The sequence below is a fragment of the Globicephala melas genome, chromosome 1 (genome assembly GCF_963455315.2).
Source record: "Globicephala melas chromosome 1, mGloMel1.2, whole genome shotgun sequence".
Classification (NCBI taxonomy): Eukaryota; Metazoa; Chordata; class Mammalia; order Artiodactyla; family Delphinidae; genus Globicephala; species Globicephala melas.
In genome coordinates, this window is record NC_083314.1 from 168,535,671 (window position 1) to 168,669,869 (window position 134,199).

Consider the following 134,199-nt stretch of genomic DNA (forward strand, 5'->3'; position numbering starts at 1 on the left):
GTCATGATTAGACTGGAGTTACAGGGTTTGGGGAGAAAGGCCGTGCAGGTAGAGTGGCGTATCCATCACATCATACAAAGGGTACATGCTATCCATATGACCCATCACTGTTGTTGTGGACCTTGACCACTGGCTGAGGTAGCATTTGTCAGGTTTCTCTACTGTAAGGTTACTCTCCCCACTCTCAAACCTCTCCCTTTCCATACTGTTCTCCTTGGAAGTAAGTCATTAACCCATTCTACAGGTGCAAACACTGGGGCCCAGAGAGGTTAAGTAACTTGCCCCGGGTCACACAGCAAAGGACAGAGCCAGGATTTGAACCCTGGCAGTTTGGCTCCTTAGCTCATGCTTCCAATCAAATGCCATAAACTTCCAAGAGCCTAGTGAGGCATTTATAAAAGGTCGCGTGCACACTGTTTTAGCAAAGCAGGGCAGTGTGGGGCAAAGGACAGAAACTCAGGGCCCCATGGGACTGAGTGTCAGGCTCCATCCTGCCATCGAGACTTTGAGCAAGTCACCTCACATCATGGGGCCTGACATGTAGTAGGTGGTCAACAAACAGGAGTCTTAGACTCTCAGCTCCAGGCTCCGGGTCAGGGAGATACTGCATAGCAGGGGAAGGAGAAGCCGGCCTGAGCCTCCAACCTGTGTCCCAAGGGAAGGGGCCCCCTCCAGCCTTTCCTGCATGGGGGCAGTCGGCACTGCTGACCTGGGCTTTGCCAAAAGGATCAGGGTCAGATTCCAGGTGTTGCTCTCGACCATATCTACTCATGACCACCACATCTCTGAAGACAGTGAGAAAACAATCCCCAAGGACTGGGTAGGAAGGGACCCTGCATATCACCCTCTCCCCATTTTACAGAGCAGAGAGTTGAGGCTTCAGGTTAGGAAGGGACTTGGCCGGGGTTGTACAGTGAGGTGCCAGCACATGCCTGGCCCGATAGGTGCCTCATGATAACAACGGGGCTATGCTTGCCTGCGGGCAGCCCTACTCCTCGTCCCCTGCACGTCCAGTCTCATCTAATCCTGTCAGGGCCGTACGACCACCAGCCCCATCTTGTTGGGGGGTGTACACTGGTGGGGGATAGTTTAAGGCTACGTTCACTCAACCAGCAAGTAAAAGAGGTGAGATTTGAGCCTGGCTGCCAGGCACCAAGCCATGTGTCCCCTCTGTGCCGCCAGCCTCACTCCCGGCAGCCCAGGCCAGGGGATGCCCAGGGTGTGGCAGCCTCATGCCCAGCCCTCCTCGCCCCTGCATCTTTGCGGAAGTCCGGGCCCTCTGCGTTCCACAAGGAACACTGTTCTCTTTACCCTCCAGCCTGTCTCATGAGAGGTAAGAGGAAGACAAACCCACAGACGCAGGCGAAGTGACCCCACACCCGCCATCATTTCCCCTGGTGGATTTTTTCTCTGCCGCTGAATTCAGAGGAACCAGCCAACCTGGAGAAGAAATTAGGCTCGAGGCGAGGCAGCTGTGGCCAGGGGTGGGTGTGGGTAGATGGGGGTGGGCAGTACATTGACCAACCAAATGCAATTAGTTCATTTAGCGTTAACCTTGAACAGTGTCAGAGTCTTGCTGGGTTGAGGGATACCAAGGCCCAGTTCTAGTGCCACTGATTTGCTGTGTGACCTTAGACAAGTGACTTGGCCTCTCTGAGGCTTTGTCGCCCCCACCTATAAAGCGAGGGGCTTGAGTTCATCAGCTCGACTCCGGCTGCACTGGGGATCTTTTAGAACATGCACTTCGTTAAGGTTCTGGGGTGGTCCCCATTTAAGCCCACCCCAGGTGATTCAACCGAACAGCCAGGGTTGAGGGCCCTCGCCAGGTCGTGTGTGAGGGGCCCTCTGGCTCTGACATTCCACCAGAGCATAGGGTTTGGTGTCCAGCCCTGCCACGCACCGCTGTGTGCGCCTGGGTCTCTTCTCTGCTCTACGCCTCAGTTTCTCCATTGAGGGCTCGTCCTAGCCTTCCCTGCATGAAGTTATTGGAAGATTAAATAACCTGGTTGTGTAAGTTCTGCCATGTGCAGAGGAAGGACTGGGTAAGCTGGTGTTGAACGAGTAGGACAACAGTTCTGAGCAGAGGGCCTCAGCTGGCACATGTCCCTGGGTTGCAGGGCAGGATGCAGTGGGCTTTCCCGGAACGGATGCTTCTCTACCAGTCTGCCTAAGCCCCTGCGGCCATGTTCTTGTGTGATCCCCTGAGCCAGTGCCTCCCCAAGGTGCAGCGGGGGCCTCAGGAGGTGGCGAGCTCCCTATCGGCAGGGGTGTAAGCAGGGGCTGGAGGACCCATGGTTGACGGGGAGCAAGCTGGTTCGGGCCTATTCAAAGAGGGTTGGACAGAGCTGGGCGTCTGACCATCTCAAGAATGTCTGCTTCTCCTGTTCCAGGATCTGGGGAGTCTAGAACCCGTTTGGCCCATCTGGGCCTCTCCCTCTTGCAGCTGCAGCCTCTGGCTCCCCACGCCCTCCCCACTGCCCGCAGTGTCCCTGTGGGCCGGGTGTTCTAGCCGTGGCAGGAGGTGCCTGGTGTGAGGAGAGGATGGGGGCTGGAGGCGGGACCTGTCCGGGGGGCGCAGAGGAGGCTGCCGCTCCGGGGTCGGGGCTGGCGCTGGGGCCCCCTCAGAGCCAGCAGCCCTGGGCTCCTGCTTGAGCTCGCTGAATGCCAGAAATAGGGCTCTGGACAAATCACTGCCTTCGATAAGCCTCAGTTTCCTCACCTGCAAACTGTAGCTGATAAGTCCTAACCTGTGAAGCTGTGGCGAGGAGAGAATGAGGCCACGCTCGCGGCGGACATCTCGGAGATCACAAGGCGGGCGTCGGGCCCTGCATGGGGGAGCATCAGCTCAGCTCACCCTGAGCTCCATCACTGTGCGCACCGTCCCCGTTCACAGAAGAGAAACGAGACCTGTTTCGTTCACTGAAGGCCTGCTCTATACTTGCCCCATTCCTGCATGCCTCCGCCCCGAGGCAAGGCTCAGAATGGTAAAGCCACTTGCTCCAAGCTCAGCAACGAGAAGCGCCAAGCCTGGATCTGAGCTCAGGACCAGCAGGCTCCCCAGCTCTGAACCAGTCGACTGAAATGTGCAGAGAGGCCCTAGCAGGCGGTGGGTGCCACACGCTGACAGCTGTCGTATTGTTGCGTGGTACCCCTGGGCTCAGGCCTGGCTGTCAGGAAAGTGAAGGAGGTGGGGCTTCACTGCCTGTGCTGGACCAAGGCTTGTGGCAGGAGAGCTGGAAGTGTGCATCCTTGTGGCCAGAGAACATCTCAGGTCTGGTGTGGGTGACAGTGATGATATCGACATGGCCTGAGCACATACTGTGTGCCAAGCCCTGCTCCAAGCACTTTCCACCCACTAACTCACAGCCATCCAAAAAGAAGAACCACCATGGGCCCCATTTCACAAAGAAGCAGCTGAGGCGCAGAGAGGTTGAGTAAGGTGCCCACGGTCACCGAGTTAGAAAGGAGCAGAGTTGAGGCTCAGGTCCAGACTCCATACGTGAACAGCTATGCCTTAAGACCTCAGTGTAGACACCTGTATAAATTCAAGAGGTCTCTGGATCAAGCACCCAGACTCTCCAGCCTGCCGCCTGGAATCAAATCCCAGCTCTGCCACTTACTGGCTGTGTGACCTTGGGCAACTTACTCAACCTCTCTGTGTGTTTCAGTTTCCCATCAATGAAATGTGGATGGAAACCAAGTACCCGCCTTATGGGGCTACTGTGACACTTAATTTATAAATTGGCCTGGTGCAGAGTCAGCCCCACGTAAGCTGTGATCATTACGATTATTTTACCCGTGTAGATGGTATGCACTTAGCTGTTAGCAGGGGTTACTTCTAGGAGTGGGATGGCAGCATTTCCACTTCGTACTCACCACACTTCAGTAGCATTTTACTTTTTTTTCAATGAGCATTTAGCCTCTATTTTGATATACACACCTTTTTTAAATAAAGAAAAACCTCGGGCTCAGCTGAGGTGTGAGTAGGCGTCAAGAGGTCTCTTGTGGCTAGTATGTTGCTCTCTTTAGATAAAAAAAGAGGGAGCATCTGATTGTACTTCATAGAACCTGAGTCACGGCTTGTGGGTGTGCAGGAGGCCAAGGCATTCCCATCGAGTTTAACAAGAAACAGTTTCACCCCCACTGCACACTCGCGGCTGCAGAAGGACCACTGGACCGTGAGCCCAGTGACTTAGGGTTAGCCTGGCATTCCGCCACCACGTATGATGAAACCTTTGCTTATTTGCTCAGCAAATTCTCCCTAGTGCCTCCTCAGTGCCAGGTGCAGGGCCCCATGGGCTCTGAGGGTCCACTGCTCACCAGTCCTGGCATCAGTCCTGGGGGACAAAATATAGGACAAGGCGGAGGTGGTCCCCCTCCTTCTGTAACCGGCAGTCAAGCAGCAGAGGCCGGCACTATCAGATCATCCCACAAGCGAATGTCCAATGGCCACCTGATGCATGCTGGGGGAGAGGTGGGGCACAGGAGCTCTGAGAGTCTCTGTGGGGGCAGGGAAGGGTCAAGGCAAGGAGAAGATAAAGGATGTATTGCAGGGAGAGAGGACAGCATAAGCAAAGATCAGGTAGTACAAAGGATCATAGTGAGCCTAAAGGAGTGAAAGTGTGCCTGGAATGAAGGGGGCAAAGCGGAGCTTGGTATGAATCTTGGTACGAATAAGAGGGAAGTGGGGGCAGGGCCGGGCCATGCGGGGGGTCATGGTGGGGATTTGGCCTTCACCCCTGAAAGCCACAAGGCCATGAAAGAAAACCAAGGGAGAGGGGGGAAGGTCTTACCTAGTAAGATCCCTCCAAAGCCTGGGGAGAAGAGATTAGGTAGAGGGTCAGAGTGGACCCCTGCCAATCCCCAGTTCCTCTAGCTGCATAGGTGTGGGCACAGAGCAGCATCAGTAAATGGCTCTTCCCCCATAACCTTCTCCATCAACTCACAGTAGCAAAATTTAGATCTCAGTCTTTTTTTTATTTAATAACTTCTTTTCCTGATTACAAAATATGCACTCTATAGCACAGAACAATGGGAAATTAGCAAATATAAAGGGCTTCCATGGGAATTAGGGGCTCAGCTTACTTCCTGAGGTTCTCATCAAATGGAAAACCAGGTCTATAGGATGTAGCTATAAGGATAAGGAAGAGTTCCTAAGCCTGTTCTAGGAAATATTCTAAGATTCCTGGGTTCCTTGATGGGTAGTGAGTTCCCCATTCCTGGTGGTATGTAAGCTGTCAGAGTTTAATCTTAAAAAAGAAGTATGACTCATTCAAATATAGATTGAACATACGTCAAAAATTTGTTTAAATCATGAATGAGAGAACCAGTAAGACGGTAATGCTGATTCCAAGGAGAACAAGAGGAACAGAGTTACAAGATATTAGAGAAAGAACATTGGAATAAAATGGATCAGTTAAATACAAAACTGATTAATGTCCTAAAGGGCCAAAAATCCATAACCTTTTGGGGTTTTCTACTAGAGAGAAATCTATCAGCTAACATAAAACTTCTAAAGTCGGGTCTTTTGATAGCACATACCAAGTCAAATGTAAAATCCTCCAGATAATTAAATACCCTTGGTGGGCCAGTTAAACAGTCCTCCAATATGAAGTTGAAAAAACATGTTGCCCTCTCTTTGTCTATTTTCAAGTTTTGGGTAATTTTTCTTACAAAGCTGTGCAAATGGCTCCAGTGAAAGGCTGCAGGAGAGCTCTGGTGGCAAGGGGTTGGCTGGTATATTATTTTTTGTGGTATAAAATATTACCCAAAACTTAGTGGCTTAAAACAATTGGCTTTTATTATGTTGCAATTTCTATGGGCCAGGAATGGGAGAGCAGCTTAGCTGGCCTTTCTGGCTCAGGGTCTCTCATGAGGTTGCGATCATATGTCACCTTGGGCTGCACTGACCTGAAGGATTGACTGGGCCTGCAGGATCCCCTCCCAAGGTGACTCACGACTGGACAATTGGTGCAGGCTGTTGGCAGGGCTTGTCATGTTAGGCCTCTCCATGGTCGCTTGAGTACCCTCACAATATGGTGGCCAACTTCCCTCAGTGATCCCAGAGGGTAAGGCAGAAGTAGCAATGTCTTTTATGACCTAGGTTCAGAAATCATACTCCAACATTTCTCCAACAGGCTACTGGCTACACAAGTCAGCCCTGCCTGATGGGTGGGGACTTCACAAGGGGGTAAATACCAGAAGGTGAGGATCATTGTGGCCATCTTGGAAACTGGATCCACAGCTGGACACCCTTAGGGTCCTTTCAGCCAGAGGATGCGGCTGGTGCAGGTAGCAAGCAGAAGTTGCCTTCAGCTGTCCGACTGCCCAGGACCCTTCCTATTCAGCTCCTTAAAGCTGCTACACAGCAAAGGTCATGGGGCAGGTGGCTCTGCATCAAAATCTGTCATTGTAGCACCTAGTTGTGTCTTGAGAGCAAAAGCTGCTCTTCCCATCCCAGAATCTCAGCCCAGGGCCTCTCTGGGAGCCTCTCTGGGAGAGCTAGCCTGGTCAGTCAGACACACCTTGGTATGAATGAGTAGAAGGAGAAAAAGAAGGAGATTTGGGATGGGAGCTGGTGGGAAGCAGAGTCAAGGTTGTAGGGAAGGTAAGCCAGGGGCACTTGGAGGGATTCTCTGGCAGGGAGCAGACTTTCTGAGGAGGGCCAGAAGGGACCATCTTGGGGGAAGCCTTAGAAGGCGGACACCTCATGCAGCACATGGGTGGGGCCCCTGAGGGGGTCAGGGAGGGAAGAACTTGGGATGGGAGCTGGTGCCCACTGCTCAGGGTCATCTGGGGATCAACAAATGCCCAGGTGAGGGCATCAGGAGAGGGCAGAAGGCATGCAGGGGGAAATGGCACAGCAAAGAGAAGCTTCTGGCCCAGATGGGTGGACCCTGGCTGGCCGTTAGGATGTGATTGGCTGGCTGCCTGCCAGTGTGTCTGACTGAGGCGTGGGCCACAGCCCACTAGTGACCAGCAGAGGCAGACACTGCAGCTGGGCCACCCCAGGCCCTTGGAAGGCTCCCTTGAGGTCGTGGAGCAGGAAGGAGAATCCGTACCTTGCCCAATGGGCTGGCAAGGACCCAGGGTGGAAGGAGACCTCCTGGTTAGAGGCTGCATTCTCAGGAGTCCTGCCAGGCATCAAGCCCATCAGTAGAGGCCCACCCAAAGCTTCCAGGCGAGGCCGTTGGGACGAAGAGTCCAGGGTCCAGGGTCCAGTCTGGTCTCTGTCCTCCGCAGCACCGTGCCGAGACCTCCGGCACACTCCTTCCCCTGTCTGGTGCTCAGTTCCCTTCTGTGGGAATAGCCAGGGCACCATGATGGTGGAGCCAGCTCAGGGAGCTGCCACCCAGGCTTTGCCTCTTCCTTGGCCAGGCCTGGGGCACAACAAGGGTCCCTTCTCCTTCCTCTCCTCCCAGGCCAGTCCTCACTGAAACAGGAGGTAGGCAACCAGGAGGGAGGGCAATGACCCCTGTGGACCCCATGCCCAGCTGATGCCCAGCATCTGATCTGAGGTGGGCAACTTCTGGGGGAGGTGAGGGGCAGATCCAGCTGGGATCTGAGGCCTGTGAAACTGTCCTAGAGGCCTTTATGCAAGGAGGGAGGGGGAGGGAGTCTGCCAGTTTAGGGGGTAATTATTTTGCAAAACTTTACTTCGGAAAATCTTGTTTCCCCCTTCACTGAAACCATTGTTTTTCAAGGGAAATTGAATTAGAAGGTGGTGGCTGCTGGAGGGGCTGGAGAGGGAAGAGTAAGCCACATGTTTTTCTAACTAACTGGGCAACTGTCCTGTGCCAGCAATTCCAGAAGCTCCTCATACTTTGCCTCTAGGACCACCAGGGCTGTGGCCGGGGCTGGGAGAGAGCTCCCAGCAGCTCTAGGGACAGTGGCAAGACTGGAGGTGCCCCTAAATCAGCCCCCTTCATCTGGGCTGGGAGACAGTAGTATGTAGCTGAGAAGGGGGGGTCAAGCCCTTGGTGCTGGGACGGAAGCCTGGGAGAGGCTTTTGCAGAAAGCTGGGTGGCCTTGTGCAAAGCCTCCCTGTCTCTCTGCAGCCAGTAAGAGCAATCAGAAAGCAAGATGGGACTAAAGCTCTTCTGCAAGGTGAAAAGTGCTGCGGTCTTCATTGCAATTAGCATCACCGTCATCACCTTGTTGAGAGAGAGTCAACCAGTGCATCCTTTAGGCCAATTCCATGTGATCCCAGAGACTGGCTGGGGCGTTACAGAGCTGAAACTGAGCTCAAAGGGAGACAGTGCAGGGATTGACTATTGATGCCTGCTACAGATGCAGACAGGGAAGTGACGTTGTGTGTGCCAGGTATTTACCATCTCTAAACTAGTCCAGTTCCCTCGATCTACTGATAAAGAAGCTGAGCTCTAAAGAAGAAAAGGGGCATTTCTTCCTGCTTCACAGGCTTATCGCCGTGTCCTCGCTCAAAACCCTTCACTGGCTCCTGCTGCTTAAAGAATAAAGTCCAAAATCTTTAGCTGGTCATTCAAGACCCACCCCAAGGACACTTTCCAAATGTCGTTTCCCTCCCTAGCAGCGTGTTCCAGCTGAGCAAGGCCACGCACGACCTCATAGCCCCACCGCCAGGCCTTTGTCCCTGTGGCGCCTGTACCTGGGATGCTCGCATGTCTCGCCTGCTCAGCTTCCTCTCCCACCCCAAGCCCTACAGCACCCCCCCCTCCATTTTCCCTCCTGGTCCTGGTCAGACTTTATCTTTTACTGATATTCCCATATGTTCTCTTCCCTACTGAGCTGTGAGCTCCTGTCACTGAGAAGGCTGGCCACAGGCTGGCCACAGAAGGCTGGCCCTTTCCTAGCATGGGGCCAGGCACACAGATCCTCAGCAGACACTCAGCAAGTAAGTGAAATGAATGTCCAAGTTCACAGTGGAAACAGTGGCCTCCTCGCACTGGACCCTGGGCCCCTGACTCCCTGTCCAGTGCTCCTCTGGAGCCTCAGACGTCTTTCTGGGAGTCTGGCTCTCCAACATCAGCTCTCTAGTGGCTTCCGCAGGCCAGATAAGCCTCCATTTTCTCTCTCCCTCCCTCCCTCCCGCCCACCCAACCTCCTCAGAGGTATCAGGAAGACCGCATTCAAGGCTGGCCTGATCGGGACCAATGCCTCGTGGTGTGAACCCCCAAATGAGGAAAGCCGGGTGGCGCAGCCTGAAACCCTACCGTTATCTCCCCGGCTCCTGGGCTCAGCACATGTCTCTCTCCTCCGATGACCCTTTATCCCTAGGCATGAAGGAAGCCCCAGTGCAGAGAAAGAGCCCTGGGTTGGAGGGTCTAAGTCACATCCTCTGACAGTGCGACCTTGGACAAGTCCCTCCCCCTCCTTGGCCCTCACCTGCTCAGGAAATCAGAGGACCCCCTCCAGCTCTAACAGGTGAGGCTTATTGGTGCCTCCCAGCAGAGTGGGGGGTGGGGTGGGGGGACTGGGACTGCGGGGGTGGAGAAGGGACCCCACTATGCCCTGTCCTGAGCGCCTGGCCTCCTGGCCCCAGTGCTTGAGCCCTCTCCTCTGGGGCCGCGTGTCTCAGGCTGCCAGGGAGGCTGTCATTCATAAGGCCGACTGTCGCAAAGGCCTTCCTGGGCCAAAGTGATGATGAACTGGAAACCAAAGACGGCTCCCGCTTCTCTAACCTTTGGCAAACTGAAATACCTCCTTTGCTGGGGGGTGGGAGCGGGTGGGGGGCAACTCTGACTAAAGACACTAACATTGGTTTAAAAAAGAAGTTTTACATGTAAAATATATATATATATATATTATATACTTATTTACATTGAGAAAATACATTTCTACAAAGAAAGGAAGCCTCCAGGAGAGGTAGAGAGAAAGAGAGGAACGGGAGGGAGGGGAGGGGTACGGGGAGAGGAGAAGCAGACTCTGATGATTCGGGCATCTCCGCACACATGACAGCCACACGCAGGCGTCCTGACTGGGCATTCAAGCCCTGTTCCACCTCCCACTTCTCCTCTTCGCCTTCCCCAGGCTCCAGGAAGCAACGTCCAGCCTCCGAGCCTTGCTCCTGCAGTTTCCCCATCTGGAGTGTCCTCTGTGCTGCCTCAGCCTTGCTGTCCCTTGGGCAGGCAGGACAGGGTGGTGGATTTGGTCTCTGGGCTCCGAAAAGCCTAGGTTCCAGCGCTTCTTCTGCCACCTTCCTGCAAGTTACCTCACCTCTCTGAGCCTCAATTCCCATTCTGAAAAGAGAGGTAATAGTAATAGCATCTGGTGGCTTTGAGGCGATTTCAACACTCTCCAATACTTAGAATGGTGTCTGGTATATATTAAGTGCTTAAGTCGTTAGCTATTAAATAATGATAAGGTCCATTAATGCCCTGCTGACAGCCTGCAGCAGGTTCTCAGCAAACGTCTATCCCTGGTGAGGCTGCGGGTGAAGAGGGCGGTGGAGAAGCTATGCTGCCTCTCATCAAAGCCCCCGCCTCTGCGCAGGCCTCGTCCACAGCTGATCCCAGACAGTCTTGTACTTTTTGAGTTTGGAGCCGCAAGAATGTGTCACTAATTGTTCCAGTTGCTACTGCTGCATAACAAATTGCCTAAAATGCAAGAGCTTAAAGCAGCAATTTTATTTTGCTCGTGATGCTGTGGTCAGGAAGGGCTGGGCCGGGCCGGGCATCTCTCACTTGGGGTCTCTGATGCCGCTGCAGTCTGGTGCCAGCTGGGGCGGCAATCATCTGAGGGCTTGACTGGGCTGGACGTCCAAGCGGGCTGCCTCTCACAGCTGTCGACCCGGAGCTCAGCTGTGCCGCGGCCACTGGACCATCTACGTGGGGCCTCTCCAACACGGTAGCCGCAGGGTAGTCAGATGCCTTCCACGGAAGTTGGCTTCTCAAGCAACAGGGTCCCAAGAGAACCAGGCAGAAGCTGGAAGGCCTTTTACCACCTAACACTGCAGTCACATCACATCACTTTCATCATATTCTATTGATGGAAGCAGACACAGCCCTACCCAGATTCACGGGGAAGGGACATAAAGCCCACTGCTTGATGATACGAGTGTCAAAGAATTTCGGCTACTTTTTGATCTGTCACGCTGATTTTTTAAATTGAATTAATTTAATTTTAAATTATAGCTTATATCTCCACACTAAATAAAAACCAACATCAAGTAACTGCAAAAATAAATATAAGGAAAGCAAAATATTGTATTACTTTCCTGTTGCTGTTTAATAAATATATCGGCTTAACTCAGCTGCAATTTACGATCTCACGGTTCCCGTAGGTCAGGAGTCCAGGCACAGGTTAGCTGGATCCTCTGCTCAGGGTGTTGGCAGAACTAAAATCACACTGGGGCCCAGGCTCCTCTTCCAAACACACTGGTTGTGGCGGAATTCAGTTCATCGTAGCTGTGGGGCTGTCTGCTTTCTTGCTAGCAGACAGCCCTCAGCTCCTAGAGGCTGCCCGCAGTTCCTCACTGTGGGCCTCCCATGTGCTGTCTCCCAGGCCAGCAGAAGTCACTTCTTGGTACTTCACCTTCTTTGAAAGTTTCCTCTGATTAGGTCAGGCCCACCCAACATAAACTTCCTTTGATTAAGTCACATTCACAGGTTCTGCTCTCCCTCAAGAAGACTGGATTACATGGGGCATATACAGGACTCTTGGGGGCCATCTGAGAAAGCTGCCTACCACAACCGTTCTGAAACTCCAGCGGGATACTACAGTCTGCTGAAGCCTCTGACTCTGAGACTCTCTGCCTAGATGGGAGTCTGGCAAGAACAAGACTGTTAAAGACCCTCCGGCACCTAACTGATGGGAATCAGAGGTATCGACATGAATAGAAAAGGGCAGTCCAGGCTCACTCTGGAGTCCGTGCCCATCAACAGCCACCGAAGACACCTCAGAGACCAGACAGCCCTTGGGCCTTTCCAGCAATAACGTTCTATGACTTTGACCATCCATCTCAGCCCCGTCCTTTTTGGTCACGTGGCCTTAGGCTGCCCACAGTGAGCCTAGGACTTGAGAATGGGCTCTGCCAACTGTAAAGTGCTGTGCTAATACAGCGGGTTATTATTATTCGTCCTGCTTCCTGAACAAAGCCAAGCTGGGCTTTGTAACTGTTCCGGGTACTCACAGCGGCTGCGCAGAATGGAGTTTGGCTCCCAATCAATTCTCATGACGTTAAGTAGCTTTCAGTGTTCCTGGTGCTGGGGGTGGCCCAGAAGGGGCCGGGCTGCGCCATCTCAAGGGTCTGATAAGAGCTGGGCTCGGGGATCCTCCATAGGGATAACCGTCCTCATTGCTCTCCGAGGACCGTGTTATAGATGGTGCACCAACCAGTATTGGCTATTTTCATGGTTATTTCATATATTTTAGGGTGGAAAGTCTCTAGTCAATCAAACCTGTGATTCCACAGATAAGATTTCTCAGGATGAGGCTAAATGTAATTAAGTAAAAACAGTGAATACATTTTTTAAAACATACGAAGTAAGGAATATTATGTGCAATATGAATTTAGAGCAAGAAATGTCTTGAAGTTGTTACCGGAATGACTGAAGTTTGGAAAAAAAAGCATGTTTGGGAGGACAGTTCACCACAGAGCGGGGTGTGGCTCTGTTTCTTCCTGAGTCATCAAGCCAAAAGTCAGGGAGTTTAAGTTGGGTCCCTGCCACCAAGCCAAGTTAAGATGCTCTTCTCTAACAATGGCAGAAGCAGAGAAGCAGAGAGCATATCTTTGTGGATTGAGTTGCCTGGCTGGACCTGGCAGGATAGTGGCTCTGCTATGTTCCGTAAAGCTGACTGATGTGTAGTCTGTGGCCGTCCTAACCGGGACCAAAGGGTGACCTGGGCTGAGCCAGCTGCCCGTGGGTGCCAACTTCCTGCTAAGGAAGAACCTGAGGGGCTCTGGAGGCTCCTGAGTCTGGTTTCCAGTGGCCAGGGAGAGGACCTGGAAGGAGAGCTCACGGCAAGGGTGGAGGGGGTCCGGGGTGGGGCGGCTAGCAGACATGCCAGACAGGGAAAACCCAGGCAGGAAACATGGTCAACCAGCAGGACTTCACCTCGGGGACAGAGAAACCAGCATCGGCAAAGAGTAAATAAACCCACACTGCCCCGTCCAAGCCTGTGCAGAGAGGCTGGCCTTGTCTCCTGGTGGGCCCAACAGTCAGCGGCCATCGTGGGGTGTAGGGAGGGAGAACCAGGGCAGATGTCCTGGATGTCCTCGGTGGCCTCTTCGAGGTGCCGGAGGACAAGCCTATAGCCCCATCCTGATCCAGGGACCACGAGGGCTTAGAGCCGGGCCTCTGCTGGGATGTGGGAGCCTCCCTCTGTTGTTACGGAGAGCTTGGGGTGATGGGCAGATGGAAAAGGAAAGGTTGGCACCCTATCCTCAGAATTGTAAGAACAGAGTGGTGATACCCATTGGGCACTGACTGCGTGCAGGCCCTTTGCAGCGTTAGATCATTGGAGCCTCCCGACTCCCCAGGGAGGGAGACACTCTCATAGCCCATTTTACAGATATGGAAACATATCTGTAAAGAGGCCCAGAGAACTTTAAAAACTTCCCCAAGTTTACACAGCAGAGAAGTGGCCAGGCCCTGCCAATGTCACCTCTGCCCTCAAGAGCCAAAGTACATTTTTTTTTTTTTTTTTTTTTAGTACGTAGGCCTCTCACTGTTGCAGCCTCTTCCGTTGCGGCCTCTTCCGTTGCGGAGCACAGGCTCCGGATGTGCCGGCTCAGCCGCCATGGCTCACGGGCCCAGCCGCTCCGCGGCACGTGGGATCTTCTCGGACCGGGGCACGAACCCGTGTCCCCTGCATCGGCAGGCGGACTCTCAACCACTGCGCCACCAGGGAAGCCCCAAAGTGCATTTTTACATCAAGAAAACATGTCCTTCATATGAATGTAATTTACCAAGATGAGTTCACACCCACATACTGCTCTGTGATCAGCCTTTTCACTCGGTGTACTGAGAACCTCTTACCACATGATGACCTCAATCCTGACATTTCTCAAGGCTGAGAGAACCCAGGTCTGGGCTGGGCCTCAGCTGTGTCCCAGTCCTGTGCTTGGCGTGACGGGGAAAGGGGTGACAGGGAGAGAAGAGTCTCCAGGACTTGCAGACGGTGGAGCCTGGTACCTGGTGGAATATCTCCAGTGGACATTTGTCCCCTCTGTACCAGGTCCTGAGCTGGACGTGGGGTGCAGACACATGCCCGACACAGCTCTGCACGGGCGGGAGCTCTCTCTAGTTGGGGTGTGAGCAGGGAATCCATTAATTCCAGGGCAATGAGTTGAGCTACCTGGAAAGAAGAAAACCCTTGACGCTCAGAACACCTGACAGCTAACCTGATGCACAGTGCTCTGCTGCAAGGGACAGACAGTGAGTTGGCGGGAAGCCTGAGGAGGGAGCGTTCTCTATGGAGGGACCCGTCCGAGAGGCTTCCTGGAGGAGCTGAGCCTGGGCACCTTGGGAGGACGGGCCAGGTACAGAGTGCGTTAATGCCGGAGCAAAGTCCCGCAGGAGGAAGGAGCCTGGTAAGCAAACTGGGACAGTTGGTCACCATAGAACGGAGCTGCTCGACGTCAGCACTAATGACATTTGGGACCAGCTGCTTCTCTTGGTGAGGGGCTGTCCTGTGCTCCGGAGAATGTCTGTAAGTGTCCCTGGCCTCTGCCTGCTAGTGGTGACCCTCCAGTTGTGATGACCAAAAATGTCTCTAGACATTTCCAAATGTTCCCCTGAGGGGCAAAATCCCCCAGTGCTAAGAACCATCACCCTAGAGGAAAGAGAGGCTGAGAGACAAAGACACTTATCCAAGACCACACAGTGGTAAACAGCAAGCCTAGGGCTGTTGGAATCGCAAACGTGTGGACTTTGCACTGAGCCATGTGGCTGCTCCTGGCGTGGGGAATCAGGACATCTGGACGGGGGCCTTCGTTCTGCCTCTGATGTGCTGTGTGTCCCAGGCAAGGCTCTCCCTGACTCTGGGCCCCAATTTCCTCATCTCTAGGTTTGACAGCCTCTGCGGCCCCTTGGGTTTAGATGCTCTACCTTCGGCTCAGCTGACACGGGTGGGGAGGTGAGGTGCGGTGCAAGAGCACGGGCAGGGAAGCTGGGGGGCAGGAGTGGTTACCGGGCAGTGAGTGCCAAGCCCTGCTGTCTGGGCTTGGCCACCATCGTGTGTCTGTCTGCCCACAGGCGCATCTCATCGGGGCACAGGAGGGCTCTGTGGTGCTCACGGTGGGTGTCTGCAAAGGAGAACAGAGGGGGCTGAGCAGAGGGGGTAAGAGAACAGGGGTCAGCGGGGTGACCCCGTCATTCAGGAAGCCTAAGCCTGTCTTCGTAGCCATCACCCACACTCCTTCCTTTGACTCCTGCCTGCCAGGTCTTTGTACCTAGTGCTCAGGAAGTAGTTTTTTGAATGAATGAATTCCAGCCCAACTCCCACTATGGCTGTGCAGGACCCAGTCCCAGGCACCCCTGAGATCTCCCAGGCCTGTAGTTTAACCATCACGCCATCTTGGCTCCTACCTCCCTGCAGTCCTTCTTGGTCTCACCCTCCCCTGCCAGGCCTGACACACACTGTGCAGGCCCCCTGTAGGGAGGGGATGCTGCCCACCATGGGGCCAATCTCCATCTCCCTGGCAGAGAGCAGCTGGCACGTGAGCTGGGGGATGCCTGGCAAGGAGGGGCTCGGAGCCCCCATGCTCCCCACCTCTCCCGCCCCCCACACTGCGGTTTGCTCACAGAGGAAGCAGCAGCTGGGCCTGAACACGAAGCCTAGAGGTGTGCTCGTTGGGCCGTGTGGAAAGTTACAGCCGACACCACTGAGGTCTTTGAAGACCAAACTGTTTGTGTTCCCCACAGCTATTTGTGGCCAAGGCGCCCACCCGCCCCCATCCCGCGCTGGCTCAGAACTGGAGACGAAGCAGAACTCACAGCACTGTGGCTATACCCCAGCCAGCTGGAACCCAGGCAAGACCAGGCCAGCCTACAACCCAGCCCACCACACCAACCTATCCCAAGCCAGACAAGCCAACCAACCCAATCTGTCTAAGGCAGCCCAGTTCTAGAAATCCAAGTAACCTATCCCATCCCACTAGCTCTACCCAGCTAACCTTGTCTGCACCAACCCAAAGCAATCACCCAACCAACTAACCCAACCCAAGTAATGAGCTCAACCCATGTCAACAAGCCTAATTCAGTCAACCAGACCAACTCAAGTAGCCCTGCTCCACCCACATAATCCATCTTACTCAACAGGTTAGCCCAACTCAGCTGACCCATCCCAAGTCAACCAACCCAACTTGCTATGGACTGAATGTTTGTGTCCCCTCTGAATTCATATTTTGATGCCTAAATCCCCAATGTGGTGGTATTTGGAGGTGAGGCCTTCCAGGGATAATTAGGTCATGAAGGTGGAGCCCTCATGATGGGATTAGTGCCCTTATAAAGGGATGAGGGGAGCAGAGCTCGCTCTCTACATTGTGAGGCTATAAAGAGAAAATGGCCATCTGTAAACCAGGAAGAGGGCCTTCACCAAGAATCTAACCATGCTGGCACCGTGGTCTTGGGCTTCCAGCCTCAGACCTGTGAGAAATAAATATTTGTTGTTTAAGCCACCCGGTCTGTGGCATTCTGTTATAGCAGCCCCAACTGACTAAGATTCAACTCAGTAGCCCAACACAGCTAACCTAGTTGAATCCAACTAACCAGCCAAATCCAACTAAATCAACACAACTCACCCAACCCAAATGAACTAACCCAAACAAAGCCAACACAATAGCCCAGCTCAACTAACTTAAACCAATTCAATTTACCCACATCAAGCCACCCCAGCTCTCCCAATCCAAGTAATCCGACACAATTCAACTAAACAGTCATGTTCCCAAACCTGTCCAGTCTAACAAAACCAGCCCCACTCTACTAACTGGCCCAATCCAATGAACTCAGTTTAATCCAACTGAGCCAAAATAACTCAGCTTCACCCAGCCTGGGTAGCCCATCTAACTCATTTGAAATCCACCTGGTTTAGGATAAATCCTCCCAATCGAGCTCATTCTGTTTAAGCAGTCCAGGTCCAGACAGACTACCCATGGTCTCCCTCCAAAGGCCACCCCAGCCCAGTTCCGTGCAACACGTTGGTATTAAGAAGGTACTTTTCTTCGGAGTTAAACAAGCCCCTGAGGACGGGGATGAGAAGACGTAGGTCCTGTCTGCAGGGTCCTCACAGTCTCCCAGCATTTGGGAGGTAGCCTCCATGGCATGGAGGGATCCCCTGTTGTGGGAGCCACCTCAAAGCTGAGCCAGGCCTGCAGCGTGGTAGAGGTTGTAGCCAGGGCATGGGAGCTCTAAACACCAGGAACCACGGCTGACATGACCTATGTACGGGTCCTGAAGAACAGGTGGGCTTTGACAGAAGGAAAAGGCAGGGAAGGGCGCGAGCAAAGGCTCAGAGGTGGGGAAGCTCTGGTCTTACTTGACAAGCAGGAGCAGTGTGTTATGGCTGGAGAGCTGGGGGCACGGTGGGGAGAGGGGGATGAGAACAGAAGGGAGGGCTGGGAGGAGAGCACAGAGCGCCCTGAGTGGACTTCTATGTCTTGGGCAACAAGGATCCAGGGAGGTTGCTGAGCAGGGTCTGATCAGACACGTGCTTTTGAAGGTTCACCTTAAAGGATAGAGTGGAACAGGGGAGAGAGGAGGCCATGAGGATGCTACAGGTGGGGTGCAGGAGAAGCGGAGTGGCAGCAGGGAGGGGAGAAAGGGGGGAAGGGAGGAGAGTCAAGAAAATGTGGAGAGAACAGAGAGAGACAGCAGCGTGTGAGATCAGACTGGAGGGGCCTCAGAGCTGCCCCAGCTCAGTGCACCCCTTTTTCAGGTGTGGGCACCGAGGGCCAGAAAACAGGGGGTATCCAAGGCTTAGACCATCAGCCCAGTGTTCCTTGACCAGCAAATACTGAAGCACAGCTCTGGAAGCCATCATAAAGACCCTGTCTGCAGGCCCAGCTCCTGAGGTCCCCTTCCTGGGGGCCAGTCCTACCCCCATAGAGAAACAAAAACACAGGGTCCACTCCCTGACCGCAGGGGAAGCTACGGCCTCCTTGGGAGACAGTGACAGGGGTGGGGCAGGAGGTGGGGTGAGTATCATGAGGGCTTTTGAAGGGAACTTGCCAGGATAGGGTAGGAGTGGGTGGAAAGGGAACGGTAATTGACATTCCGTCCAGTACGGCAGGGGCCAGGGTGTGAAGGGAGCCAGTTATGCATTTACAAGGACCATGCCCACTCCATGAGCCCTCCCTGGGTAATGCAACATTTCCAGACAGCAGGGAATATCGTCACCACCATCAGCGAGATCAGAGCTGGACTGTCCTTACTGATCATTGGTCTGACCTCCTCCTTTGATCCCTGGGAACCTGAGGCCCAGAGAGGGACAGAAACTTGCCCAAGGCTACACAGCAGGTCAATGTCAGAGCAGGGACTAGAACCAGATTGATGACTCCAGCCCAGAGCTGTCAAACACGCACCACCAGTTTATTCTTCAGGTTCAAAGTCTAGGGCTAGAGGGAAACAGCAGTGAATTGAAGCACCAGAAAGTATCGAGGTTAACCCAGAGCCTGGAAGGAGGTACCCCATGGGCTAGGCCTTTTCATCCCCACAGGCTGGGGCTTCCCAGCATGCTCTGCAGTCCTGCCCATGCCAGCTGATCCTCCAAGCAAAGTGTTTCCGAAACTCAAGGAGAACTATTTCCTGGCTCCAAACCCTCTGTCCCCATCGATTTCAGATTTGGAGGAAAACAGCTGCTTTCCCCGCGCTGACAACACGGATCAGCAGAAACAGCCCTGCACTTGCCAGGCCAGACAGGCTTGCGTGGCTGGTGGGCAGTAGATCTATACCAACCCGGGACCATTGAATCCCACCTGCCCCAGCTGTCTGTCTCCCCCTGTTAGGGGAGGGAGGCCAGGAGATATATATTTACAACACACTGTTTCTAAGAGTGAGTTCCCAGAGGACGAACAGGGTTTGGGGGTGGGAGGAATGAATGGACCGCATGGGGCAGAGGTGGGAGGCAGAGAGGTGCTAAGAGCCCAGCCATTCCCAGAAGGTGGAAAGAGTGTGGAGCATCTTCTTTGAGAACACAGCTCATTGACAGAGGAAAAGTGAGGCTCCGAGAGGAGCCAGGACCCCATTGTCACAGGTGAGTGAGGTCAGAGCTGGGAGTCCCAGATCAGGGACATAGCCCATTCTGCCTTCTTGAAACCAGAACCAAACAGGAAACTGGAGAGAGGGTCCAAGAGCCATTACCCTTGTTCCATGAAGAACTGACAACTCCCCCTGGCTCAGCACAAGTGGTACAGTTAGTAGTTTAAGGGCATGGACTGTGAATCAGACTCCTGGACTCAAATCGCAGCTCTCCCACGAATCGCCTATGTGAGCTGTTGATGCCTCAGTTTTCCTACCTCTAAAATGGGAAAAATAGCATTTCTCTCATCTGTAAAGCATTTAGACTAGCACTGGGAGCATAACAAGGGTTCAGTAAATGTTAGCAGTTTTATTTCCCAGCACTTGACACTTAACCGTTGAGTAAGTAAATGAGAGGACCTCCCCCAAGATCACACAGTGCGTCAGTGGCAGAACTAGGACCAGACGTCAGGCTTTTTGACTCCTGTTTCCATCTGTAAAAGGAGTAGAGAAATGCTGAGAAGGGTCAACGAAAGCACGCACAAACTTGCTTGGGACAGTGCTGGGCACACGACAAAGGCCATCGGGATGGCTGGGATTCCTCTGCCCGGACTGAGGGTTGGGCCCTCATTGGCCCATCTTGGGTCACATGCCCAGCCACAAACCAATCAGGGAAACCCTGAGTGGCCAGGTGAGTCCCTTACCGGTCCTGGAGATGGGGGCGTGGCCACCAGCACACCAGGAACTGGACCACAGGGTGATGATGCCGCACAGAGAGGCAATGCCCTCACGTCCAGAGCACGAGGGATCCGAGCCATCAGGAAGAGAAAGAGTCATACTCACCGCCATCATTTCCCAACACTGCCCACCCGGCGTGCACACCCGGCCTATGAGGTGGGGACGGTTATCACCTCATGTAGCGTGTGAGGACGCTGGGGCAGCACAGACACTTTAAGAGCCTCTGAATGATGCTGCCTAGGAGGAAAATTACGGAGACTGTCCCGATCAGAAGCCTCCTTAAATTTAACTGAGAAATGTCACAGTGTTCTCCTGTCAAATGGCTGTTAGGAATGTGTAAATGAACAACAATAATAACAGCTGACTCTAATTAAGCACTTACTATATGCCAGGCCTTGCTTTAGGCACTTCCCATGTGTTAACTCATCTAACCCGTGTAATACTCCTATGTGGTAGGTCTTATCTGTAAACTCCACTTTACAGATTAGGAAACTGAGGCATGAGTAGGTTAGGTAACCTGCCTAGGGTCCCACAGCCAATTATTGGAAGTTTCTAGAGAATTTCAATTAACCATGGTTTTACCATATGCAGGGTAGAGATTTCAGTTAGCATCTATATAGAACACCTCCCTTCCGCTTCCTCCCCACTGGACAGATAACTAATGTTACCTCAGCACCACCTACTTGCCAGACATTCTTCTGGGTGTATTACCTACATTTAGTCTCTCACTGCCAAGACCCCAAAGCTGGCCTCATCATCCCCATTTTACAGATGAGGACACTGAGGCTCAGAGAGGCAGAGTGACGTGCCCGGGGTCACACCCACATCAGGAAGAGCTGAAGCAGGGTCTGGACTGGCCGGGGCCCCTTCTTGCCCTGTGGTGAGGGCCTGGATGAATGGGGCGCAACGGCGGTGTGTAGTGGAATGTTCTGTGCCTGTCCCAGCGCATGTCCGGAAAATCTGTATCCAGAGAGGGTGGAAGTGGCCTGGCTACCCCCTGGGCTGCTCTGTCTGAGGCTTGATTCCAGGCAACCTTGGCATCAGCTCCACCAGGACCACAGCCTGACCCTTGTTTTGCTCAGAAACCCCACACATCATTTCACACAGGAAATTCAACCTGGCCTTCTCACGTCCTGTTCTCAAGAACAGGGGAAAAAAACCTGTAAAGTGAGTCGCTGTGTTGTTTTTTAAGCCGACTTTGAAAAGTTTCCTGAGAGGGAGGGAGAGTCAAGAGAAGGAGAGAGAGAGAAACCTGCAGGTAGAAATGGGAGGGAAAATGTGTCAGAAGGACCTAGAATCAGAAAGGAAGAGAGATGGAGCAGAGAGGGCATCTGGGAGGGAAAATGTGTCAGAAGGACCTAGAATCAGAAAGGAAGAGAGATGGAGCAGAGAGGGCATCTGGGAGGGACCCCAGTGTGGAAAAGCACCAGGAGGCGCCTGCAGGTGATGGAGGGAGAGGAGAGGGAGGGAGAGTGGGCCAAGGGAGCCAGTGAGGCCCACAGAAGCACAGGGGAAATTTGAGCCTGGGGAGGATCCCTACCCCCACCTCCAGGGCCACCCTCACCCTCATGTCAGCTCCAGCAGCCTGTCCGCCCATCCAGGGCAGTGGGAGGGGGCCTCGCCTGGGGGTCAGACAGACCTTCAGTGGTGTGCTGGAGCCAGCTGGTGCTGGCTGCCGTGAGCTTGCAGGAGGCAATGGTGAAACATTTGGGAATTTTGCAGGCCAGTTGTTGGTAACTTGAAATTGGCCTTGGTGGGAGTATTTACACCATAGAAATTGGCCAGCACTACAAATCAGGGCTTTTTGGTTTTTGGTTTTTGTTTTTTTTGAGAACCAGTTTACACCGGAACACCAGTGCCTGGAGTCCAATTCTAGCCATGTCTCTTAACAGCTGTGTAACTGTGGTCTTGTCACTCTCTAATCCTGTTTCTCTTCCTATGCAATTAGAAGACTAATACCCAGCTCCCAGGGCTGCTGGGGAAATAAACTCAGAGTCTGTGTGAAGCACCTGCATACAGACACCCAGCATATACCCCCTTCTTCCCTTGAAGAACTTGAAACCCTGTTTTCCTTCACCTTCTTCACTTCCCCTTTATGTCTGAGGTTCCCCTGCTAGAGAAAGATGGATTTAAGCCTTACCCTCTTTCAGTAGAAAAATACTCATCTTCCTGGTAGGGGAGGACCCTGGTATGTTTCTCAGGCCTTTAGTCATTTTAATTCAGTAGTTATTAAGCCCTTTGTATGCCCCACATGCCAGGGAGGGCGTGGGAAGGGGATGGGGAGGCAAGAGGAAAAGAAAGAGATTAAGACGTATTTCCTGGACTCACAAGGAGAGATGAGGTGGCATATCCCGAAATGACTGATGCTAAGAGATAAATGATGTGTGGCTTTGAAACATGGAAATCAGGGGAGGCTCCCAAGGAAGGTCACATTTGAACAGCGTTGTCCTCCCTCCCTCCCTCCCCTCCTTCCTTCCTTCCTTCCTACCTTTCTTCCTTCTCTCCTTCCTTCCTCCCTCCATCCCTCACTCCTCCCTTTCATCATTCAATTATAATTTATTTGTTCATCATTCATTATTCAGCCAGCATTTCCTGCCTACCTGCCCAGCTGAGGTGACGAGGACGCTGGAAAGTGACACCTTCCTCCCGCCCTCCTGGGGCTTGCAGGCAAGTCAGGTAGGCAGGCCCACATGCAGCCCATTTCAGTGAGTTATGGTCCCCTTTGCAGGCTGGCAGGATTGCAACATGTGGAGATGGTAAGGAGGACATTCCAGGAAGAGGAAATGGCACGAGCAGAGGCCCAGAGGCTGGACTGGGTGGACATGCTCAGAAGCCGTGAGAAGCCTGAGTGGCTGGAGAGGGGGGCAGGAGAGCTGGAAAGAGAAATCAGTCCCTTGAGTGCCTGAGACAGGACCTTTTTGCATCATCTGGCAGGACTGTTTCCAAGGACTGGCAGCATAAAGAGAGGAGGAGGGTGGGGAAGTGTCCCCAGAGACCATGGTCCCTTCCACCAGCGCTGCCTTCCAGACAGCCCCTGTCCCACATGCCAGCCCTCCTCTGCAGAGCTGGGCAGCTGCAATGGACACCTTGTTTTGGGGCCCCCCAGCATCTGTCCTCTCTTCCTTTGAAAACAATATCTGTGTTTCCCTGTGAGGAACCCCCGTCCTCCATGCTCCTTCCTTGTGGGTCTGCATCACCTGATCACAGTCAAATCAGGCCTCTCCTCTGCTCAAGATCCTCCCGTGGCTCCCACCGCCATGGAAAGACAAGGCAAAATCCTCCCAATGGGCTTCAGGCCCTACAGCTCTGGCCTGTGTTACTTTCTGACTCCTCCTCTCACACCCTCCCCCTCACTCACCTGCTCCAGTCACACTGGTCTCTTCACTTTCAAGCCTGCGGCCACCTCAGGGCCTTTGCACTTGCTGTTGCTCTGCCTGGAATACTCTTCCTCCACATAAGGGTGCAGCTCGCTCACTCATTTCATTCAGGCCTCTGCTCAAATATCCCCTCATCAGAGAGGCCTTTCCTGACACCCACGTAGCTTTCAGTCCTCTTAACCTGATACGGTTTCCTTCTTACTGCTCTTCGCCATCTGATATATTCCATTTTTGATTGTGCTTTGTGGTTTATTATCTCTCTCTGACTCCCCCACTAGAGTGTTGTCTGTAAGGGCAGGGATCTTTGTCCCTTCTGTTTGGCTGTGTCCCCAGTGCCTAGAACAATGCCTGATGTAGATCATCAGATCAGGGTTAGCCAGAGGGGAGAGGGGTTACTGCTGGGAGAGTCAGCACTGGGTGGCTGCAAAGAGCCCGGAATCAATCATGGCTTCAAATCCCAGCTGAGCCACTCGCTAGCATGTGACCTTGGGCATATCACTCAACTTCCCTGAGCCTCAGTTTCCTCATCAGTTAAATGGGATGTAATAGCACCCACCCTGCAGAGCTGCTGTAAAGACTGAAATAAGATGACACATGTCAGACCCTTAGCGTGATGCTTGGCACCTGATAAATGCTCAGTATGAGTTTGCCATGATTGTTACTGGAAGCCATTTGGGATAGAGCTCCAGCCTTGTCCCTCTGTGTGGGTTCAAATCGTAGCTCTGCGTGCTCTGGCTGTGTGACCTTGGGTAAGTTGCATGACCCCTCTGAGCCCCTGTGCTCTGCATCTGACAAATAAGAACTTAGTACTGCCTCGTGGGGCTCTTGAGGAGATGGAAGATTGAGCAAAATGATGGGTGTGGAGTATGTGGCCTGTTCTCAGCACACGGTAGTTGCTGATATTCAACTGTGACGTGTGATCCAACAGGGAGGGACCAGGCTTACAGATACCGAAGCGGCGGGATTGGGGGCTGGCTAAGGTGTCTCAGCTGGCCGGAGCCACAGGCTGATCTCATTCATTCGTTTCAACAAACATTCATCGAGTGTCTACATGGGCCAGGCCCTGTCCCAGGTGCTGGGAACACAACAGAGAAGACAGGCAAAGGCCCCAGCCTCTGTGGAGCTTTCATTCAAGTGTCGCAAGACAGTCAGAGGGATACATGTAAAAGTGCTGGACTTGGATCCAAAATACGGCAGGAAGAAGCTGGCCTGAGCCACAGTGTGGGGCTGGGGGCTTCGCACTTGGAGATGCATTGACCGGGTGACCTGGCTGCTGAAACTGATGCTGGGATTCTCGGCTGCATTAATGAAGGCAGGGCACCCAGAGGAAGGAGATGAGTCACCTTCTCCCCTGTAAGGTTCACACATCCCTCACAAGTCCCCAGCAATACGGAAGATTTGGTTCATGAGTGGACATCTGTGTCTGTGCCTGCTGCCCTCCCGTCTTACTTCTTCTTTAAGCAGCATCTTTATTCTCCTCCAAGGAACTCCCCTCACCACCTCCCCGCCCCCAAACACACACATAATTTCAGTCCATGTGGTTTGGGTGGAAATGATACTATTCCCCAGCGCCAGAGATTAGTATGTTGCCCAGGCCTAGCGAGTCAGATCACTGGATCCTGCAGCTAGCCCTCGGTGTGAGGGAGAGCACGTGATCCAAGCCAGGCCAATAAGGATCAGTCCTGGAGGGCTTCCCTGGTGGCGCGGTGGTTGGGAGTCAGCCTGCCGATGCAGGGGACGCGGGTTCGTGCCCCGGTCTGGGAGGATCCCACATGCCGCAGAGCGGCTGGGCCCGTGAGCCATGGCCGCTGAGCCTGCGCGTCCGGAGCCTGTGCTCCGCAGCGGGAGAGGCCACAACGGTGAGAGGCCCGCGTACCGCAAAAAAAGAAAAAAAAAAAAAAGCAGCCCTCCCTTTCTTTGCTTTGCTAAGCTTAGACAATAAGTTAGAACTCTGAGCAGGTTTCTTTGTACCTTGTGAGGAGAGCCTGCTCAGGAATGAAGCCAACACAGAGGAAAGCAGAACAGAGAGAGAGAGAGGGAGAGACAGATTTTAAGGAATGGGCTCACTCTGCTGAGGAGACTGGCAGGTGCACAGTCTGCAGAGAGGCCAGCAGCTGGAGACCTGTGGAAGAACTGGTGTGGCAGCTCCAGTCTGAAGGCCTATCTTCTGGCAGAAGTCCTTCTTCCTTGGGGAAGGTCAGTCTTTTTTCTCTGAAGGCCCTCAACCGATTGGACGAGGCCCACCCACATTAGGGAGGACAATGTGCTTTACTCAAAGATTATGGAGTTAAGTGTTAATCTCATCCAAAAATACCTTCCCGAAAACGTTCATTAATGAAGAACTTGTCAAAGAAAAGGAAGTGGGCCTGGGTCTTACAGAGGCAGGTAAACAAGAGAGTCATCCACAAGTCTGATGGAAGCCATGAGGAAGGATGGAAAGGATGGAAGCTGTCTTATGTGGGAACATGCAAGGGCAGAGTGTTCTCTGCCATCAGCCTTAGTCCAGAACACAGGGTAGGAAGATTTTTAATTGTTTCTGCTTTCTGGGACGACAGAGCTTAGATAAAGTTCAGCAATGCCCATAGTGATGACAAAATAATGTTGAAAATGACTGAATCCTCATTCTGAAATGAGGTACTTACAACCTACTAGGCACACGGCTTGCACTGTGGATTGTAAATATATATGCACACTGTGCTTCAGTTCCTCCTCGTTAGTGAACATCCTGCCTTAATGACTGTGCCTGTGCAGTCTCATGGTGGCTTGTGTTCCACTATGTGCTGCTTCTGAAGTTTGCATCCCGGAATCCAAAGATACACAGAGCAGAGGCAACCAGCCCTCAGTTTACAGGTATAACAATAACTGTTTGCTGTTGTGAATCACTAAGATGTGTAGGTTATTTATTAAAGCAAATAAAAACTCTTCTCTTTTCCATCAAAAATAAATAAATAAATAAAAATACCTTCCTGGCAACATCTAGACTGGTGTTTGACCACATATCTGGATACTAGCACTTAGCCAAGTTGACACATAATATTAACCCATCACAGTTGGGTTTCTGTCACTTGTTATGGTCAAAAGAGTCCTGACCGGAGGCAGGGGAAAATGGTCCAGGTGAACTTTCTGTCTTTTTCTGGCTCAGGGACTCCACCTGGAACAGAGGCAATAGAGTGTCTTAGAAAGAGCACTGGATTTAAGAGTCAGACCTGAACACAAATACCTTTTGTTATAAGGAAAAACGTAATAAAGAAGAAAGAGGTTGAAATAAATGTCAAGGTGAAAACAGCAGATCACTCCTCTCTGCTTCCTCCAAAACCCCATCTGATGGAAAATGTTCCTGATGGAAAGATAAAGTATGGAGTAGAAACACCCAGATTGTGAACTCAGGAAGGCCCCAGTGCAACCCCAACTCTGATACTTCCTGGCTGTGTGACTATGGGGTGTTCCTTAGCCTCTCTGAGCCTCGGTTTCCTAACATGGAAATGGAGGCGGCAGTACCAACATCACCACACCATTAAGTAAATTTAAGGAGGCTGAGTTTGTGAAATTTAAGGCCTGCGTGTAGTAGGTGCTTAAAATATGTGAGCTAAACCTGAACAGGGTAGAAAATCCAGTGGATGCAATCACTGATGCCCATGCCACACACCACACGGTGCCAGGCACTAAGGGGGCAAGCAGAAGCAGAAGCTGACCTCTTGGCTACAAAAAACACAGAAGAATAGAAGCATGAGGTTGGCAGCTGGGAACTTCCTGGAGGAGGGGCACGAAAGCCGGGTCATGAAGGGGGAGCAGGATTTAGACAGTGGCAGAAGGAAGGGAGGGACTTCCAGGAGGAAGAATCCCTGTGGACAGTGACCTGGATTTTTTTTTTTTAAGTGCAAAGTATACCGTATCCTGGCTAGTGCAAGATGCATGATTAGAAGCATAAAGAAGTTTACCTGGAAGGCCTCAAACTCCAGGCTGAGGAGTGTGGAGGTGCTGCTGCGGATCCCAGGGAACCATGGGAGGCTGTAGACAGGGACAGGACCAGGCATTTTGCATCCTCTGGGGCTGCCACGGGGCTGAGGAATCTACCCCAGCCCAGGCTCCAGGAGTGAGCGGCCTCTGCCCACGCCCTCCCTAAGCTTCCCGGAGGCCCATCTGAACAGTTAGAACCACCGAGGGAAGCAGACAGCAGCCGGGCCCGTCTGACACCTCGACCACATACAAGACAAGAGGCTTATCTGATGTGCCTTAATGCAGAGCTGACAGAGCAGGCAAGGGAAGTGTCTTGATTTCTCTCTTGCTTCTGGTTGCTCTGCCTTGGAAATACTATTGTAGCTTCAGTAGGAGCTGAGGGTTGTGTCCTGGGCTGTCCTTATTGGGCCACCAGGAGTGGCAGGGCCCAGGATTACATTGAGGCCAGGCCCCTAGTGCCAGTGTAGTCACTGGCCCGGTGATGCTGGGAAGAGCTTTCTCTCTCTTCTGCATCCCACTGCCTGAAGTCCCACCATCTCAGCTGCCTCCCCGCCGGCCTAATGCCTGCTCTATCCACTTACCAGAATGCAGGGGAGGGGGAGCTAGGAAGGTGGCTCAGTGGTCCAGCCTCAGAGGGAAGGCATTTTGGTTGTTCTCTGGGAGTGGATTCTGATGCGGGGAGGATGGGAAGCACAGGGATTCTAGAGGTTGGCGGGGGCGGGAAGGATCAGGCAGGATAAGGGACAGGTGGGGGCCCTGGGACTTCTGAAGCCCATCTCTGCCTTCTTTGGCCCAGAGCTCCTATGCTGGTCACTTGTGCTTTCTGTGCCTCTCCATCCTCTCCCCACCACACCAAACCCCGCCACGGAGCCCCGGGGTCCCCCAGGCCATGGTTCACTTTAGGGAGTTTCTTTTCACCTCCCACCTGCCCGGAACCTGGCTCTTTCCAAAGTATGCCGCCTCCCTGCAGCCCTCCCTGAGAGGCTGCCCCTCCACCTTCTCCCCGCTGTCAAGGGGGTGCACCTCCCCACTGCTTCCAGGTGCCACCCCAGAGAGTCCCCCCATCATCTCCCACGGAACCCTCTGGTCCTCTGGACCCTTTTTGTCCCCCGCCTCCCCCGTCCCCTGGCCACAGCCCTTCAGCCCTTCCAGCCCTAGGCCCCTGGAAGACCATTTTCCTCTTTGCCCCAAGCCTGAAACAGTGAATGAATTGATGAATGGATGAGTGAATCAATGAATATGGCCTGACTTCTGCTGCCCCCGCAACCCCCGCCCGCGCTCACCTGAAGTTGCACCTGGTTAGTCACCAGCAACATCCTGCTCACTGAATCCGCAGTCACGTCTCAGGTTCTCTCCGCAGCATTCGCTCCCGTCAATAACACCTTCCTTCCAAACCCTCGCCTGAACCCGCTCTACCTCCCCAATCACCTTTCTGAGCTCACCTTGCCCTCCTGATCCCTCAGACTGGTGTGTCCCAGCTTCCAGCCCTCTGTCTGGATCCCTTCACACCGACCCTTCCATGGCCATGTGTGAGCAGGTGATGCCCAAATTCCTTTTGGGCTCCAGAGCTGTACCTCTACCTGTCTGCTGGACACCTCCTCCAGGAGACCTCCTCAGATGTGGCAGGACCCACCCGGAGCCTTCCCAACTCTGGACCTCACAAGCTCCGCCCCGTGTTCCTAAAGGCTCCACCCCATGGCCCCCACCAAACAGGCTCCGGCCTGGTGTTCCTCACCACCAACCACCCAGCCTCCAGGCCACAAACCCAGAGTCATTCTCAGCTCATTCTAGCCGGCTTCCTAAATGCCTCTTGAATCCATCTCACACCCTTCTTCTGGACACACCTCCCGAGCTCCCCAAAGCCAATGGCGCCTCAGAAACCAGCGGGCACTTTTCAAACATTCTGCAGCACAGGCAGGTGGAAGTGGAGGGCTCTTTGGAGGGTTGTCGCGCGGGACTGGGTGGAAGCGGCTGCAGGCCTGGGAATCTGTACTTTGACAAACCCCAGATGCACGTAGGCCATAGACCTCTCCCCACAAACACCCGTGTAATCGAGCTCCTTCCCGCAGAGACAGCTCTGGCACTGCAGAGCCCACGGAGAGGGGACGGTCATCCCCCAGGGCACCCAAATGGCTAGCCTTTCCCAGTCACAGCTCCCGCCTGTGACCTGGGCCAGTGGGCAGAAGAGGGGGTCTTAACCTTTATTTGGGCCCTGGCTTCCTTTGGGAATTTTATGAAAGCTAGGGACCCTCTCACCAGAAACGACATATTGTATGTGACTTTGTGTGTGGTTTCTTCCACACAAAGAGGGGCCCCCAGACTCTCCGGAGCTTGTTGTACTCAGGGGAAGAATGCCCACTGTGGAACATTATCTATCCAGGTGGGGAAAGATTCATGAAAATTCAGGTATGGTGATGACATCTTGGGAGGAGAAAGAAAAAGACAGACACTGACTCAAGAGAAAGATACACACCAAAAAAAAATTTTTTAACATCTGTATTGGAGTATAATTGCTTTACAATGGTGTGTTAGTTTCTGCTGTATAACAAAGTGAATCAGCTATACATGTACATATATCCCGTCCCTCTTGTGTCTCCCTCCCACCCTCCCTATCCCACCCCTCTGGGTGGTCACAAAGCACAGAGCTGATCCCCCTGTGCTATGCGGCTGCTTCCCACTAGCTGTCTATTTTACGTTTGATAGTGTATATTAGTCCACACACCAAAATATTGACCGAGTTTAATTCTAAGTAAGAGGTGTGGGGTAATTATTAAAGTTTTTTCTTTGGTCTTTTCAAGTGTTCAGCATTGAATGTGTGTTGCTTTTGTAATTAGAGAGGGAGATGAACGTAACTACAGGCAGGAGAGAAAGGCAGGAGGAGGAGGGGTCCAGCCCCCATTGGGGCGGGCAGGCAGGCCTGGAGGGGCCCCCCGGGGGGCAGAGGCTGGCTCCACTCAGAGCTGTCAGGGACTTGCCTGGCCTGAGCCTCAGTTCCCCACGCTTCAGATGAGGACAGAGGGTCACCTTGGTCAGCAGGTGAGGGTGAAGACGAGGGGTAGCGTGTAACAGGTGAAGTGCAGGGCACAGCAGAGATGAACCCCCAGTCAGCTCTCCCCTCCTGCCCGCCCCCCATCCTGAGGCAACTTCAGGCTCTTTGATCTGTTTCCTTGAAAGAGGGAACTCAAACATCTACGCATGAGGGGCAGGGGTGGGGTGGGAGCTGGGGACGGGGGCGGGCAACTTCCTCTCGGCCCCTCAAGAAACCTGGAGGGCCCGTTCCCCCCTCCCCAGGGACAGGACCATTTCTGAGGGTCCTTGGCCCTGTGAGGGGCCACAGGCCAAGGAGGGGCCTCCTGGGGTGGGCTGATGGGCAAATCTGAGCCTGTGGGGCTGACCCTGGGGCCAAGGGGACCCGCGGAAACTGCCTGCCAATTGGTTGCCCCAATCCAGTTCCCTGATGCCTTCTTGACCCTCAACTGGTAGTAAAAGTTCCGAGAGGTTGAGGCGCTGGCCCTGGGTGCACAGCAGCCTGTGGTAGAGCTGCAGGTTTAACCCGGGTCCTTTCCACTCTGCCTGGATGGGTGCTGCCATTGCCCCCGTTTACAGACACGAGAGTTGTGTCTCATGCCGTGAAGCAGCTGGCAGAAGGGGGTTTGAACCCAGCTTGGCCCGGTTGGCAAGCCCATGCCTTTCCACGTGCAAAATTCACTTCGGTTCAGTTGAGGACTGTTTGGGGCACAATACAACGTGTGGCAAGCCCAAGCTGGGCCTTCCGGGCACACTGGCCCAGTCACGCCTCACGCGTGAGGCCTGCGCTATAGGACCCTTGGACAGTGCCCCAAGCCGCCAGTCCAGGCTTCCAGGCAGCGAGGGCGTCTCAGCTGCATGTTCGTTTTCTAGGTCTGCGGAAACACACAACCACACACTGGGCAGCTTGAAACAACAGAAGCGTATTCTCCCACAGATCTGAGGCCCAGGAGGCCCAGATCAGGTTGTGGGCAGGGCCGAGCTCCCTCCGAAGGCTCTAGAGGACAGTCCCTTCTTGGCCTCTTCCCGCTTCCAGTGGGGCCAACGTTCCTTGACTTGTGGCTGCATCACTTTGGTCCCTGCCTCCTCTTTTCCGCGTGGCCTCCCTTTGCCTCTAAGACACATGGCACTTGGGGCCAACCTGGATAACCCAGATAGTCTCATCTCAAAATCCTTAATTTAAGCACACCTGTTACAATATAAGGTAATATTCACTCTTTTGCCGTGTAAAGTAACATTCACAGGTTCCAGGATGTGGACATAATCTTCTGGGGATTCACCGCTCAACTCCTGAGAGCCAGGCAGGCCAAGGGTGGGATGTTGGGAGAGGCTGTCCCTTTCTCCAAAAATGTGGGGTTGCCGGGGAGACCCTCATGAAGGGTATTGGAGGGGGCAGGTTCAGAGCAGGCAGGCTTATCTCAGGGAGGTTGGGACAGGGGCCCCAGGGCTAACCTTAACAGGAAGCCACCGCAGACTGCATGGGGAGGGAAGGAGGGTGAGGGTCACCCTGCCCTTCTGCCCTTGGTGACAGGGATTGTAGCCTGTGTGTGTGTATAGGACGCCCCTGACCACAACCCTCAGTCCCCCTTCAACTTGTTCTCTAGAGAAAACTTAGAACATGCAAACCTGATCATGTTACACCCTCAAGACTCACCAACACTATCCTCACCTCTGGTCACCTTTACATCCTTCCAGAGCTGGCCCCTGTGTACCCGTTCAGCCTCCCCTCTCCCCGGGCCCATGGCCTTCTTCTGCAGCTCCCAAACCAGGCCGACCTCCTGTCCTCCTCCGGTCACTGCCCATGCTGTGGCCTCCACCAGGCCCACTCCTCACAGGTCTCACCCTCACCCATGGGTCACAACGGCTCCTGACTCTGTAAAATGTCACTTCATCCATGACTAAAATTCAGTAATTATTTGTGAACTTACTTGTCAAATGTCGATTTCCCCCATCAGACTCTAAGTCCCACAAGAGGAGAGGTCACGCCTGTCGTTTTAACCGCTGTGTCCTCAGCACTAAGCGTAGGATGTGACACGTAGTAAGTGCACAGTGCACAGCTGTTGAGCAAATGAAATGAAATTCGAGCCCAGCTGCCCAAGCCCCCTCTTTTTCAGTATTTCAGAAAAGGAGGGGCATTCATTCAATTCCTTATTTGGTCATTCGATCATGGATTCATTCAACAAACATTCATGAGTGCTTCTTCCAGTATCTGGAGACACACTTCCTATTTTTGAAAACTCACAGAAGGTGGAGGGGACCAGACATAGGAATGACAGCAGCTAGAAATTTGGAGAAGCTGAGAAGCCTGTTTCACAGAGGAGTGAGTTGTCTGTGGACAGTTAGCAGGGGCAGGGAGCAGGCAGGCCTCTCGGGAGAGATTACAGCAGGGGCAGAGCCACAGACTTGTGAAGACACCACACCTGGCCTGGGAGGCTGGAGCTGGGAGGAACAGGGGGAGGGAAAGACCAGGGTTTTCTTGTAGAAAATGGGATGTTGTTGAAAGCGTAGGCAGGGTACTGACTGATTCTCCGCCTACCTGGCTGATAGGTGGAGGATGAGCTGTCATCCCACCAGGCAAGAAGCAGCATGGGGATTATTTTGCAGGTAAATTCAACAGTAAATGCAGAGAGGAGAGTGATCCAGGATCCAGCTTGGGGACAGGGCGGATGACCGTGCCATTCACGGAAGAAGGAGAAGGGGGTTCTGATGAAGTCCCTTTGGGAGCTGTGGCATTTGCCTTGTCTGTGGGACCTTTGAGTGGACTACCCGGGAGATGGTTGGCTATTTCCATTTGTATTGGTTTTTCTCCATTCCCCACGCTCAGATCTGCTTGTCACCTTTCTCTGCACTGTTCTGTGTACCCGGAGGCTACCATCTATGGCCTGCCTCACCTGGTCTCCATGCCCTCTGGCACTGCAGGAGGTGCTCCTTCCCTGCCTGGCCGGCCATGGTTTGGGCAGTGTCTGCGTTCCTTCTGTGAGTCACCTCCTGTCCCAGAGCTGTTGACTTCCCGATCCATCTCCCCTCCCTCGTCCCTACAGGCTGGGGTGATGGTTTCCCACTGCTGCTAGAATCTGGGACCATCAGCATCCCTTGCTGGCTCCCTTGATCCTGCCCATACCTCCATAAAGAGCTGCTTCCTCAATGCTCCTTAGTCAAGGCTTTGAGGGTAACATCTGTTTCCTCCAGGATCCTGACAGATGCACCCTTATAGGGGCATCGGTTTCTGGGTTCTTTATTCTATTTCACTGGCTTAATCGTGTCATCTCGTGCCAGTACCTCTCTGACTTCATGACTGTAACGTATCCTAGATCCTGATATCGGGCAGGGTGACCCTTCTAGCTCCCCTCTTACAGAATTGTCTTGGCTTTTCTTGGCCATTCTTCTTCCACATGAGCTTTAGAAATAGTTTGTCAAGTTTTACTGAAAAATCCTGTTGGAGTTTTTACTGGAATTGCTAATATAATTTATAAGTGAATTTGGAGGAGAGCTCACATCTTTTAAAGTTGAGTCTTCCCAAACACAAACAAGATATATCTGGAATTCTTATTTCAATCAAAATCTTCCCCACACTCTAGAAAACAGAAAGGAGTGGATTGAAGACATGAGTTTACCTCTGCTTCCTATCTGTAGAGTGTTGTTGTCGGCTAGGTGGTTGGCGGTGTGTTTTTTGGTTTGGGGGGTTATTTTAGGTTATTTGACTACCAGGTCAGAGAGAACAGAGAAAAGATAACAGCAGCAAAGTGTAGGAACCTGTAAAGCATCTGTGGGAGAAGCCACTGACTTGGCAGACCTGAGCGACCTGAATCCCCACAGACATGCCGTGGGAAAGCAGAAAGCACCCAGCTTCTTACATGGCAAAACTGCCAAAGACTCAGGGATTGGGCACAAGAGATACATCCAGAAATGCAGGTGGGGAAGGGACTGAGAACAGGAGGAACGTTCGAAAGTCTGTAGGAAGCAGTTAGATCCCCAGATTCTCTCTCCCACCTCAGTAGGATATTTGAGGTTTATTTTTTGGAGAGAACAAAAATCAGAGGGTCTCTGGACAGGAGGGGACCAGCCACATAAAAGATAGAGGTTATGTATGGCATGAAGGATCATGAAGGATCAGGAGAATGTTACATACGTGCATTTATAACCCTCTTGGCCCAGAATATTGGCAGCCAGTCCAATACCCTCTAAAGACATCAAGAGAGTCTACCCCAAGGAATCTGAGCAGACCAAGGGGAAAGATCTAAAGATACTGACCAAGGAATTGACCTACTCAGACCCCTCTATGAAGTCCAGAGTCAGGCTGGACTCAATTACACGGAGCTTCCAATCAGAGTTTAGTGCCCCTCTATTAAACAGGGCAGACAGCCAAGGAACATCAGCCATATGAAGAAAGACTCTACCAGGAAAGACAAGACAAAATAAAATGGAAAAAATAAAGTAACTGAAAAGAAACACACTAGACAGGGAGATGAAATCTTTTTTCGAAAGTCTATCATTCATATCTTCAGAGGGATAAGGAGAAGCTACTGCATCTATGCAATAAGAAAAGAGATGAAATGTAATAATTAGAAAATCAAAAAGTATGAATTCAAATTATTATAACAAAAATTAGAAACTTAATAGAGACATGGAAAGAAAAATATGAAGATATCTCCCCCCAAAAGACTACAAAAACACAACACAAAGAAACAGAAGAGAGGATAAGAATTTTAGAAATTATGAGACTCTTAAATTATTTAGAACTTTAGAAGCCTCAACAGAAAGATAGAACAGTGAAAAGGGAAGGGGAAAAAATAATCAAAGAAATAATTCTTGAAAACTAGCCAGGATCGATCACCATAAAAGTCCAAGTCATAGGATTAATGGAATGTCCAGAACAACGGGTGAAAATAGAACCACACAAAGGCATATAATGGCGGAATTTTAGGACACCTGGGACAAAGCATATCTTCAAAGTTTTCAGAGAGAAAAAAAAATAAGCTATTTTCAGAGATTAAGAATCAGAATGTCTTCAGACTTATCAGTAGCAGCACAACAAGCAAGAAAACAATGGAGAAATACCTTTGAAGAGGGAAAATTATTTTAACTATGATTTTTATGCCCAGCCAAACTACCTGTGAAGTATGACTAAAGACGTCATCAAATGCTCATCAATAAATCTACCTCGCATGCATCCTTTCTTGGGAAGCTTACTGGAAGATGTGCTCCATCAAAACAAGGAAATAAACCAAGAAAGAGAAAGGATCCAGAAAACAGAGCTTCTGGTGTAAGAGGGGGCAAAGAGAACCCCAGGATATCAGTGTAGAAAGATCACAGGTTAATAGCTGAGTAGCAGACCTGGAGAGCAACCAGTCTAGACTGGAGCAGGTTAGGATATTCCAGGAGAGAGGACTCCATAAAGGAATCGATGCCATTGAATTTCATAATAGGAGATTTGGACAACTAGTGGAGAGTTTGGGAATACATTTGTGGTAAGCACACAGAAAATTATGCAAATGAAAAGCTAAACAAACTATAACTCCAGGGAAAACAAAAGGCTATGCAAGCAAGGAAATGTGATCAGAGCATACTATATGACCCAGCCGGGAAGGCATTTACCCAGTTGAAAAAAGGAAATGCTAACAGCTCATCTAACCAAAATAACTACTATCCTAGGAGGATAGAAAGGTACATGGTTAAGGAGAAGGCCAGGTAAAAGGAGCTAAATCCTCTTTCATATGGAAAGTCAGTAGATAATATCTAAAACTGAAAAATCACAATGAATTTGGTAAACATATTATTTAGAGAAGTGGAGGAAATACTAAAAGAAACAGTTAGAGGTGTTGAACATGGTTTTCTCTGAGGAGTGGGAAGGAGCGCCTTATAGAAGTATTTGTTTAAATCATGAGCATAACTTTGAGGGAATAATAATAAAAATTTTTAATTAAAAATTAAAAGACAAAGCAGACTTCTTTGGCCAAAGTGATGGAGGACAGAGTCCCTCTCCCCCCATTCAGCCTACTCCCTGGTACCTTCCTCCTTGAGGGTCCGCTGAGACACTGACCCCGAGGGGTTTCAACAAACACTATTTAAAAAGTGTTTAAATATGCTGAAGCATGGGTAGGGGAAGCTCAGGCTCTGGGACAGGCAGTGAGCGTATGACTTTGTAGCTCATCTACTGTGCTAACACGTTACTTCCCTAATGTCATGACAGCTCAGAAGGGTTGATAGGAAGGATACTGAGGAAGATGCCTATGAAATAAGAAATCCTTATCTATCAGAGCCAAGGGATGCCTTAGAAATCATACACCCTCCCCAAATAGACAGTTGCCCTAAAGAACAGGTCGGCCTGAGGACATTTTCTGGTCTTGAGTGAGCTTTGCCCAAGGGGAGCAGCAAGAATTGTTGGAGAGTCATTACTCTTAGAATAACCCTCAACTAATGAGAGATGGGAGTTGGTGGATACACTTCCCAGCTCCCTGGCCCTTGGGGAAGCAGTTCTGTGCGGGTTCCACCCACTTCCTCAGAGGGGTCCCGGGGGGGTAAAGCTCCAGGTGCCAGAGCGGCAAGCTGAGCCCTGTATGGGCTACCTTCCCTCCCCTGTGCCACTTCCCCCCCCTTCACCCCTGCTTCCTGGGATCATTTCCCAAATAAACTGCTTACACTTAGTCCTTAGGTTCAAGGTTTGTCTTTGGAGGAGCCCAAACTAAGACAATGATCTCACCCTGTCCTTTTACATATAAGGAAAAACGACCCAGAGAGGGAAAAAGAACTTGTCTGATTTCACACAGCAAATTATTTGCAGAGCCTGGCAGCATGGAAAGAGCATCAGGCCACAAGTCGGGTGGTGCAGATTTGGGCATTAGCTGTGTGGCCTAGGGCAAGTTCCTGCCCCTCTCTGAGCCTCGGCCTGTAGCCTCACTGGCCAGGGCTTTCTCCTTACCCCAGGCAGCCCCTCTTCCTACAATGCTGCCACTTACGTGCAGATGCTCAGAGCATCCTATTTAAAGTCAAGAAAATGCACACACACAGTGAGGAGGAAGCCACAGCCCTGGAGGGTAGCTAATTCTTTAATTTCCTTGAGGGCTGCAGAAATTCCTGGGATACTAGATCGGTGGCATATGAAATGCCTCACCATTTCCCAACCACATAATGACACACACCCCCTTCCTTTTGCCTGGGTCAGCAAATTTGCTGGCCAGCACACCCTTGCAAACGGGGTCATTATGATTGAAGGAGAGAGAAAGGGATGGAGATGGGTGGGGGGGGACATTAAGACCAAATCATTTTTTAAAAATTACAACCCTATCCAGGCTCCTCCTGGGGCCCAGCCTCCTCAGAGAAAGCAGCAGGGATTGGGGGATGGGTGGGGGTGGGGATTGAGACTGGCAGCTTCTAGCAAAGGCTTCAGGAATTCCAACAGATGAGGTTCAAATCCCAACTCCACCACTTCCTAGCTCTGCAAACTCAGGTGGGTCCCTTTTCTTGTCGGAGCCTCAGTTTCCTCAGGAAAATGGGAAGGGGGGAGAATAATAGTACCCACCACACACACACACACGCACGCACACACACACACAAACACCATTTGTTGGGAGAATGAACCGAGGCCATAGGTGCCATGCCCTGGAAGCCCGGTCGTGAATCCTGGCCTCATCGTTTGCTGTCCAGGTGATTTTGAGCACATATATTCCTTTCTCTAAGGCTCTGTTTCCTCAGCTGAAACATGAGACTAACTAATGATAAAATAGACTGTCTGGGTTCAAATCCTGGCTCCATCCATCCTGAGCCAAACTTGGGTAGGTCAGTTAACCTCTCTGAGACTCAGTCTCCTTGTCTAAGTGATTGGATTCTTGTGAGAATTGAGGTAATTTACCTAAAGCTCTTGGAAGAGTCCTTGGCATGCGGGGAGTGCTAGTTTATGATCATTGTTATGGTTATTAGTATTGCGTTTGCGGGGAGAAAGCACTGAGAGAAAATGGGGGGCGGGGGGGCTCCCTGAGCAGGAAAGGAAGGAGCCCTGAGCCTGCGTCTGCCACGTGTGGCCCTGGGGGTCGGGGCAGGGTGGGCTGGGGACACCCTTCCTTGCTGCCCTCCTTCCCCACCCCGCCCCGCTGAGGAGTGCCCACCTCCAGCAGGGTTTGTGGTCAGACCAAGCCTGTCCCTCAGAAGGTCTAAGCCCCTGGCAGCACTCTTTGATGCTAAAAATAGATTATTCCACCAAAAAACCCAGAGAGAGCTCGTTTTAGGAGCCCAAAGGGGCTACAGCTTGGAGTTTTCTTGCTTTCTCTGAGGGGCCTGGGACTCTGAGGGAGGAAGCGTCAGGGGCCAGTCTTTCCAGGTCTCAGAGGAGCACAGGAGAGGCCTCTGAGCTGGACCGGTGGCTCGGGAGGGATGCACTCTGGCCGGGGAGACCAGTCCTGCAGCCTGGGACTCGGGTTCGGGTGGCCCTCGACTGGGATCGGCCTTCCGAACCCAGGAGAGTCAGCGTTGCTGGAAGCAGGGCCTCGGTGGGACTGGATGGGAGGGCAGGAAGCTGCTGGGAGCACCAAGGAGCCTGGGAGAGTTGTGAGTCAGCCACACGCCCCCTCCTACCGCCAGCCCTGCCCTCCATACAGGACATCCTCACCCCTTACATGCTGCCGCCCAGGCTCTCAGACCATCCGCCACAAAACAGCAACAGAAGAAGAGCTTACCCCAGCCAGCTGCCTACCTGTGTTCTTCCCAGGGGTTCCCTCCTCACCCGCCCGCCCTGGGAGAAGACAGGGGCTTTTGATCTTCCCCATCTTACAGGTGAGGGCAGCGAGGTGGGGACAGGACCGGCTGACATCGCGCGGCCAGGAAGAGCCTGAGGGCACTCTCCGGACTCCAAGGCCCCAGCATGTCAACCTCCCTAGAGGGGACTTGAGGGAGAAAAGGGAAGTCAAGGGGCGCCCTGGGGATGGCTGGGTGTGGCGGCAGCAGACCTGCAGTTGACTCCCTCTTACCACACCTGCGACTGCACGTGAGGCCCTTTGCCTCTGCGAGCCTCAGTTTCCCCAGCTGTAAAGATGGAGAGAAGCATCTCTGCTCTGTCTGCCTGGGATGTTCGTGTGCAGGTGGCCGTGGGATGGGGGAGCACGTGGATCATTATTTTAAGCAGCAGGGAAACTCTGGCCAGAGAGAGAGGCAACAAGTCCATTTGGGGGGCAGCTGGGTAGAACCCGGCCTGTGTTCTTCCCCTGCAGGGGGCTCTGTTTACTCCTCCACCCACGTCTGCCTGCCTTTTTGACAGAGGGCTTATGGCCGAAATGTATCCAAATCCAAACGTGTACTGATGGTGGAATTTCAGGCAGGAAGAAAGGCCGTGAGTGGAGCTGTCAGGGTCCCTGGTAAAGCAGATGCTGAGAGTGAAGATTGCTGCAAGATTGTCCTTAATGCCACCAAGCCTATGGCAGCTACACAGAGATGGCAGCGTGGGTTCCAGCAAAGGGAGGGCCTGGAGAAGGGGGCTGAGGCAGGAAGGGGGAGGAGAGGGAGGGGTTTGGTTCTGAAGGGGGCACCGTGAGCAGTTTTTTGAAACAAACAGCAGGAAAGAGAGAGGCGGGGGGCGGGGAGGGGAGAAGCCCAGAAAGCAGGCGGAGGGCAGGCTGAGTTTGATCCTGCTTCCTCCATCCACAAACAGGATGCCCTTGGGCAGGTCTCCTCACCTCTCTGACTGCCCCTGGAAATGGCAGGAAGACCAGTATGCATGGTTGGCTGTCCTGAGAGCCCACCATTGGAGACCCTGTGCATACAGCTCCTGGCATGTGCATCCCACCTGGTACCTTCTTAGCTAATGATCCCTGGCTTGGCCTGTGTATCCTGGCCCCTGGGTGGGCTGTGTGCTTGCAGGCCTCATCCTCTGACCTGAGCTCCCGATAGAGCAGGGGGTGGATCTGGCTGGGGGGATAAGGGGAGATGGGGGAAGAGACATCTTATCTTGATGTCTCTGTGCTGAGCTCTGAAGGTAGAGCCCCCCACCCCCGCTTCTCTGCCCTATCCCCCACCCCCCCACACACCCCCACCCCCGGGCAGCTTGCAGTAGATATCAAATATCATTCCAGTACCTTCCTGGACCCAGTGCTGTGATTGGCTGGTTGAAAGCCAGGATTTGAACTCTAAGACCTTACCTCAAATCTGCTGCCTGTTTTGTCCAAGCTGGCTGTGCTGACTCCTAGAAGCTAAAACTAGGGATTAATTCCTGTGATTAGTCTTTTCCTCATCAGAAAAGTGAAGAGAGCCACACCTATCCCGCCGGGTGTTGGGAGGGTCCAGTGGGTTCAGAAGTGTGCCACCTTTGTAAACTGTAAGGTTCATCGACAGGCCCGGCAGCCAATGCTCATAATTCCCCAATCACAGTCACCCAAGGTTGTAGTGAAAGTATCAGCTCTGCACACAGGTTAAGAAAAAGGATTTCATCACCATTCACAGTAGGTGTTTTCTTAACTGACCCCAATGTAAATGGCCCATGGGGTTCACTGGTTCTTCTGGTGTATTATGCCAGTGGATGCCCTTGGCCAGCAGATCCCTCGCTGGTATCCACACCTTCTGGTACCACCAACCCACTGAGCTGTCAACTTGCCAAACATCTGTTGGGTTTGTTCCCAAACCCGTTCGTTCCAGCTGGGTTTCCATGGTTACAGAACTCCACTGAATACCATGCCAGTGTTGGGCCACTTTGCCCTCAGACCCATCTACTCCCTCCCCTCTTTGGCTCTATAATGCAGAGGTCTGATGCCACTACGTCAGCCGGCTCCAGCTCCATTCGACTGGTGGAAGGCACTAGAAGGAGGTTGAAGGACGGCAGGAAGAGAGGTTGCTTTATTCTTTGTCTCAGGGGCCCTCCATGGCAGCTGAGTCTCCTCTGCGGCTCCAGCAAATGCAAGACTGGCCATCATGCTCCTGCTTCCACTGGGGACCCTAGCGGCAACACTCCTCCTTGTGTCTCTCTTGCAGAATGGTGGCAGTGGCTTCCTGCCGTGGCTACTCTTGGGGCTCCTCCCCACCTCTGTTTGGCTTCTCAGCTCTTCCATCACCTGGGTTGCCAATAATCCCTGAACTAACTTCCTTCCCTCGGTGTCCATCACTCAAAGTGGCTTCTGTTTTCCTAATTGGACCCTCACTAGTGGTGATGTGATGTTGTTCATGGTATGAGGCAAAATGGGAGTGTCTATCTCTGTGAAAACTTTCCAAGGTTGAACACCTTGGAAAGACTCGGTGAAGGCAAGTTGCTAAAAAATAAACTGAATTGGGTATGGGTGAAACGTAAAAGATTGGGCGAAGGAGTCAGGTCTAGATGCTGCGGGGTGCTAATTGCTTTGTAAGCATCTTTACATTTGCATTCCACTTTAAAGAGGACAAATCTGGAAATTGTAGGAGACGCCTTCTGGGCTGGTTCGAGACAGAAGAACGAGAGGGAGGCCATTTATAAATTTAAAGGTAAAATAAAGGAACATTACTATTTTTTTTAATGATTTCCTTCTTCAACCAAAGTTTTGGATTAACCTGATCTAACGATTCAGAGGCTTCTAAGGTATCGGATTTTTTTTTTTCCAGTGGAGAACAAGAGGACACCTGACTGCCCAGAGCATGCCGAGAGGGTGCACGGTCAGAAGCGGCAGGAAAGGGAATCTCAGGAACTGGGCACCTACAGTGTGCCAGGCACACCCACAATATTTGTTTTCATTTAATCCTCTTTGCAGTTTTGAGAAGTGGGTCCTGCTGTTGGCCCCATCTCACAGGCGAGGAAGCAGGCTCAGAAGAAAAAAGCCTTTTGCCCACAATCTCACAGCTCATAGGAACAAAGTCAGGCTTCGGGAAGGTTCTTTCTGCTTCCCCAGGCAGCCTCCAGGAGTTCGAGCAAAGTCTGGTACATGCCTCTGAAGAGGCACATGGAGATTATAAGCCTCTTGAGGGAAAAACCAAACTTGTCACCCAGTAAGCATTTGCCACGTGGTCCCAGGAAAGCAGTAAACCACCTGCTGCACAGAAGTGCCCCTGGGCCCCCTTCCTGGGCCTGAACTCAGCTTCCCAGGGAGGGGGAGTCCCTCAGAGTGACCAAAGTATAGGTGTTATGGGGGGGCCCACTCTTATGTGTGGAAAAAACAGACAAGTGCGTAGGGTGGTACGTTAGAAACTAGAGGTGGTATCGGCAGAGTGGAAACAACTCCTGGGCTGGGAAGCAGGGGCCCGGGTTCCACTGACTCACGGGTGAGGTAGGGTAAGTCTCTGCCCCTCTGGGGGGCCTCAGTTTCCACTTCTATTAAAGGGGGTCTTTCCAGTTGTGTTCATCTCTGATCTATTTCACAACGTGGCAGACTCCAAAACGCTCCAAATTTAGTCAGGAGGCCAAGGCCCCTTGGCAGGCTCTACTTGTGTCGCTGACCGCCCCTCCTTCCCCCCCCCCCCACCCCCCGCCCTGGCCCTACTCGGGCCAGGCCAGCTGATGAGTTTCCAGCAGGGGCAGTCTATCCTCCTATGTGACTGTGATGGTTCTTTTCCTGCACTTACTCATAACAGAGCCCAAATTACATCACCGAGCCTCAGACAAGGAAACCAACCTTCATGGTGCCCTCACCCAGTTGCCTGTCTCTTTGAGAAATGTGTCGTCCCCATTCTACAGGAAAGGAAACTGAGGCCCAGAGATGGCAAGTGACTTGGCCCATAGTCTTGCAGCTGGGATCCAGCAGAGCTGGACTGGAACTTGAATCTGACTCCAGAGCCCTGTGGCTTTCATTGTAAACCTGCTTCCTCTCTGGACAAATGAGAACCTCCACCCCCATCCCCTGCCTCCACCAACTTGCCAGTCAGGAAGAGGAGACTGAGCCTTCATGAGGATCTAGATGAGGCACAGACAACAAATTTCCTAGGGCATCCCGCTCCCGGGTGACCCAGTGAGGCTGGGGGCAGAAGCAAGTCTCCCTGGGACCTTGGACGAGCCCCTCCTCCCCCGGATGCCCCTTCTGCTCCGCGTTAGCTTACAGAGAAGAGCGTGAGTCCGAGGCTGGTGCCGGGGTCTGGCCCCAAGCTTGGGCTTCCTGGGAGGGGCCAGGTGGTGGTGCCCCGTCTGCAGAGGACTCTTGGAAACCTTGGGATTTAGCTTAGAGGATGCTGCAGAGCACTGTGGTGTCAATGCTGAGGCCCAGGCTGCTGAGCCAGCGGCTGACATTCTAATTCCACTCCGAATACTGTGTGGCCTTGCACAAGCTGACGTCAGTATTCTGGGCCTCAGTGGTCTGGCCCATGAAATGGGAGAGTAGAACTTACGAGGGAAATGGTAAAACCGCCACCCTCCCCCACAACGCCTGACCTGGTTTCTGGGAACACGGAAGTGTGGCGTTGAATCATCCTCCATGTCTCTCCTACTTTGGAGTCTCCCTGGGAATGGAAGCATTCAAACAGGGGCTGACAAAGGGCACTGGGAGCCGAGCGTGGGGGGAGCGGGGAGTGGGAGAGCAAGAGGAAAGACCCAGAAGCAGGAAAGCCCAGGCACGTTAGGCTGGAACAGAGAACGCTACGGAGATGCACATGTAGGCAAGATGAGCAAAGAGCCTTGAACGACTGGCGCAGGCCTCAGAACCCGAGCTCTGCACAGGGCCCCTCGGCAAGGCCATGCCACCAGCTTTCCCTAGGAGGGCCTTTCTGAAGGCAGACAGGCCTCGGCGTGAGCGCCGCTGGCATCCCTTCATGTGTTTCCCTTTGTACTTAATCCCAACTCCCCTAAAATCGCCCTCAAGTGCTACCCAGCCACACATGTGGACGTCTCTCCCCAGCTGCAGTGGTGGACGATGACAGCGTGAGAGCCACACGCAGCCCAGGGTGGGGGGGCCTGGAGGGGATCCGGGCTCCCGGTGCCCAATGCAGGGCCTGCAGGGCTCCCGGCTGCCCGGGCCAACACTGGCCTTAATTAAAAAGGGATCTCCCACAGGATCCAAACCGCCCCCCCCCCAACACCACTCCCTCTCCAGCCGCTTCCAGTTCTGCTTCTGGGCCGCGTGCTGAGGCTAGCTCCACAAATAAAAGCCATCCCTTTTTGTTCTCTCTTTCTCTTTCTTTCTTCTTCTTCTTCTTCTTTTTTTTTTTTCTAAAAAGAGAGAGAGGCAGCCACAAGATCTTCTAAGAGGCTGTGACATCACGGCCCAGGTGACCGCCGCCCAGCCAATGGGCCAAGGCCGCGAGCTGACTTCTTGCATCCTGTGAGCTGAGGTCGGGTTGACACCGTGAAGGCCTGGTCCCTCAACCACAGAACCACAAGGCCAGGCCCTCAGCCGCCTTCAAGGCCCTGCGCCGGAGCTGGTTGGCTCCCCGTTCTCCCACCCCCGGGCCGCCCTCGCACCCACTGAGCTGAGCTGTGCCGGGGGCGAGCCTCATTCATTCATTCCCGTGGCGCTTGATGCTGGGCTGGCTCTGCTCTCACTGCCCTGCGACTCCTGCCCTGGCTGCCAAAGGCCCCTTCCCGTCATCTAATGATACACTCTGCATACGCTTCTGTTGAAAATTTGTGGCGAGACATTCCTGTGGGACCTGGAATCCAAATTCTTGGGTACAAACAGAAACTTACTTTCCTTGGGGATTTTTTTTCTCTCTCGCTCACACACACACTCTCGCGTTCTTTGCTTTTTTCTTTTTCATAGCAGTAGGGGGAATAAAGGGACAAAACGAAAAAAACAAACAAAAAGCAGGAGCACCCCCCCCCCTTTATTTTCAAAAGTAGCTAGGAAAAAATAAAACGACAGCCAACCAAGTCAATCCCAACCCAACCCCCTGAAGGGCTGAAACCTCGCCTTCCTCAGAGCGGGGCATGGCATCCAACAGCATCTTCGATTCCTTCCCGACCTACTCGCCGACCTTCATCCGCGGTGAGTAATGATCCCCCTTTCGGGTGGGGAGCTGTGGCCAGTCCCCGGACCGCGACCCTCCACCGCCAGCCCAGGCTGCTTTCAAGTGCCCGGGCTGACTACCTAAATCCGCTGGCTTCTGAAAGCCTGAGGTGGGAAGAGGGCTTGGTGGCCTCCGTGGTCTCCTGCAGCGGAGCACCCTTGTGGACTTTCATCCTCAGCTGGTGGGGACTGTTCGTGGTGGGCGCCATGGATACCACAAGACCTCAAGACCTCAGAGGCCAGACCTCGGAGGGTCGTGGGGTGGAGCGGACACGGGGGTGTCCCTGTGACCCGAGGCTTCCCGCCTCACCATCAGGGCTCCTGAGCCCAGCTGCCCCAGCCCCTGGGCCATCCAGAGAGCTCAGACCCTCTACCTGTGCTCAGGCAGACACTCAGATACTCCGATCCCCCAGAGCCCAGCCAGCTTCTGAGCAGAGCCGTGGAGCAGGCAGGGGGCAAGTCTACACCTTGGGATCTAGAGACCTTCCCGAGGACTTCTCCTGCATTGCATCTTCCGAGTGATCCCTGGGGTAAGGGAAGCAGAGGGAGAAGGGGCTACAGGCTTTTGCTGGAACTCGTGCAGCTCTGTGTGGCCTTGAAACTGGATCGGAGTTGAGGGAGCAGGCCTCGGGAAGTCTTGTGGACTTGGTCCCGGGTAGACATAAGTGTTTCTGCGTGGCTTCTGCCTCTATTCGTGGCCTAGAGGAACCCGGAGGTCGAAGTTACGTGCCTCAGAAAGGATAGGGTCCCGGGATCCCCCGCTTGAAACCTCTGATTGAGGCTAGAACTCGGGGGGAGACTGTTCCTGCCTCTGTCTGGCCCCTCTGCTGCCTTCCTCCCCGCTAGCAGGAGCCCAGAGGGGGGCTGTGGCCCCTGAGACTGGAGGTCAAGAGGCCCTGAGTCTGAGTCCCAGCTCAGTGGCAACCTTGCTGAGCGGCCTTAGACAAGTTACTTAACCTCTCTGTGCCCCAAATGGAGGCCCCTCTGGCTGTGACATTCTAATTGCCTGAGGCTGGGAACGGACTGTGTATGAGGGCAGTGTCTCTGGGTTATACACGGGGATGAGTCCTCCTCCAGGATAGAAGGACTGAGTGGCATCCGGAACTCCAGGGTCTGGGGGTCTGGCGTTGCCTTTTCTCAGCTGAGGTGATCGGCTGAGACACAGAAGTCGGTCTGACTGTCCATCTGCCCTTCTGCCCATCTGCCTGTCCTGCTGTGGGCTAACACGTGACTCTGCGCCAGTCCTTGGGCAGCCAGCTCTGGGCAGGGACTGAGGCACATGTGGGTGCCTATTGTCCAGAGGTTTCTGCGAGGGCTTGTCTGAGAGCAGGACATATTCCTCCTCCCTGGAGAGAAGCTGAGGCAGGCTGTGTGGCCGCATGTGGGGGCTGAGTGGGGAGAGGCGGGGGCGCTCCCGTCAGACCTGCCTGTGGTTGGTGACCGGCAGCAGCCCGAGGTCTGGGAGCCGAGCGCCATGGGCTCCTTCCTTCAAGCGGCTCCTATTATAACGCTGTTCCCTTTGTAGTCCTCGGAGCTAATTAAAGGCAGTTCTGTGGCAAGAAAATAAGAGTTTATAAAAACCATTTGCTGGGTCTTTGTAATCTGTATTTCTCCCTCCGTGAGCAAGATGGAGAAATGTCGAGTTTAAAACAAAGGAAACTTGGGAGACAGGACTAAAGGGCCACCCACCTAGGATGGGCTCCTGATGCCACGGGGCCCGAGAGATGGTAAACGGTGGCACAGAGGGAGAGGAAAAGGAGAGCTGGTGGCTCTGGGCCGGCTGTGTGCACAGAGCGGGCTGATGCCTGGTGGGCAGGGATGCAGATGTGTCTTGTAAGACAGGGTCCGGGGGAGGCCTCAGGGTCTGGGGTCTGAGGCTTTCCCTGCAGCTCCGTGTTCTGTCCCATTGTCTGGTCCCCTCTCTCCTGCCCAGTTCTGTCCCCCACATTCTGCTCACTTCGGGGGATTCTGTCTCCGGAGGCTCAAAGGGCTGCAGATGCCAATTCTGTCCCCAAAGCGATCCAGCCTCTGGGTCCGCAGTGCTCGGCTACATGCTGTCCCATGCAGGGCCCTTAACCTGCCCTGAACCACAGACCTTTCTGGAGTCTCAGGAAGCCTACAGACTCCTCAGAATCGAATTTTTAAACGCATAAAACAAAATACAAAGAGCTATGAAAAAACCCGAAATCTATGGAAATACAGTTATCCAACTATAAAAAAGCAAGTCTGTGACTCCGTGACCATGGGCCTCTCAGTGGAGGTAGTAATGGTCATAATACAGCAGGAACGGGCATACATGGTATTTCAAGAGAATCGTGACAGCCCTGATGAGACTGGAGGATATCTGTGATTTCCATGGGTGACAAAATCACTGTGGCAAAAGATGCTACATTTTGCTTAGAGGTCAGTGAAAGGAGAGCTGTCACGCGTTTCCCGCCTGAGTTCACGGACCCCCCGAATGCAGGCCTGCGGTCCCAGCTCCTCAGCCGGAGGCAGTGGAGCCAGCAGGTCTCACAACATCACTGCCCCTCGAGAGCTTTTCAGGCTGGGTTCCCGATTCCAGAACTGCTCTCAGTTCCCTGTGACAGAGAGGTCTGGGGAGAGCGTGAAGAGGCATTTGATTTCCACACGAAGTAGAGGGTGAGGAGGAGACATGAAGAGGGCGGTGCCTACCCCACAGAGCTGCAGGCTGATGGCAGAATGCCAGGCACTGAGAGGCCAAAGGGGGCTCCTGGGGTGCCCTGTGCCCTGAGCAATTCACCACCTTCTCCCATCTCTTCTCCGGGACTCTCCCAGGTAGGAGAAGGGGTATGAATATTCTCTTTGACAAATGCGGAAGCTGAGGCCTAATGGTACACTGTGTGACTATGGGCGAGTCCCTTCCGGTCTCTGGACCTCAGTTTCCCCACCTGACAAATGTGGGCAATGGCCTTGATGCTGCCCAAGGGCCCGTCCACAACCCATGGAGGGCCAGCTCCACGAGGCCCTTCTCTGAACCCCTTGGGGGCGTCCCCCTTGCAGCAGGTCCCTTTCACAGCACCCTCAAACTGCACCCCCATGGACAAAAGTACTCTCCCCAGGACACTGAGGGTGGGCACCCCTCCAGGGAGGGAACTGGAGGAAATGGATCTAAGCTGCCACATGCAGGAATTGGGAGACTCAGGGAGACAAAGGTTTTCCTTTATTCAGTAATTCCACAAAAGCTTATCAAGGAGTAGATACTGAGATCCAAGCTGGACTCTGGGTCCGCCCTTCGCTAACTTTGTAGCCCGGGGCGAGCCACTTCACCACTCTGCGCGTCTGTTCCCCCGTCTGTAAAATGGGAAAGATGATTACACCAAGTTCATGGGCTCTGGAGAGAATTAAATGAGCAGGGTGCCTGGCATAGAGTAAGTGCTCAATAAATGCCTTCCTTTTTTTAAATTATCAGGAGCCTGGCCTTGTGCTGGGAGCTCAGGTACAAGGGTGACTAGGTCAGGCTCTCCACCCTTGAAGTCACAATCTGGTGTGGAAAGAGACGGGTAAACTGAAAATTGCAGCTGGGGTGTGATAAATTTATAAGGCACAAAGAACAGGGGGCTGGGGGATCAGAGAGGGGGCACTGGTCAGCCTGGGGGAGGACAGTCCTCCTGGAGCGGGGCCTTGCAGGGTGAGGGGGTGACAGGCGGGGAAAGGATGTCCCAGGCAGAGGCAATGGCCTGGGTGGGCAAAGATGCAGAGGCAGGAAAGGATGAGATGACTGTGGGCACCTCCTGGGATGGCTGCGGGTACCATGCGCGGTGAGGTGCTGGAAGGGGACCGGGACGGGCCTGTCTGCCCAGAGTTCTCTGAGCAGCGGTGGGCAGCTGCACAGCTGAAGACACCTGGAAGGAGTGGGAAGTGGCCTCTCAGGTCTGAGGCAGGCCTCACAGAACGGCCCTGGGCAGGTCTAGCCAGGAAGGTCTGACTCAGAGGTCACTGGATGGCGGGAGAGCTGCCGCGACCAGAGAGGTCACTCACCGTGTCCTGTGCTCAGCTCTGGGCAGTGGCTAAACAACAGGGGACTCTCCTGAGTCCCGGGCACCCCAGGATGGTTGGTCACCCTGGGTAGAGCGCCCTTGGCCGCCTCCCCCCCACCCCGTGACCCTGGGAGATGAAGGTGCTGACCGCCAGCCACCCACGGCCACTCTGGCGTTTGCCTGGCACCACCTCTGCCGGTGCCCTTTGACGGCGGCTCCTGAGGCCGCCCTGCACACGCCCATCTCCCCAGACCACCCTGCCAGTCCACAGTGCCCCCCCAGGCAGGAAGGGCATTCCTGGGAGTCCCCCACTGGCCACAGGGTCTGGGCGGGCATGAGCCGGCCCCACACAGTGGGACTGTGTGTCCAGGCCTCACCCGCGCCCACGACGGCGGCCGGCGGCCCCCAGCGGCCCCACTGGTCACATAGAGAGCCCATTGACGCCTCAGTCTTGAGGGGGTTGCATCAAAGCTGAGGCCCGCTCGGCTACCGGAGGGCGGCCAGGAGTTAGATGCCCCTGAGCAACAGGGCCTGCAAACCTGACCTTCGAGAAGCCTCCTGGGGAAGGGAGGCAGAAGCACCCCCTGACCCCAGCCTCGCCTCTGAACCAGTCCAGACTCCTCCAAAGGCGGGGAACCTGTGCTCTGGGCTCAGGCTTCGGTGGGGCGGCCGCAACACCAGCTCCTACTTCCGTCTCCTGGGGACGCCTCATCTGCAGACCCTTCCTCAAATCCACCAAGCCGGGGGGTACCCAGCTGGCAGCTGAGGAGTCTCACCCAATCTTCAAGACTGAGCTCAAACACCCCTCTGCCAGGGGTCTTCCCTGGGACTACCTGTGGCCACGAGGGAGCCCTGGCCTCCTGGGAGCTTCCGGGCCCAGGCCAGCCTGGGGGATCAGCCAGTTACTCCCGCCTTGGTGCCCAGTAGCCTCCCTTACGTGCTGGAAGGGGACGGAGGGAGGTAGGAAGGGAGGGCTTTATCCCTCAGTGGATTTGGAACATGAGCCCTCCATCACCCGCCTTGAAACAGCGCTTCCTGGAGGGACACAGCTGGGCTGGGAGCGAGACTTGTCACGCCTGGAGACTTCACAAGAAGCAGGAACAGTGCGTGAATCCAGGAGAACGCTGGAGCTGGCAGGCAGAGGGCCTCCGCCTCGGTTTATAGATGGGGAAGCTGAGGTCCAAAGAGATGTGTGGTCTTGTGTGAAGTCGAATTCCGTAGCAGGAACACCAACTTTTCTCAGCTGCTCGGGGACCAGGCTTGCATACAGTTTAAGAGTCAAGCCAGGTTTAAGCTGTGAGATAGCTGGGTGACCCAACATGTTAATTCACCTCTTTGAGTCTCTTTCCTCCTCTATAAGATGGGACTAGGGTGGTTGCAAGGGAGAATGTGACCCTGCCCTGAAGCCCTGCGCACGGCACTGGTCTATAGCAAGTGCTCACTCGGCACGGCCACCTCTTTGAGCCCCTCGGCCCCGCCGCCTCCCCACGTTCATTCACTTGCCACCTGGCAGATGTTCCCACGTATCACCCCATGGCTCCATCTCCAGCACAAACCGCCTGGTGTTCTCAGTGCTGGAGAGAGGTAAGCATGGGGGAGACTGTAGCGGGACTGTCAGGCCCCTTGTCAATGGCTCCCAGAGATGGGGATGGAGAAGAGGGTGTCCTCTGGGGAAGAGGCCACATGAAATGCAGTTAGTTACAAGCCCAGGCTGCAGCCAGGCCCCGTCATTTCCTCACTCTGTGGCCTCGGACAAAGTGCCTCGCCTCTCTGAACTCAGTTTTCTCATCTGTACAATCGGGAGAACAAACGGTAGCCATCTCAAGATGTGTTGGGTGGGTTAATGAGATCATGTATATTACGTGCTTAATATAGGGCTTGGTGCAGAGGCAAGACCTCCATAATTACGGAAATTATGACTATTTCATGGTCCCGCTCCTCCTGGGCAAAAGAGTCTGACTCTGAACAGGATGGGGAAGGTGAGAAACCTGCCTCTCTCCTCTCAAGACCCAGCCTAACATATATACAATGGAATATTACTCAGCCATAAAAAGAAACGAAATTGAGTTATTTGTAGTGAGGTGGATGGACCTAGAGTCTGTCATACAGAGTGAAGTAAGTCAGAAAGAGAAAAACAAATACCGTATGCTAACACATATATATGGAATCTAAAAAACAAACCAAAAAATGGTCATGAAGAACCTAGGGGCAAGACAGGAATAAAGACGCAGACCTACTAGAGAATGGACTTGAGGATACGGGGAGGGGGAAGGGTAAGCTGGGCCAAAGTGAGAGAGTGGCATGGACATACATACACTACCAAATGCAAAATAGCTAGTGGGAAGCAGCCGCATAGCACAGGGAGATCAGCTCGGTGCTTTGTGACCACCTAGAGGGGTGGGATAGGGAGGGTGGGAGGGAGGGAGACGCAAGAGGGAAGAGATATGGGAACATATGTATATGTACAACTGATTCACTTTGTTATAAAGCAGAAACTAACACACCATTGTAAAGCAATTATACTCCAATAAAGATGTTTTTTTAAAAAAAAAGACCCAGCCTAAAGGCCGCCCCCTCTGGGGAGCCTTCCCGGGTTCCCCCCTTCTCCCCTCCAGGCCTCGGGAGAGCCCTGCCCCCGCCCTCACTCCCCCCACCCCCTCCTGTTGGGTGGGGTGCTCCCGGGAGCAGGTCAGGCTCAGCGCTTCTTGCTAAGAGGAGGGAGGAGACAGAGGGTGAAAGGATCAATGAATAGATGGACCAACACTGACCTCCAGGGAGGGTTCCAGCTTCTCCCCTCACTTCCCCTTTGCCGTCTGGCTCGTTCTTTGAAACGCTTGCGGGTGGGTGCCTGAGCTCTCGCATCCAATTGGTGCAGCCGTGTGAAGGGTTAGGTTCCTCTTTGGGGTTTTCTTTCGCGTCTGGGAAAAGTGTTTTTGGCAAAAGGTTCAGACTTACGTGTAGGCGGAAAGGGCGGATGCCATAACTTACGATTCGCAGGGGTGACCGAAGTCAGCCCCCCAGAACATCCTTCATTGTGTGACACTGAAAGCGGACACTGGTGGACTTAAATTCCACCGCGGCACTCGGCCCCTCTGGGGTGAAGCATTGCTGGCTGGGCTTTTTTTAGAACGCAGGGTCCAGTGCCCGTGAGTTCACTGATCTGCTCACCTTTGTTAAGAGAACAGCGGCTGGGTATACAGCAAGTAGAAGGTGTTAAGGGAAGGAAAACTTGGGGTACTCAAATGAAAGGGGCTGAAAAGAAAGGGCATGGGGAGGAGAAGGGAGGTCCATTCTGGTCATGCCCCTGCCCCAGGCTCAACTCGCCCGGGTGCCCAGTGGCTAAAGGCCAACACGGCATGGCCCCGAAAGTGCCCCCACCTTGAGGACTTCCATTCCGTCCTCCCTCACCGAACCCTAGTTCTGCCCCCCCGTTACCCCCATGGAGGAAGCCCTGCTGAGGTCTCACCCACAGCTCTGGGCTCCCTCATATCTTAGGAAGAGGCATCAGGGCCAGCATGGTTGGAGCCCCATGTTAGGGGTGGGAGGGGCTCACGGCATTGAGCCTGGCTCTCCCCTGTACCGCAGGCATATCCCTTTCGGGGCAGGCAGAGGAAGCCGCCTCTGGGAACAAGGCCACCTTAGGAAAAAGACTGGAAGGACAACACGAAAATGTTGTAGTTAGTGCTACGTGATGCAGTGATGGCGGGGAACCTTTATTTCTAATTCTCTTGGTGATTTTTGTAGGTTTTCCAAACTACTAAACGCTGAACATGTATTACTTGTAAATTTAGGGGAAACTTTTTTTTCAAAACAAGGAAGAGGAAGAGGCAGCCCCACACTCCCAGGAGCAGGTGAGCTGGGCCTCCCATCAGCCGGGGCTGCAGCAAGGGGTCGGCCTGCTCCTGCCCAGCCAGGGCCCCACCGGCCGCCCCTCGTCTCTCTTCCTCTTCCCAAATCGCTGTGTCAGTCATCTTCCTCCCCGGCGCTCCCTAGCTCTCCCTATCTGTCTGTGGAGCAAGGGTCTGCCCTGGGCTGGGCAGAGCCATGCCTACAGCAGGTGCTTGGGAAATGCTTGTGGCCTGTGTTGTGGTCCCAATCTGAAGACAGTTTTCCCTGGAAAGGGCTGGTTTTCCTGGATTCTCCCATTCCCAGTGCCCAGGACTTGGGGTGTGATGTGGGCCCACTGGTGCTGCTGATCACTCAGTGGACATTTATTGAGCATCCCCTGCATGCCATGTCCTGGGCACTGAGGATTCAGGAGCAGACAAAACAGACACAGGTGCCTGACCTCCTGGAGCTGACAGCCTCATGAGGTGCGGAAAGTTTGCCTCAGGAAAATGCCCCAGTGAGAAAGGCCAGCACCCCTTCGGCTTCTACCCTTCCTATCGATGTAGAATCTCAGGCTCCTGGGACTTCTGTAACTTCCCATCACCCCATAGAACCCTCATCACAGCTCCGTGTGCTGGGCACCACTACCTCCATTGCAGAGATGAATAAACAGACAGACCCAGAGCGATGGGCGATGGACACTAACATTTCACAGAAGGAAGACACTGAGGAAGGGAGAGGGGCATCATGTTTGTTGATGACTTGCTGTGTGCCAGGCACTGTGGTGGTTCTAATTTCATTAATCAGTTAATCTCTAATCCATGTAGTAGGTGTTATCAATATTATCCCCATTTTACAGATGAGGAAACTGAGGCTCAGCAAAGGGAAGTAACTCACCCAATGTCATGTAGCTAGTAACCGGTGAAGCCCAAATTCATGTCAGAATCTGTCTGATATCAAAGCCAGCCTGACAAAACTCTCCTTTTTCTACCTGGCAGACATCTCTTCTTAAAGGCCCAGGCTCACCACCTCCTTGGAGCCCTCCCTGATTCCTCCAGGCAAGGTGATTCATATTTTCTTCTATGCAATTAGAGTACCTTCAGGCCCTTCTCAAATAATTCCAGAAGGCTTCCCAGAAAGGGTAGAATCTGAGACAGGTAGAGCTGGGAAGGAAGGAACACTGGGGAGTCCAAGCAGAATTAATAGCATGGACAAAGGTATGGAAGAAGGACCACGTAGAGAGGATTGCTTAGAAATGGGAGGGCCTGTGGGTCCTGTGGCGACGTTGAGGGAGAAGAGACTGGAAGGAAGTTGAGCCAGGCCTAGAGGTTCAGCATGGCCTTCAAGGCAGTGGGGGTCCAGGCAGGATCCAAGCTGGGCAGTGATGTGGGGCAGAGCATCCTGTGATGTACCAGGCCGCTCTCTGAAACAGGCCAGTGTAGACGTGCGCCTTGAGTGCACGTAAGTGTGTGAACACAGACCACAGGGGCCTGCCCGCACCTGCTTGCGAGCCCTATTTTTATCACTCTCTAGACACACACCTCAGCAACGAAAGCAAACTTTTTCTCAGACACATAGAGTGCGCCATGGATGGGATCGTCTGTGGTCTGACTAGGACAAGTCAGAGTAGCCAAAATGAGACCCATCCCCGGGAGAACCCGGGACTAGTGCCGGCGACACAATTTGCAGGGCACAGTGCAGAAGGAAAATGCAGAGCCGCTTGGTCAAAAATCATTAGGAATTTCAAGATGGCAACTGCAGAGCGTGAAACCAAGCGTGGGACTCTTCTAAGCAAGGGAGCCTGTGTGACTGCTTGGCCTGCAGGCCCGTGAAGCCAGCCCTGCCTAAAGCAGCCTTAGGCTGGAGGGGCCCCTGGCCTGAAAATGAACCTCTGTCTGCCTCTCCTTCTTGGGTGCTCCATTCCTTTGCCTTGTGCAGGCCTCCATTCTTCATGAGTCCACAATTTTAAAAACAATGATAATAAATGAAGCCTTGGGCAAGAGCATACCTTGAAGCTTTTAGAACCAGCAAGAACATTAGAGAAAACATAACTCCACCCGACATCCCCACCCCACCAGCATTTTAGGTTGTAGGTCACCTGAAGGACCTAGAAAATTTAAAAATAAACTCTGTAATCTCAACACCCAGAGAAAACCACTAACACTCAGTGTATTTCTGCCTAGACTGTTTTTCCTTGTGTCTGGTTTTTACCTCTAGAGGGTCTCTTCCCTTTATGGGTGAGGCCATACGGAGACTTATGACATATTCAGGAACTTCACCAAAAATACTAACGATCATTATGCATATATGTCGGGATATGTCTTGGGAGAGTCTAGAGCAATGCTGTCCAATAGAACTTTCTGTGATGATGAAAATGTTCTGTCTCTACTGCCCGATACTGTAGCCATTCACTGCGTGTGAATACTGAGTACTTGAAATGTGCCCACCCAGGTCCACAATGAGTGTGACTGAGAGACTGAATTTTTAATATTATTTTATTTTAATTATTTTAATTTAAATAGCACATGTTGGACCATGCAGATCTAGAAGAGTGTATGCCCAACTGTTTAACCCAGGTTATCTCTTGAGGTGAGGTTACGGAGCTTTTCATTTTCCAACTCAAAATGTTCGAAAAGTTTTATACCCAACCATCACGGATTGCTTTCGTAAGCAGAAAAAAGCTGCTGAAGATTTAAGTTTGTAATATATTCCATGCTATAGGGGAAAAAAAGGCTTTAGATTTTTTAAAGCATATCACCAGGGAAGATTGATCCTGGCAGAATGAGATCTGTTTTTATTTTTCTTATCAACGTACAGAAGAAAGAATGTGGGGTTTAGAATCAGAAGTTGTGGGTTTGCCTCCCATATCTGCCACTTACTGGCTGTGTGGCCACTTAACCTCGTGACCTCAGTTTCCTCACCTGTGAGATGGGGATATTGACGCTACTGACCTCGCCAGGATGCTGTGGGGACTGAATCAGACAGTGATGATGAGAACGCAGGGGACCAGCTGAGCAATGGAAGCAAGTTACTGGAGATGATTTCTGTAGAGGTGGAACCACTCGTCTCTGTGAGGGGCGCCGCTCACAGCTCTGCCATTTCCTAGAAACCAGGAAATGAGTGGGGCATCTCCCAACGTGTGTTCAGCAGATGTTATCAGGTGTTGAGCAGAAATAAAGGGGGCTCATAAAAAGGAATGAAATAATGCCATTTGCAGCGACACAGATAGACCTAGAGATTGTCATACAGAGTGAAGTAGTCAGAAAGGGAGAGACAAATATCATATAATATTGCTTATATGTGGAATCTAGAAAAATGGAACAGATGAACTTATTTACAAAGCAGAAATAGAGTCACAGATGTAGAAAACAAGCTTAAGGTTACCAAGGGGGGAAGGGAGGGTGGAATGAATTGGGAGATTGGGATTGACATATACACACTACTATATATAAAATGGATAACTAGGGCTTCCCTGGTGGCGCAGTGGTTGAGAGTCCGCCTGCCGATGCAGGGGACATGGGTTCGTGCCCCGGTCCGGGAAGATCCCACATGCCGCAGAGCGGCTGGGCCCGTGAGCCATGGCCGCTGAGCCTGCACGTCTGGAGCCTGTGCTCCGCAACGGGAGAGGCCACAACAGTGAGAGGCCCGTGTACCCCCCCCAAAACAAACAAACAAACAAAAAAATGGATAACTAATGAGAACCTACTGTATAGCACAGAGAACTCTACTCAGTGCTCTGTGGTGTGACCTAAATGGGAAGGGAATCTAAAAAAGAGTGGATATATGTATATGTATAACTGATTCACTTTGCTGCACAGCAGAAACTAACACAACATTGTAAAGTAGCTATACTCCAATAAAAATTAATTTAAAAAAGAGAAATAAAGGGGGCTCCGTGGCCAGATAAGATCAGGAATGACGGTATCAAGCAGTGTTCCACAGAGGGTTTTACTGCAGGACTTTTCAGAGCCTTTGATATGCTAACGAACACTGGCTTCTTGAAGGAGCTGGTGTGTTGAGAGCCCACTTTGGGAAAAGCTGCTCTAGGGAAAGCTATTAAATCCACCATAGCTGCAGGCCTGTGGGAGCAGAAATTGTATGAAACTTGAAAGGGAAATTTGCTGGATCCTAAATGCAAAAGGAAAAGTACAAAATTGGAATTAATAAGTGCATAATTATGTAGAAAATATAAATTATGACAATTCAACTCTTAAATAGTCACATTGGCAGTCAACACTTACATGGCTCTTACTGTATGCCAGAAACTAAGTTCCTTACACATCTTTGCTCACTCGATCCTCACAACCCTACAAAATGAGTGCTATTATTAAGCCTGTTTTATCCCTGAGAAAACTGAAGCCCAGGGAGGTTAAACCACCTGCCCAGGGTCACCCACCTGAGGTTCAAACCTGCATCCGGAGCCTGTGCACCTCACCGCAGCACATTAGCTCTGAGTTAACTGAGGTTTTCCCAGATAAAGGAACATCCCTTGGCTTCCACTGGCCTCCTTCCTGGGAAGGGCTGGTGGCACTTCCACAAGCCTGGCCGGTCAGGATCAGCTCTGCTGCTTTCTTGCTGGGTGAGTCATTGCCGTTTCTGGGCTTCAGTTTCCTCCTCTGAGAAATGGGCCAGTAACCATTTGAAGGCCAAGAGAGGGAAGTTTGTAAAACACAGTGCACAGTCTACTTAGAAAGCACTTGATGTAGGGTGGTCCTCTCCTTCCTCAGTGCACAGTTGGGGAAACTGAGGCATGGAGCAGTGAGAGCGGGGAGGGGTGGGGTGGGGGGCGTAAGTTGAGCCAAAGTTGAGCTCATAAAGCACTCCAAGGAGCCAAGCCCAAATCCCACAGCTGGCCCAGGCCACGCATGGCACAAGCAAAGGGATCCTTTCTCATTTGGCAGGGAGGGTCCCCTGCTATCCCTCTCATAACAGCACTTTGAGCACTTTGGTGGTGGCCTTTCCCTCTGGGCTCCTCTCCCTGGGACGCCCAGTTTTCCCAGGGGTCCCTCCCACCTAGTGTAGGTTCTGTGTGATCCAGCCCCACGCCCCAAGCCTACTGCCTGGGCATCCTGCAGCAGTCCTCTGGAATTCCCCTCCTGGATCCTCCATGTGGAGAGAGGGGCACACACAGACATGCCTCTGGCCCTATTCATGGACCCCCCTGCTTACCGGGGGGTATATTCCTCTGCCCTGGGTCACCTCTGAAATTGACTCGTGCCAGTACTGGGCTCAGCACTTGATATAATCACTACTAACTCAGACAAACCCAACCAGTTGGTACTTTTGTCCCCATTTTGCAGAGGAGGAAAGTGAGGCCCGGAGAAGTGAAGTCACTTGCCTAAGTTCCCAAAGTTTGTAGGTGGTGGAGCTGGGGTTCAATCCCAGGCTCTGCTCACCACTGCCACGGTGTCCCCCATGGGCACAGCCTAGTGCACAAAAGGCAGCTCCTAAGTATACGTGCTGGGCACACACACCCACACTCCCCCTGCACCCCTGCATGTCAGGGGCTTTGTTGCTGGGGTGGAAGTTGGGTGACTGACCCTCCCATCTGAGCTGGGTCCCTCCCTCAGGCAGGCCAGCTTCGTGAGCTGTAACCCATGGGGTGCTGCAGGGCTCCAAGCTCAGAAGGTCCCCACACTCGCGTTTAATGCTCTGCGGTTGCCTCTCGACATTCTTAATACCTTTATCTTTGGCTAAAAAGGGGCTGCAGGGGGGTGCACACCAGCTCAGACTCCGGGGTGGCCCCATGCTCTGAGTGGAGGCTTGCCTTTCGGCCAAGGCAAGAGGGGAGCTGGGCTTCTCTGCCCCCTGCCTGGGCAGGCCCCAGGCCAGCACGCAGCCCCCTGCCCCAAGGAGGCTTGGCCCAGAGTGGTGGGCCTGGGGCGGTAAGTGGGCTCCTGGGGGCCTCCCTGCCCGAGCAGACAGTGGCCTGGTGAGGCAGGCACCCGGTCTTGGCTTTTGAACACATTGTGGCCCATGAAAAGCTCGTAAAGGCCCCTGCTGACTGGGGGAGGTGGGACTACAGCTCGTAGGGGGTCAAGCTGTGGTCAGGGTTGGGGCTCAGTCTGTGACCATTTGGGGGCTCCGATTAGGGCCTGTCTGTCTTGTTCAAGGCCAAGTCCCCAGTGCTGAGCTAGATCTGACTCCTCAGAGTGCTCAGAAAATACCGCTGGAGGAATGAATGAGTGAACACAGTTTTCCCAGGGGAGCTGAGTCCTGGACCCCGGGAGGATCTGCACTTGCAAATTAGCCAGACCTGGGTTCGAATCTTAGCTCCACCACTTACTCCCCGAGGGTCATATTTAAGCTCCCTTTCCCTCAGTTTCCTCATCTGTACAAGGGAGAGAGCAACAGTTCAGACAATTAACTAAGACAGTATTTCAAGTGCTTAGCTCCGCCCCCGGCCCCAGTGAAATGCTCAGGGTTTGAGAATTAAGATGATTTATATCAAGAGGCTCTAGAGACACCTTCCTCCTCAAAGACGCATGGTATTCACTCTGGCTCTAAGATTTCAGGCGTCAACATTTTTTAGGTGTTTTTCTGTATTTGTACAAGTTTTTTCATTGTGCTCATTCTACTTGTATCACGGGGCCAGGGGTGTGTTATGTGAGACCCTCAATTAATGTTATTTAGTAACAGTGTGGTTTTAAACAGACAGTAAAAAGGAGGCAAGTCAGAGTCAGCTCCCCTCAGACCTTCACTGGGGTCCCAGCTCCTGGAGGCCCCGACAGCACCGGGGCACTGGGCCCAGCGTGCCCCGCTCCCCCACATGATCCCCTCCCCCACATGCAAACCTCCCCCACATATACCCCCTCGTCACATGTGCCCCTCCCCCCCATACGCCTGCCCTGCATGCTCCCCTCCCCCACGTGCATTCCACCTTCAGGTTAGACCAGCCCCAGACAAGGGGTTCTGGGGGGGACCTGTGGTTGTGGTAGGGCCTGACACAAGCTGCCCCTGTTCAGCAACCAAAGTCTGGTCCCCCCAGGCCCGTGTGCCCACTGTCCCCCATGTTCCTCCCACCCCCACCACGTACGTACGTGTGAACACTCACAGAGGCAAACACACATCAGCGGCCGCACCCACTGTGACAGACACCCGACTTTTCAGGAACCCCTGTCTGTGGGGACCAGGTACACCTGGTGGTGTGGTCTGAGGGAGGCCGCAAGGGAAGCGGCTTTGCCCCTACCCAGGCTGGTCCCCGCTTCTCCGGCCAGGAATTTCCTCCTCTCCTGGGGGGCCCCCAGACACCTGCCCCTGGCCCCTGTCCACAGGGCTGACGCTTCTCGAGCCTCCCGGGAAACCCAGGACTGATGGGACGGAGTGGAGGCCCCAGCGCAGAAGGAGGTTCTCCAGCTGGGAGACGCTTCAGAGTTGCCCAGAGGGGACTCATGATCTGACAAGTGGGAAAACTGAGGCCGAGACAGGAGGGTCTTGCTTGCCCTGGGTCACCCCAGGAAGGTGGAGGCAGGGGAGGTGGAAGCACACAGCAGAGGGGGCGGTGAGGAAAGCAGGCCTAGTCCAACATCTCTGGGCTTCGGTTTCCCTGCCTATCACACGGGGACCTTCCAGCTCCCACAGTCTGATCTGCTGGGAGCTCTGGAAGGCTCCAGGGAGCTCCAGGTGAATTCCACTCAGGTCCCTGGCTGGTGGGGGAAAGAGGATGCAAATAGGAGGGGTCCCCAGGGACCTGGGTTAACCCCCTGAACTCATTTCTGGCCTCTTCTTCCTGTGGGGTTGGTTAAAAAATAGCCTCCCATCTGCCGGGGCTGGGGGGGTGTGTGGTGAGTAGGCTCCATCTGGGGCTGTCAGGTCTAGGACTGAGATTTGCCCACTCCAACCCCGCAAGAACCAGGCTTGGCTGCCTCTGATGACGTGGCCCGTCTGACAAGAGTTCTCTCTTCCTTTGACTCAGCGGTGAGTATCACCACGGCTGTGCTCAGAGAAGCCGCATGCCCAGGAGGCTGTCATCTGAGTCCCTGCTCTCCCATCTTACAGATGGAGAGGGTGAGGGCACACACAGCATCAGGACAGCGGACAGAATCTGGCCCACCCAGCTTGTAGGCCAAAGCTCTCTCCTTACTTCCCAGTGATGCTGGGACCCTGCCCCGTCAGGTAGCAGGCAGCAGGGGCAGGCGGGCTAGGTCTTTGCACCCCCAGATTACAAGGCTCACAGCTCTTCAGCGTAGAATCAGGGGTCTACACATGTGCAGCCCCTGGAGGACAGAAGAGTCAGCTTTACACTGAGTCAGGCCAACTTAGGGTGAATCCCAGATGCCCTGTTTCCCTGCTCTGTGAGCTCGGCCAAGCCACTTCGTTCTCAGACCCTCAGTGTTCTCATCTGTAAGATGGGAGATAGTCATCCCTACTTCCAAGGGTGATTGTGGGGACGCACAGAGATGCACAGGGCCTGGTATGAGGTAAGTTCAGTCATTGAATTATTAACACATGATGTCTATGCAGGCCTGAGGTCGTGAGCACCCTCAGAGATGTCTGAGGCTGTTTCAGTTAGAACCGAGTGTCTGAGATGGAAATCATGAGCCTTAGACTATAAAGCGGACAAATGGCTAAATAAATGGGTATCTTCAGCCTGGATGGAACCAGTGAGGCCTTGGATGTAGAGGGGGTTTTTCTTCCGAGGAGGTCAAATAACTCCCACAGTTTCCTGCCAAGCCCAGAAAGCCAAGGCGAATGGTAGGAGCGGGACTGGGGAGAAGCAGGCAGGTGGGGTCGAGAGCCCAAGAGTGTCCACACGGGGGTCCCCACCCTGGAACACATTCCAAGGGAGGAACCAGGGACGAGGCTAAGACGTCCACACTGGGGTGTTCTAGCAGTGTCTGCATAACTGAGATCTAGAAACACCTCAAAGGACTCACCACGAGGGAATACCACGGTGGTCCAGCTGGGACTGGGGGGTCTCTCCACACACTTACCCCCACCATGCCCGATCAGTGTAGTTTTGTTGCCTGCCGTCAGGGAGAGGATTAAGATCAAGGGGAAATGCACACTGTATGTTGGTGAGTTTCAAAAGCAGGTTCAAAACATGGACTACAGGTTCCCACTGTTAGAAAAGAAAAGAAGGAAAGACAGAGGGAGGGGGGAGGGAGAGAAGAAAAAAAATCTATACATATAGTAAGAATACCAGAAGGCCAAAAACCAAAATATTAACAATTGTTCTGGGTGGCAGGATTATGGGTGGTTTTAATTTTCTTCTGCATAATTTTATTATTTTCCAATTTTTCTTTAATGAATGTGTATTATTCTTATTATCAGCAAAAACTGTGTTTTGTTTCAAGAGATGAGGGGGTAGGGATTAGAAACTGTTCTTCCCCTTTCATAGACTCTAAAACTGAGGCCCAGAGTGGGAAAGATGTTCGTTCATTCCCTCGTTCATTCATTCACCACTCATTCATTCATTCATTCACTGGTCCTTAAATGCTTCTGGAAAGCCCCTTAGAGCCATGCTCAGTTCTAAGTTCCTCGGCCAGAGAGCTGAAAATGACTCAGTTCTGTCCTCAGGGAGGTCCTAGTCTGGGGGAGTAAAGGACAAAACAGCAAGTCCTTACATACAGTGCATTCAGACAAGGGACCAAGTCCTCCTGGGAGCATCAGAGACAGTCTCACAATGAAGGGGAATTAGGACATGGCTTTGGTGTATGAGCAGGAGTTCTGCAGTCAGAGCAAAGGGGGAAGCCACCCCTCAGAGAGGCACCATGGTCTATTAGAGAGAAAGAATCCACTATGTGCAGGGAAGTGAATTAGGAGATAAAGCTAGAATGTTCTGTGAGCCAGGGTCTTCGAGGGCCCTGCACTGCCTGGCTCTGCCACTCGTGGGCCTCAGTTTCCTCATCTGTAAAGTGGGCTAATGACCCCATTCGGTTACTGTAAGAACTGAGTAAGTTAGTAATTGTAATGCACTCAGAACGGTACCTGGTATATAGGAAGGGCCATGAAACTGTTTGCTTTCATTATTTGCTGTTATTTATCCTGTAGGAATTCCGGAAGCCAAAAGGATTTTTAAGCTAGAATTTAATGTTTATTCATTCATTTATTTATTTCACTCATTCAACAGATATTTATTGAGATCCTAGTATGATCTCAAGCACTTTTTTAGGCACTGGGAGTAGAGTTGCCAGACAAAATACAGGACACCCAAATTAGTTGAATTTCAGATAAACAATGAATGACTGCAATCGTTGGGACAACTTTACACTAAAACAGTATTTCTTGTTTATCTGAAATTCAATTTAACTTGGTGTTCTGTATTTTTATTTGCTAAATATGGCAACTCTAACTGGGACTGCGAAACCAAATGAAAAAAAAAATACCCTGCCCTCCTGGAGTTGGCATTCTGGTGCTGGGGGAGGGAAAAGACAATTCGTAAGTGAAAGTGTAATTTATCAGGCAATGATAACTGTGCTAAATAAGTATAAATCGGGGAAGAAGGATGTATTAGTTTCCTATTGCTGCTGTAACGAATCATCACAAATGCAGTAGCTTAAAGCAACATACATTCATCATCTTACAGATCCGGGGGGTCAGAAGGCCTACGTGAGTCTCACTAAGAGCAAGGTGCTGGCAGGGCTGTGTTTCTTTCTGGAGGCTACTGGAGCATCCATTTCCTCGTCTTGTCCAGCTTCTAAAGGCCATCTGCTTTCCTTGGTTAGGGGCCCCTTCCTCTGTCTTCACAACCAGCAACACTGGGCCAAGTCCTTCTCATGCTGCCATCTCTCTGGTTCCCCAGTCAGTTTTCTGTCTCAACTCTCCCTCTGACTGTCCTCTTCTGCCTCCCTCTTCCACTTGTAAGGACCCTTGCGATGTATTAGGCCCACCCAGGTAATCCAGAGTAATCTCCCCATCTCAAAGTCCTTAACCTTCATCATATCTGCAAAGTCCCTCTTGCCATGTGAGGTGACATATTCAGTTTCAGTGGTTGGGATGTGGGCATTTTTGGAGCCATTACTCTGCCTATTGCTGGGGCTCCAAGAAGGCCTCTCACTGGGGTGTCAGGGACCTGACTGAGGTGGGGAGTTGAGCCATGCAGACTGAATGTAAAGGCTTTCCAGGCAGAGGGAACAGCATGTGCAAGGGCACTGTGGTGGGGGTATAATTGTGTGTTTGAGGACCAGCGAGGAGGCCAGTGTGGCTGGAGTGGGATGAGGGAAGGAAAGAGTGGAAAGAGATGAGGACAGACAGATGGAAGAGTGGGGGGCAGTCGTGCAGAACCCCATAGGGCTGATTGGAAGGGGGAAATCAGTGATGGCCCTTCCCACTCCTGGCCCTCAACTGCCCTCAACCCCTGCCCCCAGTACCACCCTGTTCTGCTAAGCTGACACCCACTCACATCAAAGGCCAAACTCCCCTCAGAAGTATCGCAAGATGAGAAGGAAAAGGGATTCAAGGGAGTTGGGCTCAAGGATCTTCAAGGCCTTCCCAATATCAACCAGCTGTGATTTCCGCACTCCAAGACCCTCTGATTCTAGGGATCTTATATTCTAGGACAAAAGCCTCAGAACTGTGTGACCTTAGGTAGGTTACTTAACTCTGATGAGACTCAGTCTCCCCACCTGTAAGTGGGGGGGATCATAGAACCCAGGATGCACGGAGTTAAACCGTATAAAGTGCTCAGCACTGTGCCTGGCACACAGCGAACACTCAATAAATGCGAGTTCTGATGACAAAGATTCCGCCATTCTTGCCGTGTCTCAGAGTCTGGAGTCCGTGACCCTGTCCCTGGGAGCCTGACATTGGCCGGCTGTGGGGTTCCAAGTCTCCGGAAGGCCCCTACACTGTCAGCGTGCCCCCAATGCCCTGGCCTCCCCCACGTGCTGGGTGGCATGCCTACCCCACAGCCACATGAAAGGCCATTCCCCCAGGGTGTTCCCACACCTGGGAAAATCGGCAGCCTGCCCGGTGCCGGTCCCGCCCAGTGGCTAGAACACCAGGCAAGATCAGTGAAGCCCGGCTGGGCTCCCAGGGCCGCCACCTTGTTCCAATCAGGGCCGGGCGCATAGCCCCCAGCGCCGTCCCTCCCAGGCCCTGCCCAGCAGCCCACGTTTCTAGCCCCGTGACCCCTGAGGAGCGGTGCCCATGGCCTGACTCCACTCTGGCTGTCGCCTGCCTGGACTTGGAGGTTGAAGAACACGCTGGACAGTGGGGCCGGCCTGAGGAGCACCAGGCCGGGTATGGGGCCTGGTGGGGTCCTGGCACTGGGGCACAAAGGAATGCAGTACAAGCCCCTCTCATCTCCAGCCTCAGTTTCCTCAGCTCTAGGTCAGGCTACTTCAATTCGCCCCATCTGGTTCTCAGGGCTATTGTGGGAGAAGCAAAAAGGGAGAAAAGGGGAAACAAGTTTTAGAATCATGGACGTGCCTGGTGCAGAGGAGGTGGGAGAAGGCAGGTGGGAGAAGCTGCTTCCTGCCGTGCTGTGGGCCCTCCCACCAGCTCCCCTCTCCTTTCCTCCACCTGAGTCTCCTCAACCTTCAGGTCTCGGCGCAGATGCCACCTTGTCCGAGAGACCTTCACTGACCCGCCTGTCTAAGGAATTAGTGACCACCCACTGTCTATCTTCGTGTTTATGTATTTGCCTCCTTGTTTATCTTGTGCCTTCCCTGCTGGAGTCTAAGCTATCGTGTCCATTGCTGTGTCCTCAGCACCTAAAATAACCCCTGGCACATAGTACGTGCCAAAAAATGTTTGTTGACTGAATGAATCTAGCTAGAGCCTCCTCCTTCCTTTGCTTATTTCCCCTTTTCCTTTCCATCCCAGCTCTTCCCCCATCAAGTGCAGTGCTCCCCGAGGATAGGACTGGGAACATTTCCCCCTGCGCTCCTAGGATGGGACCAGGCCTCTGTGAGCTAAGGACTTTCAGAGCATCAAGCCCACCCCTGATCTGACTGAGGTTCAGAGATGGGGCAGTAAGAGGGTGCAGCCCCCACCCAGGGTCTGAGCACACTTTATGATCCCATTCCAGAAGTCACTCAGGGGCACCCAGAGATGCACAGGTGATGAACATCACCTTCTTGCCAGGGACAAACTCATGCCAACAGCAAATGACAAAGAGTGCCCAGTGTCTGAGCCTGTGACCCAGCTTGCTCTAGCCTCTGTTTGGTTCTGCCCACATCCTCAGCACCTCCCCAAGGGCCACAGGCCCGCTAGGCGAAGAGGGACGGACACAGCTCATTGCATAGGGCTGGTGTCACTCTGGGAGCAGATCTCCCTGCTGCATGTCCCAACCCCAGCCATCCATTCCTGCTGGCCTTTGGTTCCTGGGGGTCATCTGTGGACCCCAGGCCACAGCTCTGTCTTGTGTCCATGGCGTCTGTGCTCCCCATGGGCCTGGCAGGGCAGCACAGGCTGCCTAGGTTCAAAGCTCACCTCTGACATTCATCTGAGGTGTGAACCGGGGCAACTTATTAACCTTTCTGTGCCTCAGTTTTCCTAGTGCTATAATGGAACTAATAATAAGGGTACTTAACACATAAGGTGGCTGTGAGGATAAATGAAATAATACATGTGAAGTGTGGATATCATTAGTTATTATATTGAAGGGCCTGGCCCCTGGGGTGGGGTTGCTGCATACAGCAGGGCACAATTTCAGCATCAAAAGATCTTGATTCAAATCCCAGCTCTGCCCCTTCCTAGCTGGGTCCAGGAGACTCACTCAATGAACTTCAGTCCCTCGTCTGTAAAGCAGGCCCCATGACATGTACCTAGAAAGCTGTTGGTAAGATTTAAGGAGCTCAGTAGGGAGCATGCTCAGCAGGGGCTGAGTACCCCAAAATGCTCCACATGGGGGGCTGCCATGGTGAGGATGGCTTCAAGGCCACCAGATGGTTCAGCTGAGTGAGCTGGTGGACAGGACAATCTGGTTGAAACAGTGATTTGGCCAAGAATACACACTCTCCAACTTTGATGCCCCATGGGCAGTTTTGCAACTCTATGCAAATTTCAGCATTTTTGTCAATCATTTTTTCAGAGGTTTCGGGGAGGGAGGGCTTTTTCGGGGAGGGAGGGCTTTTTTACCTTTTGCTTTTCTCCTAAAATATTTTATTGTAAAATATAGTAATAGGGAGTGTATATAAATATTGTTTAAATGATAATAATAAAACAGACATCCATAAACCCACTACCTAGCTTTTAAAAAACCCCACTAAGTAAGGTGGATGGACCTAGAGTCTGTCATACAGAGTGAAGTAAGTCAGATAGAGAAAAACAAATACCGTATGCTAACACATATATATGGAATCTAAAAATAAATGGTTCTGATGAACCTAGGGGCAGGACAGGAACAAAGACACAGATGTAGAGAATGGACTTGAGGGCACAGGGAGGGGTAAGGGTAAGCTGGGACGAAGTGAGAGGACAGTATTGACATATATACACTGCCAAATGTAAAACAGACAGCTAGTGGGAAGCAGCTGCGTGCCACAGGGAGATCAGCTCGGTGCTTTGCGACCACCTAGAGGGGTGGGACAGGGAGGGTGGGAGGGAGACACAAGAGGGAGGGGATATGGGGATATATGTATGCATATGGCTGATTCGCTTTGTTGTACTGCAGAAACTAACACAACACTGTGAAGCAATTATACTCCAGTAAAGATGTTAAAAAAAAAAACCCACTAAGTGGACCTTAGGGCTCCCACCAGTGTCCCCTTCCCAGTCACATCCCTCCTTCTCCCTGTCCCTGCCACGGCGGGGCAGGGGATCCACTCTCCTGTGTTGACCATCATCTTGCTTGTCTGTATGCTTTCTGCCTTCAGTGTCATTTTCTATTTATAAGAGCAGTCATTTTGGAATGAACTGAAAGGCAGCAATAAAAGATGTGAGCTATTGAACTACTAAAATTTATTTGGAGGGAAGATCATGGAAGGTGGTCAATTCTCCCCATTTTACAGATGAGGAGACTGAGGCTTGAGGAGGCCCAAGGTCACACACTAGCAGGTAAAGATGCCAGGGTGAGAACTCAGAGCTGGTAGACCCTGCATCACAGACTGTCAGGTCACAAATGGAACTTTGGTTTCACTCTATCATTTGTTCAATAAATGTTTACTATGAGCCAAACCTAGGCTAGACACTGGTACCTGGTCCAGCCTCCAGCCCCATCCAACATTTAAATTCCCTCTACAATATCCTGGCCTCAACTTGAATACCTCCCATGACGGGGAGCTCTCTACCTCTAGAGGAATGTCTCATTCTGTCTCTGCTTCTTTTCCTCATATGGAGCCCAAAAGCCACTGGCCATAGTTCCATCCCCAGCACTCGTATGGTCCCCTGCCACACATGGGCTCTTCAGAGATCTGAAAGCAGAGCTCTCAGCCCCAGGCTTGCTCTTCCCCAGGACAAAGTTCCCAGTTGCTTTAACAGTTCATCAAATGACATGGCTTCAATACTCTTCCCCGGGCTGAGGTCCCTGGGGGTGTCACCTAGGCCCTAAATGAGGGGGCTCAGGGTGACGCACCCTGCAGGAGTGGCCAGGCTGTGGCAGCTGCTGTCTCTGAGCTCCCATGTGAGCCGGAAGCCCCTTCACGACACCCTTTGAGAAGCAGTAATTGCCCCGTTTTACAGGTGAGGTGGCTGAAGCTCAGGAAGGTGATGTGTCATGTCCGGGGCCTCCCAGGGCTTTGGGGCCCCAGGCTCATGCTCTGCCCTCCAGCCCAGTCTGCCTCAGGGACCCTCCCTGCAACCCTCATATAACAGCCACCTTTTTCTGGACCAAGAGGGCAGGCTCCCTTCACGTCCATGGAGCATTTGGGAGGGAAGGAGGTTAACAGTCAGATACTGGGCAAGCGTCTGAAAGCCCTGGGCTCACAAACCACCTAGAGAGTCAACGCCCCTGAACTAAGAAGAAGCAGAAACTCCCACAGCCAGGGTTCAACTCCTCCCAGAGCTGAGCTAGAGAACAAACTCAAGCTCTAAGCCCTCACTCCACACCTGCCTCAAAGCTTGCATGTAGCTCTGTCCACAGGATGGTCTGTGTCTACACGCACTTGACGTGTGCCTATGGAGGCCTATCTGCGCCTACATTAATGGGTCTGTGAGTGTTGACACAGACAGATGTGTCTCCTTGTGAGCGTCTTTGCACACACATACACTTAACTGTTTACATGTGTGGCTGTGACGTAGCAGTGTTGGCCTCCATGAGGACTTGTCCACATAGATGTGTGAGTGTGAGCTGCGAGTGAGTGTGTGTGAGAGTGTGCGCATGAGCCTGTGTGTTGCGTGTGAGTGTGCCCATGAGAAGAGGGGTGTGTGTGTGTGTGTGTGCACACGTACCCTGTGTGCCTTGGGTCCAGTAAGATCTTTCTTCTCCTGGCTTTCCAGCGCTCTATCCCTCACCTGCCCCTTGGGTCCTAGAGTTTGACCCTTCCTTCCCATTTTCTAGCCAAATTATAACACCTGGAATAGAGGCCTTTATTATGGAAACAATGACACAACCTAAACGTGAGTGGGAAAAAAAGGACATTACCATCACCAGGCACATTTTTTCCTAAAGAGGACCCTTAGCTGAGGCTTCCAGACCTGGGCACTTAAGATGCCTGACAGGCCATGGTGACCTGTGGAGGACAAGACCAGAGTTGGTCCCTCCAAAGGTTTGTGCAGAGAAAAGCTAGGTTATCAGGCAGGAGCCTCAGAGTTGGGTCCGGCTGCCAGTGAGCATCCTGTGTGACCTTGAGCAAGTCTATGACCTTGCCTGGGCCTCAGTTTCCCCAGTCATAGATTAACATGGAATGCTAGAACATTGAAGATGGACAGTCCTCCTGGGGATCAAGTGTGGGCTAATACATTTCTCTCCCTGATGGGATGTCTGAGGCCCAGAGAGGGAAGGGGCTTGCGTGAGGTTACCCAGCAAGGAATAAGGGGATGGCTCCCCAGGGGCCAGCAGCCAGGTCATAAGTCATGACCACCTTTAGGCTCCATTCAGCCCCAACTTTCTATGATTCATAGAGGATTGGAAGCCCTTTGAGTTTATCAAGGTATAAGGCACAGCTGCTTCCCCAGCCAATGAGGGTAGCAGAGGAAAACTGGAGCATGAAAGAGTGAAGTCACAAAGAAGGACTTCTAGATGTTTAGGACGGAGAGTGGGGGAGGGGGGCCAGGACTCCCTCTACATCCAAGGCCAGACTCAAGGCAATGACCGACACAGAAGAGTTAAAAATGTACAAGTGCAACAAACAACTATAAAACTGGGACACCCCTCCCCCTCAGCCCTGTGGGTCCGGGCCCAGGTCCACTGTTGCCCAGTCCAGGACCGAGGGACCCATTTCCCACTGACTGGGTATGACCATGAGTACCTTCACTTGTCAGGCCTCAATTATCCCTTCTGTTATTTGGAAATAAAAAAGCCTGACCGTGGGCATCACCATCCCCACTGGGCATGACGAACATGAAAGACTGCAGAATGGGGAGTGGTTTAGAATGGGGAGTGGGAGAAGGACCTGACTCCAAATCTAGGCTTCCTTGCCGCATGGAAGCCTCTTTGAGCCTCAGTTTCCACATCTGCCCAATTCACGAGGTTGCTTTAAAGTTCACCTCAGACAATATAGCTGCTCACAAAACACTCTCCCCAGGCCTGGGCCCATGGAAGGGGCCAGGAGACATGAGGCAATGGGCTGATGGGGTGACCTGTGGGCAGGACCAGTCATATCATTTGAGGGGCCTGGTGTAAAATGAAAATGCATGCCCCTTCTTCAAAAAGTATTAAGCATGTCAAGGCAGTGACGGCAGAGCATGAATCCAATTGCAAGGCCCTTTTGTGCGACTGCATGGGTCACGGGCCCAGGAAGATGGCCCTGCCTGTGGGACATCTGGGGCGGCTCAAACTCAGTTCAGGTTGAGGGACTGAGGCCCTGCCACTGTGGCTTCTACCACCGTGCGGAGGGCTACCCCTCTCCCCCGGGGTTGCAGCTGGGATCACGACCGCTGGGCCCTGCCACTCTCGGTGGCCATTGGAGGCCACATAAAAGACCAACTGTTCTCCACCTCATTCTGCCCCGTTTTTATCTCATGCCATGCATACAGCACATAGTTGATTTCTTTCCGCAAAGGGCTGCGCTTTTTTTCTTTTCCAAGGGCGACGCTGGAAAGCCATGTGGCTTTTATTGCTGTCAGGAATGTCTGAGGCGTTCCTCTACTACCACATGAAATGGAGCCGTAATCTTCATCTGCGTAAGGCCAAAGCCCCCAGTCTCCTCAGAGCCATCGGCCTCTGAGATTAATTAAGGCTTCACAAGGACTGATAGTCATTAGGACCTATTTGGGGCGATGGAAAATCCCTAATGGGACTGGCTGGGCCCTGGAGGCACTGGGTGGGCAGGCATGGGGGGAGGTGGCATGGAGAGAAAGGCACCCTGGAGCACAGTCAGTGGGAGGCGGTGAGAGGGGGTTCCAGACTCTGCCCCTGGCCAAAGCTGCGACCTTGAGTGAGACCCTTCCCCTCCCTCGGCCTTGGTTCCACCATTCGATAAATAGGAGATTTGGATATGATACCTCAGAGCCCTGTGGAGTCTGACATTATAAAATTCTGAATCCTGCCCACAGTTCTCATGCCAGGATTCTAGTTCTAGTCCATGACTGTAACTTCAAGCAACTGATTCTGGTCCATGAGAACAAGAGTGTGGTGGTCAGGAACGTGGGCTCCGGGGCCACGCTGCCTGTTTGGAATCCTAGCTCCACAGTTTCCCAGCTGTGTGTCCTTGGGCAAATTACTTAACCTCTCTGTCTTCGGTTTTCTCACCTATAAAATGGGGGTGATAACTGTACCTCTCCCATAAAAATACTGTGAGGTTAGATGAACTTTAACTGTTGTCAGTAATGATTAATAAAGCTTAGCGTTCTAACCCTGTGGTTCCAACCCTATTCGAACATTGGTTTTTGGACTACCAATCTCTTGGACTCCTATTCTTGCCACCTGATTAAGGTTTGGAGGCATTTTGAACCTGAAAGCCCTCCTGTCTTTCCTCTACTATAGGGGATGCAAGAGGCAACAGCCACTCAGAAGAGCCCTTTCCTTAACTGCCAGAGCGGACAGCTCCGTCCAGGGCCTGGGGAAAGGCCACGCCCTTCCCTGAAGCCCCCTTGGGCTCCAGGATACCCAGGCCCCTCTCCCCATTCTCCTGCTCTTCCCTGCCCCCCAGCAGAGGAGTCCTCTGATTTGACGGCTCTGCCAGCAAGGAGCTTGGCACCCACTCAGTTGTGGATGGATGCACTGTGACCAGCCAGCAGAGCAGAGACAGAGCCCTGCTCTGTGTCAAGGAGTCATGTTAAAAGAAGGGCCCTCAAGGGACTTCCCTGGTGGTCCAGTGGCTAGGACTCAGCTGTGGCCCCAGGTTCAATCCCTGGTGGGGGAACTACGATCCCGCAAAAAAAAAAAAAAAAAAAAGAAGAAGAGCCCTCGAGACTTTCTTGTTTGAACCTCTCAGGTTCTGAGGCCCAAAGGGAAGAAGCTCTTTACTCTCTGAGCCTCAATTTTCCCACCTGTAAAGTGGAGAAAACAAAATCTCTACCCTGCGGAAGCCTCATGAGGGTTAGTGGTAATTGGGGTAGCACTCCCAGCACACAGCAGGAGTCCAAGCAATTAGGGCAATTGTTAGTCATAGACCACAGCGCTCCGCCAGAATTATTTCCGTTTTATAGATGACCAAAGTGAGGAACGGTGAGGGTGGTAGGAAGGCCAGACCCAGTGGTGGGAGCCAAACCAGAATCCACTTCCCTGGCTACTGCTGGGGCCGCCTCCCCTCCCCTGGCCACACTTGTGCTGAGACCACCCCTCTATCCTTCGTCCTCCCTCTCGCATTCCCAAAACTGGGCACCCTCTCCCAGGGGAGCTACAGCAGGGTGGGAGTGGGAGTGGGGGGCTCCGCGGCTGCAGGGACAAGAGGGGAGCCGGCACCTCCTGAGGCTCCAACCCGGGGTCACAGTGAAAGTCATCTGGGGTACTGCGGGGAGCCGGCCCAAAGCCTAGAAGGTTGGTGAAAGTGAGGCCTGCAGCCAGACGGGGCACTTCCCCTGGAGCGATGGGTCGCACCTGGCCGGGAGGGGGCGCTGGAGGGATGCCCTGCAGCCCTGGCTCGCGGCTCCGTCTGCGGGCTCCAGCAGGGTGGGCGGAAGTCAGGCCGCCCGGCTGTGGTGCTGCCCCCTGGCCTTGCAGGAGCTCCGTCCAAGTCTCCCTTCTTCTTTGGTGACTCAGGTCAAGTCTCTCCCCGTTCTGGACCTCAGTGTTCCTATCTGTATACTGGGGACTACAGCTGAGTCAGCCTCCTCCCAGGAGAGTCGGTTCCGAGGTGAAAAGAGAGCAGGCTGTGGGAGCGGACAACCCCTGCACCCGCTTCCCGGAGTCTGAAGGGTCTGCTGATTTCCAAGTCCACCGTTGTTTAACAAATTGTATTGCCTCTAGCTCCCCTACCATCATCACAGCTAACCGTACTGAGCTCTTTCAATATCTGTACACTGGGCTCTTCCCATTTCTTCATTTAACCACTGGTGGGAGGAGGGAGGAGGAACGTATATAACCATTTGAGGTGCCTCCTCCCCGAATTTTGAGTCAGATTGAGCTTTTAATCTGGTGCTTGTCCTCCTTAGCCCAGAAAACCTCGAGCCATGTTTCTTTTCATTTAAATGGGCGTAACACCTACCATGTACACATGAGGATCGAAAGACGCACTTAAAGCCCAAACACAGTGCCTGGACGTGATAACACCTCAGCCAACATGGCTGTTACTTCTCTTCCTACTTTATCGTCCAGGGGACCAAGGCTCAGAGAGGTGCAGACCCTGGGCAAAAGTTACAGCCAGTTCACGGCAGAGGCTGTAGCTGTGTCCTACTCACCATGCTCTCCCCAGCTCCCTCTCCCGCCCCTCAGAGTCTGGCCCTTTCCAAAAGAGAAAAAAAAAAAAAAAAAAACCCTGCAATTTGAGAAGCCACTTGTCTTCCTCCTCCAGCCCCATCAGCAGGAGCCTTCCTGAGAGGCTGCCCAGGAGGGACAGCCTCAGAGATGGATTCTCGGGGGTGAAGGCTCCCAACTCCGGAGGCAGCAACCCCTCAACCGTATTACTGTTTTTCATGACCCTTTCTCACTAATTATATATGTATGTTTTAATATATGATATATAGGTAGCATATATAATAAAACTTACATATGTATAAATATATATCTGAAATAAGGATGCAGACAAGTCCTAGTTTAAACAGCAGCATTCTCTTTCTTTTTCTTTCACATGGAACAATTGATGGTATTTTTCATATGGTGAAACACAATGCCCCTCCCCGCCAGATTGTGAAATGGAGCGATTAGAATGACCTCCATTCACAGAAGAGGAAACTGAGGCTCAGTGAGGGACAGGAATGTTCCACCTTGGGTTCCAGGGCACTAGGAAACAAACAGCTTTCACCATGGGTCTCTCTGGAGTGGGTGTGCAGGTCGGGCTGGGAGAAACCATCAGCTTCTGCATGACTGTCCTCTGTCTATTCTCTGGACTGGGGCTCCCATGAGACTCAGGATAAAGGGAACAGCCGCCTCCTGGGGAGGGCGTGAGGGCTGACAGTGCTGGCTGAGGTCAGTTTCTACTTGGGAAAGTGTCTGTGGGGAGCAAGGGGGTGAGGCGAGTGGGTTTCCAGAGTGAGGGTCTGAGAGCCCAGGGGAAGGTGAGTCCTCAAGGTCCAGGCACCGGCAGCCCTGTGATGGTTGCTGGAAAACCCTCCTGCAAGCTGTCTCTGGCTGGACATTCCTTAGCTCCCCCAGGCCGCCCCCAGGAGAACCAAGGGGGACAGGATTGCCAAGGACTAGGTTCCGAGTCTGGGGAAGCTTTGAATTTGGGAACTGGGTATTTCACAAATGGGAAACGTGAGGCCCAGAGAGGGGAAGGGACTTGCCAAAGGTCCCGGACAAGGGGTGATCAGGACTTATTTTTTTAGTATAAACAACAGTGCCAGCTAGAATGGATGGAGCACCACCTATGTGCCAGGCCTGTGCTAAGCACTTTACACACAATTCTATGAGGAGGCCACTGTTATTACCCCCACTATACAGATGAAACAGATGAAGCTCAGAGAGGTTTTAAGCAATTTTCCCTAGATCACAGTAGGTGGTGGAAGAACTCAGGCAGTGGAACCTCAGACCAAAGCTCCTTCCACAGCCAATGGACCTCTTAGGTTTTCCAGAGCATATACGTCCACTATCTGGCACGGCTGGGGGGTCCTCACCCCTCCCCAAGCACTGGGACTCCCTAGGAATCAGACCTGCCCTCAGAAGCGCTCTCTCTGGTGGGAGGGGAGAGACGTGCAGGCACCTCACTACCGGGAGTGCGCTAGGAGCGCGCTCCTACACCTTCTCCTGCAGCAGGAGGAGGGTGCCCGACACAGGGTCATTCTGACCCCATGGATCCCCTTCCAGGGGTGGAGGACACTTGGCGGGAGGAGTGGCTCCCAGAACCCAGACTCTGCAGGCTCCAGGTTGTGTCCGTGTTTACCCAGCTCTGGGCCAAGGTAGGTCCAGACCTCCTGGCTTCCTCCCCCTGCTGTGGACAACTTGGCGTTCCCTTAGGTGGGCTGTTTGTCCATCGGTCCCAGAGAAGAAGGAGAGGAGATGACTGTCCACATAAGATGGGGAAGGGACAGGGTAACTGGGTGTCCCAGCTTGGGGACTGGGAGCTTTCCAACTGTAACTGTCCTTCGAAAAACGGGGAGAGAGGGGGTGGGAAGAGAAGGAGAGAGAGAGGTGCGACCCTAGGTCTGTCAGTCTGGGGTGGGGACAAAGCAGGTTTGCCTGAGGTTGAAATTGGGCAAGAGCTGGTCTGTTCCTCTGTGAGCGCCCCTCAGCCCCGGCGCTCCGGAACAGGACAGGAAAGTACTGTGCGTTTCTGCCAGAGGGAACGTTCTGCAGCGGGTCGGAGGGCGCAGGAGCCCTCCGGTGTCCGAGACGCGAAGGCAGAGAGCGTCCTTGTCCATTGGGGGCGGAGAGGGCAGCCTCTGGTCTACCACAAGGCCACTGGTTTGTCCGATACGTAGCGCACAGATAGTGAGGAATAGGGCGGGAGGTCTGTCCAGAAGGGGCAGCTTGCAGGAGGCGGCCGGCAGCGCCTGAACGCGGGACCGCAGCTGGCGCACATCTGTGCGCAGAGCCTGTCGGGGCATCTCCGCGGCTGGCAGAGTGCAGGCGTCAACTAGCGGTGGATCTCGGAACTGCTCCTCCCCCGGCGGCCCCGGCGACCTCCGACGTCTACAACCCAGGTTCCCTGGTTCTGGCGCCCACTGGCAGCGAGCGCCTTCCTTAGGGCTGGAGCCATGACGGGTCCTATGCCAGGTGCCAAGATCCACAGGAGTCCTATTCTCAGGAAACCCATTTGTAAACCAGCCGTAGGATGAGAGGGAGAAATCAGGCGGAGAGACAAGGAAGGGCATGGCTGCAAACCAAAACCATTCGACAAACCGGATTTACGAACCTCAGAGGCAGCGGGTCCTGGCCGCTCCAGGGCAGTGCGGCGTCGCCCGTCCTCCCTGGCCCCGGGCCCTACCTGGCAGGAAGCTCCCAGAGGTTGGATGCGCCAAGGTCCCGATTCCTCACTTTCCTCTAGTTCTGCGGCTAGTGTCTGTGCTCACGTGAGCGAGCGGGCCTGAGCCCCGGCGATCTGCAACTCCGACATGTAGGCTCTATAAAAAGGTCCAGTGATGGACCTTCGTCGTCCCTGTTCTCTAAATGGCCCGAGGGACTGATGTGAGGCTCCGACAGGGGTGGGGATCAGCTCTCCAGGTGGTCGAGGTTGGGCCAGAGCCGGTCCACCCTGGAGCGGACGCAGGGCTTGATTTCGTTTGGTAACGACGAAATGGCACGCGATGGGCCGGGGTCAGATCCAGGGCGAGATCTTGCAGCCACCTTCAGATCCTATGCTTCTTTGCTCCCAAGGCTTGGAATCGGTCGTTTTGCACCTGTCGAGTGCCGGAAACAACGAATATCCAACCCGATCTGCAAAACGGCGGGGAGGCTCTGCACGCGTTCGTTCCCCAGACTCCAGGGAGTGCATCTGTGGCGATAATCCAGTGTGCATGGCGGCTTGATCTTTCCAGTTCCCCTCCTCGATGTAGCCTGTCCCTACGCCCGCTCGCCCGGCCTAGGAGGCGGGAAAGGGATTGTTTGCCTGCTTGCCGCCGGGGAATGGTTGGGCCACGCGGCCAGGAGTGGGAGCGAGGACCCAGGGCCGGCGAGCAGTGCCTCGGCAGAGCTGTCTTTGGTCCCTGCCCGCGTGGCCCAAGCGCACCGCCCGGGCAGAGGTGGGCGTGGACCCGCGGGAGCCAGTTTGCATCCACATGGTGGATGAAAATTCCCTCCTTTGGAAGAAGGGGCCCTTAGCTTTGCAGCCATTCCTGCGTTATCTGCACAGTTTTCCTCTCACCAGGGACTCGCGTCCTCTTCCACGATGCAGGACAGTGTTTACATGCGCGCGGGGTCGGCGGGGGGCGGGAGTAAACACTCGCGTTTTTCAGGCCCCACCGCGTTTTTCGAAGACCCTCAGGCCGCCACAACGAAGAACGACACAGGCCTGCGCGATGCTGAAAGTTATTTTGAGGGGAGAGCGGAGAGAAATGGGGTTACTCGCCCCCAAGCCGATGAGGGCGCATAAGGGACACCCTTCCCTCTGTCCCCAGGTTGGCACCAGGGCCACCGGGGCCGGGAGAAAAGTCGCGCAGAGCTGGGAGCTGCAGAGTCCTCTGGCTCGCGCGTAATCTCGTATGCGGTGGAGGTTCTTGGGTCAAAATAATTTGCGGGACAGGTAGGGGCAGTGAGAAGCCACTTTGGGGCAGCTCCCCGCTGGATGTCACCGGCCTTGAGGCCCCCACGGCCCCCAGCTGAGAGTGCAAGCTTCACAGGCCGAAAGCAGCTGGAGTGGGGAGGCCTGGCTGCGGGCGGCCGGGAAGGGCGACAGAAGAGCAGCTGCAGCCCCCGGGTCAGGAGGCGGCGGCAAATGAGCCTCTGTAGGGACTAGACGTTTTAAACAAATTCTTAGCCTCGGCTCCGGCTCCTCAGAACTCTCAAGGAGCCCCGGGTCGTCGCGCTGGGGGCCCCCCAACCCCGGGCGTCCTCGGCGGGGCGGAGCCTTCCGCCCCTCCCCGTTGGGCGGCCTTCTGCGGTCCCCGTTCCTCCCCCGCGAGCGCTGCCGAGGTGCCCGCGATGGGGGCTCCGATTGGCTGCACGACACGTCGCTCGGGCCGGCCCCGCCCCCTCGGGCCCCGGGGTACTAACCCCTCGCGGGCGGTTTCGGCACCGCCACTTGATTCTCGAGGATTTGCTCTGGGGCTGCGGCTGCGGAGTCGGTGGGGAGGCCGCTAGCGGGCTGCGGGGGCGGGAGGCGGCGGCGGCGGCGGTGGCTGCACAGCCCGCGCGGGCCCCGCCGCGCTCAAGGCAACCGGGATCGCCGCGAGGGCGGCCACACGCGGGCCGCTCGCCCAGAATGCGGGACTAGCGGACAGGCTGCGCGGCCGTCGGGGCAGCGAGGCCTCGCGGCTGGCTGGCCCAGGGGAGGCGTCCCCGGGCGCCGCCCCCTGCGCCCTGAGGCCTCGGCCCGGCTGCTTCTGCTTTCCCGATTCTCGCGGCAGCTGCTGCCGAGGAGGCGCCCGCGCCAGCCACCCCCGGGGGAGCCGCGCCGCCGCCGCCCGCCCGGTGCCCTGACGGCCGCTGTTATGCGTATTCCTGTAGACCCGAGCACCAGCCGCCGCTTCACACCTCCCTCCACGGCCTTCCCCTGCGGCGGCGGCGGCGGCGGCAAGATGGGCGAGAACAGCGGCGCGCTGGGCGCGCAGGCGGCCGTGGGGCCCGGCGGGCGCGCCCGACCCGAGGTGCGCTCGATGGTGGACGTGCTGGCGGACCACGCGGGCGAACTCGTGCGCACCGACAGCCCCAACTTCCTCTGCTCCGTGCTGCCCTCGCACTGGCGCTGTAACAAGACGCTGCCCGTCGCCTTCAAGGTGAGTGCGGGGCCCTGGGCGGGAGGACACCGGCCCTGCGCCTTCGGGCGTCTCAGCTGCTGGAGCCAGGGCCCCAGAAAGGGAGGGGCGGGGACGTGCCCGCGACCCCGCGGCTAGAGCCCAGCAGCCGAGCCACGGGCGCTTGCGGTCTCTTTGCGCGCTCCGGCCGGGGACTTCGGCGTTCCTTCTTGGATGCACCCGACACGGACGACTTTTAGAGGATTTGGCCCCTCCACCCTTGGGGAGCCCTGCGGAGAGATGTTGATGCGGAAACGGGCGGATGGGGCTTCGCTCTTCCCCAGCCCGGATCCCTCGGACACAGCCCTGCGGGCAGCGGGGCAGAGGAGCCCCGGGACCAGGGCGAGGACACCGGAGGCGGGGTGCGGAGGGTGGAGAGGGCCTACCCTCCTCTCAGAGGAGCAGCACCCCTCCTTCTGCACTGCTTCAGAAACACTTCCTGCTCACACCGTCAACTCCCGGCTTCTGAAATTTTACACCGGGAGGCTCTAGGCCGGGATCGGGGGCCTAAACGAACCCTAAACGGTTGCGGCCGGGATCCCGAATGTCAGGCAGAGACTGGGGGCGCTCCCACCCCTGGCAACCCCCAGTCATTCAGAGGAGCTTTTTCTCTTTGCTGGGGAGTAGGCGACTGTTTCATTTTCATTTTTTTAAGGGGGCAGCGAGATGAAACGAAAACGCCTTGGTTTTCCCCTAAACCTCTCACAGCTGCCGTGAGAAAGGGCAAGGCAGGAAGGGCCAGCGGCTGGGGGTGGCGGGTGCCTGAGGTGGCTGGAAACAGCGGCTCCTGGCAGCTGAGGCCGCCCTTGGTCCCATTAAGACGACTCCAAATTGGAAAAAGGGATGAGTGGCTCTTTGAGGTCTCCCGGGTGACATCTTAAAATACCAGTGGGGAAAATCTCCCGGGGAGAAGGGGGAGGGGGAAGCCCGTGTGACTTTAATCCTCAGATCGGAGGTTTTACTGTCACTTGGAGCTTAAAAGGAATCTTTGAAATTAAAAGAAGACAGGATGTTGACAGGAAATCTGGCCTTTTTAATCAGACCCCAAACATTTTCTCCTTGAAATTTTTACCATCTGGATCCCTAGTCCCTGCACGCGGTGGCCACGTTTAAATGGCTGTGACTGCCTTTGCAGTCTGATTCCTTTTCAAAAGGCATCTGCCTCCCCATGCTCCTTGGGATGGGGGCGTGGGGGAGACTGTATTAGGGGGGCATCTCCACCCCCATCCTGCAATTCCCAGCAGGTGCATCCTCCTGCTATCAAAAGCCCCTCTCTCACTTTAAAGGGGGTTTCTGGACAAACCCCTCTGAAAACACCAGTTTGTTTTGCATTTTGTATTTTCCCTGCATAACGAATTCAGGCTCTGCAGAGGCAGATAAACTGGGCCTGGGCTGCATTTCAGGGCCACATTTTGTACCCCAAAGGGCTCTGGCATTAATTGAATGTGGGGAGCAGTCCCGTTATTATTGATGATATTATTTTCATTTAGAGACTTGGTTGCTAGGAGCGTGTTGATTCCTCTTTTGCTCAAGCCGAAGGGAAGAGAGGAACTGCACCCCACAACATACTGCCTGCGCTCATTCACTGCTTTCGCTTAGATTAAATTTCATTGAAAGGATAAATTGTTCAGGACGTGACTTAGCCAGTTGATCTAGGATTTGGGTGTGGAAGGTAGAGATTTTGTCCTTTGATTTTTGTTGTATTGGGGGGCAGGTCGCTCTTGTTTTTAACCTCTTCTCCAACCCGCATTTGAAAAATCTGCAGTGCGCCTGGGACCTAGGGGAGCTGCCCGCCCAGCTCCTCCCCTTCTTTCCTTGGCCTCCTCTACCTTCCTAAGCTGTCCCCCTGCCCCCATGCCCTCAGGTGGTGGCTCTGGGGGACGTGCCAGATGGAACGGTGGTGACCGTGATGGCCGGCAACGATGAGAACTACTCCGCTGAGCTGCGCAACGCCTCAGCCGTCATGAAGAACCAGGTGGCCAGGTTCAACGACCTTCGCTTCGTGGGCCGCAGTGGGCGAGGTGAGCGGGAGGGAGACCGCGCCAGCCCAACTTTGGCAATGGCAAAGGCGGGGAGAAGGAAGCTGAGAGCGAGGTCTTGGGGTCCCTGTGGCAGCCCCAGAAACAGGTCTTCAGGGCCAGCTCTGTCGAAAACAGCGGTTTGGAACCCCTTAGGGTGTTACAGACCCTTTTGAGGATGTGAAGAACGTTAGGGTCTTTTGCCGGAAAAGACACAACTTTCCTCCCATTTCTGGGGTTTACTAACTTGTGAAGTCTTCCACACCTCCCCTCTTTCCCGGTTAAGCACCCTTGTCTCACAAAGGTGCTGGGAGAAGATAGTAGACTATCACTGTCTTCAGAATGGGGCCTCGTCAGTCTTTTTTGGCAGGATGCTTCGAGGCTGATTTAGACAAATCCTTGGTCTTTAGGTCCCCAGCGCCCCAGCCAGTCTCCCCACTGGGGTGGAATCTCCCCCACACTTTGAGGCTGCCTCTCCCCAGCTGCGGTCTCCTGAAGCCACAGTTTCACCAGTTCTTCGAGCCTTAAGGTGGTTTAGAAAAGAAACGAATGCAGTGCAGGATGCTGAATGTTGGAAAGCATAGCTTGAAGGCTGCCGTCTCCCACCCTAGAATCATGGCTGGTGTGCCACCCTGCCTGTCTGATCTTCCTCAGGCAATATGAAGGAAGGCGGGACCAGACGCCGCTGTGGCTGCTGCCAGGGGCTGTTGAGTGGGAGGCTGCTGGGACCTGAAACCCGTCATCACTTCTGGGTGGAGAAGTTCTAGAACCCCTGCCGGGGTGAAATGGAGACTTGAGGGCTCGCTGGCCCTTTAAGACCAGCCTGCTGAAAAGGGGGGAGTGTCCTTCCCAAGCACCAGCCGGCCCCTCCCGCTTAAGAAAGTGAGCTAGGTTCCCTCTGCTTCCAGTTGCGACAGAGGCGGAGGCAGAATGGTACTTTTCATCACCAATAAACAAGACCTGCTTAAGGTTTTAGTTCCCTCTGAGCCGCCAGTCCTGCTCGGAAAAGGGCATCTGGGCACCATTTTTTCCTCTCCAGCCGCTCAGTGTATACATACAAATGTCAAACATATTTTGACTTTTCAGCATTAATTAAAACCAGGGCATTATTTGCATGTAATAACTGTTTACTTGTTACTTTTTATGAAACTGAAATAGTTTACATTCTTTCAAACATTTCCTGTTCCTGTTGGCTCCCTTCCCCACGCCCAGATTTCTTTCAGACGTTGCCCTTAACTGGTTGCAGGTTGATGGATGGAAAATGTTTGCTTTTATGAATTAAGCTTTCATTGCTGCTCCTAATTAGTCTTCAAGCCCCTTTTGTCATCCCCAATCTCTCAAGCCTTTTGCAACTTAATCCCAGCCCCAGCCCTGAGTGGAGAGTCGCTCGCCGCTGGCTGGTGGTAGCTTGCTTGGATGCAGTTGGACGGCGGGGTGGTGGCCAGGTCCGCAGGACCAGATGGCGGTGGCGAGGGAGGCCCCCTACAGCTGCAGCAGAAGGGGAGGTCGGTCTTGGGAGCCCAGTGAAGCACCTACACCCTCTTCTGGGAGGTGAACTCCGGAAAGCGAAGAGACGGTGATTCTGTGTTACTGAGACCCTGCCTGGCCCTTCTGCTGCTGAAAACGATTTCTTTGTGGTATTTATACCCACAGACCCGCACCCACCCTGCAAGGCCCACCGGGAGGGAGATAGGTTTCCAAAGCATTGTGTAGCAGCGTGTTCCTGGAGCAGGCAAGGCTGAGGCTGGGGTCATGGCTCTGGGAGATGCAGGAGGCTGGGTCTATGAGGTATCCTCACAGCCATTCTCTTGCCAGTCTCAGTGGTCCTGGGAGGCAGAAGAGGCCTGAGTGGGCGCTCCGATGCCCGTGGAACTTGACGGGACTTTCAGACCTTGGAGGCTCATGGTCTTCAACAGCCTGGGCTCTACAACCAGCCGACCTGGATTTCAGTTCCAGCTCTGCCAGTGACTTGCTGGATGATATTGGGCAAATGGCTTAACCTCTCTGTGTCTCTGTTTCATCGTCTGTAACATGGGGATGATAATGTTACCTACCTCGTGGGATTTTTGTGAGCATCAAGGAGATGGGTACTAGCATATCAGTTGGCACATGCTGAGAGCTGGATACAGGTCAGAGATTTTGTTACTTCAAATGCCTGGGACTGGAGGAGATCTTTGCAGTCCCTTTGAATGGTGACAGTCACTGATTTTCTGATTATGGTGTGGTTTGGGCGGGGGTGGGGGAAACCCAGAAAGTGTGAAGTGTCGAGTGGGAGAAGTGGAGGCGGCTGGCAGTGAGACAGGAGGACACAGGGGTCCTGTGGCATGCAGCTCCGCATCTGCCGTGCCCCTCCTGCCCACTGGGAAATTCCCTCTGAGGAACAGGTCGGTGGTTGACACAGACAGTCTGGGCCACTTTAGGAGGCAGGACAGGCTGGGGTTTTGGACTCAGAGCCTTTCCCTGGCTCTCTGACTTCTGCCAGAGCTAAGAAACCAGATGGAAACTTCTGCTTGTTTCCTTGCATTTTACTCCTTGAATCTGTCTTAATTCCAAGAAGGTAGCTTTCCGTAAAGGCGTACGCACGATACCACCCCAGAGCTCTCACGATAAGCCTGAAGGTGTAAACCAAGAGAAGGAAGGGAAGGAAACCAAGTCATTCTCCTGCAGTGATTAGGGCCAAGGTCCCCGCCCTGCCGGCCGCAGTGCCCCTTCTTACACCAAATTTTTGCAGCACGCCCTCTACCATCCTACAATTGAAACGCGCAAGATAACTTAATCTATCCACCTGTGTGCATATTCAAAATCTATATAATTCCATAGCTATAATGGAGAGAAAAAGGAAAAGTAACTTATAATGATGTATCTATTTGAATATGTAAATGTTGGGGCGAGATGACAGACACTGTGAGGTGGATGGGTGTTTGCACCTCTAGCTGAAGCCCCGTGACCCCTGCGGCCGACCCGACAGGCCAGGTGTACATGACTCAGTCTGAACGTGGCACTGCCGTCAATGACATGATTCGCTGAAGCTGTGAGCAATTCTTGGCAAAATTCTGAGCAAAATTTAAAAAAAAAAAGAATTGTCTTCCCTCCCAGAAAATTCAGTACGTATCAAAAGAGTGTAAAAACTTTTTCCTTGTTTTATCTAAAACTGAGTCAGGCTCATGGCTCAGAGAATCTACATAAGCAAGTTTTTCCCACACGGGAAGAGTGAATAGTTGATTGCCCTGTGCAGTGCTAGACGTTTGCATCCCCCCCTGCCTTCCACATCCCACCTCTTGAGGACCACGCAGCACACATCCCCAAAATGCTGTCTAGGAGGGGGCCACTGGCCTAGGTAAAGATGAAAACAACATGACTTCCTGAACTGTCATGACCTGGTGAAAAAGAAACCGTAGTGTGTGGAGACAGATTTGGGAGCCAACGTGTAGGTGCAGGCTTAGGGGGACCACTGGTGGGGGAGGAGTGGATGGCTTCCTGGTCGACACTGAACAAATCCAGAGGTGTCCCAGAGATGTCCCCTCCCGCTGTCCATGAGACCCCAGTGAGTGGAGCTTGTCCCACAGGAACCCAGGCAAAGAGAGACAGGGACTTGCCCAAGGGCACACTGCTAGACCCCGCTGTGTCTGCTGCTCCATCCAGGGACCCAGGTCCTGCGGGGACGCCTACGGCCACTCTCAGCCCCAAGGAGCAACTATTTCCAGACGGGACTTCTCCGCCTCCTACCAGGGCCGGTGGGAGCACCTTGATTTGCAATTCCTGGGCTCCCAGCTGATTGAGAGTTTGCCCGGGGTTCCTGCACAGTTGTCCACCTCCTTTGTCCTCTCAGCTTCCTGCTCTAAGAGAGTGGAGAGGTGGGCGGATGGGTTTGCCGCCAGGTGGAGAGAGAGGTGATGGGCGCTCAGGGAGACAGCTTTCCCCACCTGTGGTTCGTGGGGCCCCTGCCTCTTGTGGCACCTGACACGTGCCCCTCCCTCCCACTCCTGCTCCCAAGTGCCAGCCCCTCCCTTCCTCCCTCCCTGGTCTCTGTGGGTACCTGGGAGGGATGGTGTCAGGCCTGGAAACTGGGAGGAAGCTGTTAAGGTGGGCTGGTGACCTCAGGGCAAGCCTGTGGTTTGCTGCCTGGTGGGGGCTCCTCACTCCCCAGGAGTAGGTGCTTAGGGTCGGTGCGAAGGGGCAGGCTCCAGTACATTCTAACCTTCCTGGGCACTCTGCCTGGATACTGTGTGACCTGGTCAACTCATTGCCCCTCTGTGAGTCTCAGTTTTCTAATCTGTAAAATGGGAGCAGTAACCTCTGCCCTTAATTCATTTAACAAACATTTATTGAGCACCTACTATATGCCAGATGCTGTCCTAGGGGACATAGCAGTGAACAAGACAAAAGTTCTGGCCCCCAGGGAGCTTATAATCTAGTAAAGGGAGACAAAATAAAATAAATAAGTAGGTAGATTATTAGAAGTAATAAGCATTAGGGGGAAACTCAAGCAGATTGAGTGGGAGTGGGAAGGTCTGTGACGCTTCAGAGTGAGCTTCTTAACCTTTCATTACCCCATGGACCCCTTTGACAGTCTCAGAATTGTGCTTTTAAAGAATGAAATAAAATACAAAGGATGGCAATGAAAACCAATTATATTAAAACATAGCAAAACGTTTTTAAAAATTGTGATAAATGTGCTGCCTTGTTAGCTTGTTAAATAACAAGATCTAGCAACGGGTTTGATGACGACCGTGACTTTGAAGTTGTGACGAGCATGAAAGATATTTAAAGAAATCTGCAACGTCTGTAATGTGATATGTAAATATGTGTGACGTCTGTTGGTGACAAGGTCACAGGGACCGCTGTAATGCCTCTGTGGTTTGTTGCCTACGTTCATACTTAAGAGAGATGCTAAATTTCAGCTAGAGGCTAGGGACAATACAGTTGTCATTTTTTTCTTTTCCTGTCCCAGTTTCTGAGCCCGCTCAATTCTAAGAGGGATGCCAAGTTAAAAATGCCTCCTTAAAAAAAAAAAAAAAAAAGCCTCCTTTAGATAAAGTGACCAGGGAGGGCCTCACTGGAAAGGGGACTTTTCAGTGATGACCTGAAGGAAGGAAGGTGAGAAATAGAGCACTCCAGGGAGCTGGCAAGTGCGGGGCACAGGGGCCCATCCAGCCCTGGGCTGTCAACCTCAACTACCCAGCGGCTTGGCACCCTGCGGTACCAAGGAGGTGACGGAAGGGTCAGAGGCCCAGGGACCCCTGGAGAGGACCTGACTGGTTGGGGGAAGGATCCAGGAGGGAGAAGACCTCAGAGTGAGGGGAAGCAGTAGGGGGGAAGGAGGGTCCCAGGAGGGGTGGGGCCTGGAGCGGGAGGCCTTTGCACTTCCTGTTTCCAGAAAGCATGGAAAGCGCCCCTGTGGTCTGAGTGAGGACCAGGTGGGTGTCTGGCCCAGAGCTCCAGGTCGGGAGTGGGTTGCATTTCCACCCCTGCCTCCAGCTGGCAGCTCTGGCAAATCCCTCCAGAGAGGCCCCACTCTTCCCCAGTTTGAGTCACACCTCAATTTAAACCCCTTCTGTCCCCCTACCCCCTTACATCCCCCCAGTCTCAGAAGCCCTTGGGTTCCTGGATGTGGCCCCGGGAGCCTGGCTGGTTTTCTTTTGTGCTGGGTTGTCCTCTTTCTGAGGCTGGAGTTTTCCCTCCATCACCGATCAACAAGTTCCAGCCATGCTAAGCTACCGTTTCTCACACCCCGCCGCCCCCCCGAGCTTTCGTCTCCTACTTGTGAAGTGGGAATATGGAATCAGGCCTGCCTGCCCTGGAGATGTGTTGGGAGGACGGGGACAGCCCTGGGGGGACACAGGTGCACAGGGCCATCAGCCCCTGCCCTCGGGGAGTCCCCGGGCCTGCAACTGGGGACCAGAGACAGGGGTGCTCGGGGGCAGGGCAGGAGGAGGCCAATCTGACTTGAGGATCAGCGAAGCTCCCCCCACACCCCTCCCCAGCCTCACACGCATGGAGACTTTGATGCTGGTAGAGAACAGGGCAGGAGAGAGGACTCTCACTTCAGTAAAGGTGCTGGGAAAATTGGGGTGCCCTTTGAAGAAAAACCCAACCAGTAAACCCCCAGAAGAATCAAAGAATTCAACGTGGAAGGTAGAGAGGATGGTGTTTATTGAAGGTAACCTTTCTAAACACAAAATGACAGGAGAAATCACCAGCAAGAGGTAGAACTGAAAATGCAAATCAGCTTGTGTCAGAAAGCGAAACATAAAGGCCAGTGGAGTGGGAAACCGACTGCCACAGACAGGACAGGAGAGTGTTAACAAGCTTGATAGAGTGATTTTTCCTTAAGGCATTGAAACCTTAATAGAAAAGTATGAAAGCCCATGAAGCAATGATTTGTGTTGGATTAGGATAGATGATAAACATATAAAAAATTTCAGTCTCACTAGTAATAGAACAAAGGCGACAAAGTCAAGAGTGTTTAAGAGATCTTTCCACCTTGATAGATGAGGTCACGAAGATGCTGACAGCATCACGGTAGACTCGGGCCCACACCAATCACGACGATCCTCTCCAGAGAGTCATCTCACCGGAGAGATTAATGCCCCTGAATCCCTCCCAACCCTCTGACGCGATGAAATCACTCACCGCTTCTTGGAATCTATTCTAAGGAAGTAAGCAGAGATGTAGGCAAAGATTTTTATAAACAGAAGGCCATTTTCGTTTTATTTTAAATGGTAAAACAAAAATGATGATTTTAAAAGTTTTCTCCCGTCTCAGGAATTTTGAATGGAGACTTGGGAGCCAAATGTCTATCTAAAAATAGAACAGAGCTCTGGAAATAACAGTTGTGTCTACAAATGAAATGTCTGCAGTTCCCAAATCAGTCCTTTTTCAGCCCCAGCTGCACATGCCAATAAGAAATTAGCAGCAAGGTAACACCCAAGAGTAAGGAGGTGGATAAGTCAAAGGTGAGGCTTCCATGAGTTGAAATGTTTTGCAGCCATTAAAAATGAAGTTTACGAAGAATTTTTAATGACATAAGTGCTTATGATGTGATGTTAAGTGAACAAAAAAGAGGGTACGGAAATACTTGTTTTAGTGTCATTGCAACTATGTAAAAACACACACTCGCCCAAAAAGGGTTGCAGGAAAGAACACCCAAATAAATGTTAATAGTGTTTATCTCTGGCTAGTGGAACTGTGGGTGATTCTTTTTTCTTCTTTTTTATATGTTCTGTGTTCTCAAAGTCTTCTATAAAGATCACTAATTATTTTCATGAAAAAAAAATATGTACTCATCTGAGCTCCCCACCCCCAAATCGCAAGGGTCTCTAGGTAGAAGGAACAGCACAAACAAAGGCCAAGAAGCAGGGAGGAAGCAAGCCAGGGTGGCCAGAGCGTGGGGCAGGGGAATGTGGTAAAGTTGGTGCCAGACCTCCTGGGGCCTTGAATGCCAACCCCAGCAGCTTGAATTTTACCCAGAACCCTATCTTCTGCCCAGGTTCAAAGTAGAGAGACCTGCTCCTTCTGGAAGATGAGGGCTTCAGGGTGTTGTGAATAGCTCCAGGTGCCAACCTCTTCTTTATTCCCCACTCCCCCCAGGGAAGAGTTTCACACTGACCATCACCGTGTTCACCAACCCCACACAAGTGGCCACCTACCACCGAGCCATCAAGGTGACCGTGGATGGACCCCGGGAGCCCAGACGTAAGTGCCGGAGCCACTCAGCCCCCTGGGTCGGGGAGGAGGGCCCAGCGGGGGAAGGGCGGTCGCCAAGGTCAGACAGATGGCACTGGATCCTGGGAGCTGTGGCGGACGGCAGTCCTCCGCTCCACACCCCCGCCCGACTGTGTGCCTGTGCTTAGCCCGGGCTGTAGGAAGCCATCCTGGGAAGAGGAGATGACTGAACCAACCTGACCTGCCCTTGGCTCCCTGTACCCCAAGGGATGACTGCCCACTGGGGGCCAGCTGGGGGAGTATGGATTTGCAACCTTTAAGGAAAGGAAAAGGATGGGTGTGTGTTGTGTGTGTGTGTGTGTGTGTGTGGTGTGTGTGTGTGTGTGTGTGTGTGTGGTGTGTGTGGTGTGGTGTGTGTGTGTGTGGTGTGTGTGGTGTGGTGTGGTGTGTGTGGTGTGGTGTGTGTGGTGTGTGTGTGTGGTGTGTGTGTGTGGCATGTGTGGTGTGTGTGGTGTGTGTGTGGTGTGTGTGGTGTGGTGTGTGTGTGTGTGGTGTGTGTGGTGTGGTGTGGTGTGTGTGGTGTGTGTGTGGTGTGTGTGTGTGGTGTGTGTGTGTGGCATGTGTGGTGTGTGTGGTGTGTGTGTGGTGTGGTGTGTGTGGGGTGTGTGTGTGTGTGGTGTGTGTGGTGTGTGGTGTGGTGTGTGTGGGGGGTGTGTGTGTGTGGTGTGGTATGTGTGGTGTGTGTGGTGTGTGTGATGTGTGTGGTGTGTGTGGTGTGGTGTGGTGTGTGATGTGTGTGTGTGTGGTGTGTGTGGTGTGTGGTGTGGTGTGTGTGGGGTGTGTGTGTGTGTGGTGTGGTGTGTGTGTGGTGTGTGTGTGTTTGCGGGTGGAGGTTGGGCCAGGTTTGCTCTACTCCACCCCAGCTTCCTCTGCCAGTGGCGGAGGGAGGGAGCCATCAGAAGTAGGGGCTGCTCGGGCTGCAAGGCCAGATCCCCTCCTTGGAAACGTTCTTTGAGTCTTAGCATGTGACTTAAGTCACATAGAGCCCAGACACTCTGACCCCAGGACCCACATCTTGAGATCAGGAATGCAAATTTGATTCTGCAAATATTTATTGAGCACATATTCTGTGCAGGGAGCCCTGATCCGTGCACTTTAGCATCAAAGAAAGTTTGTGTTTCATTGCTTCTGCTGCTGAATGACCTAGAGTTTGCAGATTCAGACTGGGGAAACTGGAGGGGCAGCTGCCACAGTGGGCCTGAGGCCTGTGTTCCCTGAATGAATGAGTGAAACAAAGAAGCAGCTGGTCATCGCTGGACTGGCTGCTTCCTGAGCTCTGAGCAGAGCTCTTGTGTGGACTGGCCCACTCACGGCATGCTCATGCCTGGTGTATTGAGAGCTGCCGTGTCCTTCTCTTTGTAACTGTGGCCCTTTACAGTTTAGAAAACCCTCTCACATTTATTGTCTCATGGGATCCTGAACCAAAGGGTCACTAGTTCCAGGGAGGAGAGAATCCAGCCCTGGGGATGTTGAGAACCTGACCAGGGCGTCACACTGTCTCAGGTGCAGGGAGGCCCCAGTCTTCCCAGAGGCAGCCTTCAATTCCAGTTCCAGGGTTAAGTGGGCCTGAGGCAGGAGGCTGAGAATGGGGTGTGGCTGTACCAGGGCAGCGCCAGTGAGGGCCACCCAGGCCTGGCTCCCCATCTGTCCAGTTCCTGGGCCCACTCCAGTACCTGGCCACTTGGGAAAGGCTCAGAGCTGGGCCCGGTGGCCCTGGAAGAGTTTCCCTGTAGGCCTCTCAGGGCCACACCTCCTCCACCCTGCCTCGGGTTCCTGAACCTGGTGATCAGGCCCAAGTTACTCACCTCCCAGCTGGCACCTGCCCTGGCCAGATTCCTGCTGAGTCCTTCCTGCTGGGAGTGGATGTGGATGGGTCCATGCCCCTGGTCTTGGACTTTGTGGCTCTGAACAATCATGGCTCCCTTTTGGCCTCAGTTTTGTCGTCTGTGAACCGGGTCAGTGACCCCAAGAGTCTCAAGGTGGTGATGGCTGGGAAGCCCTTGTGAGCCATAAGCCCTTGGTGCAGAGAGCAGATTCTGAGCCAGCTTGCCTGGCTCGGAGACCTTGGGCAAGGTCTGATCTCTGTGGGCCTCAGCTGCCTCCTCCAGGAAGTGGGATGATACCACCCAGCCTGCAGGCCTGGAGATCAGTGATGGCTTGTGGATAGCATCTGGCTGTAGCAGAGGGTCCTTGTGAGTCTCTGTATCTGTGGTATTCTCTTATCCCTGGTACCTGGCATCCCCTCTGTACTCCCACCACTAGCACCGTTAGCCGATGGTGAACTTTCTTGGTCGGCAGCAGGGTGGCTGCTGAGAAATGCAGGCCATAGTAATAGAGGTATCAGGTCTCCGCTGAGGGAGGTGGTATCGTACTCGAAGTCTCCAGGGGCAGAATCAGGATGAATGGGAGCCGCGGTTGGGCTCAACGTGATGATGAGCTGTTAGGAGCCACTCCACGAAAGAGTGAGCACCCACTGTGTAGAGGCATGTGAGCAGAGGGCGCTGGGAGCTTGGGGGGAAGGCACCCAGGGACCGGCCAATGCCTGGAATCCCTCAGAACCCTCCACGTTCAGCCCTGCCCAGCCCAGAGCAGCTGCCCACCCTCCCCAGCCGAGGCCACTGGCTAAGGGTGGAGGCTCAGCCCTACCCTTGGAAGCCCCCAGTCAAGTCCTTGCCTGCTCGTCTCTCCTGAGGTCCCCCAGTCATGAGACAGCCCCTTCTCGGGGTGAGCTGGTAGGGGAAGGGGTGGCATAGGTCGAGGCAGCAAGAGGAAGGGAAAGAAATCAGGAGCGGAGAGAAGCTGGAGTCAGAAGCAAGGCGGTACGGGCCAGATCAGTGACTGGAAACAAAGTCTTAGCAGAGGCTCATTTACAGAAAAGAGTAGATGTGGGAGGCGGCACATCTCCCAGTCTCCCATCTGAGCACCTGCTTGCTCTTCCCCCTGCCCGGCCCTCAGGGCAGGTCTCACCTGCACCCTGGGTTCCAGCCCCAACCTGCCCTTCACTCTGCGACCTTGGACAAACCTTCCTCCTTTCCCAGCTTCCGTTTCCCCACCTATAAGTGGTCAGAGGGCAGCTCAGCTGCTGCTGGTCAACGAGCACTCCCTGTGTGCCAGGCCCTGTGCAGGGTCTCTTTTTTTTTTTGGCCGTGCTGCACGGCATGTGGGATCTGAGTTCCCCAGCCAGGGATAGAACCTGCGTCCCCTGCATTGGAAGCGCAGAGTCTTAACCACTGGACCACCAGGGAAGTCCCCCAGAGTCTCCTAATTGATCCTCGACAACCCCAGGAGGAGACATGCCAGGAGACCGAGCCACTTGCCCAAGGGTGAGCTTCGGTGCACCGCAGGGGCTCCAGCCTGGGGCTCAGGGAAACAAGGGCCGCTCAGAAGGGCCTTCCTAGCTCAGTGTGCTCGTCTGTAAGATGGGGATGATATTAGCTTCTGCTCCGGGGACTTGTGAGCTTTACGTGAATTACAGCTGCCTGGCCTGCAGGAGGTACCCAACAACCCTGATGGATTGTCACAGGGCTTCCCTTCGGGGCTTTTCTTCTGCTTTGTGACCCCCGACTCCGTGTGAGGGCTGAGCCTTCCTTGGGGAGGGGTGGGAGTAGAGGCTGGTCCCGGGAGCCGGGGAGAGGCGCCTGCAGATCCCCGAGGCCCGGCTGTGGGTTCTGTGGCCAGGTCGTTCCCCTCCGCTGCCCTGCAGAGCGTGCCCAGTCTGCAGCCAGGTGGCCGGCTGGGTTTGAAGGCTGGCTTGGTGGCTTCCTGCCTGTGTGGCCTTGGTTTCTGAGGTTCTCGGTGCTGGTGTCCCTCAGAGTCACCGGGGGCTGGTAAAGAAGCAGTGGAGCAGGATCCAATATACGGGGCAGCAGGCGGTGTAGCGCCTGGCGAGCCTGGGGTAGACTGCAGTGTGGGAACTGCTCACCCTGTCTCCCAGGCTTAGCAGGTGCCGTAGCTGGGAGGGCAGGACACAGGTTCTCCATGCTGCCTGAGGCCATGGGCGGGGGGCTGTTCTGACATCTTGCCTGAGGGCCCTTTCTTCCCCAAAGTGTACATGGGATGATTTCAACAAATATTTTTCTGGGTACCGACCATGTATCAGGCACTATTCTAGAAGCTAGGGACACTGCAGTGAACCAACAGATGGGCTCTGGCCCTCTTGGGTCTCACACACTAGGGGTGGGGAGAAATGGTAAACCATGCTGTTGTCACCATGGCCCACGAGGCCCAACCTGATCTGTGCCCTTTACCCCTTGCCTTCCTCTCTGACACCCTTCTCCTCACTTACCCAACTCTGGCCGCCTGACCAGTCTTCAAACTGGGCAGCTTCACACTTCTGCCTCAGGGCCTTTGCACTGCTGTTCCCTCTACCTGGGACACGCCTCCCCCAACAACCCCAGACGTGTGGCTCGCTGCTTCCCACCTTGAAGTCTTTACTCACACTTCTTAGTGAGCCCTCCCCTGACCACGCTGTTTTAATCAAACACACAGGCATCCCCCTCTCGCCCTTACACTTCCCGGCTTTCATTTTACTTATCACCTCCTAAGATGCTATATAGTTCACTCATTTATTTCACATATTTTTCATCTCCCCTGACTACTATATATGCTCCATGGGGTGGGGGTTCTTTGCTTTGCCAGACATTGATGTAGACCCTGGAACACGGACGTGAGCACTTAGTAGGTGCTCAGTAAATATTTGTTGAATAAATAAACGAGGTAAACAGATGATTAGCTAGTTTAATTTCAGGTAGTGAGAAGCCCTGCAAAGAAAATCTAAGCTGGGGGTCGGGGGGGAGCGGTGGAGAGTGCAGGGCGGGGACCCACAGTGGGAGGGGGACAGGGGAGGCCTCCTGAAGAGGTGACATTTGAGCAGAGGCCTGAAGGAGGTGAGCAGACAGCCACTGGGGCTGCTGGGGGCGGGAGACGACGTGGGCAGGAAAAGTGACCCTGAGCCTGCAACTTTAGGACTGTGGCCGTCCTGAAGTTGCCACAGTTCTGTCCTCAGCTCCAGGTGGGATTGGAGGGATGCCCAGCTTGAGGAGAGGCAACTGCTCCTGGCCCCTGGCTCCCAGGACCCCACACCCCCAGGGGGAGTGCACCCAGCAGGAGGGAAGGGGTTAACCTTGGACCTCCCCGGTTCCCCTAATCAACTCCAGGCCACTGGAAGCCCCAGTTGTGCCCCTGGGAGAGCCGCTGGCCCCCCACCCGCCTGGTTCCTTGCCTAGCCACCGACTGGCTTTCATCTGCTCACAGGGGGCCAATTCACGGCAGACCACCTGGGGCTCAGCCCCCACCTACGACTCTGCTCGGCTGTTAGGAACCAGGGGTAAATCTCCTGACAGGCCGCAGAGCGGGCCTTGGGCCCGGGTGCCCCACCCCACGGCTGGACAGACAGTGGCTGCTGTGTATGGGATGTGGCCGCACCAGGGCCAGGCCGGGCAGCCGAGGAGGTGGCCAAGTGGCTTCCGATGGGAGAAGGGCCCCATGGCTGGAGCCCACATTGTTGCCTGCAGACCACGCTGCTCCTGGGGCCCCGCCCAGCTCTGTTTCTCCCTGCTCTCTGCTCCCGTTGGCCTCCTGCCCCCCTCACCCCACCGCGGCAGGACACTGAGCTGGCCTCCTGCCAGTCGGGCCTCACTGCCAAGGAACCCAGCTCTGCTCTCTTGGAGGTCTTGGGAAGTCAAGACCTTAGCAGCTGAGCTCCATGCAACACGCTGACCAGTCCAGGTTTGACCTTGACCATGTGCCTCCACTTTCCCATCTGTAAAATGGTTGTGATGATAGCGGTCTCTCGGAGGATCGTGGCCTTTGTAGACGACACGCGTGGCCTGCCTGGCACAGTGCTTGGCACGTCGTAGATGTCTGCTCAAGCGATTGCCACTCTCATCACAGGGGCTTGTGTCAGGCCAGTGTGAAGGCAAGGGCGTGGCCCTGATGGCCCCTGGATTTCCCCCTGAAGCACCAGGTACCTGGCAGGTGTGGGGACCCGGTGCTGAGAGATGCCGGGTGAGTCACCCACCTGGCTAGGCCCCAGCGTTCCTCCCCCAACTTTTATCCTTCTCACACACCTGCGAGGCTGGGCCCTCCCACTGTCCAGATCCATTGAGGAGGGGTTGTAAACCCAGAGTGCCTTCCTTGAGTGCCACGGCCAGGTGGGCTGTTTAATTCTCCCGGCCTGTCCCCAGACTCAGGAGTTAGAGTGTGAGCTCCACTTCACAGGTGACACAGCTGTGGCCCAGTGGGTAAGAGCTGCCTGGGACAGGCCTGGGCCGCTGGGTCCTGGAGGGTCATAAGTGAGGATCGGAGCAGGTGCCGTCCCACGGGCTGTCAGTGAGTTGAGCCCAGGCGCCGCAGGCGGACAGGCAGCCCAAGCGAGGTCCAGAGGGCCAAGGTGGGGCCGTCCCCAGGCAGTCCCCCTCCTCTGCACAAAGTGCTCTGCCTTGAAACACTTGGGGCCTGTCCTCTAGCTCATCCTCAACTCAGGGGTTAGACACTATGATAACCACTTGACAGCTGTGGAAACTGAGGCCCAGAGGAGCAGAGGGACTTGGTGGGTTAGAGCAGGGTGTGATTAGAGGGTTGGACGCTCAGCGCTGAGCTTCCGAGCAGGGCACGGCTCCTGGTGGAGTCCACTGAGACCCTCTCATCTTCTTCTTTCCAGGCCTGTAATCCTGCACCTGCTCTGGGCCCTGGGCCCGGGCTGGGTCCTAACACCCATTGTTTGGAGCCCCTGACTTTCCAAACCCAGGCTCCTTTCCTACAAGATGGGCTCCGGGAAGACAAGGTGGCCAGGTGCCTCTATGTGACCTCGAGCATGTCCCTGGCCTTCACTGAGCCTCAGTTTTCTCACCTGTGAACTAGGGACAGTGGTAGACCCCCTCATGGGGATAATGCAGGTGAAACAAGGCAGAGCGTGTCAACCGCTTAGACAGTGGAGTGGAGGAAGCACTGAGTAAGTGTCGGCCACTGTTTTTCTTTCCGTTCCTGCTAGCTACTGCTCTTAGCCTGCAAGGTGCTGGGAGAAGGGGGCTTCCTGGAAGAGGCAGAGAATAAATACTAGAGAAACCCTGGGAGCAGCAGCAGCAGGAGGCGGTGATGGGGGTGCCCGTGGGGGGCTCATCCTGGCCAGTGGCTGAGTCTTGCAGTCTTAAGTCAGGGACTTTCAAAGCTAGAGGGGCCTCAGTGAGCAGTGTGTGCAGATGGGAAACGGAGTCCCAGCATGAAAGGGCTGGGCCCCTGGTGACCTAGTGAGCTGGGCCAGGGCTCCCCACCCAGCTCTCACTGTGGGCAGCCGAATGAAAGAGGTCTATTCTGAAGGCACATCTTCTTTCCTCAGGCACAGGGAGTTCCGTTCTGCTCCCAGTGTGAAGGCCCAGGCCCCGTGGCTCTGAGACTCTGTGGCGCCCTGGCCACGTGGAGTCATCTCAGCTCCCCCTTGCCCCTCCTGGGCCGTGGCTCCAGCATTCCACAGCAACAAGGAAGCAGTTCCCCAAGTGCTGTTAAAACTCCTCCTCCAGGAAGTCTGTCCTGCGTGAAGGCAGAGCAGCATGTGGTGGGAGCGTGGGCTCTGGGACCACATTACCCGATTTATATCCCGGACCAACCGCTTAGTGTAGGGCTCATCTTGAAGCCTCAGTGGCCCCATCTGTACAATGGGACCAAAAGGGAAGTGTCAGGAGAAAGAGCACTGGACTTGGAGTCGGGGTCTGGGTGCCGACGCCAGCTCCGCTGTCTGGCTTTGTGTCCCGGACAGGACTTAGCCTCCTGGCCTCCGTGTCCTGGTCTCTATGTGGGGATGATGATCCTGCGTCCCTTGGCACAGGCTGGGGTAGAAGTGACCGTGCAGATGGTGGGGCCCCAGGTGGGTGGAGAGCGTCCGGTCACCTTATTTGGCCAGCACCACGACCTGCGAGGGCACCACGATGCAGACACCGTGGCTCGGGGTGGGTGGGGGAAAGGAGTGAGGCCACCAGGCGGCAGAGCCCATCCTCGGACCCAGGCTGGCTGCGAACCCCTCCCTCCTTCCACTGGCCCAGAGGAGTATCTCTAGACACATAGTGCACAGTGTGACTCAGAAACGGGACTTTATTAGCCAGTGGCGATAACGAGGCCTGAGGTTTTGCACCAGCTTTCGTGTAACCCCACTGGCTCACTTCAAGCTTGTGGTTGACTAAGACACCCAGATCCTCTGCACCTGAGCTGCTGTCAGGTCAGTCTGCGGTCTCCAGATCTATCCAGCCGGCTTCCTGCCTGTTGAGATTGTTCCGACTTCATTCATGCCCCAGCTCATCCACATTGCCTTGCCATTTTCAGTGGCCTCGGCAGCCAGGGCAACAGCATTTCCTCCAAGGCCGATCAGGACTGAGGCCAGGCCGTCCGGCACTTCCCTAGAGACCACGTCCTGAGGGGTATCCATGAGCCAGTCCTCGATGGCTAAGGTTAGACAACCAACCAGCAAATGAAATCCCAAGCTTGGAGGATGCAAACCGGCAGCCCCTGAACAGGACATGTTCTACACAGTGGTCGAGTTATTTTGTTGTTGTTTTCAGTATTTGAATTGCCAACACATAAAATACGGGAGGCTTCACATAAAAGCAGGTTTATGGCTTCCGGTAAACTGGAAGCTCTGGCAACACTGGGTCCACCCCCACCAGGGCACCAGTCAGCTGGACTGGATGGCAACGGCCCCTTCTACGAGGCCCACCCTCTCCAGTCTGCCCCAGGCCCTACGCATCCCATGTGCCTCATTTATGCGACTTGCCCAGCCCCCATAGTCATCTAACCTGGTGGCCCCAGCTCCAGCCAAACTACCCCCAGCCCACGTTTTTCCTGTTGCCAAGGGTCCTGGGAGGCGCAGTGGGGGGCCCGGCTGGGAGCCAGGTGGTCTCATTTTGGCAGCTGGATGTCCCATGGGCTCAGGCCTGGGGCCTCCTCGGAGGGGAAATTGGGTCCCTGGTTCTTGGTGACTTGCTGAGCCCATTGAGGCTCCTGGGACAACCTGTTCCATTTCTAAGGGCTCTCACATGCCTGTTTGAGCTTGTGACAGTGGTGTGTAGCAAGACTAGGGGCCTGTGTGTACCAGAATGCATTGCATCCCCCTTTTGAAAATCAGAAGTCAGGCCCATTCTGAAGTCCCCACCTCTGTCCCCTCACTCCCAGTGGCAGTGAAGAGTCATCTCACACCTTCCAGGCCCCTAGGACACCATTTTCCAAGCCTCAGCAAGCCTGGTGAGGAGTTTTGTTTTACTTCCCGCTACCTCTCTCTCCTTCTTCTTTCTCTGTCAATCTAGAAGGTTCCTCGTGTCACTGAAGACCCCAGGACTCAGGCAAGCCTTCCCCTCTCCCTTAGCCCCTCCCCACACTTCTTTTCCAAGGATCCCAAGTCTAAGACATCCTCCCTCTTTCCTCGCTGTGTGACCTCGGGCAAGCCTCTTCACCTCTCTGAACTGCAGTTCCCTTGTCTGTAAAAAGAGGACCAGGCCCACCTGTCTGCCTGGCCTCCTCCCTCAGGGTCAGGTGGAGCCCAACGGGCCAACCTCGGCTGACAGGCTGATCAGGAGAGCCCAGGAATGTCCGGTCCTCTCAGTGAGGAGTCTGTTATAACACAGGGTCTGCCCTGGAGAAATCCCCCGACACAAGGAGGTGTGTGAACAGAGATATTCCTGGGAGTCCTGCATGCAGGGGGATCATTTGGAAGTGAGCTAAGTGTCCATCTGAGAGGAACGGCTGAGGGGACTGCGGCCTCCAGGGGATGTGACGAGCAGGAACGAGGGACACCCACAGGCTTAGTGAGGCCGTCCCGCCCCCCACTGTTGCCCCTCACTGTGCCCCGGGGTGGGCTCCCGAGGTTTTGCGGGAGCTCTGTTGTTTCTCTGGGGCTGGGTTACTCTCTCCAGCTATCAGATAAGGAAACTGAGGTGGCCCCCCAGGTGTGCTACTGAAAGAGCAAGTTAGAGAATGATACAGCCAGGCTGAGACCATTCAAGAAAGTTCTGTGAGAAACTTGCTCTGTGTTTTGCATGCACGTGAAACCAAAAAACGGCTGGAAAGAAAGACCTCCAAATTGATCACGTGGGGATTTCTGGGCAGGGATTTAGGGTGGGTCAGAGGGGCCATTAGCCTTACCTGTAATGCTTTTATTTTTGTAGCTATTCATACTTTGCTTGTGAAATGTAAAATGAGTAATTGAAAAAGTGGTGTGTTTGTGTGTGTGTGTGTGTGTGTGTGTGTGTGTGTGTGTGTGAGAGAGAGAGAGAGAGAGAGAGGTGGTGGTCCCTGCAAGCCTGATGTCATTCGAGAAGCCTTGAGGGTGGCCTCGGCTGGCTGCTTAAAGGCAGGGGCATGGCCATCTTGACGAGGCTGGGGTCCTTCCTGTGTGGGCCGTGGCAGAGGGATACTGGGAAATGCTGGCGGTTTCTCCAAGTGTGATGCCCAAGCCAGGTGCCCTGGTCCCCTGTTCCCAGCTTCGGGACAGAGATGGGAGTCTAGCCCCTCACACAGCGCCCCACTCCACTTCCCAGCATCGTGGTGAATTTCCCCTCCTGTCTGAGACCCAGAGGGGAGAAGGCATGTGCTGGGGGTCCCAGGGTAGCTCTGGGCTGGAGGAGCCAGCATTCCCATTCCGGGGCCATCTCCCATTCCTCTTGCAGATGTGAATGGCAGGCAGGATGGATGCTGGGGGGCAGACAGTGGCAGCATGCCTGGGTTCTCTCCCTGCCTCCCATGGGAGCCTGCTTAAGCCCCTTTCCCGTGCCTGTTGCCTCAGATTCCCCTTCTGCCAAAAAGCGTAGCGTACAGGTGTAGGTCGCAGGCTTTGATTTGAACGCTGAGTTCAAATCTTGACTCCACAACTTACTGGCTCTGTGGCCTGGAACCTCTTTGAGCCTCACCTGTGGCATAAGACGGTACGAGTGAGATGATGGCAGCCCCAGGGCAGCATGTACTGACCATTCTCTGTTCAGAAGAGACATCGGTAGTGGCCTTTGGGTTCTCCCTACAGAGGCCTAAGGGTAGACCTCAGGGAGAACTTCCCAGCAGAGCAAGGCATTTCTGCCTCCTGAGACTCACGGGGACCAGCTTCTCACGGGCTCTCATGCTCTGCAGGGCATCGACAGAAGCTGGAGGACCAGACCAAGGCGTTCCCCGACCGCTTCGGGGAGCTGGAGCGCCTGCGCATGCGGGTGACGCCGAGCGCGCCCAGCCCCCGAGGCTCGCTCAGCACCGCCGGCCCCTTCAGCAGCCAGGCCCAGACCCCCATCCAAGGTACGTCGCAGGGAGGGGGGCTGCGGTGGGAGAAGGGGACGGCGGCCTGGAAGCGGTCTCTCTGCTCCGGACCCAAAGCTCATCCCAGGGTCGCCGGCTGCACCACCCTGGTGTTTGGTATAAAGGAACGCGGCCTGCTCTGAGGGCCTGCTCTGCCCGGTCCTGGGCTCAGCCCTTCCTTCATTCATTCAGCAAACACTTACTGTCACTCACCCTGTGCCGTCGTGGTGCCTGGCCCCAGGGATGAATAGACAGGCACAGTCCCTGCCCTCCACGGGCTCCCTGTGCCCGGCGGGAAATGGGTATTAGTCCCCCAGTGCACCCGTTACAGTTGGGCAGGCCTCGCCCCAGGAGCCTGAGACAGACACGTGTCTGTCAAGGACGTCACAGCCCCCCAGGCCTCAGCTTTCTCATCTGAAAGCGGGGTGGTGGTGGATGCCTCTGCCTGGGCCTCGGGCGACATTCAGATGACGTTACTGCACTCAAACTTTGTAAACTGTGAAGTGAATTTGTCCCTGGAGAGAGACAGAGCATCTCCTGAGAAAGGTCCCCGCCTGGCCCAGAGACTCTTCCCAAACAGGAAGGAGGAGGGAGGCCTGTGGGCGGAGGCCCAGGATGGAGTCTTTACCCCTTGGCCAGATGGACACGGCAGGCACGTGTGAGCCTGTCTCGGGCAGGCCGTCCGGGTGTACAGGGCCTGGCACATAGCAGGTGCTCGGTAGGTGGTCAGATGGTGAACATCTACGCTGCTGTCCAGGTTCTCCTGGCCGGTGGGTTGGGGTGCAGGAGGCGGAGTGCGCAGCTGACCCTCAGGCCAGGCAGGGGTGGAGAGTGCTCGGCAGCAGTGCTGGACGTGGCCGGGAGGGCTGGCTGCGGCCGTCATGCACCGTGGGTGTCTGTTCTTTCTTGGTCCTCCAGGTCCTGGTTAGAACCCATTTGGCAGATGAGTGAATTGAGGCTTAAGAGGTTAAGGGCCACTCTTGGGTCACACAGCGCATCAATGACCAGGTTCAAAGTGTCCACAGCACCTGCTTCCTGTACTTCTGAGGGCACAAGAGAGGGAGTCCCTGCTGGGTCTCTCCATTAAGGGAGGCCCTGCCCCCAGCCCTGGCCATGTGTGCCAGGCACAATGCCATGGCAGGGGGACTTGATGCAGCCCCGTGGTGTGAAGAGACAGTACCTCCCTTCTGGCCTGGGAAGCTGGGCCTTGGCCCTGCTGAGCCCCCGAGGTGGGGAGAGGCCCCAGGTCCAGGCTCTTAGCCACGGGCTGTCGAGTTTGAAACACTCAGCAACTCTTGAGCCAGGGGGGCTGCAGGGTAGAGGGGTCTGAGCTCAAGAGGCAGTAAGATGTCCTCTGGGCTCATGCCCACCCTGCCCAGAAGCTGTCCACGCTCCCCTTCCTGGCAGGCCAGCCTTTGCGCAGGTACAGTGGTCTAACACTCCAGGCCTTTCCCTGACATGGGCAGAGCTGGGGCCCAGCCGGGGGGCCCTGGAACCCAGCAGGTGGGGGCTAACAGTGGCGTCCTGTCCAGCAGCTCCCGTGGAAGGAGAACCCACCTCTCTTTCCATTTGTGTGGACATAGCTTGGGAATCAGCACCTGCTGGAGCCTGAGGCAGGCCTACCCACCCTCCGTCCAGCCCCAGAGGGCCAGGCCTAGCCCAGCAGCAGGCAGAGCCCCTGCCTCCCCCGAGGCTGGGAGGAGAGGAGGTCGGGCCTGTGTGGGATAGTGGCTGACCCAGTCCTTCCCCTTCTGCTGTATCCTGAGGCAGGGTGCTCGCTAGCCACCCACAGCATTGGACTTCAGGCAGCCTCTGTGGCCCTTCACACCAGCCAGGCCTCCCCGTCCTCAGGCCTGTCCCCTTTGGAGTGAGAGGAAGGGCTTTTGACAACCAAGACCAAGGAAGGAACGTGAACTTTGCAGTCAGGTGGACCTGGCTAGGAATTCAGGCTCTGCCAGGCACTGGCTGTGTGATCTTAGGCAAGTCGCTTCACCTCTCTGAGCCTCAGTTTTCTCATCTGTAAAGTGGGAAGAAGGAGGTATCTGTCACAGGGGTGTTGGCAGGGCCAGGCTTGGGGAGTCCCTCTCACTGGCCCTCCCCTCCTGGTGGGACAAGCCTCTACTTTCAGACTCCATCCTGGGGGTCCCCCTCAGGATACCCCACCACCACTTCTCTTGGTTCCTGTTAATAGCTTTGACCCCCCAGCTTTGGTGACTGGCAAGCAGTGCCGAGGCCCCAACCCCTCCGTACCCCAGCCCCCAGCCCCCTGGCTGTGACCGCCCACAATGGGGGCTTCTCACAGCTCAAAGGCCTCATTCAGCCACCACACAGCAGCTGGGGCAATTTGGAGAAGAAAATAAACATTTCCTTCCAGTGTTGGGATTGGCTGCTCGACAGAGGCCTGGCCAGCTCGGGTTTCTTGGGGCTACTGGGCTGGAGGGGGCGGGGCTGGGGGCAGGAGCTGAGGGGGTGCTGAGGGCAGACACTCCCCCCACCTGGGGAGGGAGGCAGGAGAGGACGGTGAGAGGGCCGGGCAGGCCTGCCCGCAGCCCACATGACCCCCGAGGGCCCACCTGGCACGGAGGCCCAGGCTACAGCCCTGCCATCGCATCCTGGGCTCCCTGTTTGGGGTCCCTCCTGTCAGGCGGCAGCGCTCGCTCCCCTGGGCTCAGGGCAAGTGTTAGCCTCATGCTTGGCTGTGCTCGGGGTGCCAGGCGCTGCCAACAAGGCTCCTCCCCTGGGGTTCAGAGATGAGGGCAGGAGCCAGGCTCCTCCGACCCCCTAGGCCTCAGGGCAGCACTGACCAGCCAAGGGATCTGTTAGGGAGGGTCCAGATGGGCCAGAAGGCCCCCGTCTCCCGGCCCCTAGCCCCCACATCTCCCCACCTGGAGCCCGGAGCCTCATCCCGTATCATCCACATCCGGGACCAGAGCCTGCTGCTGAGGAAACACCCCCCCAGCTGAGCTGGGAAGACCCCAAAGTCCAGAGAAGTTACAAGTCTTATCTGAGGTCGCACAGCACCTCAAGCAGATCTGGGGAATGAGGCCTGAGGGCACCTGCAGCTCAGCCACGCCTCAGGCACGGCAGGCGGTGCACACCTGGAGCTGGCCAGGGGCAGAGGCTGGCCTCCTCCTCAGCCCTCTCTGGCCCCTAGTCTTTGGTGGACAGAGAGCTTGGGAACAGACAGACTTTAGACTGCTGCTGGGGGCTCATCCACCTCCCCACTGCTGCCCAGAGTCACCCCTTGGCCAGGGTACAAGGAAGGCCCAGGGTCAGGGGATCAGCTTTGCAGGGCCCTGAATGAGCCGGTTCTCCTGAGTCCCCAGAACAGGAGGTGTCACAGCTGCAGTGGCAGCAGAAACCCTCATCAGGCCCCTGCTGTGTGCCCAGTGTAGGCACTTTACATGTATTAACTAATTTAATCCCTAGGAACTGTTATTGTCTCCATTTTTCATGTGGGACAGAGAGGTTTAGTGACTTGCCCAAAGACACACAGCTAGTAAGTGTCAGAACTAAGATAAGTATCCAACCTCAGAGACCACACAGTTGTGCTGCCTCAAAGATGGGACAGTTACCCTTCAGGCACGTGTCAGAACTCAGGACTGAGAGCCCTAGGATTCTGTGTAGGTCCAATGTGCTGTGTGACACTTAGGCAAGTGCCTCACCCTCTCTGAGTCTCAGTCTTCCTACCAAGGGGTTTAGACTCAATCCTGAACCCCTTTGAGTGTTGAGGTTTGGGGGGGTCTGTGATTACAAAAGTACGGGGCAGAGGCTGGGATGCTTTTGTCTTGGAGCAAACTCCTGGGGGAGCCAGGGTGAGGCCTGGGCTGGACACTGGGTCTCTCTGTGACAAGGGCAGGGTCCAGGCCACCAAGCCCCTCTGGCTGCCATCTGTCTCGCTTTGCTGTGGAGGCGGGTGAGGGTGGCATCTGATCCTTGTCTGGCCACCAGTCAGCTCCAGCCTGCAGGGCAGCCCTGGAGACACAGGCCCAGGCTGAGGCCGGGTTGGGGGGGGGCGGTGGGGGATGGACAGAGCTGCCGTGGACCCAGCTGCCACAGCACAGGCGGAAGCTCCTGTAACCTAACTGAGCCCCACCTGGGCAGGAGAGGTGCAGGCGCACACGCACGTACACCCCAGCGGGAGCAGAAAGCAGAGGCCTCGTGATGAGTTCCAGTCCTTTCTGTGCAGCATCAGGAGAAGCCACCTTTCTCTCTCTGCCTGGTTCCTCGTCTGCGAGAGCAGGGCCTGACTCCCAATCTCACGGGACCGTTGGAGACCCTCTTTACCGAGAGCGAGAGAGGGAGGGGAACCTGCCAGGCCAGGCTGTTGGGCGGCCTGTGCTGGCCCCGCCCTTGGCTCCCCATGCACCCACAGCCCAGCGGGGAGCCCACCTGCCCCCTCGACAGGCCTCTGCATGGCTAGGCTGGGAAGAGGATGCCGGGAGGAGAGAAAAGCCCTCCCCCTCCTCTGCCTGCCCCGGCAGAGCCCGGGGCCACCCACAGCCCAGACCCCTGCTCGCACCTGCTTCCCAGGTGGGACCGGATTGGGAATCAGCAGGCTCCAGCCCCCGAGCAGCTCAGGGCGGTGGGAGCAGAGCCACATGTAGCACCAGGGATCCCCCTAGATGGGCCTGTAAACCAGAGCCCGAGGTCATTCTTGAAGAAAGGCCGCCGGAGTGGTGTCAGGCGGTGACTGACCATCCTCCTTGCTGTCCCCCAGGCACCTCCGACCTGAACCCTTTCTCCGACCCCCGCCAGTTTGACCGCTCCTTCGCAGCGCTGCCGACCCTCCCGGAGAGCCGCTTCCCCGACCCCCGGATGCATTACCCAGGGGCCATGTCGGCCGCCTTCCCCTACAGCGCCACACCCTCGGGCACGAGCATCGGCAGCCTCAGCGTGGCCAGCATGCCGGCCACCAGCCGCTTCCACCACACCTACCTCCCACCGCCCTACCCGGGGGCCCCGCAGAACCAGAGCGGGCCCTTCCAGGCCAGCCCTTCCCCCTACCACCTCTACTACGGCGCGTCCTCCGGCTCCTACCAGTTCTCCATGGTGGCCGGCAGCAGCAGCGCTGGCGACCGCTCGCCCACCCGCATGTTGGCCTCCTGCCCCAGCAGCGCCGCCTCTGTCGCCACCGGCAACCTCATGAACCCCAGCCTGGGTGGCCAGAGCGACGGCGTGGAGGCCGATGGCAGCCACAGCAACTCGCCTACCGCGCTGAGCACGCCCGGCCGCATGGACGAGGCCGTGTGGCGGCCCTACTGACCGCCCGGGTCCAAGTGGACTGCTCCCGCTGGTGGCGGGGACCCCAAGAACCTTCCAGACAAGTGGCGGGCCCAGCTCCAAGGCTCAGGGCACTCATGGGACTTAACGCTTCACGGCAGCTGTGGGCCCAGGGTCCGTGGTCCTGGGGCCCAGAGCTGGTAGCTGGCTCTGAGAGCATCTGGTCCAGCCACGTCTTTGTACAGAGGGGTCGGGACCTCCCCCAGGACCCCACCCCCAGCCCAGATCCTACTCATCTCATCCCACGTCCCCTTGGGAGAAGTAGCCTCCTCCTGCCACCTCCCCTGGAATGACCTGGCTGTCCCCAGCTATGCCCACTGCTGTCACGGGGCCCAGGCCTCCTGGGACAGAGACCATCTCTGTTCTAGAGCGAGGTGGCATTTGCCCACACGGTTTGGCCTCTTATCCTCGGGACCCTAGAAAGACCTCCCCACCCTTGCCTTCCTCAGAGACCCCGCACCCTGTGGGCCCAGCCCTCCCTCTGCATTTACACAAGTTGAGTCACAACTGGAAGGTCCCCCAGCCCTGAGAGGGGCTCACTTATGGTTTGGATGGGGAAGGAACCCCTCCAGAGGCCCCAGGGAATCGCTAGCAGAGATGGAATGAGGATACCCCCAGGCCCGCCCCTCAGCTCTGTTTCCCTACAACTCCTGGCAGCTAAGGGCCCCGACCCCATCCCAGCCGTCCATGGGTCCCAGGCCCCAGAGCAGACTGGCCTGCGGCAGCAGGCCCCTAAAACCAGGAAAGACACCTGCGGACAGGTCTTCCATGCACTTTACCAGTCCAAGGCATTCGCCCTCTGTTCTCTCAGTGGGGGCTGGGAAGGGTCCCTTTCCCCCTAGGCTGGTCTCAAAATTGCCATTTTTGGAGAGAGCACCAGGACCAGACAGGTCCTACCAGAAAGCCTTGGGGTAAGGGGTCATGGGGTCAGATGTCAGCATCCCTGGCCCATCTAGGTCCAGCCAAGCTGTGCACAGCCAAGCTGTGCCCGGACCCGCAGCCTCGTGGGAAGGCCCAGCCTAACCTTCCAGTCTCTGACACACAGCTCCCCGTCTTTAACCAGTCTGCTTCCAAAGCAGTCTTGAACAAAACACCAGTTTATAAAGCTGATTTTAGAGAAAGAAGCTTGTCAAACATTTTCAGACACACGATCTCTTACAGAAAAAGCCCCCATGATAGTGAACGGTACCCCTCTGAGAGTGTGGAATTGTTAGGATCCCAAAACCTCCTCAAGGGGCCACAGTCCTTCAGCAGCATCCCACCAGCCTGCACCAAAGGCCAACCTGGTGCAGAACAAAGGGATCTCAAGTCTGTGGCTCTCTGGCATTTGTCCGAGAGGACGTGTGGGTGTCCCGGTAGAGGTGGGAGGATGTGGGGGAGTACGGTGGCTGCATGATGGCAGAACACAAGAGCTGGGAAGGGCTTGGCAGCCTCAGCTCAGCCCCTGCTCTGCTCACAGGGGAAGTATTACAGTTTACAAATGGGAAAGCAGGCCTTGCCCAAGGGTTTAAGCATGTCCGAGTATTTTTCGTTCTAGAAAGGCATAAAAAACCCATGTCTGAATTTTTTAGTTCTCGAAAGGCGTAAGTGGAAAAGGACAAAACTCTTATAAGCATTGGGCAGCATGTGGCTTTTAGCCATCGTTTCAGCCCCATCCTCTGTGGATGTGGAAATCTCCCCTACAAAATGCTCCTTAGCGGTTGTCTCTGTAATAGCACGTGACCTGTCTGCCACCGCACCTGTGACAACCGCCAGATAGGCACATGGGATGCACGCTCAGACAGGTTAGGAGCTACAGCTTCTCTTGTCCTGCCCTCACTGGAAAAAGCAGTCCCCTGCTTTTATCTCTTCAAAATAGCTGCTGGGGGTATCCTGCTGACTCCCTTCAGCCGGGGGAGGGGCGGGGGGCTATCTCCACCCCTTCTCAGGAAGCAGCTACAAATCCATTGCCCTCGTGTCTCCTCCTCTCCTATTCTCTTTGGTTGTAGACTGGCCCCAGGCCCCAGTGGGAGGCACCCTTGGGTTCCCAGTGCCCAGCACTTTGTAGCCCCTCCCCAGATTACTCCCCCTTCCTGACATCCAAGCCCCGGTGGGGGCAGGGACAGGAAATAAATCGACCCCCTCCCCGAAACTCCCTGACTCAAAGTGATGGCAGCCGTGCTGAGTTTTTTAAGGCCCACAGTGGGTACAGACAGCTTGGGCTGGTAAAGATGGGTCCTTATTTACAAGGCTGCTTTGAAGTTGTACTAGGCAAACACACTGACTTAGAAAGCACAAGGAAACGAAGGGGTTTGGGCACCATGTTACTGTAAGCCTCTTGGTGGTGGGTACGGATACGTTGTGACATATTGTCATGCTGAGGAGTTAATACCTGCTATACTCATATCTTCCGTAAAACCGACCCAGGGCTGGGAAGAAGGTGGGGAGGGATGGAAACTGCTTTGCACTATAATTTGCTTGGTGTGTTTGTTTTTAATGCACAACTTCCATGTACAGTAAACTGTCTTCTATACTATTTAACAGTAAAATGGAATTTTGGCTGATTTGTTACAATAATATAACTCTGAGATGTGTTGAAGGATCTCAGTGCCAGACTTCTAGAGCTGTATGCATGGGGGTGGGAGAGGATGGGAGTCCTCCCGCCATGGCCGGGGAGGAATGGGGCCGGGCCTGGGGACAGGAGCAGGACTGACCGCACTGCTTTGAAGATTCCCCAGCGCCTTGGCCTCCCTGCATCCGGCTCCATCCGGAAGGGCCGCAGAGACCACCCTGGGTAAGTACAGCTGGCGAGGGCTCTCCCATGTGTGGCTGGAACCCCAGAGGAATATCAGGTCTTCAAGGTGCCACCGTCCCTTCTCCCTTCGCAGGCGGCCCATGACTTTTCACAAGTCAACAGAATAGGCGGAACACCTGTTCCAGCTCATCCCCCAGGCTCTGAGTTGGGACATAGGCAGGTGGACCGTGAAGCAGCCTTGGTGAGAGCCCATCTCTGGGAACTGTTCGCTGCCATGCTGATAAATTAGCAGCAGTCAGCACTGCAAAGCAATCAGCCACGTCAGCTCCCCCATTTTGCAGATGAGGCGACTAAGGTGCAAAGAGGGGGTGTCACCTGGCCCCACAGCTCCGCGGAGGAGTTTGTGGCTGATGGTGAGGGCGACGGGTGTGAGGGTGTGGGCCCCTGGCTTGACAGCCTCCCCAAGCCTGCCAGCACGGAGGCTTGGCCCACCGTGCCTGTCCAGCTGGGGCTTGGGGACGGGAAATTTCATAAAACACCTTAGTTTTGAGTGAAAATACTTCAAAAGCTAATCCCAAGACTTTGCCCTGTTCAGTTAGGTTGGTCTGCCTGAAACCCAACACCCAACAGGAAGTTCCCCTTTCCCCGGCCTAAACCCTGATCCCCGCCCCTCTGCGCTGAAGCACGGCTTCTGCCCCAGGGCCAGCAGAGTCTTCTCTAGGCAGGATCCCGGCCAGAGCTGCAGAACTGCTCTGTGGGTGTGCTCTGAGTGCTGTCGCCCGGATGAGCAAGATGGTCCTGAAGCAGCATCTATAAGTCAACACTCTGCTTCCGTAATGTGTGTTTATTTGGGGGCCCTTTGTAGAGAATGATGGAGGTTATGAGGGAGCACGGTTCAAGCTCCTCCCCGCTGGCCACACTTTGGTGCCACAGCTGATACAAGAGGAGGTGTGGCCTCCAGAGCCCCTGACTCAAAGCTCCATCACCTTAACCCTAGCAAGCACAGACCAGCACACCCAGGTTCCCAAAGGGAAACTGAGGCCCAGAGAAGTCCAGGACTTGCCTGAGGTCACACAGGCTGCTGGGGGAAGAGCTGCAGTAACCATATCAGCCTGCAGGTGGCAGCAGGTGGGGAGAGTGAACATGCCCCTCCAGAGAAGAGGGAAAAGGGACTTGCCTAAGTTATGGCCAGAATTCAGGTTAGGTGTTGGAAAGAACTTCCTAACCTCAGGGGGTTCATCCCAGAAGGGCCTGGAAAATATCTTGATGTGGAGGAAGGGTTTTCTTTCCTTCTTTAGCTATGTGCCTGTGGGAAGTCCCTGTCCCTCTCTGAGCCTCCCTTTTTATTCAGATATTACACGAGCACCTACTGTATGCCAGGTATGTAGTATCAAGTCCCATGATCCCCAAAGGCCCTGCTTTGGGACAGGGGTTTACTCGGCTTGAAGGAAAGGTTGACATCCCTGGCCCAGCATCCCCAGCCTGCTGGAGCCCAGGCCCGAGCCCCCCACCTCCTGCACCTCCCATCAAGGGTAAAGGGGCCATTTGGTTCCAGAGTCTGGGAGCCCCTGGACTCTAGAATTCCATTTTGAGGCTCGAGGAGCTGGTCCAGTTTGGGCAGTGCCTACGGGTTCACCAGCCGTGCCAGGCCACAGCCTGTGTCCGGCCTGGCCAGAGGCTGAGAGAGGTGGTCCAGGCCTTGGGACTCCAAGGGGTGGTCTCCCTGGGCACTGGACTGATCTTGGCACCTCCTGAGGGGTGAAGTGGTCCCAGACAGACTTGAAAGTGCTGGGCTTCTGGCCATGGGGATGGCTTTGGCTTTTGTAGTGAGAGGTGGATGTCCCGGCAGGGGTCTACGGGCCCCAGGTGATGATGTGTGACCAAGGGAAGAGCTGTGAGGGCCGAAGGAGGCTGCGGTGAGGAGCTGCCCGGTGCGGGGCCAGCACCGGTGCTCTGGGGAAGGGCCTCAGGCCTGCCTTACTCCCCCCTTTCCCCAGACTGCACCCCACAAACACAGCCAGCCAGGCCCCCCCAGCATGGCCCAGGGAGCAGCTCTCAGCTGCAGCAGACACGCAGCTTGGCCACCGGGGAATGCACCTCAGTGGGTCGGTTCATTCTGGGGTCGTAAATGAAATGAGCTGTCCAAAGGATGGGGGCGGGGGGGCACCGGAGTGAAAGAATGAACTGTTCCTTGCGGAAACTCAGGGTGCCCCCCGTTCCTCCCCACGAGGGCTGGGGAGCTGGGAGGGGGTGAGGGGCCGCATCCCCTCAACACCCACATCCACACCGATGTGGTCCAGCAGCTAGAGGAGCCCGGGGAGCCGGATTCCAGGCTTCCTATTTTTAGTCTTGCAGTTAACGGCACGCTGTTTGTTTTATATATTTATACTCACCCGCAGAGGGAGCCTGCCCTGAGCCAGCCCGGAGGAAGCCCTTGAGCGAAGGGGAGAGGAGCAGCCCCCGAGCTGGCTTTCTGGAGCCTCCCTTCCTTTGTGCCCATGCCAGCTGCTGGAAACCGTTGTGACCTCGTTGTCGTCCTAATGGGTGGCAGCTGTTTGGGCCACATACCCCACTCTGCTCTTTGGGCCTGGTGTCTGCGAGGCCTTGGCCAGAGTTCATTCACTCATTCACCAAACAGACCTAGGCCTCGATCCACCCTCATGTGCCAGCCAGCAAGAAAAAAGACCAATAAGACACAGCTGTGCTCCCGGGGAGCTCAGAGGACAGACAGGAAGACAGGAGGGCTAACCCGTGGGATACACGGTGCGGATGAGACAAGATGGAAAGATGAGTAGAAGTTCACCAGCAGAACTTCTACTCAGAGAAGCAGCAGGAGGGCCTCTAGGTGGAGGGAACCACACGTGCAGAGGCCTGGAGGACAGGAGTGTGTCTAAGCTGGGAGGACAGTGGGGAAGGTAGAGGAATGGCATGGGGATATGGGAGTCGAGCAGGCCAGGGGGTCACAGGGGCTGAAGGTCAAGCTTGGATTTGGTCCTGCAGGCACTGCGGAGTGGGGGCAGGTTCAAATGGTTGTGCGTCTGTTGGGGGGAGTCACCATGGCAGCCTGGAATATGAACTGCATGGGGGTGCAGCGAAGAGACCTGCTCACAGGCTACTGCAATAGTCCAGGCAAAGGAGGGTGAAGCCTGTGCAACATGGTCAGAGGAGGAGCTAAGTGTTCCCTAAGGCATCTTTAGCACAAAAGTCGTAGGATGGATCCAGTGCCCCAGACCTCAGGTTCAGGCGTCTCTCAATGTCTTGGGTTCATGGCGTTTGATGGGGCCACTGGGGACAAGGTCTTGATAATAGTTTTTGTTATGCCAAGTGTGTAATAACAGCAACCCTGCCCTCTCCCTGATCCCTACCCCCCACACATGTTTTAGTGAAGCCTTATGTCCTGGCTCGTGACAACCCCCTCACCACCCCCGAGGCCACATGGAGCCTCTCAGACTAAAGGGTCCAGGGCTCAGAGTCTGGTCCTGCCACCCCACTCTCCTCCGTAGCCCAAAGATGTAATGGTTGTAAGATCCTGAGCTTGAGGTTCCCAAATTCTATGTATTAAATTTTAAAATCAATTTTTTTAAATTGAAGTATAGTTGATTTACAATATTATATTAGTTTCAGGTGTACAGCATAGTAATTCAGTACTTTTGCTGATGATACTCCATTAAAAGTTATTACAAGATAAAGGCTATGTTTCCCTGTGCTATATAATATATCCTTGTTGCTTACTTATTTTTTACACAGTAGTTTATATCTGTCAATTCCATACCCCTAATTTGTCCATCCCCCTTCCCTCTCGCCTTTGGTAACCACTAGTTTGTTAGAGAATATTATGCTTAGTGAAATAATCAGAGAATGATAAATACTGTATGATATCACTTATATGTGGAATCTTAAAAAATAATACAAATGAATGCATGTGCAAAACAGAGACAGACTCACAGATGTAAAATCACATTTTAAAATGACACCAAATAATCCTAGTGTAATTAGTAGTAATTACAGAGAAAAAATAGATTATACAGATTACCAAAAAGAGGACAAGAAAAATTACCCATAACCCCACCTCTCCAAAGATAACCATTGTTAATACTTTCAGGGATTTTCCCCCATCCAGATCTTTATTTTCTATAAATATATAAATATTTTTCCTGGAATAAATTTTTTCTAGCCAGGTACACACTGTATATACAGTATATCAATTAATGTAATTAAAAAAATAGAAATAAAAGGAATCTAGAGTGAACTCACTGGAAGGTTGTGGGTTATAGCTGTTTTCTGTTTTCTTCTTCATATTTTTCAGTGTTTTTTCAAGTTTTCTAAAGTGAGCACATTTGTTAGGGGTATAGTGTATTAAACTTCTAGACCTTGATGAATATCCAAGCAGAGGAGTTCAAAATCATGCTTGGACCAACTCCTTTGACATTAGCTGAGGTGTCACCTCTTCCAGGTAGTCTTCCCTGATAACCTCATGCTGGGTTTGGTGCCTTCTCTGTGAGTTTATCTTTGGAATGATAATAATAGCTAACACTGCATGCCAGGCACTATTATAAATATTTTGCCATGTTAAATCAGCTCTTTGAGGTCTATATTATCAGAGGAGGAAGATAAGAAAACTGAAGAACAAGGAAAGAATTCCCTTCCATTTCTAACAAGGACAGAGCAATACCTGAAAAAGTTGAGCTTAAGTTTCCCATTAGCTAAACGTATTGGGGGCTCAAAGTAAGAATTCAGTTCACTTTAGGAAAAAGGTGTAATTTCTTTTACACCTGAGTTTGTGCCCCATGACTCATCTTGGCCATAAAGATTGCCCATCAAAGGGAAAAAGAAAGGAAAAAGCCATAAGAAAATGTCTTTAAAAAAAAAAAACAAAAAACACAGAAGCAGGGAGGACACAGGCGTTACAGCCCTTTCTTCTCATCTGAGAGCGATGTGTCTGCCTTTCTGAGTTGTGAACCTAAGATTTCACAGAAGTGTGAAATCGAAAGACAGAAATCACCGTCTCTGGACCCTCTGGCGACCCCCAGCCTGTCCTGCATACTCAAGGGGACAGACGCCCTGTGAATGAGGCCTCCCTGGGGGGACCCAGGCCCTTGGTGGCAGGGCTCCCTCGCCCTGGACAGGCACACCCAGTGGGACCACCAGCCGAGGGGGCAGTGTTCCCTGCCTCAAACAAGTGCTATTTCTTTTTCCACGAAAACAACCCAGTTCTAAACCACCGACGCCCGAAATTAGAAAAATACGTGGCCGGTATTATCATAAAACTATTTTAACACGGTGGGGCCCTCTGGGTGGCAGGAGGGGTGGCCAAGAGCCCACAGCAGCCCCTTCCAGTTGCAGCCCCTGGAAACGCTCAGGGGGACGAGAAATTTGGTTTTCATTAGCGGCAAATGTGAGCGGTTCTGTCACTCTGAATGGACCTTTGATTCTGGCTGGCGGTGGAATCTTTCCAGGACGAGTGAGTTTTGTTTTGTTTTGTTTTTTTCGTACAAAATGGGCCAGGCCCTTCTAGCTTACGTCTCCCCGAACTACACGGGAATTGGGCGACTCCCCAACCTCTTGACTTCTAACATCAACAGCTGGGGCCAGCAGGAGGGGCACCCGAGACCATGTGGCTTTATTGACCCTGAGATTTTATTAAAAATGTTATGTTTCCTTGAGGTCTGCCCCAGACCCAACAAGAAGCCCAGCCAGGGAGGGGCTCACCAGGCCAAGGGGATTTTCACCACCTGGAAGACAGCCCACCTAGACCTGCTTTCTCCCACCCCGGTGACCCCCAGAAGTGGCCTCCACTTTAAAACCTCCGTAGAAAACCCTGTCGTTTGACTTCTGTCGACTTCAAGTGAAAGAACACAGGCCCGCTCTTTTATTCATTCGACACACATTGGTTCAGCACCTACTACCGTGATGAGGGCTTGGGAGGCAGCTGTGAATAAGCCAAAATCCTGAGCCCCATGGAGCTTCCGCCCTTAGTAGGAGAGAAAGACTGTAAACAAACAAACACATGCCATGATTTCAGAAAGGAATAAGGGCTACAAAAAATAAAATGGGAGAATATGACGGAGGAAGACGGAGTGTTAGAAGACAACGTAGTCAGGGAAGGGCCCTCTGAGGAGGGGACGCAGCCTGCCAGGAGCTCGGCCAGGTGTGGCTGAATCTCCGCTACAGGTGGCATCTTCCCTGGGGCAGGTCAGCGTGTCTGGAGTCCGGCAGACAGCTATTGATCTGGCAAACTCTCTTCATGATATCCCACGGCAGAGAGGAGACAAAGCAGTTTGCCTTTACACGGCAGGGACCGCAGAACCCCCTTCCCGGCCCTGCCTGAGCCCCATCATAATAACACTGCCAGGGGCTGTCTTAGCTCAGGTTCCCTAGGAGCAGCTCCAGCGGTAGGGATTTCTGTGGGCTGGGCTTTCAGAAGTGGAATGAAGGAAGTAGGACAGAGCAGGGGAAGAAAACTAATCCGTGATGTCTTTGGGCTGGAGACTGGCCTCCTTCTGATCTCACGGGGGCCTCTGAAGTGTGAACTGCACCACTGAGTTGCCTCCCAGGCAGCCGGTGTGGCTGACCTGCCCCCGCCAGAGGGGAGTAACCCCCCTGGTAAGATCCCTACTATGGGGAGGAGAGCAATTCTCCAGGGAAGGAGGCATCTCTAAGCTGCTAGAGCCAACCTGGTGGCCCAGGGTGGTGTCTGGAATGTTTAGAGGATCAGACACACCATAGTGTGTCGATGCTTCCAGAACATTACCCATACCCCCCTCCCTGGGCCAGTGCCCCATTCCCCTGCCGCTGTGAACCTGAGGAGCAGGGAGTGGCAAGAACATGGGTGCCAGAGGGTGGAAGATAAACCCCGTGAGGATTCAGGGGTCCGACATGTTAATGAAGACAGTAAGGGAAAGGGAGCTGAGGCATGCCACGCCTTCACCTCTAAGAGAAGTCGCTGCACTCTGCACCTTCTACCACGCAGCAGGCAAAAAAGTCCCCCCACCAAAAGATGCGTCCATGTCCTTATCCCTGAAACCTGCGATTATTACCTTATTTGGAAAATGGGTCTTTACAGATGTAATTAAGTTAAGGATCTCGAGGTGAGAATATAATCTTGGGTTATCCGAGCAGATCCTAAATCCAATGACAAATGTCCTTATAAGTGACACACAGAGGAGGAAGCAATGTGACCACAGAGGAAGAGACTGGAGTAGAGAAGTCACAGGCCAAGGCATGTCTGGAACCACCAGAGGCTGGAGGAAGCAAGGAATGGTTCGTCCCCTGGAGCCTTCAGAGGGAGCAAGGCCCTGACAACACTTTGATTTCAGGATTCTAACCTCCAGAACTTTGAGAGAGCAAATTCTTACTGTTTTAAGCCACCATCTTCGGCCTCTCTAAATATTGAAGCAGCATATTCCACACTTGGCAATACTACTCTGACCTATTTATTAGGTGATCAGAAAGCTACCAGCTTTGTGTGTATGTGTGTGTGCATGTCAAAATACATATAACATAAATTTACCATCTTTACCATTTTAAGTATACGGTTCGGTTGTATTAAATGTATTCACATTGTCGTGTAGCCATCACCATCATCCAGCCCCGTAACTCTTTTCATCTTGCACAATAGAAACTCTATATCTATTAAATGATAACCCCCAAGCCCCTGACAACCACCACTGTACTTTCTGTCCCTATGATTTTTGACTACTCTAAGTATCCCATATACGTGGAATCATACAGTATTTGTCTTTTTATGACGGCTGATTTCACTTAGCATTAGGTCCTCAAGGTTCACCCATGTTGCAGCATATGACAGGATTTCCTTCTTTTTTAAGGTTGAATATTGTTCCATTGTGTGGATATACCACGTTTTGCTTACCCATTCATCCATCGATGAATACTTGGATTGCTCCCATGTTTTAGCTATTGTGAATAATGCTGCTATAAACATGGGTGTAGAATATATCTTCAAAACCCCGCTTTTTATTCTTTTGAGTATACTCCCAGAAGTGGAATTGCTGGATCATATAGTAATTCTATTATTAATTCTTTGAGAAGCTGCCATAGTGGGGATGGAGGGGGTGGGTATTTTTTAAGTTGATTTACAATATTATATTAGTTTTAGATGTACAAAATAGTGTTTCAAAAATTTTATAGACTATACTTCATTTAAAGTTATTATAAAATATTGGCTATATTCCCTATGTTGTACAATATATCCTTGTAGCTAACTTATTTCATTAAGCATAATACTCTCCAGGTCCATCCACGTGGTTGTAAATGGCAAAATTTCATTCTTTTTTATGCCTGAGTAGTATTCCATTGTATATATACACCAAGCCTCCTTTATCCATTCATCTGTTGGTGGGCACTTAAGTTGCTTCCATATCTTGGCTGTTGTAAATAATGCTGCCATGAACATTGGGGTGCATGTATCTTTTCGAATTAGTGTTTTCATTTTCTTCAGATGTATGTCCAGGAGCAGAATTGCTGCATCATATGGTAGCTCTATTGTTAGTTTTTTGAGGAGCCTCCATACTGTTTTACACAGTGGCTGCACCAATATACATTCCCACCAACAGTGTCCAAGGGTTCCCTTTTCTTCACATCCTTGCCAATATTTGTTATCTGTGGTCTTTTTGATTATAGCCATTCTGACATCTGTCAGGTGATATCTCATTGTGGTTTTGATTTGCATTTCCCTGATGGTTACCATGTTGAGCATTTTTTCATATTCCTGTTGGCCATCTGTATGTTTTCTTTGGGAAAATGTCTAGTCAGGTCTTCTGCCCATTTTTCAATCGGGTGTTTTTGTTTTTTTTTTTTAATTGAATTGTGTGAGTTGTTTATATATTTTAGGTATTAACCCCTTAGCAGTCATATCATTTGAAAATATGTTCCTCCATTCAATAGGATGTCTTTTCATTTTGTCAACGGTTTCCTTTGCTGTTCAAAAGCTTTTAAGTTTAATTAGGTCCCATTTGTTTACTTTTGCTTTTGTTTTCTTTGTCTTAGGAGACAGATCAAAAAAAATATTGCTACAATTTATGTCAAAGAGTGTTATCCCTATGTTTTCTTCCAGGAGTTTTATGTCTTACATTTAGGCCTTTAATCCATTTTTAGTTTATTTTTGTATATGGTGTGAGAAAATGTTCTAATTTCATTCTTTTACATGTAGCTGTCCAGTTTTCCCAGCACCACTTACAGAAGAGACTATCTTTCTCCATTGTATATTCTTGCCTCCTTTGTTGTAGATTAGTTGACCATAACTGTGTGGGTTTATTTCTGGACTGTCTAGTCTATTCCATTGATCTATATGTCAATTTTTGTGACAGTACCATTTATTTTGATTACTGTAGCTTTGTAGTATAGTCTGAAATCAGGGAATGTGATACCTCTAGCTCTGTTCTCCTTTCTCAAGATTGTTTTGGCCTGCCATACTGTTTTTCACAGTGGCTGTACCATTTTGCATTCTCACCAACAGTGAACAAAGGTTCCAATTTCTTCACATCCTCACCAACATTTGTTATTAAAAAAAAATAAAACTATCACTTTTGAGACAAAAAGAGAGATAACTCTGCGGAGGTTCAGTCTGCAATGCAAGCTGCCCTGTTATTTAAGTCATGTAACTAAGAAGATTCCACGGTGCTAGATAAGGATATTGGGCAGAGTCTTTGGCAATCCCCAGTAGAAGAGTGCTGGTGCACACTCCTTGGGTTTTCTGCAGCAGAGAACTACTCTTTTTTTGTGATAATTTCTGGCATTCTCCTGGATCCTAATAGAGACTGCATGCCTGACCATGAGACACCCAGCAACTATACCATCTGAGCTCCCCTTGTGAACTGGGTATTATCAAATCCACCAAGTCATAATATTAGGAGGGCCCAGCATCAATCCATTATAGAATGGAAATGGTATATCTGGAATTGGGACTGATCAGGTCCCGAAGATCCAAGCAGGTTCCATGAAGAGGTGTGCCAGGCCCATGCTGCCCACTTGTGTTGCATCTATACCTGTCCCTCCACACACTCCTGTGACTTCATGGTCATAGTTCCCTATGGTCAACTGTCAGAGGAGTCAAGGACTCAAGTCTGGGTCATGGGCTGGCACACAGAAATGAGCGATGCATGTGGTTGTCCCCTTCATGTGGAGGAAGAAGGACTACCCGTTGGCACTAACTCCCAAGCTGGGTGGTCAGCAGCCTGAAACTGCAAAATTAGAAGATCTCAGATGGCACGGCTGGGAAGACTGGCCTGAGCAGGATGTGTGGAAGACTCCTCAGGGGCCCCAGTGGGTGAGTCCATTTACAAAGCGTCACCAGCCACAAATCACTGGATCTTGGGACCCTGTGAGGTGGGTCCCTTCGTGGCTCCCCTGGGCTGGGTTCCTGCATCAGTCCTGGCCACAGCAGGCTCAAGGTATGGGTACTTGTCTCAGGTAGGGCTGCCCAGAGTAGACTTTTAGAAGAGGTTCTATGTGCAAGTGAATTTCTTAAAGAAGTGCTCCCAGGACAAGCCATGAACAGAGTGGGGGTATCTGGACCTGGAAAGTGAACTAGTCAGCTCAACCCTGACCTATGGAGGCCTCTGAAGTGTCAGCTGCACCTCAGAGTTTGTTCCCAACTGGAGGCCAGTGAACTGGGCTTTCATACTCCTGCATGAGGACCAGCCAGTCATTATCATGCTAAGGCTGCCCTGGGGACAAAAATGCCCAGGCACTTCTGGTGTGTGTGTGTGTGTGTGTGTGTGTGTGTGTGTGTGTACGTGTGTGTCAGCAAAACAGCTCTAGTAGCTCAAGGGGAGGCCCCTGAAGAGAGCCACAGGTGCAGGCTGTTAGAAGCAAAGGCACCCGGGAGGGTCACAGAAACAGAATGTCAGCTCCAGCCTCCTTCCCTGTGTCAGCTCTAGCCAGCTTCCCAAGAGCGACAACTTCTCACCTCAAGCATTGGGTTTCACGGTGTCCCTTCCAAAATTCATGTCCTTCCTGGAACCTCAGACCTTATTTGGAAACAGGATCACTGCAGATGTAATTAGTTAAGACGAGATGGTAAGATCATCATCAGATGAGTAGGGTGAGCATTTCATCTACTATGACCGGTGCCCTTATAAGAGGAGAAAAGACACAGAGACAGGGACACAGGGAGAAGAGCAGGTGAAGATGAAGGCGGAAATTGGAATGATGCATCTGCAAGTCAAAGGACACCAAGGCTCGCCAGCAGCCACCGGCAGCTAGAAGAGAAGCACGGAACAGATTTTCCCTCAGAGCCTCCAGAAGGAACGAACTCTGCCAACAACCTGATTTCGAATTTTTAGTCTTCGAAACTGTGAGAGAACACAGTTCGGCCGTTTTAAGCTACCCAGTTTGTGGTCCTTTGTTACGGCGGCCCTAGGAAATGAATGCACCTGGAAGCACCTGGGTGACGGGCAGCAGAAGCAGCACATGGAAGCCCGGGGCTTTGATGAGGAGGCCAGCAGGCCTGCACTGTCATCATCTGGCCAGAGAGACTTGGAAAGAGACTTACGTTCCAAAAGCAAAACGAGCAAAGGAAAAACCACACGCTTCCATCACCTTCCAGGAGGTGAGGAACTGCCACCCCACCCGACAGGAACCTGGGTCTGAGCTGTGGACAGGAGCACCATTAGTCTGGGCTGGAAACACATCCAAATGCTCCTGAGGTTGTTTTTGGAACTACATTGGCCAGATGGGAGAGGTGCTGGGCCTGGCAGCTGGACCAAGGCCCAGTTGGGGGAAGAGGAGGGAGCAGACGGGCACCTGGTGAGCAAGCAAGAGGGATGGCTCTTTGTTGCTCCTGGAGACCCCTTGTCCATGAATGCAGGTCTAGGAAGAGCAGGGGAGGTGAAACCTGGCTGGGACCTTGCCAAGTTGTCCCTCTGGGTGGGAGACCAACAGCCCTATCACCTCAGACCTGGCATCTTTCACTAAACAGAGCATCTTCCCAGGCCAGAGGAAATCTTCAAGGAACAAAAATCCACTAGAAACAGCATCTCCCAAACTTCACTCACTCAAGTATTGTCTCTCCACTTTTTCCCATATCTGGCCCATATCAGCTACACAGGTGTTTTACTTAACATTTTTCTTTAAAATATTGCCTTGGGGCTTCCCTGGTGGCGCAGTGGTTGAGAGTCCACCTGCCGATGCAGGGGACACGGGTTCGTGCCCCAGTTCGGGAAGATCCCACATGCCACAGATCGGCTGGGCCCGTGAGCCATGGCCGCTGAGCCTGCACGTCCAGAGCCTGTGCTCCGCAATGGGAGAGGCCACAACAGTGAGGAGCCCGTGTACCGCAAAAAAATAAAATAAAATATTGCCTCTTTCTAGTCTCTTCAACACATGGTGCTGGGACAACTGGATATCCGTATGCAAAAGAATGAAGTTGGACCCCTACCTCACATCATATACAAAAACCAACTCAAAATGGATCAAAGACCTACATGTAAGCACTAAAGCTTATAGAGGTTAAATCTTCATGACCTTGAATTTAGCAATGACTTCTTAGACATATGACACCAAAGCACAAGCAACAAAAGAAAAAAGTAGATAAACTGGACTTCTTCAAAATAAAAAATGTTGTGCATCAAAAGACACTACTAGGAGAATAAAAAAGCAACCCACAGAATGAGAGAAAATATTTGCAAATCACATATCTCATAAGGGATTAATATCCAGAATATATAGAGAACTCCTAAAACTCAACAACAAAAAGACAAACAAACCAAATCAAAAATGGGCAAAGGACTTAAAAGACATTCTTCAAAGAAGATATACAGATGGCCAACCAGCACATGAAAAGATGCCCAACATCAAAAATCATTAGGGAGGGCTTCCCTGGTGGCGCAGTGGTTGAGAGTCCTCCTGCCGATGCAGGGGACACGGGTTCGTGCCCCGGTCCGGGAAGATCCCACATGCCGCGGAGTGGCTGGGCCCGTGAGTCATGGCCGCTGAGCCTGCGCGTCCGGAGCCTGTGCTCCGCAATGGGAGAGGCCGCAACAGTGAGAGGCCCGCGTACCGCAAAAAAAAAAAAAATCATTAGGGAAATGCAAATCCAACCCACAATGAGATACTACTTTACATCCACCAGAATGGCCAAAATGTTTAAAAAAGAAAGAAAATGGCAAGTGTTGACAAAGATGTGAAGAAATTGGAACCCTCATACATTACTGGTGAGAATGTAGAATGGTGCAGCCACTTTGAAAAAACAGACTGGCATTTCCTCTAAAAGTTGTACACAGAGTTACCACATGCCCCAGCATTTCTGCTCCTAGATGTATACCTCAAAGAATTGAAAATAGGTATTCAAACAAGTACATGAATGTTCATAGTAGCACTATTCACATTAGCTAAAAGGTAGAAACAACCCTAATGTCCATCAGTGGGTGAATGGGTAAACAGAATGTGGTCTATCCATACAATAAACTATTATTCAGCCATAAAAAAGAGTGAAGGACTGGCACATGCTACAACATGGATGAACCTGAAAACGTTATGTTAAGTCAAATAAGTCCGACAAAGAAGATCGCATATTATATGATTCCTTTTATATGAAATATCCAGAATAATTAAATCCATAGAGACAGAAAGCACACGAGTGGTTGCCAGGGCTTGGGGGGGAAGGACTGAGGAGTGACTGCTTAGTGGGTACAGGGTCTCCTTTGGGAGTGATTAAATGTTTGGAACTAGATAGAGGTGACGGTGGCACAACCTTGTAAATGAACTAAATGTCACTGAATTGTACATTCAGTATACAATGAAATTAACAAGAAATGGAAACAATCCAACCGTCTATCAGTGCTTGAAAGGATAAACAAAATGTGCTGTATCCATACAATGGAGTATTATTTGGCCATGAAAATGAATCAAGTACAACATGGAAGAAGCTTGAAAACATTATGCGCCAAGTAAAACAAACCAGCACATACTATATGATTCTATTTATCTGAAATGTCCAGAAGAGACATTGACATTAACGTTGTCTATTGTTCACAATGTTTAGAAATGTCTATCCATAGAAACAGAATAGATGAGTGGTTGCTAAGGGCTAAGAAGAAAGGGGGATGGGGAGTGACTGCTAGAAGGTACATCATTTCTATGGGGGGCAATGAAAATATTCTGGAATTAGTGGTAATGGCTGCATGACTGTATGACTATACTAAAAACCACTGAATTGTACACTTTGTAAAAGGGTTAATTGTATGATATATGAATCATAGCTTTTTTCAGAAAAATGCTTTTGAGTCTGGAAAAACTGGGGACAATCTGGCATGACTGAGGCTTCTACTCTTCATGATAACAGCACCTACCTCACAGGAGGGATGGGCAGGCTGATAAGCTAATGCCGTGATTCTCAAATTTTACATTTTAGCAGAATCTCCTGGAGAGGTTGTTAAAATACCAACTGCTGGCCACATTCCCAGGGTTTCAGATTCCGAAGGAGCCCAAGGATTTGATTTCTAACAAGTTCTTAAGTGATGCTGATGGTGCTGCTGTCCCTGGACCACACTTGGAGAAGCACTGAATTAATTCCTGTAAAGCGCTCTGGGTCTGGCCTCTGAGCAAGGACTCACTATCACGTAAGCACATTTTAATTATTCCCATAACCATAACTGGGAGGTTTGCAGGACCAGGGCTATTACCGTGGTGGTGAAATTGAGGCTTAGAGAAAGCAGTAACCACCTGGAGTCATGAGGACTGGAGGTGGCAGGACTGGGACTCGAGCCCAGATATTCTGGTCCGTGTACTTCCCTCTGAATTCCCCACAGTTCCTGAAGCACATGCTAGGTCCGTTCCAGACTCCCAGTGATCCAATCCACTCGCTCCATCTTCAGCAAACTTACTGCAATCTCCCTGCTGTTCTGGGGTTTTATCTAAACCCTCTGCTCTCGATCCCCTTCAATCTGGATGCTGCTTCCGGCCACCGCCTCTGCCAGCTCCAGACCCGGTCTCAGCCTTATCCTCCCTGCCCCACCCACCAGAGACCCAGTCCTTGGTCCCAACAGGCAGGGTTGGGGTAGGGCAGCCTGAACCAAGTCACAGAAGGAAGGGGTGGTCCTGAGGTCTCCAAAGGTGTTACATAACGATGCTCTCAGTGAACCCCTCAGAGTTCCTGCGAAGCCATGTTGCATGCCATCCTAGTCGCTCCTGTCAATTTCACAAAAAGGGACTTTCTCAAGGGCAGGGAGTCAGGCAGGCTACAGGATGTAGGATGACGTCCCTCCACCAGGGTCTGTCATTGGCTCATTCATTTAAATATTTCCGGGGCACCTGCTCCGTGTCAGGGGTGTGCTGGGTTTTTTTGTTTGTTTGTTTGTTTTTGTTTTTGTTTTTTTGCGGTACACGGGCCTCTCACTGTTGTGGCCTCTCCCGTTGCGGAGCACAGGCTCCGGACGCGCAGGCTCAGTGGCCATGGCTCTCGGGCCCAGCCACTCCGCAGCATGTGGGATCCTCCTGGACCGGGGCACGAACCCGTGTCCCCTGCATCGGCAGGCGGACTCTCAACCACTGCACCACCAGGGAAGCCCGGTGCTGGGTTTTGAGGGAACACAAATTTGCAGAAGGTCACAGCCAGGTTGGGAAGACGACACTGACCCCGAAACAGTCATTAGAGGGGTCTGTCTGAGGTGAGACCCCATAAAGAACACCTTGAACCATCCCCAGAGAGCACAAGCCCCACCTTCGTCTGCACCCAGAAAAGATGGTCCAGAAGCAGCCTGGTGTCAGAGCCACGGTTTCCCTCTCTTTCCAGGTCAGGGCCAGAGGTAGTAACACCCTGGAGATATGGGCAGATGCCACCTGTTTAGGGATGGGGACCAGTGAGACTGCTGGCCGTGAGGAAACGGAGGCACATCTGCTTTACGGAGCTTAATCATCAAGACGAGCTGCTTCTCAAAGGAAACTGCTTCAGCAAGGAAAGATGTTCAAAAGTGTAACAATACACTGTAACTCAGCCATTCTAAGAGGCATGGTTTTTCACATTTTAATAGCTCTGAAATGAGGGTGCGTCTCTCAGTATCTGCTGGCTGGGGGCCCTCTGGATGGAGTCATTATTGCCTGCCCAGCACTCTGGTATGGGTTTCTGCGGCTTGGAAGAAAACCCTAGAGACAATAAAAGAGTATTCTTTTAACCTCTAGGAACCAACCGGTTGTGGGTAGAGGGTGGAGGAGTCAGTAAAGCAGACGTGTTCAGCCGCATTCCTCACGCGGGGATCAAATGTGGGAAGAGCCACAAAGGCAAGGCCAGTGTAAGGACCCTTGGCTTTCAATTTATCTGTGAATTCTTGTAAGAAATGCTGCTTCAGAGAGGCTCCTTGGCGGAGGTGGGCTAGGGAGAGCACAAAGGGGCCTTCTAGGCTGCTGGAAAACTCTCTCCTGACCCCTACAGTGGTCACACTCAATGAGGTGCTCGTAAACCAATCTCTGAGGGGGGGAGGGGAGACCCTGAATTGTAGCGCTTGCCAATTTCCATGGTGTAAATATTTTCACCATGGCTCATTTTAAGTGACCAAGAGTTTAAAAACCAGTGTGCAAGATTCCTAGATATTTAACCATGAGCCCACCACTGATGTATACATACGTGGACAAAAACTCATCAGATAATCATATGGTTTTTCTTCTTCAATTTGTTACTATGGTGTATCACGTTGATTGATTTGCATATATTGAAGAATCCTTGTATTCCTGGAATAAACCCCACTTGATCATGGTGTATGATCCTTTTAATGTGCTGTTGGATTCTGTTTGCTAGTATTTTGTTGAGGATTTTTGCATCTATGTTCATCAGTGATATTGGCCTGTAGTTTTCTTTCTTTGTGACATCCTTGTCTGGTTTTGGTTTCAAGGTGATGGTGGCCTCGTAGAATGAGTTTGGGAGTGTTCCCTCTGCTATATTTTGGAAGAGTTTGAGAAGGATAGGTGTTAGCTCTTATCTAAATGTTTGATAGAATTCGCCTGTGAAGCCATCTGGTCCTGGGTTTTTGTTTGTTGGAAGATTTTTAATCACAGTTTCAATTTCAGTGCTTGTGATTGGTCTGTTCATATTTTCTATTTCTTCCTGATTCATCTTGGCAGGTCGTGCATTTCTAAGAATTTGTCCATTTCTTCCAGGTTGTCCATTTTATTGGCATAGAGTTGCCTGTATTAATCTCTCATGATCATCTCAATAGATGCAGAGAAAGCTTTCTACAAAATTCAACACCCATTTATGATAAAAACTCCGCAGAAAGTAGGCATAGAGGGAACTTTCCTCAACATAATAAAGGCCATATACGACAAACCCACAGCCAACATCATCCTCAATGGTGAAAAACTGAAAGCATTTCCACTAAGATCAGGAACAAGACAAGGTTGCCCACTCTCACCACTCTTATTCAACATAGCTTTGGAAGTTTTAGCCACAGCAATCAGAGAAGAAAAGGAAATAAAAGGAATCCAAATCGGAAAAGAAGAAGTAAAGCTGTCACTGTTTGCAGATGACATGATACTATACATAGAGAATCCTAAAAATGCTACCAGAAAACTACTAGAGCTAATCAATGAATTTGGTAAAGTAGCAGCATACAAAATTAATGCACAGAAATCTCTGGCATTCCTATATACTAATGATGAAAAATCTGAAAGAGAAGTCAAGAAAACACTCCCATTTACCACTGCAACAAAAAGAATAAAATATCTAGGACTAAACCTACCTAAGGAGACAAAAGAACTGTATGCATAAAATTATAAGACACTGATGAAAGAAATTAAAGATGATACAAATAGATGGAGAGATATACCATGTTCTTGGATTGGAAGAATCAACATTGTGAAAATGACTCTACTACCGAAAGCAATCTACAGATTCAATGCAATCCCTATCAAACTACCACTGGCATTTTTCACAGAACTAGAACAAAAAATTTCACAATTTGTATGGAAACACAAAAGACCCCGAATAGCCAAAGCAATCTTGAGAAAGAAAAACGGAGCTGGAGGCATCAGGTTCCCTGACTTCAGACTATACTACAAAGCTACAGTAATCAAGACAATATGGTGCTGACACAAAAACAGAAATACAGATCAATGGCACAGGATAGAAAGCCCAGACATAAACCCACGCACATATGGTCACCTTATCTTTGATAAAGGAGGCAGGAATGTACAGTGGAGAAAGGACAGCCTCTTCAATAAATGGTGCTGGGAAAACTGAACAGGTACATGTAAAAGTATGAGATTAGATCACTCCCTAACACCATACACAAAAATAAACTCAAAATGGATTAAAGATCTAAATGTAAGGCCAGAAACTATCAAACTCTTAGAGGAAAACATAGGCAGAACACTCTATGACATAAATCACAGCAAGATCCTTTTTGACCCACCTCCTAGAGAAATGGAAATTAAAACAAAAATAAACAAATGGGACCCAATGAAACTTAAAAGCTTTTGCACAGCAAAGGAAACCATAAACAAAACGAGAAGACAATCCTCAGAATGGGAGAAAATATTTGCAAATGAAGCAACTGACAAAGGATTAATCTCCAAAATTTATAAGCAGCTCATGCAGCTCAATAACAAAACAACAAACAACCCAATCCAAAAATGGGCAGAAGACCTAAATAGACATTTCTCCAAAGATATAGTGTGCCAACAAACACATGAAAGAATGCTCAACATCATTAATCATTAGAGAAATGCAAATCAAAACTACAATGAGATATCATCTCACACCAGTCAGAATGGCCATCATCAAAAAATCTAGAAACAATAAATGCTGGAGAGGGTGTGGAGAAAGGGAACACTCTTGCACTGCTGGTGGGAATGTGAATTGGTACAGCCACTATGGAGAACAGTATGGAGGTTCCTTAAAAAGCTACAAATAGAACTACCATATGACCCAGCAATCCCACTACTGGGCATATACTCTGAGAAAAGCATAATTCAAAAAGAGTCATGTACCAAAATGTTCATTGCAGCTCTATTTACAATAGCCCGGAGATGGAAACAACCTAAGTGTCCATCATCAGATAAATGGATAAAGAAGATGTGGCACATATATACAATGGAATATTACTCAGCCATAAAAAGAAACGAAATTGAGCTATTTGTAATGAGGTGGATAGACCTAGAGTCTGTCATACAGAGTGAAGTAAGTCAGAAAGAGAAAGACAAATACCGTATGCTAACACATATATATGCAATTTAAGAAAAAAAAATGTCACGAAGAACCTAGGGGTAAGACAGGAATAAAGGCACAGACCTACTAGAGAACGGACTTGAGGATATGGGGAGGGGGAAGGGTGAGCTGTGACAGGGCGAGAGAGAGGCATGGACATATATACACTACCAAAGGTAAGGTAGATAGCTAGTGGGAAGCAGCCGCATAGCACAGGGAGATCAGCTCGGTGCTTTGTGACCGCCTAGAGGGGTGGGATAGAGAGGGTGGGAGGGAGGGAGGGAGACGCAAGAGGGAAGAGATATGGGAACATATGTATATGTATAACTGATTTGCTTTGTTATAAAGCAGAAACTAACACACCCTTGTAAAGCAATTATACTCCAATAAAGATGTAAAAAAAAAAACTCATCAGATATACTTCTGATTTGTGCATGTTATTATATGGAAGCTTTAGTGCAGTAAAATGTTTTTAAAAATAGAAAGAGAGAGTGAGGTCTGCGTCACCAGCGCTGGCCGACACAGAGGATGATGTCGTGTGAAAAAGCACCAGCCTTGGCCACTCTGAGTCAGAGTCAGATTTTGAATGTGAAGAAGTTTATTTTCACATAAATTTAGTTTCATATAAATTTCCTTTTATTATGCACAAGAGTGATATGTATATATATACATATATATGATATGCATCTAAGTCTAAAAGAGCTCTTTTACTAAGTAGGAAACAAAAAAATCCTAAATGATAACGTATTGTGTCTTGGTTTAACTGACAGCATTTTTATATCCTAGGGTATATAAAATACTGATGTATCTATGTTCAATGATGTTGTGGATTTACTGAAATATAGTAATGTATTTTTTTCAGTTTTATAGCTGTTCTCAAGAACTGTTTAGAGCACAGGGCCAGGAATCAAGAGATGAGGTCTAAGTCTGGATTTGCTGCTCTGTGACCTTGGGCAAGTCAGTTATCCTCTCCAAGCTTCAGTTTCCATACTTCTAAAATAGGGATGATAATATTGTCTACCTCTTCCAGCTGCTGGGAAGATTAAAGGAGATGCTGTGTGCAGCATGATTGAGCCTCATGCTTTTAGTGAGGCATAAAAGAGCTCAACAAAGGGCAGCAAATTGATGTCATTGTCATTTCTTAGCTTCTCTGAGCCTCCATCTATCAAATGGGCCCAAGTCCCAGGTTTGCTGGGAAGATCCCCTGAGCTGTTGCATATGTAAGTGCTATGCAAACTAGAAAGTGTTCTGCTAACGAGAAAGATTGTTAAGAACAGTCTAAGGAGTGTGTGCAATAGACATGAAACACATCAGAGCATCAAGACCACGACTGGAACACATCACCCAAGGGAGAGAGTGAAAAGGGAACCGTGAAAACACACGTCAAGGCTCAAACTCACTTCCACATGTGGAAACATCTGTCAATCTGTGGTTAGACCTCCCGTCCCAGCCTGGTCTCTTGGTCATTTCAGAATGGAGAAGTGGCCATGGGAACGGCCTCCTCGTCTGTAAGGGACTGACGTAGGGGCTTGGACAGAGGGCGGGGAATGAGGCACCAGAGATGAACTGAAAACGTTCCCAGGGAGGCATCCCATGCATTTCCGCCCCACTGCCCAGCTATGCTGTGCCAAGACCATGTGGACTGGCCCCAGGTCTTCACAGCCAGGGAAGAGGGTTCAAATCCCTGTCTGCCCCCCAGAGCCGAGTGGGCTTGGACCCTCTCCTCTCTGAACCTCAGATTCTCCAGCTGAGACATGGGGATAATAGTGCCTAAGTTCAGGTTATTGGGAGAATTAAACAATGCATGCAAAGCATTTAGTAGGTTAGCACTGGGGAGGCAAAGTCGTGTCCATCAAGCTCTGTGCTCCGCTGAATCAGGTGGACAAACGTGGAAATTCATGTGTGATGTGATGCAATTAGTGCTAAGTAGAGAAGGAGGCACGAGGTGCTTTGAACAGGCACAAGGGTAGCGTCACCCAAGATGGGTGTGCAGGGAGGTTTCCTGGAAGAGCTGAATCTCATCAGGTGGGCGAAAGTCAGCTGAGCAGTGGAGGGTGGGAAGGGCATTCCTGGCAGCTATGACAGCATGAGCAACGCCGGGAGGCATGAGGCGACTGTCTTACACAAAGGGCTCCTGCTCCAAAGACAAACCCTCATCTTCAGGGTGGGAGTCACAAACGTCTTTTCCTTATCCTGAGCCAACGTTCATACTCAGCAGGCAGTGAAATGAGCTGTTGCTGCTCCCTCTAGGATTAGAGAGTGAGCTCCCCAGCACCTGAAGCATTTAAGCACAGATAGTCACAGGCCAGTCCTGGGCTTGCATTCTCAAATACCTCCCTGTCTGTGTTGCATGGGGCTGATGCCTGCGGGCTGCATTGCCCAGGCTGTCCTGCCAGCCGGTTTCCAGTTGGGTGAAGACCTGGAGGAGGGGGGCGTGAAGAGAGAAGCTGGACTATTCCTCCCCCGTTCAAGTCTGCCCCAGGTGGGGTCACTGGCGGTAGCTGCTTTTCCTCTGTGCTCCACCCAGCAAGGTTCCAGCTGGCACCAGGTAGCCCAGGATCCTGGCTTCTGCCCACCCCACCGCCTCCCCTCGTCCCTCCACCCCTGGGTGGTGGCAGTTTCCCACGGTGGATGACCTCTGGTTTGACTCATCACCCCTCTGGCCTCTCGGCTCTCCTATACACCTGGGTGAGCAACTCCCTGTTTTAAGTCCCTCTATCTGAAATACCTAGAGCGTGTCTGTTACTCGATTGGTCTGAAAGGACACAAGTCCTTCCTGAAGCCTCAGGAAGAGCCTTGTCCTGACAAGTCATGGACAGAGGCTGAGCCGGGAGGTCCTTTGTAAGCCTGCGACTCTCACCCAGGAGTCCACAGCCCCCTGCCCATCCCAGTGCCCACTTCCCTCTGATGGGGCATTGGACAGGCTGGCTCCACCCAGAGAGGTCCTAGAGCAGAAACTGAACCACCCCCAAGCCATCAAAAAGTCCAGTAGCCTTTCATTGTCACCAGAGCAGAGAGAGTCCTTTCGGACTGCAGGGAAGAATTGCAGGGCGCTGGAGAAGAGTCCTTGCCACATTTTGTGGACTGGCATCTGATGCAAGCCAAGAAAGGCTGCCTGTGCCCTCTGGCCAGCATCCTCTTTTGAGGTAGAGGAAACAGGCTCAGAGAGGGGAAGTGACTCTCTAAGAGCCCAGGCCTCCTGACTCCTGGCCCGGGACTCTTTCCCCTCCTACGTCATCCTGTTCCCAGCCACCTCCCAGGAATCAGGGTCTCAGGTCTGCTGGTACCCTGATTGTGACTGGCGATGCTGTGGTCCGGCCAGTCCACCCTTGGGAAGGTTTCCTACGCCAGCCTAAGCGTATCAGTGCAGTGGGGTCACTGAAGCCTTGTTGAAAAGTGAAAAGCTGAAGATAAGCTAAGTGACATTAGTAGGAGGTCGGTCACAGAGCATGGCACGCCCACACTTAGCCCCCCGGGGTAGCCGTTAGACCAAATGCAGTATGACCTGCCTTCCCCTGTGTGTTTGGGGGTTCAGAGAACGCATAGCAGGGGTCAGTGTGGGGGGTGGGACTGAAGATAACTCGTTTTTCACAGTAAACCTTTCATGCTATTTACGTGGCTGCCTCAGGCACAGCATTGTTCTAAGAAGAGTTAATAAAGTTGTTTTTCATATTTCGTTTAAAAAATAAAAAAGAATGAGGTTGCGCTCTATGTGCCGACATGGAAACCTGTCCCTGATAAATGAACGATCACTATGTGTAGTGCTACCTTTGGGAGGAAAAAAGGTTCTCCACGTGGAAAGAAAAATGCCTTGAAGGAGACTCACCAATCTGTCGACAGAGGTTAAGATTTGGGGAGAGAGAGAGCAATGAAAAAGGGCTTTGCTTTTTACTCTATACACTTTGGAATTGCTTCACATTTTTACAGTGAGCTTGTTTCATTTTTGTCATTTAAAGATGAGAGGAAGGACTTCCCTGGTGGCGCAGTGGTTAAGAATCCACCTGCCAATGCAGGGGACACGGGTTCGAGCCCTGGCTGGGAAGATCCCACATGCCACGGAGCAACTAAGCCTGTGCACCACAACCACTAAGCCTGTGCTCTAGAGCCCGCGAGCCACAACTACTGAGCCCACGTGCCACAGTTACTGAAGCCTGCATGCCTTGAGACCATGCTCCGCAACAAGAGAAGCCACTGCAATGAGAAGCCCGCGCACCACAACAAAGAGCAGCCCCCGCTTGCCGCAACTAGAGAAAGCCCGCGCGCAGCAACGAAGACCCAATGCAGCCAAAAATAAATAAATTAATAAAAATAAAGATGAGAGGAAGAAAACATGTTTTCAGTTAAAAATGACGGTGGTTTGCCAGGGTCTCCTCTGGTCTCTGGGCACAAGGCTGACTCAGCCTGACCCTCCTCTGGCTAAGACCTCCATGCCTCAGACAGCTGTACCTGTGCTTTTAGGACGCCCAGAGAAAGAAAAGGATGAGAGCGAGAGAGAGCTGGCAAAGGTCATGATGTCAGGTAAGCCCACCTTATATGAGGATGCTGGAGGCCCCTGTATCTTCTCTGCATCCTGCAGCCAGAGTCTTGTGCTCAGCCCTGCATGGAAGAAGGATCTGGACAAACGAGAAGGGTGGGAGGTGGGAGATAAGAAGAGTGGGGGGCCTGGAGCATCCTGATGGAGAATGGCTGGGGGGACCAGAGAGCAGACCCAGATAACTGTAACTCGTACGTGGATTAGACGTGCGATGTGCTCCATGCGGTCCCAAGAGAAAGGACTGGAACCCATGGGAGGAGACCCCCCAGGGTATAGAGCTGGGTTCCACATCAGGAAGAACTTCCAACAGACCTGCCTAAGATGGAATACACTACTTTGAGGGGTGGGGAGTGAGCATCCTGTCATCAGAGGAGATCAAGCTGAGGTTGGCACTGCCCAGCCGGACACCACAGAAGTGATCAATTACAGGATGGAGGGGTGGATTCTTCGACCTTCCTTCCACCCTGAGGGTCCGTGATCCTGTGACTGGAGGACCCAGGGCCGGGACAGCCCCCTTTGCTGCTTCCTCACTTTGGCCCAAGTGCTGAGCAGCGGGCTGTGCAAACACTAGCGCCTCAAGCCTCACAGCAAAGCTGCGGGTGGGATGCTACTGCTTTCCTGTCTTCCAGACGAGGAAACGACTCAGGGAGCCAGAGTGACACTGTCAGACTCCACCCCTGCAGGGCAGTGGATGGCACTAACCACCTTCCTGAGACGTCCCACGGGCACCCCTAATCAAACCAATTGCCCTGGGGAGAAAATGACATTTCTGGAAAGATCCATCTTGCTAAGGATCATGATCAGTGGCTGGGCATTAGACGTCTGCCTCTGCCCAGGGCACCTGGAAACCTGCCTTGGAGATGTGTTCCAGAGCCTCCCTGGGCACCCCCCGGACCCGCCTCTGGACCGCCGTGGGCTCCGCTCTCTGGGCTCCCCTCTGGGCCTGTGCACATCTCCCCACATCTGGGGACATCAGGCTCCTCTTGCGCCTTGATCCCCCCTGCTTTGCTCCCAGGCCCCATTTCTGACATTTAATCCTGCCTGGCCTCTCATCTTCCCACTGGAGCCGCTCCAGGGGACCAGGGGCTCTGGGCAGGGGCCTCCTCCTCCCGCCTCCCCAGGGGCCCTGCCCAGGGCTCCTGCTTTCTCCCCTCTCTGAGTGGGGAAGCCTCTCTCGGCTTCAAGGAAAGGACACATGTCCTCTGACACGTGCCCGCCTCCTGAGACGTGTACACAGACCCCACCAGATGGGCCCCCGGCCGGGCGGCGTGAGAAGTCACGTGCACAGCCCTGGGAAAGCCACCTACTGTCTTCAGGAGTCCTTCCGACTCCTTCCCAGCTCTCGCCGCCCTGGCCTTCCTCACCCCTCAGCCACGCCAGCTCTTCCCTTCCTTGGGGCTGTCCCTCTGCCCAGGGCACTTCCCCTAAAGAGCGTGACACGTGGACCTCCCACGTCTTGGCCGCTGTCAGATGTCACCTCCCCAGAGAGGCCTCCACCAGCCACCCGCGCAGGGCCCAGCCTCTGAGGCGGCTCCATCCCACCAGCACCAGCCCTCCGCCCCCCGCCGCGCCACCACCCATGAATCCTCTCACTGGTTTCCCTATTGATTGTCTGGTTCCAGCCCTGTAGGCCACCTTGGGGGACCAGGACCTCGTCTGTCATGAGAAGGGCCTGCCTGGCATGAAAGCAGGTGCATTATAAATGCACTTCTCGGGAATGAATAAGCAGCACTTTACAGTTTACACGGTGTTGTCATGTCCACAATACGTTCAATCCACAAGAGCCTGGCAGGTAGGTGGTTTCTCACCCCCTTTCGAAGATGAGCAAACTGAGGCCCAAAGAGGTGAAGGGACTTGCCTGAGGTCACAAAGCCAGGAAGTGGCAGAGCTTGGACACAAGCATGTCTTTCTGACGCCAAAACCCTTGCTCTTCAACACGATGTCATAAATTCTGTCCCTGGTAACATGTTCTTTGGGCTGTTTCTCCCCTTGTGTGAGGAGGCCGCTCTGCATCCTGTCCTACCAAGCCAGTTGCCCAGTGGCTGTTGTGATCAATATCTACTAAGGGACTAATAATCTCCCACAGGTCAGCTGTGCTTGGGGTCAGAATCGGCCTCAACCTTTCCTGGCTGTGTGAGCCTGGGCCAGTCACCCACTCCTCTGGGCTTCAGTTTCCTCATCTGTAAAATGGGCATCTTAATGATCCTCACAGCCTGCTACAGAGCCAGAGTTCAATAAATGGAGACTATTATTGTTATTTATTCATATACAAATATATTAAAATATTTTCAATACAAAAGTAGAACCTCAGTACATTTCTGTTACAAGAATATTAAAACATTGTAAATAAAGCTAAAGAGCTCCTAGCAACCGCTGTTGGTTTGGTGAGAAATTTCCAGACACTTTTCTCCTCACCTGGAGAGATGGGACGGGGTGGAGGGGGGGACAGTTGAAATAATGAACATCACCATCCTGTGTGGCTCAGCCTGAACTTGATTTTCCCATCAGCACTTCGTATCAGAGATGTCCTCATGCTTCATCTTTCATGGAGTGTTTCC

At 53.0% G+C, this 134,199-nt stretch overlaps 1 protein-coding gene across 1 annotated transcript; it reads left to right on the top strand.

Moving 5' to 3' along the window:
• The first annotated feature begins 45,047 nt into the window (after window positions 1-45,047).
• RUNX3 (RUNX family transcription factor 3) lies at window positions 45,048-105,199 on the top strand. The gene is made up of 6 exons (XM_030874236.2): window positions 45,048-45,108; window positions 78,643-78,911; window positions 80,794-80,950; window positions 88,538-88,642; window positions 99,776-99,934; window positions 104,655-105,199. The coding sequence occupies exons 1-6, from the start codon at window positions 45,051-45,053 to the stop codon at window positions 105,197-105,199; spliced, it is 1,293 nt and encodes a 430-aa protein (XP_030730096.1). The 5' UTR covers window positions 45,048-45,050.
• The last annotated feature ends 29,000 nt before the right edge of the window (window positions 105,200-134,199 follow it).

What these genes read in the sequence shown, in the direction of transcription:
- RUNX3 (XM_030874236.2), top strand. Translation starts at nt 45,051, where the DNA reads ATGGCATCCAACAGCATCTTCGATTCCTTCCCGACCTACTCGCCGACC. An exon ending in CTCGCCGACCTTCATCCGCG is followed by an intron (nt 45,109 to 78,642) that starts GTGAGTAATGAT and finishes GTATTCCTGTAG; the next exon opens with ACCCGAGCACCAGCCGCCGC. An exon ending in CGTGGGCCGCAGTGGGCGAG is followed by an intron (nt 80,951 to 88,537) that starts GTGAGCGGGAGG and finishes CACTCCCCCCAG; the next exon opens with GGAAGAGTTTCACACTGACC.